At 41.5% G+C, this 116,490-nt stretch overlaps 4 protein-coding genes and 1 long non-coding RNA gene across 10 annotated transcripts; 3 read left to right on the forward strand and 2 right to left on the reverse strand.

The window, feature by feature from the left end:
- The first annotated feature begins 4,150 nt into the window (after positions 1 to 4,150).
- Positions 4,151 to 27,872, forward strand: GNL2 (G protein nucleolar 2). The gene is made up of 16 exons (XM_072610008.1): positions 4,151 to 4,521; positions 8,509 to 8,593; positions 9,461 to 9,555; positions 11,250 to 11,389; positions 15,541 to 15,725; positions 17,180 to 17,246; positions 18,782 to 18,940; positions 19,707 to 19,820; positions 20,836 to 20,964; positions 21,958 to 22,062; positions 23,696 to 23,854; positions 24,060 to 24,173; positions 25,880 to 26,322; positions 26,653 to 26,732; positions 27,287 to 27,369; positions 27,685 to 27,872. Exons 1-16 carry the CDS (start codon positions 4,458 to 4,460, stop codon positions 27,835 to 27,837), a joined length of 2,175 nt encoding a protein of 724 aa, XP_072466109.1. The 5' UTR covers positions 4,151 to 4,457; the 3' UTR covers positions 27,838 to 27,872.
- An 899-nt stretch (positions 27,873 to 28,771) lies between these two features.
- DNALI1 (dynein axonemal light intermediate chain 1) lies at positions 28,772 to 51,120 on the reverse strand. The gene is made up of 6 exons (XM_072610012.1): positions 50,854 to 51,120; positions 50,011 to 50,159; positions 35,322 to 35,491; positions 32,021 to 32,199; positions 31,366 to 31,530; positions 28,772 to 29,707 (listed from the first exon to the last, which is right to left on the reverse strand). Exons 1-6 carry the CDS (start codon positions 50,932 to 50,934, stop codon positions 29,672 to 29,674), a joined length of 780 nt encoding a protein of 259 aa, XP_072466113.1. The 5' UTR covers positions 50,935 to 51,120; the 3' UTR covers positions 28,772 to 29,671.
- Positions 51,121 to 51,412: 292 nt separating this feature from the next.
- On the reverse strand, positions 51,413 to 53,053 carry LOC140504713 (uncharacterized). The gene is made up of 2 exons (XR_011967212.1): positions 52,035 to 53,053; positions 51,413 to 51,550 (listed from the first exon to the last, which is right to left on the reverse strand). It is a non-coding gene; the product is annotated as an uncharacterized lncRNA (long non-coding RNA).
- A 196-nt stretch (positions 53,054 to 53,249) lies between these two features.
- Positions 53,250 to 60,023, forward strand: SNIP1 (Smad nuclear interacting protein 1). Its single transcript, XM_072610009.1, has 4 exons — positions 53,250 to 53,635; positions 55,689 to 55,791; positions 57,013 to 57,608; positions 58,486 to 60,023. The coding sequence occupies exons 1-4, from the start codon at positions 53,331 to 53,333 to the stop codon at positions 58,745 to 58,747; spliced, it is 1,266 nt and encodes a 421-aa protein (XP_072466110.1). The 5' UTR covers positions 53,250 to 53,330; the 3' UTR covers positions 58,748 to 60,023.
- Positions 60,024 to 75,774: 15,751 nt separating this feature from the next.
- On the forward strand, positions 75,775 to 105,164 carry MEAF6 (MYST/Esa1 associated factor 6). 6 transcript variants are annotated; one of them, XR_011967215.1, is made up of 9 exons: positions 75,775 to 75,978; positions 77,292 to 77,407; positions 88,082 to 88,169; positions 88,482 to 88,527; positions 96,151 to 96,343; positions 102,156 to 102,819; positions 102,925 to 102,982; positions 103,635 to 103,668; positions 104,375 to 105,164. XR_011967215.1 is itself a non-coding variant. In XM_072610015.1 (8 exons), the coding sequence occupies exons 1-8, from the start codon at positions 75,889 to 75,891 to the stop codon at positions 104,381 to 104,383; spliced, it is 606 nt and encodes a 201-aa protein (XP_072466116.1). In that variant the 5' UTR covers positions 75,775 to 75,888; the 3' UTR covers positions 104,384 to 105,164. The 6 variants fall into 6 exon arrangements, 3 of the variants coding, with proteins under 3 accessions (XP_072466116.1, XP_072466118.1, XP_072466119.1); XR_011967213.1 differs by having other exon boundaries at positions 102,790 to 102,819; XR_011967214.1 differs by lacking the exon at positions 102,156 to 102,819.
- The last annotated feature ends 11,326 nt before the right edge of the window (positions 105,165 to 116,490 follow it).

Genomic DNA, 116,490 nt, shown 5'->3' on the forward strand with positions numbered 1-116,490 from the left:
TGAGAATACAAGGTCAAAAAAAATGAAGCAGTTTCTTACCTTCAAGAAACATATGTTCCATACTCTATTAGCACATTTGTTTGTATATGTTTGTATGGGGAAGGTGTGTGTCTGTGTAGGTGGGTGGAGGGAGATCCAACATGCATACAAGTAAATTCTAAGTAACAGAGTCTACCATATTTCACTGCATAATTGTCACACACTGCTTTTTGGTCTTTTAGTCCAAAAATTGATTTATAACCTTTTATCAAGTAATTGTCACAGGGCATAATTCTGTTTCCCATGCCACTTAAAAGATAAACAAAGTAACAATGTATTTACCAGAGGCATATGGATTACATTGATCTCTCTGGCACTGCAAACCGTGAGCCTAGAATTCTCAGTACATGAACACAGTATTTAATTTTAACATTTATTCATGAGTATTCTGTGCATTCTAATCTTGCACCAGAGTTAAGTAATACATAATTTTTAAGTAATAAATTTTTACAATTTTTATAATTCTTTCACAATTTTTTAAAAGCTTCACACAATAGTTGTACCCCACTTTTTGGCAAAAATTTGACATAAAATTTACAATGTTTAAGTGGTAAAATACGGTAAGTTTAAAATAAAAATCAATTTTAAAATTAAGTAATACAGAGTAATTTCCAGAAGAAGAGGGTACTAATAATAGGAGAGGGGTAAGAATGGGGAAGGTGTTGTATAGGCACTATGTTTTGAAGGAGGCTAGGAATTCAAAGGTACAAGTAAGCAAGTAGAACATTCCTTATATAGGAGACCATTCATGACAAGAAGCAGCGAGATGGGATGTTGGACTGAGGATGGCGATCAGTTGAGTTTGGCTGAAATGGAGAATGTACGATAGGAAGGAAAATCAAATAAGAATGAAAAGTTAGTTGGGAGCAAAATTGTGAATGGTTTTAAACATTCAGCTGAAGATTTTGGATCTCCTTCCAGGGAGAATAGGGAGTCCCTTGCAGTGGTGTCATGGAAAGAATGCTGGATATGAAATGAGAGAATCTGGGTTCAAATCCTGATCCTGCTACTTCCTGTTTGTCTCAGGCAAGCCCTTTAACTTCACTGTTTCCTTAGCCTCGGTTTCTTGTCTGTAAAATGAAGGAGCAGCTTCACGTTGGCAAAGGTGATAAAAGTTGGAGATACTCAGGGCTGTGCTATGATAAGAAAGGAAGACTAATACACTGTTGTGGATATGACTTGGTCTAGGCATTCTGAAAAGTCACTTAGAATCATGCAGGAAAAGTTTCTAAACTATCCATATACTTTGTTCCACCAATCCTCCTACTAGGCATTTACTTACAAGGAGTTCCAAGGATATAAAGAAAATTTCTAGATATACTAAAATATTCTTAGCAACATTGATGGAGTGAATGATGGAGCAAAATTAATGTAATGGAATACTATTATAGCTTAAGGAATGACAAATAAGAATTCAGAAAAGCCTATGGAAGAATTTTATTACTTGATAAGAGTAAAGTAAACAGAACCAAGAGAGCAACATCCAGTGCCTGGCACATAGTAGGTGCTTAATGTTATTGATTAACTGGTTGATGCACACAATAATGCAAATGAAAACAATACTAAAAAAGAAAAGAATTTGGATCAAATTCAATGAACATGTTGGATCTAGAATGGTGACTGATATTAAAAACACATTTCTGTCCTAAAGCAGTGAATTAAAATGGGAATACTGCATGCTCTTTTGGTTACAAACAATATAACATAGTAGTGTTTATTTTTTTTTCTTTTATATGTGTGTGAATGTCCTGGAAGGTACTCTGCTAATACCACTGGTGTTGGGTGTTGGGAAATAACTGTCCTATAAAAACAAAATGAATCAATGAAAACTTTTTTTTTTTTAAAGAAGGGATTGGAAAAGATAATCTCTGGAGTTCCTTCCCAACTCTGATATTCTGTCTTCAGGGCTCTCAGTTCTTTCCACTTTGGTGTTCTAAGTTTTGTGTTCAAAAGTCCCTGCCCACTAACATTCTATGTTAAAGGTTCCTTCCATCTCTAACAGTTTATATTTTTAGATCTCTTCTACTTCTGGTACCTTCTCAGACCACCAGCTCAGTCCTTACAGACTATTCAGGGAAGCAACTCTTGGGGAGAAAGTCAAGCCAGCCCACCCAGTTGTCAGCTAACTGCTGCTCATAGTAGGAGGAAGCCAGCTGAATTGAAGGGGGATCACCCAGATGGAGATACAAGAGGCAGCATGTGCCAGGGAATACCAGTACCACTACCTTGACCACTGTCTGTCTTCCAACCCTGATGGAGACAGCCCAGTATCCTGAGCCTCAAAGACTTTGGAATGTCAAACTTTCAAAAGCATACCCTGTAGACACGCAGTCTGGCAACTGTTTCTGTAGAATGCTACAAGTATAGCTACTAGAGATTCAGAAAAGAAAGGTCTTGTTACCAGTGCTGGCACTGTTGAATGACTCTACATCAGAAACTGATACAATTTTTATTTGTGGAAATGCCATTAAAAAGGGTTATCACCCTCTACTTTGCCACTGCAAAGGATTGTGAGATTTTTACTTCTGACTTGTAGCTGAAACCTCTCATGTCTGCTGTCACCCTTCTGGAAAGTGAGCTCCTCCAGAGCAAGCACTGACTTTCTTTTCTATTTGTATCTTGTGCTTGGTAGTAAACACTTAATAAATGCTTATTCACTCATTTTATTCGTTCATTCTGAAGTCCCATGTAATATGGATATTCTGTACTCAGAAGTCCTTCCTTGTTATTTCAAACATTCTACGTTTTGTATTCTGTGTACCCTTGAAGTTGGGATATGCTCAAGTCAGTACAAACCATGAGAGAACTTAGATCTCAGAAATCAGCAAATACTTCAAATCAGGGCTTGATGTATTGTTTTATTTTCTAGACTTAAGGAAGGATGGGGCAAAATGTTCATAATGCAGATTAGAAATAAAAGTGCATGGTGGTAACATTTTTTTCCCCAGAGAAGTGGTTGTTAAATATTCAGCAGTACAGATATTCTGCATCCTAAAGGTCATCAATAGCTCTGAAATCCGCAGTTCTGTTCCGCCTATGACCTTCCACCATACACCCCCAGCAGCGCTGCCCACCTCTCCCTTCTAGCCCTGACCTTTTAGGTTTCACGGGCTTTCTAGCTCCAACGTTCCAGGTCTATGTTTCACGGGCTTTCTAGCTCCAACGTTCTAGGTTTACGTTTCACGGGCTTTCCAGCTCCAACGTTCTAGGTCTATGTTTCACGGGCTTCCTAGCTCCAACGTTCTAGGTCTATGTTTCACGGGCTTCCTAGCTCCAACGTTCTAGGTCTATGTTTCACGGGCTTCCTAGCTCCAGCGTTCTAGGTCTATGTTTCACGGGCTTCCTAGCTCCAACGTTCTAGGTCTATGTTTCACGGGCTTCCTAGCTCCAACGTTCTAGGTCTATGTTTCACGGGCTTTCCAGCTCCAACGTTCTAGGTCTATGTTTCACGGGCTTTCTAGCTCCAACGTTCTAGGTTTACGTTTCACGGGCTTTCTAGCTCCAACGTTCTAGGTCTATGTTTCACGGGCTTTCTAGCTCCAACGTTCTAGGTTTACGTTTCACGGGCTTTCTAGCTCCAACGTTCTAGGTCTACGTTTCACGGGCTTTCTAGCTCCAACGTTCTAGGTTTACGTTTCACGGGCTTTCTAGCTCCAACCTTCTAGGTCTATGTTTCACGGGCTTTCTAGCTCCAACGTTCTAGGTTTACGTTTCACGGGCTTTCTAGCTCCAACGTTCTAGGTTTATGTTTCACATGCCTTCTAGCTCCGATGTTTTAGGTCTGGGTTCCCTGACATTCAGCCTCTACGGCCAATGAGTGCTTGACTGGCGTCTGTCAAGCGCCTGCGATGGGGGGCGTAGAGAAGGCCACGCGCGTGCCCAGCCCTCGTGGTCCCGTTGGGGGATGGGCGCACGGATGCAGAAATCACAAACACGTGAGCGGAAGGATGGTAAGGAAGGGGACAGGGGCGCCCGAGGCCCTGGGCCTGACTTAGTGAATGCGGCCTTTTAGAGAAAAGATAAACGTCGCGTCTCGGAGAGGGAAGGCTGCCCAAGGGGGCGGGCAGCGGCCCAAGTGGGGGTGGGGAGGAAGGGGGCCGGGGCGGCACGAGGTCGTGGCTCGGGAGACTGCGCAGTCGCCACGTGCTGCGGGGGCTGCCGGGTAGAGCCCGGAGGATCCGGCCGACTTGAGAGGGAGTGCGACCTGCGCGTGCGCGCGCGCCCGCGACCGGAAGCTGCTACGGGGAGGAGGAAAGCAAGGGAAGGGAGTTGCGGGCACACGGGAAGTGACGTCTTTCCCGGCGCGCGGGGGCAGTCGTGGTGGTTACCCCACTTTTCCAGCCGTTGCCGGCTGAGGCCCAGGAGCCGAAACTTGAGTCCCGGTTCCCCCAGGCTCCGGCCCCCGACCTGCCGGCAGGATGGTGAAGCCCAAGTACAAAGGACGGAGCTCCATCAACCCGTCCACCGCCAGCACAAACCCGGGTACGGCCGCCGGGGAGACTTGGGGGAGGGGCGGAGGAGGCCCTTGGTACTGGGAACTGGGGAAGTGTGGTCACTTGAAGGGTGCTGGGGAGGGGCGAGTGGTCCCGGGGCCCTTGGCCGAGGGGTAGCCAAGCTCCCAGCCAGCGTGGGGTCGGGGCGGGGGGAGTGGCGGCGGGCTAGCGGGGAGTTTTGGGCAAGGCCCTGGATTGTCGACCCAGGGCTGAGTCGGGCCTTGTGAGAAACCTTGGACAAGTCACTCGCCTCCTATGACGAGTGGGGATGTGGGAGCCCGAAGTTCTGGTTTGGGCAAATCGCTCTCCGCACCTCAGTTTCTGTCTCTGTAAAATGGGAGGAAGGTGGGTTTGATGACTTCGGGGGGCATTCTCAGGTCTAAATCTATGAACCCGTGTTCCGGAGTCCTCGGCTTAACCATCTATTAGGTGGGAACCCTTGGAGCTGATGATCTCCAAGGTTCTTTGGATGTAATGGTATCTGACGTTTGTTGTATCAATGCTGTATATTGTATCAATGGTGTATGTTGCGTCAATGTTGCCTCAGTGGCCTTGTGGGGACGTAGGATTTCATTGGTGTGGGAAATTAGCCTGTCTTTTGCAGCCTTGGAGAGCTGCAGCCGGGGTCTCTAGGGGCCAAATGATTCACCTGCTTTTACACAGTAAGGTTTCAGAGGTGGGACTTGAGCATGTTCTTCCTGACGTCTGACTCTAAAGAATTCTAAAGTATTCAGTTTCTTCAAACCATAAGTTTAGACTCTAGGTGGGTAGAAGTGGAACAGCATATTTGAAGCAGCAGCAGCACATGTGGGCATCTCTAGGTTGTGACCTGAGTAGATTGCTGAGGGCAGGACTTTGGAAGTGTTGACTAAGATCCCTAGCTTCCTTCTTGTTGAGTTTTAGGGGGTGGATCATTGGATACAGTCATTTACGTTTCCAGCTGGAGGATTTGACAGAAGAAGTAGAACCGGTGTGTGCAAATTGCAAAGGCAGGTTTTGGCTGGATGTAAGGAAAAACTTCCTAACAATCAGAGCTGTCCAGAAGTAATGTTGGCAGCATCAAGAGGTAGTATTCCTCTTGGGTGGAGATCACTAAGCTCTGATTTGAAGACCTTGGATCATTGAAGTAAAAATTGAATGACAGTTTGTTGGAGATGCTGCAGAACACATTCCCATTCAGATACAGGTTGAACTAGATGATCTCTGAGGCGCCTTCCAAATCCCAAATTGTGACTTTCAATCTGTAAGTTAGATGGGCAAGCAGGAATAGCTGATGTTTTAGCTGCCTACATTTGACAATGGCTTGCACCTACTTTGGATTTAACCAACTCAATAGGAAAAATACAGTAGATTTGGTCCCTAGCATCATCTCCTTTCTTAGTAAGAACTCAGAAGTTACAGAGACATGGATCATATAAAGCAAGAGATTATGATGTTTACTGTTGTAGTAAACTTGGTGGTTTTCACTTGTCATATTAAATTTGTTTACTCCAAAGACTGTAGAAGCTACAGTTGTAGCATGGCAGCCTCTTTGGAAGAGTTTGTCCATGAGTGCAGCTTCATTTCAATTATAAAATCTTGAGTGAGCACTGGAAAGGAACTTAAAGACCATTTAAATCCAACCACCTCATTTTTGCAGATAAGACACAGTTCAGACCCAGAGATGGAAAGCAGCATAAACATTTTACAATTTTTTAGTACGTTTTTAGATGTCTCGTACATTTTTAGATCTAAAATGTTAATATGTTCTTAGAAATGTAAACTTTAAGAAAAGCTGTATAATTTGGAACTGTGACCTAAATATTTCTAAACTGCGTACCTTTTGACCTAGCAATACCACTGTTAGGCATGTACTCCAAAGAGATCAGAGAAAAAAGAAAAAGGACCTGTATGTACAAAAATATTTATAGCAGTGCTTTTTGTGGTGTCAGAGAGCTAGATACTAAGAGGTACCTATCATCTGGAGAATGGCTGAACAAATTATGATATATAAATGTAACTTCTATAAGAAATGAGGGAAGAGAGAGTTTCGGTGAAACTTGGTAAGATTTATATGGACTGATGCAGAGCAAAGTGAGCAGAACCAGTAGAACAGCTATACTATAACATCAGCATTGTAAAAAACAAACAACGTGGAAAGACTTAAGAATTCTCATCAGCAAAGTGATTGATCAGAATTTCAGTAGACCAAGAATGAAGAATGCTACTCATCTCCTGACAGAGTAGTGATGGACAAATAGGCAGAATAAGACAAGCCATTTTGGATAGGGCCACTTTGGGAATTTGCTTTGCATAGCTATACTTATTTATTTTTTCTTTTTCTTAACCATGAAAGGGATAAAAAATAAATGCTTGATATTTGACAAAAGTAAAATTTAATGAAGAAAAAAAGACTATACTTGAAGAGTTGGTGAGTGGAGTAAAACTAAGAAAGATAGTAAAGTATATTTTTCTGCAGATTTTATAGAGAGTAGATGTTTCAATTTCAGAACTTACTGAAGGTGGGGGAATGAACAAGATGACCTTTGATGGTTCATTTATTCAAAGTGTTTTATTACTTTTTAACACTAACAGTATTTAATGACTCTGGAAATCCCTTATTTCTTGTCTTAAAGAAGTAATGTAAGCTAGAGATGACCAAACAGAAAACAGTACATTGAAGATACTTAAATCAGAAATAAATATTACTCTAAAGGACTTAAAAGCAAATTAACCCCTTTGATTACATTTTTAAAAAACCTTTAGAAGTTTTCATCAAGTGTTAATAATTCAGTTCATTGAATATTAGAGCAGAAAAAGATCATAGAAATCATATAACCCAGCTCCTTTATTTCATAGTTGAGAAAATAGAGATCTTTTTAGGGCGAAGGCTCTTCACCTTCTAAATAAGGTGCCATGGGCCACTTTGGCAGTCTGATGAAACCTAGGAACTCCTGCTTTAGAGTCATGTAATATTTGTTTTTGATTCTAATCTGAGAAACTTCTAAATTTAAGTTAGAATTCAGTGAAAATAAATATGTAATTTTTTCCCATCCAAGTTCCTAGACACCCACCCCCTTATATCTAGCAAATGATTTGTATATCCCAAGTTAAAAATCCATGATTTAGGGGAACTAACTGATTTGCATGAGATTATACAGCTAGTTAATAGGGGGAAGGGAAAGGAATAAACATTTCTACAAAGCCTGTCTACTATGTGCCAGGCACTGTGCTAAGTACTTTATAAATATTATCTCATTTGAGCTTCACAATACCCCTCCCATGTAGGTGCTGGTATTATCCCCATTTTATAGTTGAGGAAACTGAGGCAAAAGTTGGATTGACAGGTCTCCTAACTTTTCAGTTCAGTGCTTTTGGAGAGTTTTCCTCAGATGCTATTTCTTAATTCAGTCTATATTTTGGAATGCAATAGAGGGGTTCTTAGAGATTACTTAGCCTACCTCTATTGGACGATAAGAAGGTGATTTAATACTAGAAGGAATGGAATTTAAGAATCCTAGAAAGGAACAAGATGCATCAATTAATGCAGTGTATTTTTTAAAAAGTCGTTCAGCAAAGAAAATAGAGATTGTAGGATGAAAATTTTTATTTCAAAGAAAAATAATACACACACACACATACTCACACACACATATACTGATATGCATGGTCTTTCTTGTTTTAAAGAGGCATAGAAACCATTGCCAGGCTAGTATTTGCCTTGCTCATTATTACATACTTTTTAGTTGAGGAAACTGAGGGAGTAAATGGCACTATTAAACAGCAGATCAAGGTTTGAAGCAAAAGTTGTTTTATGTCATGTGACTTTAAATAATGATCATTTCATGACAGGGTATTAGTCTAAAAGGAAAGCCAATCTTTTGAGAGGATGAGACTGCTGTTTCACAGAAATGTTCAGTTGATTTATCTGGTTGTCAGGGTATGAGAGATGACCTGTTAGTTGAGTAGTATGCCATTTAACTTTTTTGTGTCTTAGATCGAGTAAAAGGAGCTGGTGGTCAAAACATGCGGGACCGTGCAACAATTCGGCGCCTTAATATGTATCGGCAAAAAGAAAGAAGGTGAGCTGTTTTATATTAATTATATCTTTACCAAACCTTAGTGCTTTAAGTAAGCCATGTTTTGACATAAATAAAATCTGTAGGTTTTAAAGAATTACTTTGAAAACTTTCTAGGTTTATACTGTCATGGTATTAAGTTGGAGGGTAATAAATATCTTTGCTAATGGTCTTATAGGTAAGAGTTTGTTAACTGCCAGATTGAAAATTCGTTTTCTTTTAACAGAGAATGTGGAAGTATTGTTTTAAAACAGCCCAAACCCCTCCTCCTTTCTGCCCTCTTAATATCAAATTTTAAAATGAAAAAAATTCTGACACTTGGAAAATAGTGACTGTGATTCTGCTGAGACAGCCTTTACTACGGTGACTTGCTGAGGGTGGCATTTTACTAGCTGGTCCTAATTTGTTTGATAATTAGATTCTCTGTCCATTCTTTAAAAATGCATTATAACCAAAATTTTGATTAAATCAGTCTGCCTTAGTCACTCATTTTGCAATTTGGTTTAGAATTTTGAGTTTTAGCATAAGTCAGCCACTGCTTAAAATTCATTTAAACCAGCTCAGCCTGTACCAAAAATATTCAATTATGTGATTTTTTTCCCCTGCCTTACCCTCCAAGTATACAGATTATAAATCAGCATTGTTGACTACTTATCCAAGAGAAATCATTATTTGCTGCTTTCTCACAAATGGATGTGTAAATGACTTTTTGACCATCTGATTCAGCTGAATGAGACACTTTTAAATGACTGAAATCTTTGTTGTTCATTTAGCTTTCAAAATCAAAGATTCTTGGGTCATCAGTGAATCATACTTTTTCATTGCTATTTGACTTTATATCACCAACCAAAATGTATTTCTTCAATTTAGAAACCGTCGTGGTAAAGTAATTAAACCTCTTCAGTATCAGTCATCAGTGGCTTCTGGCACAGTGGCAAGAGTGGAACCCAATATTAAATGGTTTGGTGAGTATTTGTATTGTCCACCTACCATTCCATTTGTTTTATGAATAATGCATTCAATGCTGAAAAGAGTAAAAATACTCAGGGTCTCTGATAGCAGTAAGTATTTAATTAGATAGCATAGTTCAGGGACCCCTAACTAGTAAGGATAGTGATATATGATTGACTTTGAGTGATGATGGTAGTATTCAACTTCAGCTTATTATTTCAATACATGATTGTTGCTAATTACTTAAGTCTTCCAGAAACACATCTTTAATGACCTGAAGAACTTTTAAAACCTTTCTGGTTTCTGGTTGACTGGAGAAATTGTTGTTGATTTAGGCCCATGAGTATGGTATTACTTTGACAAATAGACTTTGACCATGTTAGTCAAAAAATTGTTTAGTGTAAAGTTCCTTCAAAACTCCTCTTTTTTTGGATTGACTTCATACTGACAGTGTTGGCAGTAGCATCTCATTGATGACTTTCAGTGAAAGGATAGTCCAGTCTTGAGTTTCAAAGCTTCATTCAGGTTCCATCTTGAAACTCTACCCTCATTATCATACTTCCTGCCTCTTAGTGGTGTTTTTTAAGCCATTACTTAGCACATGGAATACTACCGACATAGTCAGACTTCTTCATGTGTGGAACAGCAGATATCCCTAATAATTCCCAGGGTGCCTCGTGTGTGGCTTTAGAAGAACCTTGGCCTCTTATAATGGGAAGCCTCTTAACATAACAGAGCAGGCTGTAGAAAATTCTTTTCTGGGCTTTGAATTCTCTAGTTATGCATTTATATTGCAGAAAATGGATTACTTGCATAGATTTCTGAGAATTTATGACTTACAAGATAATTGTCCAAAGGAAGTTTAATGTTTGACTTTGTTCCCTTGCATGGATATATTGATTTACAACATCTTGTTAACAGCACTTAGTAATTCTTCCAAGCCTTCTCAACTTGAGGATAGTAAACGTAACATTGTACTGAACCTCTACTTGTTTCATGCTTATTGGCCTGCTTCTGATTGAGTGCCAGTTCCCTTGCCAAATCTTTCAGAAAGGAAATTGTCAACCCCAACTCCATTCAAAAGGATGTTTATTTTCTAGTTTCATCCCCACTGATGTTTTCCTCTGATGTCTCATCATAGTGTGGAAGGGGCTGAGCCATAGGTTCTTGTAGGCTGTGCCAACAGAATTCAAGTTCTGGCAAGGCTTACTAAGCTATAAAGCCTTATGTGAACTCAGGGACAGACTACTACTTCAGAATTAGCCTGGTTAGGAGAAGCTCCACTGGGAAGTTGACCACCAGGTAATGAATGTTTTTGGCCACAGCGATTTAGATCTCTAAACCATAGATTTGTAAGCCCAGTCAGTAAAGGGAGTATCCCCAGGAGGAGAAATAGAAGATCTTTTGAAATACTGAGATTAGGAGGCTAAAACTCATTATTTGGCCAGTTAATGAGTGAGCTATTGTTAGAGAGTGAGTGGGGGGAAAGGTTTTGTTTTTTTTTTTAACTTTATCTTCTTATGGCTAAAAGCAGAAGTAGATGGGCACTTTTTTTCTTCCAGTATTTTTTTGCTTCTGTTAGGTGCTCCATACATAGTCATTAAGTTTATTGAATGGCAGATATTTAAGGAGTGGGAATTTAAAAATCTGCCATTCACAGTAGCATAGCCATTATATTAAATTGAACCATCCTTCATTTATGAAACAGGAAATACACGTGTGATTAAGCAGTCATCATTACAGAAATTCCAAGAAGAAATGGAAAAAGTTATGAAGGATCCATACCAAGTTGTCATGAAGCAAAGCAAATTACCAATGTCTCTCCTCCATGACCGAATCCAGCCTCATGTAAGAATGTGATCTCTACCTTGTATGGAAATGAATTAGGTCTGATAAATCCATCTCTGCAGATTTCTTTCTTCTTAAGAGGATAAGGGAATTTGATTTAGTAGTAGGAGTATTTTTAGTTTTCTTTTATTATCACCTTCAGGACTAAGTAAGTTGTTTTGATTTTGTGAGTGGGGTATTCTTTTTGTCATCTCTGACTTCAGTGTTTTGGGCTAGATATACAGCCTTGTTTCATTCAGAGAATAATTACATCAAATGTCCAGATGTAAGTAGAAGGAAGGTTGGTTTGGGTAGGATTTGGTTTTTTGTTTGTTTGTTTTTAAAGAAAACAAAATTTGATAGAGGAAATTGTGTTGAGTTGGATTGAGTACATTCAGGTTCCATAAGTTTTGAATTAGGCTGCATTCAGGTGAAGATACTCTCTTTTAGATGGAAAGTGAAAACCTAAGCTGGCACTTAGATGTGACTGACATGTCACTGAACCAGAGAGATGGACTAGTTTACACATTTGTACTTGCTTTGAACAATAGTTCCTAGAAATGTAGTTACAGGTTCGATTCAGTTCAGTAAAGGGGGAAGAGAGGTGGCACATGAGTTCAAAAAAAGTGTCTCTTTTTAAACAAAAAAAGAATCAAAGATTGGTTATTCCTTCAGATGAGTTCTTCAGAGAAACATACCACTATAATTCATGAGCCACAGACAAGTTGCTATTTACCTTATGGTATCCTAACAGTAGTCATTTAAAATGAGATTGAATCTAGCTTATGAGGAAAGGAACAAAGAAGTTTTATTATAGGCTAATGACTTTCTCAATCCTTGTCCTTTTTGTAACTTTTGACACTGCTGACCATCCCTATCTCTTGAAAAGTTATTCTTTTCTCCTTGGGTTTTCATGACATTGTTTTGCCCTGATTTTCCTACCACTCGTTATTCTTACTTTGAGTTGGGTATAACCCAGGACTCTGTTCTTGTCTTTCTCTTCACTCTTTCTTTGTCATCTCCTCAGTTCCCATGGTTCATTTGTCATCTCTGTGCAGACAAATACCAGAGCTATCCAGCTTCTTCTAGTCCAAATCATGAACTGCTTCCTGGACATTGTTGTCTGGATTACCGAAAAGCATCTCAAACTTAGCATGTTCAAAATAGAACCTCACGATTTTTTCCCCAAAATTCTTCCCTTTTCCTAACTTTGCATATTTTATCAAGGGCACCACTCTTTGTAGTTACTCAGGTTCACAACCTATGAACCATTCTCAGCCTCTTTTCTCCCTTCATTATCCATATCCAAGTCTGTCAATTCTGCCTACCCAACATTTGTTGCATCTATTTCCTTATCTCAACTCACACTCATTGGTCTACCACCCTAGATTGGGCCTTCATCACCTCTTGCCTAGACTTGGAGTAAACTCTTGTTTGGTGTTTCTACCTCACACCTGTCCCTTCAGGCTGCCCAGTTGATGTTCTTAAAACACAGGGCTGATCATATCACCCTCCCTTCTGCTCAGGAGGCTTCAGTGGTTCCTGACTGCTTCTAGGATAAATGATAAAATCCTCTGTTGGCTATTTAGAGCCTTTCACAGTCTGGCTTCAACCTGTATTTCTGGACTTGTCATTTCAAGTCACGTTTTACTCCCTGCCATACTCTTATGTTACAGCTTCTTTGCTATTCCTTGTAACATTCTGTCTCCTATATAGGAGCCTCTGCACAGTCTGTCTCCCCACATCAGAAATGTTTCTCTTTGCCTCTGCCTCTAAGAATCTTCAGTTCCATTTAAGGCTCAGTTTAAGAGCTAGCTCATTCCCTCTTCCCCAGCCTGAAACTTCTGTGTGTGTGTGTTTTTTTTGCATTTGTCTGTGCATATGTTATTCACCCCCAGCAAAACATAAATTCCTTGAAAAAGAGTCTGCTTTGATTGTCCTTATGTCCACAACCCTTAGCCCACTGTCTGGCACATAGTAGGCACTTATTAAATGCTTGTGGAATTGACTGAGTTGTTGCCCATTCCAAATATTCCATTTTGCTAAAACATTTGGCCTGTATCAAGAGAGTATCAAGTGTCATTGGTACACCTAGTGCTTAGTGCACTTTGTACACTCCTTTATCCTCGAGGCAGTCAGGAGCTGCTTCAGCTGCCTGAGCAGGAGGGAGGGTGACTTGATCATATAGCTCTAGGAGCATTAGTTGGGCAGCTATGTGGAAGATGGATTGGATGGGAGAGTTAGGCAGTAAGGACACCAGACAATAGCCAGGGCAAGAGGTGCTGAAGATCCGATCTGGAATGGTTACCAGTGAGTCTGAGTTGGGGAAGGGGACAGATACAAGAGACGTTTATGTTGTGTAGGTAGAATTGATCACTTGCATGTTGGGCAATGAGAGAAGTGAAGAGACTGAGGATGTCTCCTAGGCTATAGGAGGCCTGGATTATCTTACTCTACCCTGATAAACAATATTTTCTTATTTTTCTTAAAAAACAAAACAAAAAAACCCATACCTTCAATTGAACAATTTCAGTAAAACGTTAAGTGACTACCATATACATACAGTTCTCATTTTATATAAGTAAACCATTCACAGACCTCTACATAAAACATTTTTTAAATAATGTGAATTTGCCTGAGGACATGGGAAGGGAGTGAGGGAGAAAGGAAGAGGCTGTGCACTGGCACATGGTTGAAGGACATATGGGGGCCAGGGACAATGAAAGCAGGGGGAGGAATACTCAGGGGCTGGGCCAGCTAGAACTGAGAGGAAGAAAATGCAGGGGACAGATTATATGGGAGCCAGACACAGACAGGAGAGAATGGACAATTCACAAGGGCTGAGGACAGACATATGGTAGCTAAGCTCAGATGGACAGAAGATAGACATGTGGGGACCAGACACATGGGTGGGTGGAGCAGGGCAGAAATCTCTTCTCCTTGTCAGAGGTCTCAAGCCAAACCCCCCCATCAGGCTGTAGCAGTGGTCTCTGTCCATGTGTGAATTGTTCTTTTTTTCATGAGGAGGGATTTTTTTTTGGTGGGGGAGTGTGGTTGGAGGGTATGGAGCACTGGGCTGAAGAGCAGAAAGAGAGCACAGTACTGTATAGCAAAGTTAACATAGGTGTTTTTTGTTCTTTCGGAGTATGAATTTTTTTTCAGAATTCTTTACATAATGTGAATTTACCTAAAGTGACAACTGTCTGTATGAGAAACTGCTAGGCTTTGGGAATACAAAGATGCAATAAGACAGTCCATGTCTTAGGAAACAGATTGCTGTCTATAAAAATGTTCTAATGATTGCATTTCCAAATGATTACAGTTGAGGTGCCCTCGCAATTTAGCAGTATTCATTGTTTAGTGCTTATAAAAGAACCCGAAATGATGAGCAGAAGACGGTTTGTGATGATATGCGCTCCCTGCTACTAACATCCTGTTACGTGATTGATCCCAACCAAAACAGTCACTTTCATCCTGCTTCAAAAATTCCTATGCCTGTAACCTCTTTACAGACACATCAAGTTTTAGTTAGTATCAGGTTTCTTTTATCACATCTAAACTATTATTTTGGTCTTTTGCTAGATGTTTTTCATCTGGAAAACTTTCCATGTGTATTTAATAAAAATGTTACCTAAATTAGGGAAAATGTTATCTGAAACTAAAATGCATCTTACAAAACAAGCAATTCCTTTTAGCCATGAAAGAAATGAACTTCCAAGAAAAAGTTGGCATTTACAGTTGGTTTAAAAAAAAACACAAATTTGAGTATGATTGTTCTTGACAAAATCTGTGAATTTGGCGAGTTTTGTGCACTTGTTTTTAAACCCCCTCCCAAAAGTGATCGGAAAGATAAGTTAATTTTCATCATTGTAGCTTTAATTACATTTGACTCAAGTTTATGATAAACGAAATAAAGCAGAATTTTTGGCTGATCTTACAGAACTATTCATATTTGCTTTGATTATTTGTGTTCCTTTGGTATTTCTCCAATGAAGCTTAGAGGACTTCAGAATGAAAGAACTCATTCTCCCTAATTAAGCATTTCTGATTTAAAGTCATGTTAAAACTGTTCTTTTGTAAAGGAATGCAGAAAGCCTTTTCAATGTAGGTTGCAATTTTTTGTTCTTTCTTCCTACTTTCATTAGTTTTTACTCTGATATATTTCTTTCTAGCACTCCAAAGTGCATATTCTTGACACAGAAACTTTTGAAACAACATTTGGCCCAAAGTCACAGAGGAAGAAACCTACTCTCTTTGTGAGTGACATGCAGTCTCTTCTAGAAAATGCAGAAGCCTCAACCAAGACTTACGACCAAAAGAAAGATCGTGACCTGGTAACAGAAGATACTGGTGAGAGGTAAGATACTAGATGAAGGAATTAAAAGTAGGAGCTAATGGGTATGGTTGGTTTTTTTCTTTTTATTCAGTTCTAGAAGCTGGGCCCATGCCTCTTTGAAGATCTCCTTTCCTTTTTTTCAACACAAATTCACTCCTTGTCTTAGACAAATTTACATTTTTTAAAATGTAGTAAAGTGAAGTGAAAAGAGTGCTAAACTTGGAATTGGGAACTCCCTACAGACATTTTCCCACTTATAAAATGAAAATAATCCTATAGAGGCATCTTAGTGTCATGGAAAGGACACTAGATTGCAAATTAGAGCATCTGGGGCTGAATCCCAACTCTTTTACTTACTCATGTAACCTCTTGTATAACATGTATGAGGAGGTTGGGCTAGATAACCTGCAGGGTGTCTTCAGTTCTCATACTGTGACCAAACCTCATACGGTTGTTGTGACTTTGTCACCACAGAGCAGAGACTGACCTTTTTGCTACCACCAATACCAGCTACTGACTGTCACCCATGGGCTGCTTCCATCTTTGCCCTTATTCAGGAAGGCAACCCCTGGAGATGTGGCTTAGCCACTGCTCCTTAGGGTGCTACAGCCACACCTGTGGAAGATCCAGAAAAGAAAGCTCTTGCTATCAAAGTCTCTGCCATTATCAAGTGGTTCAGAATGAGAAACTGCTAAGATTTTTGTGACTGGAAATGACATTATGTTGATAAATTACTATCTGCTTTTCCGTTGTATCCTGAGGACCATGGGACCTTTCCATCTGACTTGGAGCTGAAACCTTCCATATGTGTTACATCTCCCATTAGAATGTGAGCTCCTAGAGAGCGGGGATTGTCTTACTTTTCTATTTGTTGTATTGCCAGCATTTAGCACAGTGCTTTACACATCAATCACTCAATAAATGTTTTTTTCATTCATTTAGGGAGAGTCCATGTGCTTCATTGTTTTGAACACAATGTCAGGTATTTTAGAGGAAGGTCCCCCCAGCACCTCAGGTGGGGTCCCCTGTGGGGAACATATAGGAAGACATAAATAAGAATTACATAGGAAAAAGAAATCATGGATGGATTAATTCATTAGAGGGAGTTATCTACAAAAGTATCTGAAAATTGCCTCTATGTACTCTCTCCCCCTTTTTGAAGCTCAGATAAGATAATTATCACTATAAGCTGTATTAAGCTCTACAAATAAAAAGGTGATAGTATTAATAATAATATTAGAAATATATGGTAAAGACTTAAATTCAGGCTGTGCCAATTTTCTGTCATTTCCTGGGTCCTGTTTGCATTCAGTCCATCATCACTGATTGACAAACAGTTTGACCTGATTGATCAAACCAGGTCAGTGGTTTGATCTTTTTTTTTTTCTTTTGGTATGTATGTTTCAAGCATCGTTTTCATTAAGTTGAGAGCACTCTACTGTTTCAGTTGCTTAGCTGTGTCCTTTCTTATTTAGGAATGAAGCGCAAGAGGAGATATTTAAAAAGGGACAGTCCAAACGAATCTGGGGAGAGCTCTATAAGGTAAGATCATTTCAAAGCTTCCTTGGTACTGGGTTTCTTTGGCATAACAGATCTTCTTTGAGAAAGGTGATTTTAATTTATTGAAGCAAGGGGAACATACCCCTCCCCTACCTATACTCCCACCTCCTTATGAATTTGAGTGCAGCCAAGTAAGTGAAGGACAAGCAAATGCAGCTCTTTCTCTTTTTGGTGTCGTGTTACTCATAAACTGCTGACAGTCATCATCTAGGAGAATTGGAAGTGTGCTATAGCCAAGATTTGATTGGAGTATCTGCTATAATGATAACTTCTATTTGAATTTATGTGATTATAGAATCTTAGGTTAGAACAGGAAGGGATTTTAGAGATTGTCTAATTCAGTCCCTTCATCACAGATGCATAAACTGAGTCCTGAAGAGGTAAAGTAACTTGCCCATTGTTACCCAGTGGTAAGACTTGAAGTCAGTTACCCTTTTTAGATGGTTGAGTTTATCTTGCTTCTTACCCAGAAAGCAATAGTTTTTTATACATATGTGTGTGTATTTGTATATGTATGTGTACATATGTTTATTTCTGTACATACATGGTCATAGATATACATATATTGGCATGTTCAGACAGATCTAATGCTTTATCTGAGAGTGTAGATGCTAGAAACTGTTTGGGAATAACACTGGCTCCCCTAATTTGAACTCATAATTACAGTTTTAAAATTTTTATAGGCTCAAATTATTAACTTAATAATGAGTCATTTTAAGGAATTAAGAAAAGGAGCTTTGTTTGGTAATGCGCTGGAATTGTACAGTAAGACTAAATACAGACAGATTAACCAATTTTCTTTTTAAGAACTCTCTTATTGATATCTTTTGTTTTTGTATCACCTTCGTTTCCCTCTTTCCACCCTTCCCTAAAGAGCCGTATATTACAGCAAAGAGTAAGAGTAAAAAGGAATCATTTTAGTTCTTCTACGCAGCATGACTAAGGTGAAAATGTATCCAATAAGAGTGTATGTGTAGAACTTATATAAAATTGCATGCTGTCTCAGGGAGGGAGTAAGGAGGTAGAGGGGAAGGAGGGGAAGAAATCTAAGTTATATTAAAGTGATTGTAGAACACTGAAAACACAGTAATAAAATAAAATGGAAATAAAGTGAAAAAAAGTGAAAAAAGTGAAAACTAAAAAGCGTGCCTTGTTTGACATTATATGAAGCGTTCCATGATTTCTGAAGAAAGCGTTCGGTTTTTTATTGTATTTACATTTGTGACATTTACATTATCATAGTCATTGTCTCTGTTGCATATTCTCTAATTTACATCAGATTAAACCATTTCTATTAATCCTGAGAGAGAGTTATTTAGTAAACTACAAAAAGTGAAAAGTCTTTGAGGGTACCATTTGACCATGAGAATAGGTGGCAGTTATATGTCTGCTTGTTACCCACCCTCCTCCCTTACAAAGCTGTCACAGTTTTACTTTGGGTGCAAAAATGGCACCTTTCCCTGTTGAATTTTGCTGTTATTCTGTGGAGAGCCATTTTTGCTTTTTGGGATTTTCAGGTGATCGACTCATCAGATGTTGTAGTACAGGTTCTTGATGCCAGAGATCCAATGGGCACGCGCTCTCCTCACATTGAGACTTACCTCAAAAAGGAAAAACCCTGGAAACATCTCATTTTTGTTCTTAACAAATGTGACCTTGTCCCAACTTGGGCAACAGTAAGTATAAACCAGCCCTCTATCCAGGGATCTTTATGGTGTCTCTTGCCATAACAATATGTAATTTTTGAAAAAAGTTAATGTTTTGGGGGGCATTTGTTGGAAGTATTACTGATTTAACATGTATCTGTCCTCTTTTAGTCCGAGTGATGCTGTTGTAAACATGACCTATTTGTGATTAGAGTGATAGAAATGAGAATTGCACTGTTTTCCTGAGGCTGTAAAAACTAATAACAGTAAAAGTCACCTGACATCATCATGGATCCCTTCGTTGTTTTTAAAGGCCTTTGACACATGGGCTCTCGTTTAATCCTTTAAGCAGTTCTATGAGGCTTGAAAGTCATATGCTGTTGTTCCCATTTTTTATGTGAAAGAATTGATGTTTAGAGAAATTATGACTTACCAGAGCTCCAGTCTCCTCATTCCTAATGAAATGCTCCTTCCATCATCCCATGCTGACTCTTGTGGGAGGGGACAACTCATTCTGGTGCTCCCAGAGAGTGGTAGATAGGCAGGCCTTTTCAGGAGACAGCCATCACAATCACTGGTCTGTTTCATATTTTGTTAGTTTCATTTAGCTAGCATTGAAGGCATTTCTAGAATATTGTTTTGCATTTATAAAACAATAGACAAAACATTAACTGTATATTTGAAAAACAATCCTGAAATTCAAGCTCTGATCTTGCCCTGTACTGTAAATAAACAAGTTAGAGTTATGGTTTTCTATTCAAGTCTGCTAGTTTACCGGCATCTCTTTTCTCTTTAGAAACGATGGGTTGCAGTCCTCTCCCAAGATTATCCAACACTTGCCTTTCATGCAAGTCTCACTAACCCCTTTGGCAAAGGAGCATTCATACAGCTTTTACGTCAGTTTGGAAAGGTAATAAGATGTGATCTGTATCTCTTGGAGTAATTTTGTGTGATACCCGTTAGTTGAGTTAAATTGAATATTTTATAATGGTGCTCTTCATGGAAGAGTGGCTATCCCCAATGCATATTTGGTAAGGAAGCAAGTAGTCAAAGGTAAATAGTGTACAAATGCCTTTTATCTAAGTTTCTCAGATCTAGTTTGCCTTGAGAGATAAAGTGTGGTCTAGAAATTCCAAAACTATTTTGAGTCATTCTTCTTTGGTGTTTGGGGTCAGAGATGAATGTGTTAAGTACTGAAAGGGAAGTCTAGTGAGTTGGTAGTGGGATAGACATATGAGTGCTTCTAAGGATTCTCTATCAGGCCCAGTGAAATGTCAGTGGCTGTTTCTCTCCTTATGTTGATGACTAATCCTTTCTCTGTGGTGTTATGTTGGATTTTTTAAAGTAAATTTTTAACCATAAAGATTTCCTATTTATTCCTGGGTTTCACGACCTACATATTTTTAAACTTAAGACATACATGTAATTTCACATAGAAGACAAAGCAAATTCTTTGACTTATTTAAAATCTATGTTTCCACTTGGACATACACAAATGCTTTTCAGTGTGACTCCTCTGTAATCCTGACCATACTAATTTTATGAATTCTTGTGGCTGAAAAAATGCATCACCTAGTGGCCAGCACTCTGGTGATAATCCTTCTCAGCCTTATTTAAAATGAGTCTCACTTACCTTACTTGAATACTGTTGAACTTTCCCAACTTGAAAGATGACCCACTTCTCTTCCCCTTCCTCCCCTATCCCATATATGTTTTATTGTTATTATGGGATCTTGGATTGAAAGCTGGAAGGTCCTCCAGAGGCTTCCAGTTCAGCCACCTCATTACCAGTAGGAACCTTGTTTTACTTCTGCAGTGATAAGGTATTGGGATAGGTCTTTGGTGGAGCATAGATAATAAGTAAAAATCACGGAAGGTTAAGGTTTAAGATTTTTTAATTGTGTATATAAATGTTTTTCTAACAGTTGCATACTGACAAGAAGCAAATTAGTGTGGGATTCATTGGCTATCCAAATGTTGGCAAGAGCTCTGTGATAAATACTCTGCGTTCCAAGAAAGTTTGTAATGTGGCTCCCATTGCAGGAGAAACCAAGGTAGGTAGGTCTGTTTGAAAAGGGAGTCTTGTGGTCATATATCTCTACCACAAAAAAGTGGAGATTGCCTAGATCCCTGGGGACTTGTGTCATTTTCTGAGTGAACCTGCTTTGGAGGGTTTAGCCTTGTAGACTTAGTTTGAGAACAAGAAATAAGGACGAGAGGTCCAGCTTGTTGGTGTTCTGAGTTTTTGCATATTTTGATAAAAGTTCAAGGGCATTTTATAGGTCAATGTGAAGCTTTGGCATCATCAGGTACATAGCATTCATATTTGCCTGTTTTTAATTTTTCTTAATCCTGCTTTCTATGTCAAAATTTAGCCTAAGAAAGTGTCTGAATTTGGGAAGAAAAACACTGCCATTTCTGTGTCTAGGTTCTGGCCATTGGGGGTACTGGCCTTGCACACAGGGTGTTTGGAGAGCAGCTTTCTTCTTCAAGAAGGGAGAAAGGGCAGGTTTGCCATTAAGATTTCAGCACTTTTAAAAAGCAGAGGAAGGTTTACTTCTGAAATGGTTAGAAATTTTTGTTAGCATCATTTTTATTCTCTTAGGTTATAGAAACTTGTTTACTCAGTGGAAGTGTCATGTGTGTAGCACATAGTACAAGACATAATTGGTAGATGGGGCAGCTGGCTGGTGCAGTGGATAGAGTACCGAACTCAAAACAGCTCATCTTCCTAAGTTCAAATCCAGCCTCAAACACTTACTAGCTGTGTGACCCTGGACAAGTCACTTAACCCTGTTACCCTCAGTTTTCTCATATGTAAAATGAGCTGGAGAAGGAAATCGCAAAGCACTCCATTATCTCTGCCAAGAAAATCCCAGATGGAGTCACCAAAATTGAGACATGACTGAACAACAACAATTGACGTGTTACTCAGAAAGTTGCTATTCTTTGGGTCTCACATAAGGGTATATGGGATCAATTGCTTGTTAAGGACCAGCTCACTACTTAGGAAAAGGAAGGTTTCTGACTTTTTGGTCTGTCTTCAGGTCTGGCAGTATATCACATTGATGCGTCGGATATTCCTTATTGACTGTCCAGGTGTGGTTTACCCTTCTGGGGACTCTGAAACGGACATTGTGCTGAAAGGAGTGGTGAGTGTTTTGGTCACATTTATTTATGACCTTTGGAGAGAATTCTGTGAGCAGTTCTTTGGATGACTTTTGCTTTACTCCCACAAAAATAGTTTGAGGTCTGTACATGATGCTGAGCAGGACCTCCTACTTCACTTTTCCCTGTTCGAGGAGTGGGTGAAATCCTTGGCATCTCAGGTCAGCATTGTCCCACAAAGGATTTCTTAGTTTAAACATAGGATCTAGAAAGAAGCTGGACCTGTGTTTATTCTGGGCCTGTGTTCATACTTGTGGGTTTGAAGAGTTGAGTCATTTTGGAGTCTAGCTGTATCCTTACTTATTTCTGAATGTAACCAAAACCAGTAAGTGTTCCTTTTAGCCTTTAAAGGTGTTTGTGACTATACATCCTGTCCACTCTTTCGTCATTAAACTTCTGCAGTCCTGCAGGATTGGCAGGCTGCAGGTGCCTAGCAGGAGGCACCAAGGGAAAGGCACATAGCTGGAAGTTTATGATAGAACACAATTGATGGCATTTTGTCCTTAGGGTAGCTCTCAGCAATGTAGGCTCTCATCTGGTGGTTGAAATCTTTTAGCAGCCTCAACATTGAATGTGGTTTGAACAACAGAAGGTCTTGCCTTTCCTTTTTCCTTCACCTCTTTGCCATCCTTCCCTCATTGCTAGATGTGCTTCTTGATTCATGGTCCTGATCATACATCCTGCCGCTGCTTGGCACTCCTCAATCCTTATTCTCCATTGAGTACAGTTCAGACTCGTTTACCTGAAATTCAAAGGCCCCTCAATCTGGCACCACCTTAACCTCCCAGCTTGTTCTCACTTGACTTCTCTGATCCTGTGGAAAGAGTACTGGATTGGGAGGTGGAGGACTTAAGTTCAGTTCCTAGCTCTGCCATTTACTGTCTATGACCCTGGTTGGAGAAGTCATTTAACTTCTTATAACTTAAATTCTGTATCTGTAAAAGGAAAGGTTTGGACTAGATCAGGGGTGGGGAACCTATGGCCTCAAGGTCACATGTGGCCCTCTAGGTCCTCAAGTGTGGCCTTTTGACTGAGTTTTACAGAACAAATCCTTTTATTAAGGGGATTTTTTCTATGAAGTTTGGATTCAGTCAAAGGGTGGTACTTGAGGACCTAGAGGGCCACATGTGACTTGGAGGCTGCAGGTTCCCTACCCTTGCACTAGATGACCAAAATCTATAATCATGTGTATTCTAAGTTCAGCCAAACTAGACCACTCACTGTCTGTCCTGTATAACCTCTGCTTTGCTGCCACTATGCTCAGAGAATATCCTCCTGGTACTTACTGAATTCTTAATCATCCTTCAAAGACCAATTTTAAAATTACCTCCAGAAGACTTTCCCCAATTTAATCTAGTTGGTGATAATTTCTTCCTACTTTGGATCTCATTTTGCTATATAATATTTATGAGCATATTTTTTAAAACATATGTATGCTAATTACTGTAAGCTCCTTAAATCAGGTACCATGTCTTATTTAAGCTTTCTCTTCCCTTGAGGGCCTAGCACAGTGCTTATTCTGTAGGGTCTCATTAGGGTTTTTTAAACTTTAACTGGGTTATGTTTTTAAGAACTATGATAAAACTTGCAAGCATCAATTTCTTTATTATTTTCTAGGTTCAAGTTGAAAAAATTAAGAGTCCTGAAGACCATATAAGTGCTGTGCTTGAAAGAGCAAAGCCAGAATATATCAGTAAGACATACAAAATTGATGATTGGGAAAATGCTGAAGACTTCCTGGGAAAGTTAGCCTTCAGAACTGGAAAGCTTTTAAAAGTAAGTAGGAATGTCCCTAAAGTGTAATGTTCTATCTGGTAAGACCAACTTCTGTGTGCTTAAATAGTGTGATATAGAAATTAATTATGTGATCAGTAATAATGAAGCTGAAAGTGAGGTCTCTGTAGGGGAACTGATGTACTGCCTTTCTGGGGGCTGGTTTTGTTTTCTGTCCCTGATGGAAATCTGTTATGTGACTTTTCAGGGTGGAGAGCCTGACCTGCAGACTGTGGGCAAGATGGTTCTCAATGACTGGCAAAGGGGCCGAATTCCTTTCTTTGTCAAGCCACCCAATGCGGAGCCTCCGTCAGCGTCCCAGGTACCAGTGAGGTAGAGACAACACTGGGGTGGGTAGGTAGGTAGGTAGATAGATAGAGAGACACTGGGGAACCTTGGTACTGACTTACACGCTAACCTCCTCTGCTGCATTCACCTGGTGTTTGATTTCATACTGTAATTTCACCTGTACAGTTTCTGTGGTGCTGTGGGCTCCACTCACCTTTCCTAGTCCGTTAGAGAACTAGCATTTGGAGTTAGATAAACAAATAGCATGTGGCTAAGTTTGGAATGGGTCTTGAGGGATTATTGATGACAGGTATTTGCTGAGAATATAATTGTTATGGTACATGTAATTTTTGTTAGGGAAAAAAATCTCAAAAACTTTGATTTTCATAGTGCTCCCAGGCTTTTAAAGTGTTTTACATTCATCATCTCATTTGAACCCCAAAACATCACTATGATATATGTACATACAGGGATTATTCTCATTTTACACGTGAGAAAACTGAGACTTAGAGAGTAAAAGGGACTTACCTGTGGTCATGGAACCACTGAGAGGCTTGAATTGACAGCCCTGCATCCTCTACATCACACCCACACTATCTCACTTATGTAGAGGATGTGAATGGATCTAAACGTGCTGATGTGACAAGTTCAGATGAAAAACTCTTTTTTGATTTGGCCCGACTGAAGACAATGGAAGATGCCCTTGACTTTTCTCTTGCTGAATTCTGAAGGACCTTGTGTTCACGTTTATCCCCTTCTTTTCTTGGCTCTTCACTGCCCTCATTAGCACTTTGCTTTTCAGACATGTCCTGAAAAATCTCTTGCTGCCCCCAAGATAACATCATATTTCTCTCTTGCCTTTTACTGCTCTGCCTCCTGATTTAGGGTTTTGTACTGTCTCCCTTCTGATACTTAATTCTACCTCCTAATCACTTCCCTTCAAGCTGATGATGTTCCTGCTTCTCACCAATAATCTCAGTTGCCAAGTAATAGGTATCACAGGATTTTTAGGTTAAAGGGACCTTAGAGATTATATGCAGCATCTAGATGGATAGAGAGGTGGGTTAGAAATCAGGACAACCTGAATTCAAAACTGGTCTCGGGTATTTAGTAGCCTCAGACACTTACTAGCAGTGTGACCCTGTGAAGGTCACTTAACACTGTTTGCCTCAGTTTTCTCATCTGTAAAATGAACTGAAGAAGGAAATGGCAAACCACTCCAGTATCTTTGCCAAAAAAACCCCAAATGGGGTCAAGGAGAGGTAGACATGACTGAACAATAATAACAAAGAGATCTTCTACATCCCATTTCCCTCACATACTCACACCATTTCCATTACTTTATTTCCTCTTCTCAGATACTTACTGAAAGCCTGAATCCTTGACTTTGTAATCTCTCACTTCATTCTACCTCTGAGATTGCATTCCATGTGTTGAGAACCTAGTTTTCATGTTGTAGTGTTAAATCCATGTTCTCCATTAGAATGTGAGCTCCTCGAGGGTAAGGACCACGTTTTTGCCTTTCTGTCCCGAGCACTTTAGCACACTGCCTAGTACATGATAAGCACTTGACAAATGCTTGTTGACTTGTATTGGGTTAGACTACTTCTGTGCCAAGACTTTGGATTTGGAGTATTTATGGGGTCTTCAGTGTCCAGAGAAAAGGCAGGCTTTAGATAGAGATTCTGAAGGCACAGTCTTCATTCTTAGCTTTTGCTTTTTCTTTCTCTTTGACATTAGTTCCCAGCATCTTCAGCTGTTTCAGTAACATCACCCCATGAAACCAAGAAGGAAGAGGGGGAAAGTGAAGGTCAGGAAGCCACGGCTGTGGCTGAAAGGAACGAGGAGGAGAAAGAAAGCAATGACACAAATGCTGAGATGAGAGAGCTCCTGGCCCGTGTTCGACAGAACTTTGGCAAGATCAATGTCGTGCCTCAGTTTACGGGGGAAGATCTGGTCCCTGTGGAGATCTCAGACAGTGATGGAGAATTTGATGACTCCTTTGGAGAGGAGGAGGAAGCGGAAGAAGACCAGCTCAAGGAAGAGCAGGAGGAGTTAAAGCAGGCATCCCAGGGAGATGTAGAAATTGGCACCAAAGCAGTTATTAAAGCTCTGGATGAAAAAATTGCTAAGTACAAGAAGTTCTTAAGCAAAGCCAAAGCCAGAAAGTTTTCAGCGATCAGGTAACATGTCACGCATCTGAAAACTGCATTTTGGGTGTGAGGCCTGCTTTGCTTCCCAGGTTATTATAAGGTCCTGGGACAATATATAGATTAGAGTTCACTGTTATCTCCAAATAATAACAACATGTTAATAACATTGTTAGCTGAGTTACAGAGGCTTACTTGTTTGTTCTTCAAGTATAGAAATAATTAGGGTATTTCTTTTTATTGACAGCTGAGCTTTCCTAATGCGTTTTTCTTTAGCCAGATGAGATTGCGGATGTTATTGTCTTTGTTATATGATGAGAGGCCCTGGTCTCTGAGTCGTTTCATTGCTTTCCTTTCTTGTAGAATTCCCAAAGGATTTAGTGAAAAGGTATTTTCCAAATCTGAACCCAAATCCAAAGAGCAAGATGATGTAGAAGATAAAGGTAAAGTAAAAGTCTTTTAAACTTGGTTCTGAAACTGAACCTAGCATCATAGCGTAATGAACTGGGCCTTGCTTTTGTAGTGAGAAGGCATCCTTTGTTCTCTCTGGCTTTGACTTGTGGCTCTGACACTCACTTACTGGGTGACTGTGGGAGTCACTTAATCTATCAGAACTGTAGATCCTTCATTGTCATTTTGTGAAGAAAATGTTTGATAAATTTTAAAGAAGTATGAAAGTTTGAGTTATATATTATGATTTCCATGTAATAGTAATAATAAAGTTAGCTTCTATATTTTGTCACTGGATATTTTTCCTTATGCACACTGAAATTTCCTGAAGTGTTTATTACTGATGAACAATCAGCCTTCTCTTCATCTAAGGATATTATCTTAACTTCAGTAGCATATTCACTGAGATCAAATGGAAAATGCAAAGAAAGGTTTCTAATTTCCTTCATTGAGAAGAGTCCAGTGTTATTCCCAAGTCAGTCATTTAGTGCTATAGTAGTCCTGGAGGCCTGTAGTCTGTATGTTCAAGTTACCATTCCTTTTTCAGCTCATACCAAGAAAGGAAAAAAGAGAAAGGCACATGAAGAGGAGGAGCCTGAAGATAAGTCTCCAAAGCTTACATCGAAGGCAGTAAGTTTTCTCCATCTTCCTGTACCTTAGGTGCATGTTATGAAGACCACAGTGGGAACCCTCATAGCCTTAATGTGACTTTTTGAAATCACTAGCCTATCAAGGAGTCCAACTCTGTCTTTGTGACCACTGTCTTAGTAAGTAAGCTTGGAGGTGACTGTCCTAGATGTAGATTAAGTTGCCAAAACAAGGCATGATTAAATTCACATCTTCTGGTGGTTATAGAAGGCTGCTCAGGAACATCCCACTGACCAGAAAGAGGTGTCCTTTTTGTAGCTTTCCTGATTTGACTCTTGACCTTCTTCCTTCTTGCAGCGAAGGCGAGCTGATCGGCAGATGAGAGCCAAAAAGGTTGGGGTTCGCTACTATGACACTCACAACGTGAAAAACAAGAACAGGAACAAAAAGAAGACCAGTGACTCGGGGGGACAGAAGCATCACCACAAACAGTTCAAACGGAAGCAGTAACATTTTAATTGGTTTATTAAAATTTATAAAAATAATTAGTTGTGTTCATTTTCTTCATACACAGTTTGCATTTCTAAGACCACATTGCTGCTGTTCTGACATTAGAAATCACTCACGTGTACTTGAGAAAACATAGAAGGAAACACTGCTATCTTGACTAGTTAAAGTCATATTTAAGAGATGGAAACCTTTGAGATTTTTAGGGATATTTTAAATATCCCTCTGAGTCCTGCCAAGAGGTAGCTTTATCACAGTACTTAGCTGGCAGATGCACAGGAAGAAGGGTTGTCTAATCACTGTTTTGTTAAATCAGAGAGAGTCTTGCGAAATAGAATATTTTCGAGAAATATTTTATGTAGCCTAAACTTGAGATATAGCAGCATGAACTTGAAGAGCTCAAGGTGCTGGATGGTGGGTCCAGAATTTGGGGTTCAGTTTTCAGTGAACAGAGTGCTGTGGATACTCAGAGCCCATGCACATTCTTGTAGCAGAATCTGAGAATTGTCCAGTGCTAGGGAGGCACAACACCTTTTCTGAGTCTAAGTGGTGAACAAGTAGTACCTGCTTTAATGGAAGCAAATAGTTGCTGCAGAATGTAGCCCTTTTTCAAGCAAATCTCCCCATCTCAAGAGTAATGAGTGGGATTCTGGGTCCCCCTCCTGGCAGGGAGGCCCACTTAAACTAGTGAGGTTCCTTCTCCAACTCCTCTTGGTGCCAGTCTCCATAAGAGCAAGTGCCTGTAGAGCCTGCCATGTTGAAGTCTTTGCCATGCTACTTGGGAGAATTGGTTTGAACAGCTTCCTCCATTGACTAAAGCCATTTTGGCCTCAAATAGAAATTAGTTTTTTTCCTCTCTTTGCTCCAATTTTTGTTTACCAGGCAATAAAATAATCTCTTTAACAGGGATGGTGCTACAAAAACAAAACCAAAAAAACCCAGGAAACCTGATTTGGATTTATTTTACTTGAACTTGAAAGTTTACCCTCCTGAACAAGAGTATATATCGTCAGTTCTCACTGATGGATTTACCAGTTGTGCTAAATGGAGGTTGCTTCCTGGGGTTTTGATCAACTCTGATTAATTGGATACAGCTATTTAGGGGATAGCTATTTCTGCAGTCTAAGAGCAAATTCAACAACAGATACTCCATGAAATAGTTTGCTGTACCACCTTGATGGCTGTATGTGGCCTCCTTGTGATAGACACCTATGACTCATTTCTTTCTAGCAAATACCTAAACAAAGCTATGAATGTTAAAATCTGAAGAGAAATAGCTGCTGAACAGCAGGGGCCATAGTAGTTAATTGGTTAGAAGGGTTGGGCTAACTTGAAGTAAAGCATGAAAGCAAAATTACAGTTGGGTAGGTAAAGACAGACCAGACAGGTGACCCTTTGGAAAAGAGTGGAAAAGGTAGCAAGCATTGTGAGAAGCACTGATGAAGGGATAAGAAGTACAGAAAAGTAGAGTTCAGGGAAGAAGGAGCCACTTCCTTGGCTATGGGAGTGAAGGTATGACAATGACCACTTCAACCCTTGAGCTGGACAACCCTTGCTCTACATTGAACAATGCCAGGTGGGCTTTTAGCTAATTCCAAAACTGTCTGGCAAGCCAAATGTGAAAGATACCTGGGAGACATGAATTCCCACTGTCCAACCTTGGGCATACTAGCAAATCTTGAGGTGTTTTCAGGGCATTTAGGCAATGGTGTGAATGTTGCATGATGGTTTTCTGGAGGCCATGGGCGTGGGCTAGTTCACTCACTAAACTGTAGCTTTTTATTACAGGGGACTGTTTATATAGGAATAGTTCTCACTGGGGCCCACATAGAAATCTTCACTTCTTTGGTGCAATGATGCCTTCCAGTTGGGCCTGAAAAACAAAAATGGAAGCCATTAATATTTAGGGTGGAGCCTTTCTCGCAGAGTCAAGCATCCCAAGGTGAAAAATATCCCTGAGAAGAGGCAGTTGCAACAGTACAGACAGCCAGACCCAAGGTTTTTAAGGTCTGGGTTTTCTTTTTTCATTTCTAACACCATATTTTCTAAATTTGTTTCTGGCTTGGCAGCATGGTCTAGCTGCATTAGGAGAAACCAGAGCTGCCCTGGTTTCCATACAATGGCCAGGCTCAGGGTATAATATAAAGCATTGAAGAGGAAATTGAATAAAAGTTGTTGAAACAGTGGTTTCAGTACTCACATTTCAGGCTTGACTGTGTCTGCTAAATTAAACATTTGGCCCTCCAAGTTTTGGAATTCAGGAGTTGTGTGCCAGGTGGGACAAGGGGATGTGGAAGAGCAAATTTTCCATCACTGAGACAACTTGACACCCAATTAAAGAAAACTGCTACTAGTGTAAAGGCTGCCTCCATTTTGTATGTCAAGCTGACAGTGCCGGAAAGACAATTTTTCTGTTCTTCAGGCAACTAGTAAAATAAATCACTGATAAGTACATCTATCCTGGGGTGGGGAGTGGGGGGCAGGCAGGCAGCGCTTTTGAAGCAAGACAATTCTAAGCTCATAGAAATAACTCATGTCTAAAGAATCCTTCATCCTAGGGATTAGGTGGTTGCTAGGATGTGTTAGATGCTAAGTAAGCTGCCTTTGCTTTTGTTATTTACAAACTGCTTGGCAGATTAAGGTACACCAAAATTATCTGAGAAAGGGAATGCTTTACTCTCAAGACTAAAATCTGGCTATGAAGATTTCTGAATTGATTTTTCAAAGACATGCCACGCTGCATTAGTAGGAAGCATCATCCCTTTTTTCAGATGGAGTGTTTTTGGTGTGTGGAAGCCCATGTCCCTGCCAAGCCCAGAGCCACAAGCTCCTGCTAGGTTTTCCAATGAGAAGATGAGGAGAGGCAGTGGAAAGATCCTTCTTCCTAGAGTGCGCTTGCCAGCCAAAGCCCAGGGAGACATCCCTAAAGAAGACAATGCAGCATTCTCCTCAAGAGAGCCCCTCAGTGGTGGGCAGGGGAAAAGGAGCAGCAGTGGCTGTTCCACACTCTCAGTGGATGACATTCCCCTCTGGTCTGTTCCTATCTAGGCACATAAAGGGACAAAGGAGAGAAATAAACAAATGGCCAGCTCTTCTGACAGCAGACCAGGTGGAGACTTAGAATTTTAAAGGTTCTTCCTTGCCCCTTTCCTCTCTGAGGCCTTCCGTGACCAGGCCATGCTTAGTGCTAAGGGACCTGTCTCAGAAAACATCCATGTGCATTTGAGGCCTGGCCCTTCTGAATGGGAATCTCTAAAATGTCAGGATGACAAAATGCAGTGACTTGCTAGGGAGGACTTCCTGGGCTCTGCTATTCTGGGGGAAATGCTGCCAAAACCAGAGGCCGGAAGATGTAAGTTGTGATAGAATGTAAACCTCACTTTCTCCACACCCACTTAAGGAACAGCTTTCTCTTGGAGGAGGGAGCCACACCACTGCTGTTTCCTACCTTGTTAGAAGAGAAAATGTTAGGATGTGGCTGGGAGTGCCCCCTAGCTTGCAGAGAAGCAGGCCCACAGCACCCAGCCTCACCTTCAGCTGCTGATTGGTCCGCTTCAGGAACTGAATTTCTTCATTGTGTTTCTTCTCTTCCACCTGCCTCCTCTCAATCTCCCGCTTCTCAGTGGCCTCACACTTGGCCTTCTGCTCATTCACCTGCCTCTCCAAATCTTTCTTCTCTGCTTCCAAATCTGCAATCTGAACAAAGAGGACATCTGATTTTTCCACAGGGGAGGAAGCTAATAGGGCAGGGTTGTATGTGATGGAGGGGGAGGAAGGAAGAGAGAGAAAGAGAAAGTTATGTGCGTATAACAGGTTGAGTTAGATCTAAGTTTATCTAGGAAACCAAGGGGAAAATCCCATATTTCCAGAATCTTTACTGCCACCCAGTGGGATTCCAAATTTTTGACACTGAAGCCTAGAAAGAAACCAAAAGGAATGCGGAGAGTAAAGTAAAAGTATGCTGAGGTGATTGTGATTTAAAAGCAAGTGTGACCTCTCAAAATGCAAATAAGATTTATATTAGAAGGACTATTTGGAATAAATGCTGTGCTTTCTGAGAAGAGGAATGTCCTGAGGGGGCTTCAGGAGTCTAGAAGGTGGACCTAGAGCTAAATTGGACAGAGGGGACAAGCATCTGCCTGGGCTGGGAAAGAGAGTGCAGGCTGAGTTCCTTCATGTCACTCACTTTCCTTTCCATGTCGGACTTCCCTTGCTCAGCTTGGAGTGCCTTCCTCATGCCAAAGGCCACACTGCTTTCATACAGGGTCTGATAGGCTGCGATGGTCATGCGGATCTCATCCCGGACGCGCAGCAGCAGCAAGCCCCGCTCCGCACAATTTATGGTCACTTCTCTGATCAGCTCATCTTCCAAGATACAGGGAGACACACACACACAACACACACACATACACACACACACAACACACACACACACACGTCAATGAAGACAGCAGTCTAGAAAAGACAACTTGGGTATCCCTGAGCAGAATGCAAAGGGCAATGCTCTCTCTTGACTGCTTTTAACTCAAACTAGGGTCATTGTCCAAGGTCAAAAACACAGTTTGGTGAAAACTGGGGTGTCTCTGTCTCTGTCTCTCTGTCTCTGTGTCTCTCTCTCTCTCTGCAGCACGGAAGGAATGTGATGAGTCACAGAGTCCATTCCCACCAGAGCAAGCACTTCTCTGATGGAGACAGAATGCCAAAACCGAGGTTTGTGGAGTACCAGCCAGTCAGCCTAGGACAATGCCCTGACAGCAGGCCAGAGTTCACCTCTGGAACTGAGGAGTTTTAAGATTCAATGACAATGAACCCTATGGCTCAGGATAATTGTAATTCCCATATCTACACCTTCCAGTTTTCAAAGGGCATTTCTCACAAACACCCTCAGGGTGCTTTAGAGATGAGGGGAATGGGGTGTGGTCCTGAGAGGCCAAGGAGTGGCTGGGCTGGAACTTCAGTCCAGATCTGCTGATGACTTCGGTGCTTTTCGGGGCACTTTTGAGTCCTCCCTGCCACCCAAGTCAGTAGCAGAGAAGCAGATGCCAGAGAGCCCCAAATGTTAGAACTGAAAGGGTCCCAGGAAAGCATCTCACAGGATCTTAGGCTGGACAGGAATCCCACCACCAGCCTCCAGCCTTAGCCTGAGGCCCTCCAGTGAGGGGCCAAGAGCCCTCTGTATCCAGAGGCAGCCTGTGCCACTTTTGAAACTGCCAACATTTCATTGATTCTTATTCTGGGCTTATTCATTTGTTGCTTTTCTAGTTTGCATCTGAATGCTTAGTTTCTTGATCTCCTCCTTTTCTGTTCTGTTAGTGTATGTTTTCAGAGAAATTTTTTCCTCAGAGAACCACGTGAGCTATATTACCCCTTCCATGAGTTTCAGTGTCATTCCCTTTTACATCGTGGTTGGTAGAGTTTATGATTACACTCTGATCCTCTCATTCTATGTTTATTTATCTTTCATTGCGAGGAAGTCTTTCCCTACTTGGAGCCTAAATCTGCCTCTCTAGTCTCCACTTGCTTACTACTACTGGTTCTGTCCTCTGAGGTTAAGCAGAAAAAGCTCTAATCCCACTTCCAAATGGCAAATTCAATTATCACGGACTGTCATGTCCACTCTAAGGATTCTCCTGACTAAACATTCCAAGTTTTTTCCATTGATCCTTGTAAGGCATAGCAACTAGTGAAATCAAAAACCCCTCACTTGATGAGAAAACAGAGGCTCATCTTGGCAAGGGGAAGTGACTTACTCAGGTCATACAAAGAGTTAATGACAAAGCTGGGATCTGAACCCTATACTCCTGACTCCCAGGCCAGTGCTCCTTCTACTACAATTCAACATTGATTACCCATCTATCACTATTTATCAAGCAGATGCTATGCAAAAAGAATCCAATTTCATGGTGGTAGGAAGTCACTTTTCTCTGTATACGCCTGGGAAGGAATCCGATGTGATGATTGGGTAGGCCTGGGTGGGGCTGCTGGGCATCCCAGCTCCCCTGGGGCCATGAGGGTGGGACTAACATGTAGGACTGAAAAGCCAGTGCCCAGCCTGACACAGAGAAGCTGGGGAGCAGCCAAGAAGCCCAGTTTTTTAAGGAGTCCTCTTGTTGCAGCCTCTTGGCGCCAGTCAGTTTATCAAGTGGTAAGCAAATTAATCTCTGAAATAAGTTTCTGGACTGTGGTCTGAATGTGGTTGGATTGTATATTTTCAAATCACCAAAGAGTTCTCTTTTCCCATTCCAAGCAGCCTCTAAATGCAAGCTGTGACTCCAGTTGTAATAAGGATACTCGTGAGCGGAGGAGAGGCCAGAAGGAAGAGGATTAGTTACTTCATGGAAGTCCTGGTCACAATGCCAGGGGAATAGCTGCCTGGAGCTCTCTAGTAGGGTGGGCATCATGGGGGGGATCTGCCTATGAGGTGCCGAATTCACAAACATCAATATTAAGCAGGATTTCTGCGAGGAGGCTTGTGTTCATTATCAAGAAGGATGCTGAATTAGCAAGAGGGGACCACCCTGGGCTTAGAGCTGGTAGACTGCTACCAGAGCTGGCTGTGACCTTGGGCCTGATATTTTTAAAAACCAATACTTTTCCCACCTACAGAGAGTATGAGTATTTTAATCAAACAAATGGAAAGAGTTGTTAGGGCACAAAAATCAGGGGCTTTGTTTATACACAGATCTTTAAAAAAGGATTTCACTTCAAAAAGCAATACCTTTAAAGGCAAAGAAACAGACTGGCAGAAATCATTTTCCATGATTACATTAGATAAAAGACTGATGTTTGGAATCTTAAGAAACAGAGACCTCTCTCTCAGTCGACTATACCCTTCCTAGTGGTCTTGGACCTCTTATCACTGACTCACCTTCCAACTTTCTGCCTTTTCCCCAGCACCCCGCTTTCAGCCCAGTCCTAGAACATTCTCCCTCCCTACCTCTACTTTCTGGCTTCCTTTAGGACTCAGCAATAATTCCACCTTCTACAAGAAGCTTTTCCCAGTCTTCACCATGCCCAACATCATGTCCCTACCACCACTACCAGTGCCTATCCTCAAAGATTATCACTCCTTTACACTGTATATGTTTTGTATGCAGGTTTGTTTGCAAATTGTCTCCTCCATTAAAATGTGAGCTCTTTGAAGACAGAGACTGTTTTTGCCTTTCTTTGTATGCCCATCTGTGCCTGGCATGGTGTCTGGCATACATAGTAAGCCGTTCATGAATGCTTGCTGACTTACTGACTACCTCTCTGGACTTCCGTGACCCCAACTGTGAGAGCTCCGATCGTCACACTCAACGGCATCTTCATAGTCAATGATGCTAGAGGAGGAAACACTTTGAGTTCCTCAGAGGATGAAAACCAGAAAGTCACAGGTGGCCATTATCACAAGCTGAGCCCAGTTGGGTGTCTCTGTTCCCCCTCCTCAGCTCTGAGTCCACCCTGCTCTCCACACTGCCCACCTTGCTGCCCCCAGATGCACTCACCAAAGCACTGTGAGTACAGCTCCCTACGCACTGGACAGATTCCAGTCTCCCGAGCCTGCCGCTGCTGCAGCTTCAAGTCCAGTTGCTCCTGGAGATGCACCACGTCCATCCTGGTGCTGGGGGTGCTGGACACCTGCTGGATCCATAGCTGAGTATCTTCCACCCATTCTCTGTGGCACAAACACACAATCCAGGGACAAAGTCAGGGGCAGGGATGGCAGGCAGGCAGGCAGTCACCACAAAGTGCTCACAGCAGACAAGATGATAGGCCCTCTAACCAGTTCCAAGGTCTAGGATTTAAGAAATCCCAGAATCTTAGACTTATAGCACTGAAGAATGTCAAAGCTGGGGGGGACCTTAAAGACTATCTATCTAATTCAACCCTTTCATTCACAGCTGAGGAGGACAAATTTGCCCATTGTCAGAAAGGTAGGTGACAGAGCTCAAAACTGAATCCAATACTTCTGATTCCTAAGCTCAGACAGTTAGCTATTAAGAATTTATTAAATACTTACCATGTGTCAGGCACTGTCCCCAGCACTGGGGATACAAAGAAAGGCAGAAAACAATCCTTGCTTTCAAGGACTTCAGTGTGGTGGGGGAGACAGCATGCAAATAACCATGTACAAATGAGATAAATGCAGAATAAAGTGGTGATAATCAACAGAGGGAAGAAAGCAGCATTAAGGGTAAGCTGGAAAGGCTTCTTTTAAGTGGGATTTTAGCTGAGGCTAAAGCCAGGGTGGCCAGGAGGCAGGGATGAGGAGGGAGAGATTCCTAGGCATAGGGACAGCCAAGTGTGAGGAATAGGCAGGGGACCAGCAGCACTGGATCAGGGAGTCTGTGAAGTGCAGGAAGCCTGAGAAGACAGTAAAGAGGATGGCAGGGGAGAGAGAAGGAGGAGAAAGTAATGAAGGGTTTTAAATTCCAGTCAGAGGGTTTTAATTTTTATCCTGGAAGTGATAGGAGGCCGTTGGAGGGTATTAAATATGTGTGTGTGTGTGTGTGTGTGTGTGTGTGTGTGTGTATGTGGACTTGAATCAGATGATTGGACTTGTGCTTTTAGGAAGATCAATTTGACAGCTGAATGGAAGCTGCACTGGAGTGGGGAAGAAGAGATTTGAAGCTGGCAGACCCACTAACCAACAGGTTATTGCAACAATCCAGGCATGAAGTGATGAGGGCTTGTCCCAGAGTGGTGGCAGGATCAGAGAGGAGAAGGGGATGTATACAAGAGATGTTATTAAAGTAAAATCAATAGAATTTGGCAAGAGATTAGATATGAGGGATAAGGAAGAGTGAGGAGTCAAAGCTGGTAGCTAGGTTTCACGTCTGTTAGGGATTCTCCCATGCTAACCCTCGGTCACCAGGAGACCGTGTAAGATGGGGTCTCTCTCCTGCTTCCCATGATGAAGACTCTCAGGCCCCATCAGTGGGTTTCTGAGAGATTTCACCTTGCAGCCATCCACTAACTACCGCTTTCTGGTAGTACCCCACTGAACCCAAGCCACAGCGTAAAGGAGAAAAGTTTATTTGGGACCCTCCTCATGTTTCTTTCTTCCTTTCTTTATCTCCTCCTATTCATTTAGGTGTTCAGGTGCCACATCTACTGTGACCACAGACAAGTTTAATTTTTTCCACTCTCATTCCATGACTGCTGAATGTCACTAAAGAAAGTCCCAGGGAAATTAGTCCCTGAGCTAATTTCACTCATTATAAATTCATTATCCATTAGCTCTGCTGACCCCATTCTTGAATATCATTCTACTCTACTACTAGGGTGTATGCAGTTTGCAGGGAAGACTAGCAGCTTTGGTGGGAGAGCATGCTGAGGCCTTTTCCAGGATGCTCGTCTACCTTTGGTTTCTACCTGTCACCCAACTTTCACCTGTGGCTCCAAGAACCCGTTGCATGCACAGCTATCATATCCTGGTAAACCATCTAAGCCAATGGGTTAAACCAGGTTGAAGGTAACTGACAGGCCTCAAACCTGTCGGTGAGTTAGGGGGATATTTACCCCAAGCAAGTGAAAACTTCCCCAGCAGAATGGGCAGATGAGAACAATTTTTTCCATGGGCCATGAAGGCAGCTAAAGTAGGCGCACCTAGAGCTTGGTTAGACATTGACAATGCTAACATCATGCATTGCATTCCGGGCTATTGCTAGTCATCCTGACTTTTGTCTTGCCAATGGATTTCTATGGCTCTGGAAGAAAGAGTGAAGCTGACAACTTTGTGCAGCTCTGCCTCACTTAAATGCAATTCACGTACATGTCAAGACATCACCTTGTGATATCATTGGTCCTCTGAAAACGAAGGACAAACAACAAGAACAATAATTTTATTATCATCTACCTTTGAATTTCATTTCTTACAGCCAATTTTCCTTCCTTTTTTCCTTAAGCTTTCTCTTTTTAAAATGTCTTAATATTCTTTTTTTAATTGGTCTTTCCCAATAATTCCCCTCTCCACAAATAAACCTCCTCTTATAATAAAGAAATACAGCTAAGCAAAATGAATGCCATAGAGAGGATTTTACTCTACTCAATCCAAATCAGCACATTACCCGTATCTGACAATACATGCCTCACTCAGCATCTCGAGTCCTTCACTTTTCCAATAAGAGGAGAGAAGCATCACAGCCAACTTTTCCAAAGCTTCTTCTTAAAGCTTCTTCTTTTTTTTCTTCTCTAACCCCCAACTGTGGTCATACCACATACTACCATCCATCACTACCATCTGAAAACAGATATTTTTCTGCCTTTTATTGAGAGGAGCAGAGGTGATACAATATCAGTTCCTTCAGCCCCTCCCCTCTTCATTGTTGCCCTCTTTCTCCCATTTCCTTCTCATCACAAAACAGAGAGATATCAAAATACATTGAGATCTCTCAGCATGCACCTTTGAGCCCAATCCCTTCCACCTCTTCCACAAATGGTCCAACAGTTATCCTCTTCCTAACCACACCCCCTACCCATGCATCTTTAATCTCTATCCACTGGACCTTTTTCTTCTGCTCAGCCCTCCCCAATCCTGAAAAAGCCTTCTTTTGACCCTTCTTGTTCATGAAGCTACTGTCCCATCTCACCTACCTATTTTTCCTCAGTCCCCTGAAGTTCTACTGTGCCTCACCATGCTTATCAAGATTGTTCTCTCCAAGATCACCAGGTACCTCCTAATCACCAAAACCAATGGTCTGTTGTGGAGACAGCTAAGTAGCTCAGTGAATAAAGTGGTGCACCTGGAGTCAGGAAGACCTGAGTTCAAATATACCCTCAGACACTGAACCTTATAACCCTGGATAAGTCACTGTGTAACCCTGGACAGGTCACTTAAATTGCCTTAATCCACTGGAGAAGGAACTAGCAAACCACTGCAGTATCATTGCCAAGAAAACCCATGGACAGAAATGGTGTGCTATGGTCCATGGGGTCATGAAGAGTTGGATATGATTCAACAACAACCATGGCCTATTGTTAGTGTTTTCTGTAACTTCTGATGGTGTTAAAAAACCACCCCAACCTCTCTCCCTCTGTTACTGGACACTTGGTTATTTCTTGGTTTCAGAAATACTGCACTCTTTATGGTGACTTTTTTTTTTAAATCACCAAAGAATTCTCTTCTCACTCCAAGCAACTTATAATTAGACATGGTGACTCCAAATGTAATTAGAATGTTTACTGCTGAGCCAAGAAGAGTCCAGAATCAAAACTGATTGTTTTGCAATAGTAAATTGGTTCTCCTACTTCTCTTGCTGCTTCTCCTCTCACTTGGTCCTCTTCTAAACCATCTACTATGGGTGTTTCCCAATAGTCAGTCCTTGGCCCTCTCTATGCTTTTCCCTTTGGCCATGTCAATCGCTCTCTCATGATAATGTTTAATATAAAATTTTGGAATAATCTCTTTGTTCTCTCTGAAGCAAACTCAGAGAATGCCTCTTCCTATGTCAACAAAAGCCAGCCAAGGCTGACTTAACATTCCTTGGGAGACCTTTAACCTAAGACATTATCTTGAATAATGGGATGTTTTCCATATCTTAATATTTGTAGACATATACTATGTTATGGCATGTTAATGGTAAAGAAAATACAGACATCTTAGGTCGTAATTTCTATTTGAACTTTGTTTACCCTTTTCTATGTCAGCTATTTCGAATATCTGTTTAGGACAGGAAGCCTGCCACTCGCTAGTGGTGGGATTTCCTTTCTTGTTGTACGTCACCGAGACATATGTTTACCCAGCCTGGAATCACAAGGCTCAACTGACATTGCTCTATTAATTGTCTTGTCTTACTGAATTTATGATTTGTTCAACTAAGAGAGTTCCTTTCTCATGGCAAAATGTATGTAAGCCAGAAGATTTCTGTACTGGGTAGCCAGAACATTTTTCTGGCTCCATAATGCATTATGTTACCATTTTCTTTAATAGGGAACTGATTAATTAATTAAATCATAAAATGTATGCATTTAGCCTGTTGCCTTTTCTTTAACCAAGTTTTTAGGTCAACACTCAGCATCACCTCCCATCTCTTGGAAGAAGACATCTAAGTCTATTCTTTCAGTTCTGAACTTTTTCTAAGTCCTAGATGTGCATTTTCAACTCATGAATGGCCCACCAGCATGGTGGACATTGAACATGTCCAAAGCTAAGCTCCTTATGTCCCTGCTAAACCAGTTCCTTCTGTGGCACCACCATTCACTTAGGCTCTCATATTCTTAATGCTGTGCTTATCATTCAATCTTTCCTCTCCTTCACCTTCGTATCCAATCAGTTACCAAGTCCTATGGACTCTACTTTTGCCACATCTCCCATCCTTCTCTTCCATTCTATTCCTAGGACCACCCACCACCTCATACTGGTACTCATTGCCACCCAATGAGATTATTGCAATACCTTCCTAACAATTCCTGCCAATTCATCTTTCATATAATTTAAGAGTAATCCTGCTAATGCACAGATTATACTACTCTTGCCCAAGCCCCTTCAGTGGTGCCTTATTTCCTGCCCAGTAAAGTCCAAACTCCTCTCCTTGATATACAAGGACCTCTGGTGTCATTCCTTTTACCTTTCCAGCCTTATCTCATAGTCCTCTTGATGGGGTACAAGCCCAAGCCAAGACCTTTCCCCCTTGGTTGGGGAGGGCTTTTCTCATGTTTGTCTGAAGGGCCCTGGAAAGTCTGGCCTTGTGGGGGAGGGCGCTCTTTGGATTCCCCTTTCATTTCTCCCAGGCCAGATACTCTCAATCTTCTATTTAGCATTCTTTTGATATTCCTCACTTTGATCCTATTACCAGTCACTCCCATCAGGATCGTCCCTGGGTTTGATCTATCTAGACCATCCCTCGGACCCCAGACTACCTGGTGACATTTGGATTCTTCCCTCAGTCTTTTCTGTATTTAAGCTCCATCTCGCCTCCATGAAGGAGCTCTGATTCAATCCAGCCCAGACTCTGTCTAGCTGAGATTCTATCTGGCCCGCTTGTGAATACAAGTGTTACAAATGCTTAGTTTCCTTAAGAGTCAACCCAAGGTGGTGAATCTTTAATAAACTTTGTTTTCCTTTGGTTTAAAGAAGTCTTGAGTCAAATTCGTTCGAGCAGGACCTGGCATGTCAGTATTTTGGGGTACAGCACTCTAACCTCCACACTCTCCTGCATGGAATAGCACTGTGCTCTCACACCAACATGCCTTTGCTCACATCATCCCCTTCCCTAACCACAACCCCCAGCCAATAACTCCAACCTTACACTGAACTTTGTGGTAATATAATTTGTTGTTATTATTTGTCCTTTGTTCTGCAAAAGGACCAATGACATCAAGAGGGTAATGTTTTGACCTGCAAGAGATTTGGATTTAAGTGAGGCAAGGCTATGCAAAGTTATCAGCCTCACTCCTCTGGAGCCACCTGAGTCCAGTGGCGAGACATATCAAGACGACTGGAGATGACTCCTAGATGCAATGGGTGACCGTGGCTTTTTTGAGCTAAGGTCTTTCCCAGGTTGCAGTCTGTCTGAAGCAACACCCACTTAGTGATTTAGGCTAGGTAAGAAAAAAAGGCAAAAGATGGCCTACTTTGCCTACTTAAAAAAAAAAAAAAAGTAAACTGGAAGGGGAGGACCCTCAGGGTTTCTGGCCAGAACAGAAACAATTGCTATTTACACTCACTCTGAGTCATCAAAACCCAAACAATGACCAAGCTGAGGCTTGGACTGGGACCTATTATTGGTCAATCTGTGAGAGCCAGAATAATTGGGTTTAAATTCCATTTGATTCTCAATGGGCTTTATCAAAACCTGATTTTCCAGAGCTCAATTTCAAGAAATTATTTCTATAAAACAAACATTAAGCCACGTGGAAAGCGTTGTGCTATGCTAATCCACTTTTGATGTGACATTGCATATTATAGTTATTTGTGTATGTGCCACATCTCTGCTACTGTGAGTTCCATGAAAGCAGAGACTGTCCTCATCTAATTGTTAATTCTTCTCTGCAGCCTAACACAGAGCCCTACTCACAGTAGGTACTTGATCAATATTTAAGGTATAGAGTTCTTTTTTCTGGGAGGTGGTCAAGGCAGAAATGGTCCCTGCCTCCAGGGAGCTCACAGTCTGTCAAGGGAGAAGAGTAAAAAAGTAAATAACTCAGAGTTCAAGGTTATAACTGATGGGGTTCAGACTCTGGGAGCCTCCTTGAGCTCCCCTTGAATCTTCCCACTTAATCTGGCCTTTCTTACTCAAATCTAATCTTCCCATTTGTTCTGGAAGTCTCAGGAAGTCCATGGGCTTTTCATTATCATTCTACTCAGGTCTCGGTTGCACTCCCCACCCTTGATCCCATCAAAATCCCATTTCCCCAGGCTGCCAACCACTCCCATCAAGATCTGTATCCATCCATATACTGCCCCTATCAAGGTCTCTGGATTGCCCCACCTGCTTCCCACCCAAACCCTCCCTAGTCTGATATCTCCTGATAGCCTCCAGCTGTTTCCAGCCTTTGATCCTCCTTGGACTTCTCCTCAGGACCCTTCCTAAACCCCTCCTCCCATCACCCTGGACTACCAGGCCACTACCAGACCCCTCCTATACTCTTTTCTATATTTAAGTCCCACCTTGCCTCCATGAAGACGCTCAGATTCAATCCAGCTCAGACTCTGTCTAGCTGGGATTCTATCTGACCAGCTTGTGAATACAAGTGTTACAAATACTTAGGTTCCTTAAGAGGCAACCCAATTTGACGAATCTTTAATAAACTTTGTTTTCTTTGGCTTTAAGAAGGCTTGAGTCGAATTCATTCGAGCATGACCCGGACTGTCGGTATTTTGGGGTCCCCCATCACCCCTCAACCTCGTCATAACTATCAGTGCTGACCAAGCTACAGCCAGAAGAGGCATAGATTACCATGAGCTAGGCCCAATAGGGATAGGCTTCTCATGGGAGATGGGACTTAAGAAGGGGAGGAATAAAGATGGGTACAAAGCACAGTCAAAGGAGACAGGAGAGAAGGACACTCCAGACAGTTAGAAATAGTCTAAGCAAAGATGTGGAAGAGAGAAGGCACCAAGTGTGTGCATGGTACTTAACTGGCTAGGTCAGTTTTTGATGGTTATTATCCATTATCCATTTCTGAATCAACCACATTGTGAATCATCCACAGAAAGTTTTTATCCCTAGAATTCCACTACCTGCACACCTAAAACCTAGCATGCTCTGAGGCTACCTTTCCATGCGTGCAAGAAACGCACTTTAATACTGGGCAAACAATGTCACAGAGAAAGTCTCAGTACAAAAAATATTTATAGCAGCTTTTTGTGTGTGTGTGATGCCAAAGAACTGGAAATCAAGGGGATGTCCACAAATCGGGGAATGGCTGGGGAATGTAACGGAATATGACTGTACGCTAAGAAATGATGAACAGGTGATTTTCGGAAAGACTTGAAAAGACTTCTACAAACTGATGCAAAGTGAAGTGAGCAAAACCAGGAGAGCCCTGTGCACAGTAACAACACTGTGTAGTGAGCAACTATGAATAACTTAGCTCTTCTCAGCAATACAGTGCTCCAAGATGACTCCAAAGGAATCACATCTGGAGAAAGCACTGATGTAGTCTGAACACAGACCAGAGCATTCTAGTTTTACTTTACTTTCTTCTTTTTGGTCTCTTTCTTCTCTTGCAACATGACTAACATGGAAATATATTTTATATAATTACACATATATAACATAGCAAATTGCTTACCATTTTAGGGAGAGGAGAGGGGAAGGAAGGAGAGAAAAAATGTGGAGCACAATTTTTAAAAAAATGAATATTTAAAATTGTCTTTTAAAAAATAAAAGACAATTTATAAAAAAAAAAGCTGATATAATTTTATCAGTGGAACTGATCTTAAAGAGGATATATTACCATCTGCTTTGCTGATGGATCCTAAGGACTTGGAGGCTTTCCATTTGATGTGCTGATAAAACCTGTGTATATTGGTCTTTATTAGAATGTGAACTTCTTGAGTGCAAGGAACTGTTCCTGTTTTTCTGCTTTTCCACTTATACAGAAATACACTTACACAGGTCATATGTACATAATAAATTTTTCCTTACTGAAAAAAAAAAGAGAGTCTCAGTACAACAGACAGATCTACAAGTCTCAGCTCCACTGTGTACCTCCTATGCTCAAAAAGAAAAGTACTTGAGTAGAATCAGAGGCTTTTGGAGTATGCTGTAATGGGTATCAACCAAGGGTCACAGAATGCCCTTCCCCTCATTTTATTTTACATATAACAATACCTCACATTTATGTTGACTCAGAAATCTACAGTGCTTAGGAAGTTTATTGTCCCTATCTTACAGCTGTGAACGCTGAGGCTCAGAGAGGTAAATAGATGTGTCCAAAGTCACACAAATACTTAAATATCAGATGAAGGAGTTAACCCAAAGTTTCTGATTCCTAGTTCCCCTAACCATGATGTCTCTTGATGTCTCTCTACACTGCTCTGACTCCTTCCTTCAGTTTTAGTTCCAGGCTTTTGTCCTTTTCTCATTTGCTCAGCCCACCCCCCAATCTGAAATAAACTTCCATGACTGCTTCTAGTCTACCTAGCTACTATACCATCTTTCACTTTCCCTTGACTGCAACACTCCTTGAAAAAGCTGTCTACCTCTTCATCTTCCACCCCAGCCCCTACTGTCTATAGTCTCCAAATGGATGCTGACTTCTTCACACACACCCCTACCCCTTGACCCTGGGACCAATTAAGTCTTTTCAAACAATCACTGATTGGGACATGGCCACTCAAACAGCTTATATGATCAAGGAGTTACCAACTACAACCCTTCTAGGGACATGATAGATTCCTGGGTCTTACTATCTATGGGTGTTTGGTTATTGTCCTTCATTCTCAAAGAGGACCAAAATGACATCACTATGTTAGAATCAAGCTAAAGTGTGACTGTGACTGATCAAATCAATATGAGTTCAGAATGTTCTACCACAGGTCAGACACAAATAGTCCATGTGAACATTTGGAGTGAATTCTCTAAATTTGTGCATCCTAAATTTTCTTTGAGCTGTTTCAATTCTGCTTAGGTCACAGAGCACAGCACCTTCTCTGATGTGGGCATGCCATGCTGGGCAGTCCTTTGCCAACATGTCTTATGTCATGCAATCAATTCCAAAGTTCTTCAGAGAACGTGAGATTGTCCTTGTATCACTTCTTCTGATCACTATGTGAGTGCTTGCCTTAGGTGAGTTCTCCATGAAACAGACTTTTAGGCAAGCATATATTTGGCATTCCAACAATATGGCTAGTCCATTGGAGTTGTGCTCTCTGTAGCAGAGTTTGAATGCTTGGCAGTTGAGCTCAAGAAGGGACCTCAATGTCCGGTACCCCATCCTTCCAGATAATCTCCAGATTCTTTCCAGGATAATTCGAATGGAAGCAATTCAGTCTCCTGGCATGGCACTCACATGCTGTGCAGGTTTCATAGGCATACAACCATGAGGTCAGCATAACAGATCTGCAGACCTTCAGTTTGACAATCAGTCTAATGCCTCTTCTCTCCCACACTTTCTCTGGAGCCTCCAAAACAATGAGCTAACTCTGGCAATGCATACATCAACTTTATTATCAATGGTACATCCTTGCAAAGCATACTGCCAAGGTAAGTGAATTTATCCACATTCAAAACTTCTCCATTTCCTGTAACCACTAGTTCCATGTATGGATTGTGTGGTGCAGGCTGGTAGAGCACCTGTTTCCTTGGTGTTAATTGTTTGGGCAAAATTAGCACAATCAGCAGACTATCAATCCATACTTTGTTTCGTCACAACTTCAGAGGCTGCACTGGGTGCACAATCATCTGCAAACAAAAAAAAAATCACATACCAACTTCCCTTCTACTTTATTCTTGGCTTATAGCTTTTTCAAATTAAATAATTTGCCATCTATGTGGTAGCTGACCTTTGCTATGGTAAAGTCATCCTGACCCTGACATTATGCCTTCACTGCCCCCAGGTGCTTCCATCTGCCTTGCCCCTGCAATACTGAGGAATCCTGTATCTTCTCATCTACCTTTCCTTTATACCCTAAGGACCACTGGGCCTTCCATCTGTCTCTTTCTAACTAAAACCTTGCATATATGTTGGTTTTCATTTAACATGTGCTCCTTGAGAAGAGGGACTGTATGGATTTTCTGTTCGTATTTTCAGTGCTTAGCACAGTGTTTGACACATAGTAAGAAGACAGTAACAAATGTTTTTCTATTCTATCCCATTTCATTACATTTTCTATGGCAGCTGTGATATTACAAGAACAATAGTTCACATTTATATAGTGCTACCAACTATACAATAACGCAAGGGAAAGATCGGCAGGGATTATTAGTTCCATTTCACAGGTAAAAAAGCTGAGGCCCAGAAAAGGAGCTAGATTTGCCTTGAGTCAGAGAGCCAGGACTGTGTGGCAGACCTGGGAGGAGAATCAATGCCTAACAACAAAGTGTCTCTCACGCCCTGAACTGAACCCAGGTGTTTCAGATCCTAGTCTGGGCTTCTTTCCACTGGCTCCTATTGTGTTTGTTGATAAAAGCCCCACTCTGGCTTTCTTCACCACATTTTTAAAGTTTATCTTCACCATCACAGAATCACTAGGTGTGATAAGAAGTACTGATGCTGCTCCATCACTTGAGTTCGGGAGTTCTGAGCTGCAGTGGCCTAAGCCAATCAGGTGTCCCCATTGGGTCTAGCCTCAATGTGGTGAGTCCTGAGCTTGAAGACAGAGCAGTTCAAAAATTCCAAGCTGATTAGCTGTGGGGTCAGGCTAGGAAAGACCATTGCACTTCCAGTCTCAAAAAAAAAATCATAGCCTCTCAGAACTGGGAGGCACCTCAGAAGTTTCCAACTGAGTCTTTACCTGAACAGAAATTCCCTTACGACATCCACAAATGACCTTTGGTTATTTAGACTCTGCTGGGAGACCTCCTGTGAGGGGGAAGCAACTGCTTATCAAGGCAGCCCATCTCTTGCTGGGACGCTCTGGTTGTCAGAAGGTTCTTCATTACATCTTGACTGAGTCCTGATCTAAGGAGCTCACTTCAGAGAAATCCTGCCCTGTTTCCTGAAGCCTTCTGTGTCCAAGGATACAAGAGAACAGATGATCCAGAGCATGAAGAAGGGCCTCTGGAAATGGATCTGAAGAAGGGTTTAGAGAAGAAACAGTGCAGAAGGGCAGAAACACCAGAAAAACCAGAAGCCCTGGGTTTTAGTCCCTGCTAATCCAACTATGTGCCTCACAGGATTCCCCTTCATAACAGCCCCAAATAACGTTCCACTGAGCCTTGCCTAATTAGGAAGTTTCATTACACCTAGCCAAAAATCTGCCTCTGTAATTCCATACTCGCAAAATGCCAGGACAAGCATGCACCCTCAGAACTCGTAACCCAGTCCATATTGTCCCAGAATCCCCTCCAGCTGGCCAACCAGTTAGCTCCCTTAGGGGAATAGTTAAGGGACTTATAGCCTAGTACTTCCCCTCTCTGAAAAGAGAAGAGTGGCCTCTGGTTCTAACTTCCTGCTTCTTCTTCTGGCAGGAATGAAAGGCTCCCTTGGAGAAGGGTAGGGGGAGAAAAGACTCCAGATATTTATTCTGCCTCCCTTCAAGCCACACAGTGACAGTCTTTGTGGAGGTGGGCTCCTCTCTCTCTCTCTCTCTCTCTCTCTCTCTCTCTCTCTCTCTCTCTCTCTCTCTCTCATCTCTCTCTCTCTCTCATCTATAGCATCCTCCCAATCTACCTGTCAAAAGAAAAAAAGCTGAGTTTACTGTTGCATAACCTATGCTGAATAAAACCATATTGACTGTGATCATCACTTCCTTTTCTGGACATTTACTGATCAATCCTTTAATATTATATTCTAGGTTATGCCAAGAATTGAAGGCAACAGATAGCAGCTTATAATATACAAATTCCAATCTCTTCCTTTTTTGAAAATCTATCCTATAGAATCCAATTTTTCACAATCTCCACTCCTCCTCTGTGCTCACCTATTCTGTGAAGTTTAAGCACTTATAGTACAATAAGAAAATTACTGTATTAAGTTGTTGTTGTGTTTGTCCTTCATTCTCAAAGAGGACCATGACATCAGGTAGATGACGACATGACTTGCAGTTGATTTTGATTTGAGAGAGGTAGGGCTGCGCAAAGTCACCAGGCTCAGGATACAAATGTACCCCCAAACCCTAATTTTTTCCCTATTTGAACAGCGGGGTGGAGGTTGAAATGGAGAAGAAGAATGTCTGGATCATTACATGGGACCATTATATACCATCTGATGCCAGAGTGAGGAAGACTTGTTTACAGTTCCTCAGCTAGCTAGTGGAAGAGCCTAGATTAGACTTCATGTCTCATGACTATCTAGTGCTCTTTTTCCAGTACACCACTTATATCAACAATAATAACCAGTATTAATTAAGGCCCCTTCCAGCCTGACATTCTATGATGCAATGAGGAATCTATTGGGAACATAGATGGATTATAATTAGAGGATTATATTATATATATTACATAATACATATTATATATAATATATATTATTATTATAATTAGATGGATTATAATGTGAGGAGACTCAGACCCTTGGGTCTCCTCGACATGATAAATTTCAAATAGTCTCAGTGGGAAGGCACTAGCATTAATGAGGATCAGGAAAGGCTTTTTGTAATAGGTGAGATTTTAGCTGAGAGTTGGAGGAAGGCCAGGAGATAGAGATGAGGAGAGAGTTCTAGGCACCTACGAGAGCCAGTGAAAATGCACTGAGTCAGGAGATGGAGTATCTGGAGTGAGGCACTGCAGGGAGGCCTGTTTCACTATGGAGGAAATCCATAATCTTTCCAAAATCACTGAAAGTAGCTCAATCGCATCACCAGTCAGTTCTGTCACCACCCTGGGATGGAGGTCATTTGGCTCTAGTGACTTGAGACAATCAAGGGCAGCTAAGTGCTTTCTTATTATCTCCTCACTGATCTTGGGCTCTGATTTCCTAATAATGATTTTCCCCTTGTCCCTTCCAGTCCAGAGATCATTATCCTTGGCAGAAAAAATGGAGGCAAAGTAAGACTTTACAACTCAGCCTTCTCTGCACTGCTTCTTGTCATCATTCCATCTAGCCCCAAGCAGAGAATTCCACTTTGATACCTCCTTGGAGCTTCCTTCCAGTGTAACCTTGGGCAATAATAGTATTGATAATAATAACTAGCATTTATATAGCCCTGGTTCACACAGCTAGTGAGTGTCTGAGGCAAGATTTGAACTCAGGTCTTCCTGAAAAGAAGTGACCACCTCCCTATCTCAGTATCCCCATATGTAAAAATGAAATGGTTAAAGTTGGATGGTTTTGCAGTCCCTTCCAGTTCTTGTATTCTATGATTCCATCAGGATAACAGCCAGGATAAAAAGATGACACATTAGGCACATGAAGGATCCTGACCTACATGGTGACCCTTGTGTGCTAAGGCTAATGAATCTTAGACTAGTCTCTGGACTCAAGTTCTATGTTAGTAGTAGGATTAAATAATATTTAAGGTCCCTTCCAGCCTGCAATGAGGAATCTATTGGGATCATAGATGGATTATAGAGGACCCTGGTGTGAGGAGACTCAGACCCTTGGGTTCTAGAGCTAAGTGACCTTGGAGAGGAAAAAAAGATCCTAGTATCTTTGGGACTTAGAATTCCTGTGCCTCTCCCCACTCTTCACCCTTCTGTGAGTATAAAGCTGGTTCCTATCTGTTTGTATCATATAGCACTGGTCTCTAGAGTCAAAAGATCTAGGGTTGAAACCAGGCACTCCAACTCACAACCTGGCTCTGTTTCCTCATCTATAAAATATGACAGGGAAGGGGAAGGGGACTAGTGACCTCTAAGGTCCCTCACAGCACCAAGATCCTGGGACCTGGGGGGAGGGGGAGAAGAAGAGACTGTGGGACTCTCTCTAGGACTGTTGGCTGGTCTGACCACAAGGAACCAATATCAATACTTCAAGGGTTAATTATTTCATGAGTGTGGCTATTCCCTTGACATCTTAGTAGAGTTGCTATGACCAAAAATCTCATTGTCTTGCAGCTAAACACAGGATAAGCCTTTGCTAACTTGGCCAAGCCAGTCCATCCCAAGACTTTCCAGCTTGTTGATTATCCCTTGATCTTTTTACCTGGGAGGCAAGATGGAGTTCAGGATCTCTTCAGCCTGCTTGGTGGGGTCTGAGGCAGCAGAAGTAGAAGGGATAGCCTTGCTCTTGGGTGGCTGTGGAACTGGCCCTGTAGCCAATGGCTGCTGTGGGCTGACCTTCAGGGGACGGGCCTAGAAAAGAGGTGACAGAGAAGTTCAGTGAGCTGGTCCTCAGAACTGGCCTTGGGGCAGCCATGGCCCTAGTTCTTTTCCTGTATCCTTTCATTTCCTTCTTCCCACTTTATTTCTCCCTTTCTACCCTCCTATCTTCCTCTGCTATCTCTTCTCATGATATCCCTCTTCTCCTCCTTCCCTCTCCCATGCATCTACCCTCACCTTTTCTTTCCTTCCTCTCTCCTCATCCTACCATCATCTTTTTTCCTTTGTCTATATCCATGTCTGTGGTCCCTCCTTTTGTCCAATTTTCTCCCACCCTCCTTACTTCCTTTTCATTTTTTCCTCTTCCATCCCTCCCACATTCTCTTCCTTCCTCTTTGCTCCTCCCTCCTATAGTACCTTTCCTCTCTTTGCTTCTCCCACTGTCTTTTTTCCTCTTAATCTTCTTCCCTTCCCTCACTCCTCCCAACCACATCTTCCTTTCTCCTTCCCATTCCTCTTCTTGCTTCTCCCATCCTTTCTCTCCTCCTGTTTTACTCTTTCTACTTTCACCTCCTTTTCACTCCTCCCATTATTTCTTTCACTCTCCCTCTCCTCTCTCCTTCCACTTTCATCTTCCTCTTTCTTTCCCTGTTCCCTTCCACACTCTCATCACTTCTCCTCCCGCCCTCCCTCCCTGCAGTCCCCATTTCCAGGCCCTGGATTCTACCTTGGGGCTCCGCTTCTCTGTGTTCCGGCTCACTAACACCGGGGTATCATACTTGAGCAGAGAATCAACTGGAGGAATCATGGTGGCTGCTGCAGCAGTGGCTCCGCAGCCTTGTTTACTGTCACCATGGAAACCGAGGCCCCACCCCCTGTCCCTACCACTCGAGCCCAGCAGCTTGAACCTAGTGGTGGAGGCGGAGCTAGCAGTGGGGCGTGGCCATCGGAGAGCTGTGGGATTGGCTGGCGCCCCACCAGCTCTAAGGTCTTAGCTCAGGTCTGCTGAAAAGAATGCTGGCCTAGGCCCTCCCCAGGAGCCATCAGATGGAACTTCATTTCTGTCACTTGGTTAGCTGTGTGGCCGTGGGCAGGTGATTCTGGGGCACAGAGGATGCTTCTAAGAAAAGTACCCTGTAGAATTTACGAGTGCTATAGAAGTGAGAGCTCTCAATTACCACAGTCTCCTTTACGTTATTCGGCAGGCATTCTTAACTCTGGGTCTGTGAACTTGTTTATTGAACATTTTGATAACTGCATTTCAGTATAATTGCTTTTCTTTATACGCCTGTGTGTTTCATTTCAGGTGGCTGGTGGTACGATGCATAGAGTTAGAAAGACTTGAGTTCCAATCCGTCTCTGACGCTTACTGGCTGTGTGATCTTGGACAAGCCATGTGACTTGTCTGGCCTCAGTTTCTTCATCTGTAAAATGGGGATATTAATTACCTCCCAGGATGGTGGTGAAGAGCAAATGAGATACTTGTAAAACAAATTTGTTAACCTTAAAATGCCATATAAATGCACTATTAATACTTTAAAACATAGACTTTACTTTGTTAAAGGAGTCCTACACACACACACACACACAAATTAAGAACCTCTCTAAGTATCTTCTCCTGTCCTGTTGGAGGCCAAGGCAGGGGACAGAGACCTGGGTTTGAAATTTGCCTAAGACACTTGCTGGTCCACCCTGGACAAGTCACTTCTTATTCATTTACAAATGAAAACTGGTTTTTTTTTCTGTTGCTCTTTTGGAGTTTAATTTGACATGAAATTTCATTTATTTCACATACACACACACACATAAAACCATATATTCCAATGGTTCAGACAGACAACCCTTCCGCAACTTCTGCAGACTTCGAGAGCTGCCTGGGGCACTGAGAGGACTTGCCCAGCGTCCTACCTCCGTTATGTGTGACATTCCATCTTCCCGACCCAAACAAAGGCTGGCCCTTTATTCCACCTGGCTGCTTCTCCCCTTATGACCACCAGAGCTCTTCATCTTCCTTCAGCACTGAACTTCGCAGGACTCAGCCCCCAGTCAGCGCTTAATAAGTGCTCGGGCAATAAAGGAACGAGTCCGGGGCCACGCCTCACCCACGGGAGCCTGTGCCCTCCCTCCATGCCTTCCCCCTGCAGCCTGCTTCTCGTTTACCACTGACAGAAGCGCTGCCATTTCTTGTCATTTGTGGTGCAGCCAAAGTTCCCACGGAGAGACCCTCGGGTGGATTTCTCTGATGTCATGGTCTTCTTCCAAAACGAAGGACGAACCCTGACAGGGTGGATGCTGGCAAGTGAAGACAAAGGTCCCTCCGGGGAGAGAAGGGAGCTTTACCCTGGACGTCCTAGGAAGCAGGCACGGCTTGTTTCGCGGCTCCAGGCAGGACAGTCTAAAAGACCGGAGGTCAGAGGACTGACCGCCCCTGAGGGTGCGAGGCCCCGGTCACGGGTGGGACTCCGTGGTGCCCAAGCCTCCTTCCTCCCTCCTCTCCTCTCTCCTCCCTGGTGTTCACTGAGCACCAGTAGCAGAAGCAGGCCCCGGTGCACACCGGCCTAAAGAAAGGCAAATAAAAGCCTTGGTCCTCTGAGCGCGCTCTGTAGGGGGCAGACCCCGACCCTGCTCGCTCCCTGTCTCCTCGGCCTCTATTCTGACGCCGTCGCCTCCCTTTCCCCAGCAATACGGGGGCGCCACTCTGAACAAGGGCACGTGGGTTCGAATCCTGACTCCTCCGCTCGGAGCCGCGCGACCGTGAGCTGTGACCCGGAATCCGTCCTCCGACCTTACGGGCCGTCACCTTTGCCAGCCCGTTTCCTCCTGTGGAACGTGGGGCGGTGACAGCGCCCGCCTGGGGAGGGTCCGACGAGGGTCTTTGGGGGGTCCGCATCAATCGCGGCTGTTGCAGCCCCGGGGAGAGGTCGAGTGGGCGTGGTGAGGGAGAGGAGGGGGCGGGGACAGGCCAACGGAACTTTTTGTTGGATGGGTGGTTGTTTTGGGGGTGAGGCTTCCCCAGACTTCTCTCGCCTCTTTCGAGAGCGCGATTTTCAGCAGCGCCCGCCAGGGGGTGCGATCACAACGTGACCGCCAGCGGCCCGACTTCCGTTTGGCTGCCGGAAGAAGAATCGAAGCTGCCCCGGAAACGGAAGCGCGGGGTACGCGCTCGGGCCGTCGCTGAGGAGCCCACTGGCCCGGGCCGCGAGGATGAAGGAGGCGAAGCCCGAGCGGGAGCGGAGGCAGCGGAGGCGGCGCCGGCGGCGGCCGGAGGCCGAGGACGAGCCGGCGGCAGCGGCGGGGGACGACGTGCTGGTGCCGGATCTGTCGCTGGTGAAGCAGGAGCGGCGCAGCCCGACCCCCGCGTCCCGCTCGCACCGGCCACGGGCCCGGGCCCGGCGCGGCTCCTCGGGAAGTCCGAGCCCGGCGCCGGACGAGGAGGCGCCGCTGCCGCCCCCGGCCCCGCGAGCCCGCGGCGCTCGTGCCTCCGGCGACCGCGCCGGCAGCTGCAGCAGGTACGAGCCCAGCGCCCCGTCCCCCGGAGGGACGCTGGGTGGTGGCGGCGGTGCCTCCCGCCGCGGGGGTGGGGGTGGGGGATAGGGCCCAGCCCCCTGCTGACTCTGCTTCGTGATCCCCAGAGGCTCTTCCTCGTCGAGCCCCCAGCCAGTCCTGCCTCTTGTAGCAAGTCTTCCCTTAGCCCCTTTCCCAGCTGCGCACACACTCGGGTCCTTTGTAGGACCCTTCCTGCGCCCCTGCTGCCCGTCTGGTAGCTGTGGTGTTGTAGGGACCTGGGTTCTAATCCTCGCCCCGCCATTTACTAGCCTTGGCTGAGGCGAATTCTTTTTCTGGCTCTCGGTTTTCGCATTTGTAAAATAAAAATCCGAGTGCTTGCATCGGTTCTGTTTTTGTCGCTCAGTTGCGTTGGAAGCTTCGTGACTTCCTTGGCGGAGACGCTGGAGGGGTTTTCCTTTTCCTTCTCCAACTCTGCCGATGAGGACACCACTAGGAAGTGTCCGAGGCCGGAGCTGAACTCCCAGATGAGTCCAACGGGCCTTCTCCCCACTTGGACACCTAGCTGCCACGTTAATTGTTAGAGTTATTTTGTGGGTCAGTGGAGATGACGTTCGTAAAGGACTCTCTGGATGTGAGTGATGACTTATAACTGTTCGCTCCCATTATTTTTTGGTCTCAGAATACAGAACTGGACATTGTTGGATTTAATTCAGCGTTTAGGGTTGTTGTGAGGATAGGAATTCGTAGACTGTACAGTATAACTGTAATCTGCTGTTGTTATTCTTACCTTTACCCCCAAGATTTTATACCACTGGTTTTCATCTTTACAGCCCTTTCACTACTAACCTACAGCCTTCACCCCAGTGTTTTGTTAAGATTCTGTGGTTTCCTTGGTATGCGTACCTCTTCTTTTAATACAAGTTGAAGCGTTCCTCCACAATTTAATAGGTGGTTTTTATGAATCGTTGTGGTCAGTCACTTGGCCAGCCTTCTGGTAATGAACCTCTTCAAATTTATCTAGACTGGTCTTCAAGCATCAGACACACAGTCTTATCACCAATGCTGAACTTGAATCCCTTCCAACTAAATACTTTCAGTATAGCCTTCAAAAACTCAGGGCCACGTTCACCCCTGAGGGAAGCATTGGAGATTTCAGTAAAGCAGAGTAATGAGGCTGAGGGGATGGCGTGAGGTAAAGGTTACCAGTAAACTCTTCCTTGAGTTGAGATCTAGTTAAATCCTGAAGGGACCATTCATTTCAGTTAAGTGAAGATGAAGCTATAAAGAAATAAGACACGGTACATGAGGGGATCAGGTTGATAGTGATGAGGGAGGGTCTTAATGAAGAGGTGGCATCTGAGTTGGACCTTGAAGGAAAGAGAGGAAGTTGCAGACAAGTCATAGTCCAGGTATTTAGTCTAACTTAATTTTATAGATGAGGAAATTGAGAGTTCAAGGACTTGCTAATTGCAAAGTATCTTCTGCACCATGAAATCATAGGGGTTTGAGAATTAATTTCATTGCCCTATGTGATTGCTATCTTGCCTCTATCCCACCATTTTTTTGGAGAAGCAGTGTAATATAGTGGGAAAAGCACTGAGTTTAGGATAAGAATATCTTTGTTCAGAGTCCTGGCTCCAGCATTCTGTGACTCTTCTAGGCCGGACCAGCATTGTCTAAGCCCTTTTGAGCTTCAGTTTTATCTGCCAAGTGGGGATAATCATACTATTTGGTTCATGGGGCTGCCACAGAGACAATTTTATAAAATGTATACTGCTGTAGAAATGTGAATTATTCTGATCATACACTAAATGGCAGATCTAAGACAATAATTTGGATCTCCTAATCTGAAGACAGCTTTTGCTACCGTGTGTAGACCTTTTTTCCTTGTGTCCATTTACCAATGCTTGCAAAGTTTTAGTCTTCAACAAACCTATGATAACTCATAGCAGATTAGGCAGGAGATGTCAAAAACTTTTTTCTTTGTGTGAGGGAAATTGGGGTAGAGGTTCAAAGCTTATCCACCAATTCCTATGTGTGTTGTGTTTTCTAAAGATCACCAACCAAAAGGAAAAACAAGTCCTTTGGGAGAAGAAGCAGATCTCCTCGGAGTAAGAGAAGCCGTAGCCCTCACCATTCTGTAGTCAAGGTGAAGCAGGTAATTGCAATTGACACAACTCATTCCCCTAAGTTCTGATCTAAGAATTTCTTCCTACTAGTGTTAGAATATGGACTTTCTTCTTCAATTGGGAAGTGAGCCCCAAGGTTACAGCATTACTTTTATGGACAGAAAAGGGCAGGATATAGACTGGTTTTCACTAAAAGAACTAGTTACTTGAAGAGCTTAGAACATAAATACATATACTATCATCTTTAAGGTTCAGAGCAAGAGTTGGGAGACCCTGGCCATTGCTTGTATTCCATGGCAGGTATTCCATGATGTGCTGTTGGTTCTACTTCTTGGAGAATAAATTATCTTTGGGCAGCTGGTTGTATCTTTCCCTGAGTGGAGCCACTGTCTACATGCTGTAACTCTCTGTCATCTAATTCTTAAATGCACCTCTCATTTCATGAACAGCTTATTACTGTTAGTCTTTGAGGCTTTCAGAAGGTAACTTTAAAAAAAACCTATCAAAATAATTAACTTGAGATTTCTTATCTTCCTTCCTCAAATTAATTCCTAAAAAGCTCATTACTGTGAATGACCCTCAGAAATACATGTGAGACAGAACAGTGTGCCCTAAATTTAATGTTCATACCAAATAATTTTACCATATACATTGATTGTTTTTATTTATCCCAAATAGAAATACAGGCAGCCTCTGTTTTATAGGTACCTATCCTTAACCTCCTGCATCCTCATGGTGCCTTAATTGAATTTATGTGTTCAGAAGTAGAAGATGACAGCTGTGATCAAATTAAGAAGCCGACTCCAAGGACTGCCCTTTTAGGCCAGTGTTGACTACTCCTGCCCAAAATTATGTTCCTCTTGATGACTGGAAAATTTTTTCTTTGTTGCCTGCCATTTTAGTAATTAAAGATTTTATATTCTTTCTTGCACTATCCCTAAATAGCACGATAAAGCTCTTAGCAAAACTTGAAAGAAGGATGCCAGGAGGTAGGAGAATGCTTATGGCAAATATTATCTCTTTTAAAATTTTGCCTATGACTGGTCATTCCACAAGAAAGAGGGAACAAATACTTTCTCTTTTAGCTCTTCCCTCTTAACTCCTTGCCTATCAAGACTATGTATTTGTAACATTTTTTTCCTTTGGGAGGATGTGTTCTGGGTTTCAAATAATGAACTTACTAATGAGCTTTGGAAAGTAACCTCATTAATTGGGAACTGTCTACATTTGAATGGTTCCTTGAATTTCAGGAACGAGATAGTGAAAACCACCCCAGGAGAGGAAGAGATGAAAGACAACACAGGGAGCAACAGGAACAAGAACACAGGCGGGAGAGAAATGGTGACCGAGACAGACACCATAGTCATTCTAACCAGAGGAAGACCACTGGTGAGAGGCCTAGTGGTGGGCGGAATCGAGATGCCCAGAACCTACAGGAACAGGAAACAGAAAGAGAGTTTTATAACTCTCGGCGACGGGAGCGTCGCCAGAAGAAAGATGTGGGTGGCAGCAGTGATGAGAATCAGGAGATTGTTCTGCAGTCTGCTGGTGGCCACAGTAAAGGAAAAGACCCACCCAATAAAGAGAAGCCCAGCTTTGAGCTGTCAGGGGCACTTCTTGAGGATACCAACATGTTCCGGGGTGTGGTGATAAAGTATAGTGAGCCTCCAGAAGCACGGATCCCAAAGAAACGCTGGCGCCTTTACCCCTTTAAGAATGATGAGGTGCTCCCTGTCATGTATATCCACAGACAAAGCGCTTATCTTCTGGGCCGTCACCGGCGAATTGCAGATATTCCTATTGACCACCCTTCCTGTTCAAAGCAGCACGCAGTGTTTCAGTATCGGTAAGGCTTAGTAAAAGTTTCAGTCATTACCTTTAAGGTAATCAGTAAGTCAGGGGCTCTGTATAGCTCTTTCTGCAGTCACACTCTTAAAACAAAACTAGCTCATGTTTCTTTACTACTTGACAGTTTACAAAGTAATTTTCCCCACAACCATCTGAGGGAAGGTAGAGCAAGTATTGTTAATTTATCCCCATTTTCAAATTAGGAAACTGACAGGGCCTTGAGAAACTAAATGACTTCCCCAGTTAATAAGTGAATTAGGACTTCTTAAATCCAGGTCTTTGAACTTTCTAAGTCCAGTGTTCCTATTCTTTCCACTACATTATGCTGCCTTCTTAAGCTTTTGACATAATGAATATGTATATAAGTAATCTGAATACCTCCATTTGTAGGACTGAAACCCTTTTTTGGGGTGATCAGACCCAGTGTGTCTATTGGCTTTGTGGATTTCATTGAGCTAAATAGAGCCTGGTTATCTGTAGGTTTTGATAGGTGAAAGAAAAATCACACAGATATTTCTTTAATTTTATTCACATACTAGCCTTGTTATGAGTCCCTTTATGCTGAGCGGGACTAATGAATGGGTTTATTTTTGATTTTTTGATTTATACTTTCCCACCTCTTGTCTTTATGATCTGTAAGAGAGTTCTTCAGTAGGCATTATTCAAACTCTTCCTACAACTTAGGTATATAAGCAACTTCCTCTACCCATATACCTAAAGTTTCTTTATTTGGAGGAATTTTAATTTGAGCTAGTAATAGCATTGTTTATGTCATCTAGTGTACTTAGGAAAACAGAGCTGTACATTAGTGAGCCTGGTCTGTATGTCCAGTGCTTTGGCATGAGCTAATTTAAAAGTTGTTTTCTTTTCTCTAGGCTTGTAGAATACACTCGTGCTGATGGCACAATTGGCCGAAGGGTAAGGCCATATATCATCGACCTTGGTTCAGGCAATGGGACCTTCTTGAACAATCAGCGCATTGAGCCACAGCGTTACTATGAACTAAAGGAGAAGGATGTGCTCAAATTTGGGTTCAGTAGTCGGGAATATGTACTGCTTCATGAATCTTCAGACACCTCTGAGGTGGATCGAAAAGAAGATGAGGATGAGGAGGAGGAGGAGATATCTGACAGCTAGCAAATTCAGAAGAAGCTCCTGTAGCTCCTAAGAGAATCTTTCCTTTGTGGACGACCTGGACTTGGAGTTTAAAGAGCAGAGCAGCACTCCCTGGTGCCTCGTGTATTGCCTTAAGTCTTTCCTCTGTTGCTGATCAGCTTATGTTAAAATTTAAGAAATTTGATAATTTGTGTTTTTGGTTGAGCTTATTTCTGTGATCTGTTAGCCACACAAATGTGGACATTTGCTTTCAGAATAATTTCACCAATAACGATCGTCCATTGTGTGTAGTAGAAGCATGATGGCGTGGCATGAGTTGGTGCTCTGGAAACTATTGCCTGGTAACTGTAGACCCTTGGTTAAAAAAGAGAAACATGGCATGTTCTCTTTGTGCAGCTATTTGCTTTGTACAGTGACTTACTAAGAAATATGGACCAGCAGTTTTTCACATTTTATATTTTGTAAATACCTAGACAGAGAATTTGGCCCAAATTTTGATTGTCAGCAAAACAGACCCCCATTATATACATTGAAGCTTCTGTCCAGTTAACCTCGAATCATAGAAATCCATTTCATTATTTAGATCTTTGGGGATGAGAATTTCACTACACATTTGACCTTATTGACTGCTTATATGCAGACAAATGTTGAGTCCTGATGAAATACATGACAGAGCAGTAAAATCATGGCTATTGCAGGGAAGAGATTAAAATGGGTCATGGATCTATTTCTTACATAAGAGGATTCTGTATTTCCCAAAGTAGCCTGAGTCTGTCATTAATTTGGGTTTTCTTGTCTGTTTAACTGCTTTGCATTTATAATATCACTTTTTTCTCCTAATTCATAGCATCACTTGTGTGGGAGGATTACCTCAGATGTTGGAGCAGTCTGTTCATTTTCACTAGATTTATGTGTGATAGGAAGAAATTTTTTGTTTTACTTATTGTATTTTTAATATCCTGAAAGGGCATGTCTATATCTTTTTTCCTTCTCATAAGCAGGGAGGAGCTGAGGCAAGGGAAGCACCTATTTACTAATCTTCCCCAAGTCAAATATGTGTGCATCAAATTTTGTCTGTGTACATATGTTGTATGTATAAATTGGATGAGAGTGTGTGTGGGTGGGGGTGTGTGGGTGGTGGCTGGAGGTGTGTACTACATGCATCTGAGTGATTTTTTTGGTAATGTAAATGGAATACTACATTATGAGTAAAGGCATAGATCACCCTGTTATTTGAATAGCAGAAGCTCATTTATATATAGTATGGGATTACATAATAAAAGAATTTGTAAATGTAGCCTTACTCAGCCCCAAAGTGTAATACTTTTCTAGTATAAAAGTTTTTGATATTTTTTTGTTTTTTAAAAAGTTTTAAATTTGCAAAAAAAAAATTTGAAGTGGAAATAAATAGTAATTGAGAGGGGAAAATAGGTGGGAACACCATCGACAGCCTGAACTAAATTCCAGATCACTAATCCATATAAATGAGTGTTGAGCATTTTGAAGCATCAGTGCTTTCTAAATTGGGAGCAAAATGCTTATCCTCACCAGTGAATGTAAAGAAGCTTTTGGATATGCTATGTATAGTTGCCTCTGTATAAACCAAGGCCTGATTATTCAGTCAATGGATTATCTGTGTCTTTCCTCTCTTCCTCGCCCATAGGGCCTTGCTATTTCAATCTACACAAACACCACTACCAGAATGCTGGCTAGGGAAAGAAAAAGAGAAATGCAAAGTCAATTAGTTTTGCTGTTAAATAGTTCTTGGGTTGAAATATTCGAGACTTTGAGATTATCTCTGACTGTTGGTTATTTATCCCTGCTTTTTTCCCAATGTATCTTGTTATGGATGATGTTTAGACACCTGACCAATGTTGACCACTGGTATGTGGTGACATGGAGTGGGGTTTAATGTCCATTGTTCAAGCTTGGGGGACAAAAAGCCTTGAAAAACACCTGATATTTTGTGAACATTTAATAAGTTTAAAATTAAAAGGGGCAAGAACTTAGTAATTTGCAGTTTGTTCCCCTAGGTTTTTTTCTCCATTGACTTTGCCAGCTACTACATGCTTAATATCCAGTATGGATGTAGAGAACCCAATTTTGTGTTTTTAAATTTTCTTTGAGACAGACTGAGTTTTCCCTTGACCTGCTCTTGCTCTTTTTCTGTCTCACTCGGTGCCTCTCTGATCAGTTGTGTTGCTACACTGATTGCCAGTGGGTTTTGAGATCATTTGACGCTGTAAGGCAGTTCTAAAGTTTTACTTCTAGCCTGAATGTGGTGGACATATCAATAGAGCACGGAGAAAATACCAACTTTCCTACATGTTGACAGCACAGACAGATGTTTTTGTACTAGGTTTTCTTCTTGATAAACAAGTGATGGTTCCTGGACTCGATGATTCTGATGGAAGATTTCTTTATAAAGGATGAAAACAGTGGGCCTGGGAGCAAGGCCTGCTGAAATGCGATTCTCTTCTAGCTCCAAAGCCCGGTATCACCAGCAAATTTCTAAACTGGAGTAGTGACAAATATTGTGCAATAGTTCTTAACACATTCTGTCTGAGAAACGTGTTTAGTTGGACCATTTGGTTTCCTCTTTTGCCATCTCTTGTCAAACTTAATTAGTTTGTTTGTAGTACCTTTTCTTCTCCAAGGAAGAATGACTGTCTAAACCAAAGCAAAGTGAAAATCAAAATACTTTTGAACTCTGGTCACTTGCATCTCCTTCCTGAATTCTGCAGTCAATCTGATGTTCTCCCGGGTTCTGTGTGAATCCCATTTCCTCAAAACTTCCCTTTAAATGTTTTTTCCAGTCATACCATACCCACTCCGTCATCCTCTTATAGACATGCAGCATCATAGTAACTGCAATTTGTGAAGCGACTTTTATCTTGACTTAGTAATAAATAAAAACCAGAATTAATAGCTTGTGTCTGTAAAGAATAGTTTGATTTGGGTTGGATTTTTTTAATGGAATTTTTATTACTGTATTTACATCAGTATGCAATGCAGCAAGGTTTTAGAAATCTCATCACTTTTTTAAAAAATAGATTTTCAGGATGATTATTATTTGATAAATAGTACAAATGTTTACATTTTATAAATCCTTTCCTCTCCCTTTTAAAAAATCAGTTATTTGGCCAAGAAATGAAAGAACATTAAGTTAAAATAGAGTTTCCATGTGGTATGTTCAGGTATATGCCAGCGGTCTCTGAAGATTAAGATAAAATATTCAGAATATACTATGTTCACAAATGTATATAAGTTTGTATCAAGTGAAATAGCTACTCACTTTTAAATTAAAGTTTTGGAATTAAAAACTGTTTTGGCTTTGATTTCTTGGTAACTTGGTGGGGGTGGGGTATAAATTAAAGAGACCTAATTGGTCCTATCATCACACTTTATCTCAGTCATTCAATAAATCTTCAGAAGTCAATCCCCTGACAAACCTTGCTGGTAGCTTACAATATTTGGATTTAAATTCTAAGTAATAGTTACCAGGGGATCCACATTACCACTTCAGAAAATACTGACTGTGTGAATGGTGTTGCATTGGGAATCAGGTTTCCTGAATGCAAATGCTGTTGGCTCAGTCACACCATACATTATAATACAAGAAATAAATTAATCAGACCTTGTCGTGCTGGGGAAAGGTATAAATTTGGGATGACAGGATCCTGATTCATAGCCTCGTATGCAGCATCATTAATTTGCTAGATAATAATGCTTCTCCAGAATTTGGTACAGGAAGAAGTGAAATGTTCTCCATTTGTCAAAATTCCAGGGGCATTTTTAAAGAGGAGTTTTGATTATCCAGTTGGAAGTTAACCAAGGATGTCAGGCAGTGTAGATGTCTTTTTTTGAAAGTGTGGGCAGTGCAGGAGGACTCAGTTTCCTCATCTATAAATTGAAGAGGTCAGACTTTCTAAGATCTTTTCAGGCTCTGATATGACTGTTGCTCTGGTATTCAGATGACTGCTTTCTTACTTGGTCCTGAAAACAGTATTTCTCTGCCTCCCCTGGATGGAATGATAATATGAAAGCCCTTTTTTAGAAAGGTGCTGAAGAGAACTGTTAGGTGGTGATTTGCTTGCATTTGGACCTTCCAGAATGATTCCATCATCTGGGATATCGTGGAGATGCTCCATTCAATAAAACGGTAAGGTTTAAAACTGAGCGACACAAAGCATTTGGATGTTGTTTGGTTGGTGTTGGGACATCATGGAGCACTGGAGTGCTGGATTTTACCACCTGCAGGACTAGGGGTAAGGTGACTTCACTCCTCTGGCCTCAGTTTTCTCATATCTAAAATAAGGGGATAGGAATGGTGGCTTATAAAGCCCCCTCCAGCTCTGAATGGGTAACCCTAGTACTTATTTCCCTCATCTGATTTCTTTGGGGTGGAGATGGTAAAGAGTTTGTGGGAGGGGTGTTTGTGCATACAGTCCTTAACTCTCCTAGCCTTTTAAAAGTCTCCTGGTTTTTCTTGTTTCCCCTTTCCAATTTATTTTTCTCATTTTTGTCAGACTAATATTTCTAATGTACATACGTTTAATCATATCCCTCTGTTAAAAAATCTTTAGAGCAGAGATTCTTAACCTATTTGGTATCATGCATCTCTTTAGCAGTTTGATGAAGTCTATGGATACCTTAGAATGTTTTTAAATAAAGTAATAAAGTACATGGGATTACAAAGAAACCAATTTTGAAATAGGTGTCTAGCAAAATATTTTAAAAGTTTGCAGATCCCAGGTTAAGAGGCTCTGCTTTAAAGTTTCTCATTATCTATTGACTAAAATCTAGATTACCTTGTATTCAAAACTCTTCATAACCTAGTCCCAACTAATCTAGGCCCCCAGCCTTAGATGTAAGCTCATCCTGTACTGTTCCTCCTTATATATATAGCAAGCTCAAGTCAAATTGGACTATTTTCTCCCAACATGTTACAGCTTTCCTCACCTCTGTATTTTTAAGTAAAACCTCCCCCAATGCCCAGGATGTCATCTTCCATCATCTCTCAGCCTGTGGCCATACTTCAAGGCTAAGCTCAGATGCATCTCTAATGGGAAGCCTTTTTTGATAATCATAGCCTGAAGAGGTCTATCTGATCTGAAATTTTCTTTTTTCATATGTGTGTGTATACATACATACAAACACATAATCATATATATGTATGTACATGTATATAGACACATACATACATATATGTACACACACATACACATACATTTATCTATTTTTATTTATTTTAGTCCAAACCTGATTTTGTTGATTTAGGGAACTCCTGACAAAGTGACTTTCTCTACCAATTCGTTCTACAATGTAGTTTCCAGTCCAAGTGAGTTGTCACAGACAGTGAGAGCTTAAGCAATTTATCCAGGATCATACAGCTAGTATATTTCAAAAGTGGAGTTTCAAAAGTTATGCTGAAGCTCACTCTCTGGGCACAAACCTAGGATTCTTATTTTATACACATATATTCTAATTTGTGAGGGCCAAGGCTATATAATTTATGCCCCAGGCATAAATATGCCTTGCCTATGACTAATAAATGTTGAGGTAAATGGGAGTATTTTTCCTGGTAAGAATGGAGGAGCTATTACCTGTTACTTTTGGCAGAGTACTAATAGCCTACCTTTCTCCATTTCCTTAAGATTAACTCACAGCACTTGTGAAATAAGTAGTTGTCATCATCATCATCATCATTTTACAAATGAAGAAATAGGTTTAGAGGCAAGAACTTAGTTGCCTAGAGTGTCAGAACCAGAACTGAAACCGGGACCTTCTAACTCCAGGCTTTTTATCCTTGAACACATTGCTTTTTATACAATTGCATGAAACTTTTGTCATGGGCACAAACTATTCAACAAGTGTTTATTAAATGCCTATTCTGTACTAGGCACTGTGTTAAGTCCTGGAGATAGAAAGGTAAAAACAGTTTCTGCTGTCAAGGAGCTCAGTCTTACTGGGAAATACAACATGCAAACAATTATGTACAGATGAGCTGTACACAGGATAAATGAAAAAAGCAGAAGGCAGGCACTACTATTTTTAAAAGGCATTAGGAAAGGCTTCTTCAAAAGGTGGGATGTTAGCAGAAACTTGAAGAAAGCCAGGGAGGTCAGTAGTCAGAGAAGAAGAGGGAGAGCATTCCAGGCATTCAAGACAGCCAGTGAAAATGCATCAAGTTGGGGAATGGAGTATCACATATAAGGAACACCAAGGAGACCATCGTCACTGGATTGTGGTGTCTGTGAAGGAATGATGTGTAAGAAGACTGGAAAGGTATTTCTGAAGTTTTCCCAACACTAATGTAAAATACAAAGTGGAAGTACTGACAGTAGCTACAAAGCTGGGAAGCCTTTCAGAATAAAACCAGTGATGTCTTTCTACCGAGAACCGGCCTAGCTAAGTTTGGAGAGGCATACTGCCAGATTAGCTTGGGGGATGATGAACTTCTCCCACTGAGAGACCTATTAGAGTTGTGATGATGGATAGAGTAGTCCCATTGATGTAAATGCATCTCATTGATGTATTTAATTCAACAAACATTAACTATCCATTTAAACACTGGAGTACATGGACAATAATGACAAACGGTTCCTGCCCTCAAGGAGTTTATCTTCTACTAGGTATTAGTCGTTGTTAAGTGACCCTTCTCATCAAGGCCAGCCCCACTGCATGCATCCTTGATCCTCTCATATTCTTCAGCTGATTGCCCCTACAATTATTACCTCCCTAGCTCCCTCCACATTAATCTCTCCCTATTTACTTGTTTCTTTCCTATTGCTACAAATACACCCAGTCCAAATACACCTTGACCACCATCTCTACTTGGTCCCTGATGGTGAAGACCTTGAGCCTTCAGAATAAAAGCACCAGACCTGTTTCCAGTCTAGCCTATGAGCAGCCACCATTGAGGGGAGAAATCATTGTGGAGAAGGGGCTCACCTTCCTTGTCATCAGTTGCTGACCATGAACAGGCAAATAGGCCCAAGAGCCCTAGGAGTAGCAGTCCCCTCCCTACCACTACTCCTGCTTTCGTTCTAGCTAGCCATCACATCAACTGGGAAGGAGCTTCTATGGAGAAATGAGCAATCTTCATCAGTTGTCAACCAGGTTCTAACCACAGGGCAGACAAGTCAGCCTAGGTGATGCAACAAGGCACCCTAAGGCAGAGATAGGAGGCAGTATGTGCCAGGTAGGTCAGGTCACCACCATGGATGACCCTTCAAGACCCTGGTAGAGACAGCACCGGACCCTGAACCCAAGAGCCTCTGTAATAGCAATGCTTTAAGCCTAGTGTCTGCAGCCATCATCTAGTGAAGCAACCCCGGGGAGATCGAGCCATCTTTTGAAGACCCAAAAAAAGAAAGCTGTCACCAAAGTCCTTAGCACTGTCAAATGGCTCACATCAGAAGCAGATATGATGTTATCAGTGGAAATGACATCTGCTTTACTGCTGTATCCTAAGGGCCAGGGGACCTTTTCATCTAACATAAGAGTGGAAACTTACCATGTATATTGTCATCCCCATTACAGTGGGGGTGAGCTCTTCAAGAGCAGGGACTGTCTTACTTTTTTCTCTTTGTATCGCCATGGCTTAGTGCAGTGCCTTGTACATAGTAGACAGTTAATAAATGCCTTCTTCATTCACTCAAGTCTCCTCCATTAGTTTTCAAATCCCTCTGACATACAATATATTCATGCATAAGAAAGGCAACCTGGCATGGTCACTCGAGCACTAGCTTTGGAGCCACAAACACCTGCATTTATGACTTTCCTCAGACACATACTCTAGGTGATCCTGGGCAAGTGGCATAACCTCTGTGTTCTAAGCAATTCTCTCAAACTTTAAGCAGCAGAGAAGTTGCCTACTCGCGTTGTTATAGGGAGTTTCCATGTCTGGGAATTCTCTATAACAATGAAATTACTTTTCTATAACAATGAAATCACTTAAATCCAATTTATGCATGAATGAAAAGACATCACCCATACCATTTTACTATTATACCTCAAAGTCCTGTGGCAACAGGTGTGGATACACTGGGAGCTGTAGTCACAACCCTGCACACAGGTGGCCCAGGCCATAGGACCATCTCTTACTGGAAGCAGCAGTGGGACTCAGCAGCCCCCTGGGTCTCTGAGCACCCTTTTAAGGATTGCACTGCTCACCTCCTGGTGTGAGGAAGGAAGCTAGAAAAGGTGCTCTAAAAATTGCCTGCCTACCCAACCCTGGCCTTATTACTGCAGCAGGCAGGGAATCCCACTTTGTGGTTGAAACACAAAAAAATATACAAAAACATCTGCAAAGATGATTCTACTCCTTGTTGGCACATGGAACGTGCGCACACTTATAGACAACACAAAATGCAGTAGACCTGAAAGACGAATTGCTCTTGTCACAAGAGAACTCAACAGGTATCGCATCCAAATAGCAGCCCTGAGTGAAACAAGGCTGGCAAATGAAGGCCATCTTACTGAAGTTGGAGCTGGATATACATTTTTCTGGAGTGGCCACAGTGAAGGGGAGCACTGTGAAGCTGGTATAGGTTTTGCAATCAAAACTAATCTAGTCAGCAAGCTGGTATGCTTGCCAAAAGGAATGAATAACAGGTTCATGACAATGTGATCGCCACTTGCAGGAAAATGCCATGCCACCATCACCAGGGCCTATGCTTCCACAATGATAAACCCTGATGAGATCAAAGAAAAATTTTATGAAGACCTAGAGACCCTTATCATCAATGTGCCAAAAGAGGACAAGCTTATCATGCTAGAGTAGGCTCAGACTACCAGACTTGGCAGGGAGTCCTAGCAAGGAATGTAGCTGGAAATAACAACAGTTAAAGACGTACTGAAGACTTGCGCATCACATGACCTTCTCTTCACCAATACTGTTTTCTGTTTACCTAAATGCAATAAAACTTCATGGATGCACCCTCACAGCAAACACTGGCATCTAATAGACTATGTGATTCTAAGGAGAAGAGACAGACAAGATGTGAGAGTGACAAAGGCAATGTGCGGTGCAGAGTGCTGGACTGATCATAGACTTATCCTTTCCAGTCTAAATATTCGCACTTATCAAAAGTGCCAGCCCCAAGGCAAAATGACTACCAGAAGAATTAATGTCAACAAACTAGAGCTCTTCTCTGAGCATGAACGGTTTGTTGCTAACTTGGAGGGAAAGTTCACACAACACACAGTTGGCAACAGTGGAGGAGAAAAGGAGTGGGCAGTTTTCAGAGATTTGGCGTACAGCACTGTATTTGCTCATCTGGGTCAGAACACTCACAAACACCAAGAATGGTTTGATGAAAATGAGGGGAAACTCAGAAGCTGCTAAATGAAAAATGAGAACTCCACAGGATTGACCAGGATAGTTCATCCACCTCTAAGAAGGCAGCATTTAATTCCATCAAAAGCAAAGTACAAACAAAGTTTCGAGAGTTGCAGGATTCTTGGCTCAGTAAGAAGGCAGATGAAATTCAGTTTTATGCTGATAGTAGCAATCCTGAGTGCTTTTATGATTCCCTGAAAGCTGTTTATGGACCAAAAACCTATAGTGCATCACAATCACTCAGTGCTGATGGAGCCACATTGATTAGTGATAAGGACAAGATCTTAGAGAGATGGGTTGAACACTTCCATATTATTCTCAACAGATCATCATCAATCAATGCTGAGGCCATTGATCAATTACCTCAGGTTGAAATCAGTCTCTCCTTAACTGAATGAACTTCCAACCGAAGAAGAGGTTGTGATGGCCATTAGGCTCCTTCTATGTGGCAAAGCAGCTGGTGCTGATTCTACTCCAGCTGAGATTTACAAGGTTGGGGGACCATTGCTCATACAAAAGTTGAATGAAATTTTCCAGGTTATATGGCAAGAGGATGTTATCCCCCAGGAATTCAAGGATGCCTCCATTGTCCATCTCTATAAGGGTAAAGGGAATAGATTGTTCTGCGACAATAGCAGGGGGGTATTTCTGTCAGTCATTGCTGGCAAGATTCTTGCTAGAGTCCTCCTTGATAGGCTGATCCTTCACCTGGAAGATGGTCATATACCTGAAAGCCAATGTGGCTTCAGAAAGGGCCAAGGAACAGTCAATATGGTGTTTGCTGCCTGATAACTGCAGGAGAAATACCAGGAGCAGAACAGAGGTCTGTACACAATACTTGTAGATATGACCAAGGCCTTTGACACTGTTAGTCATGAGGGCTTATAGGAAATTGTCAAAATTTGGTTGCCCAAAGAAGTTCATCAGTATTGTATGTCAATTTCATGATGGCATGTTTGCCCGGGTTCTGGATAGTGGACAATGCTCTCATGCCTTCCCAGTCACCAGTGGAGTGAAACAGGGCTGCGTGCTTGCTCCCATGCTTTCTAGCATGATGTTTTCAGCCGTGATGTCAAATGCTTTCAATGAGGATGAACACAGCATCAAGCTCAACTATCATACTGATGATAAGTTCTTCAATTTGAAAAGACTATAAGCCAAGATCCAAGTGGGAGGGAGTGTTGGTGCATAATTTTCTGTTTGCAGATGATTGTGCACTCAGTGCAGCCTCTGAAACTGAGATGCAACAAAGGATGGATCAGTTCTCTGTTGCTTGTGCTAATTTTGGCCTAATAATTAATACCAAGAAAACACAGGTACTCCATCAGCCACCACCACACCACCCTTACGTGGAACCATTGGTTACAACAAATGGGGAAGTTTTGAATGCTGTGGATAAGTTCACTTACTTTGGTAGTGTACTTTCCAGGGACATTCACACTGACAATGAGGTTGATGCACACATTGCCAGAGCTAGCTCAGTGTTTGGAAGGCTCCAAAGAAAAGTTTGGGAGAGAAAAGGTATTAGACTGACTACCAAACTGAAGTTCTCCAAAGCCGTTGTGCTGACCTCATTGTTTGGACAGTCTACCAGCACCATGACAGAAAACTGAATCGCTTCCATTTGAACTGTCCCAGGAAGATTCTGAGGATCACTGGCAGGAGAAGTTACCAGAAACTGAAGTCCTTGCTTGAGTTGAACTGCCAGGCATTCAGACTATGCTTCAGAGAGCACGACTGCGATGGGCTGGCCACATTGTTTGAATGTAAAATGTATGCTTGCCAAAAAGCCTATTTTATGGAGAACTCATATGGGGCAGGCAATCACATGGTGGTCAGAAGAAGTGATACAGGGACACTCTCAAGGTCTCTCTCAAGAACTCTGAATTTGATTGTGGGACATGGGAGACACTGGCACAGGACTACTCATCATGGCATGCCCACATCAGAAAGGGTGCTGTGCTCTATGAGCAAAGCAGAATTGAGACAGCACAAAGTAAACGTAGGATGCTCAAATTTGGAGTATCCACCCCAAATGTTCACACGGACTATCTGTGCCCAATTTGTGGTAGAGCATTCCAAGCTTGTATTTGTCTGATCAGCCACAGTTGGATATGCTGAAATTTGAATTTATCATGGGGATGTCATTTTGGGCCTCTTCGAGAATGAAGGACAACTACTACCAGATAACAATGTATATTTATATGTATGTATACACTATATACATATTGTTTATATAATCTAATATAATATAGTGTATGTTGAATATACATTTGTTTCTTCTAATAGAATATAAGCTCCTTGAGGGTAGAGGCTGCTCCACAATAGCCCTAATTATTTTTGTGTTTGGATCCTCCAACACATAGCAGCAGAGTGCCAGGCCCAGCGAAGGCATTTAATAAATTCCTGTTGAGTGACTGATATCTATTGGGGGAAAATACACTGGATTTAGAGTCAATGCAGCAGATTTTAGGCACTGTCCCTTTGTGATATTGGACATTTAATTTTCTTGAGAGCAAAAAAAATGAGAAAGGTCAAAGACTTTTGTAGATTGTACAGAAGTCTCACACCTCTATATCATGAATACATTTGTCAAAAAAAAGAGTTGACAGGTACTAAACGTGGTGAGCACCAAACAACATGATAAAGAATGAAACTGATGACATATTAATGGAGAAGCAATCTGGGAGTTATCTCAGTCATCTGACTGCAAGTCAGACAATTCCTTGTTTTGTCAGGGCTAAGATCAGACTTTATAATTAATAAGATAATATTAATGAGAAAAACACATGGTATATAATTAAGATTTAACCTTGAATGAAACAAGCTATTGAAGATAAAAAATGGGAAATGGACAACAAACTACACAGACACAGACTATAATAATTTCATCCAAAAGCTCACTCAATGAAAATTAACTACTACAACAAGAACAAAACAGTACAAAGAGCACATTAGTCAGTAACTATTTGACTTTCTTGCCAGAGAGAGATGACAGCGACACCAGGCTAATAAAATCATGTTGATAAACATTTATTAAGCACACAATATATACCAGGTATTGTACTAGGTGCTGGCAATACAAAGAAAGGCAAGAAAAAAATACTCCCAGCTATCAGGAAACTCATTATCTAATGGAGGGGCCACATGCAAACAACTATGTATAAACAAGATATATACAGGACAAACTGGAGATGATCTCCGAGTGAAGGCACTAAAATTAAAGATTACTGCAAAAGGTGGGATTTTAGCTAAGACTTGAAGAAAGTCAGGAGGTATGGAGAAGGAGCGAGAGAATTCCAGGCATGGGGGACAACCAGTAAAAATGCCTGGGACTGGGAAATGGAGTGTAAAATCCATCTGCTTTGCCACTGTATCCTCAGAATAGCAAGGAGGCTGGTGCTGCTGGATCAGCATATATGGAGGGGAGTAAGGTATAACAAGACTGGAAAGACAGAAAGGGGCTGGGTTTGGAAAGGCTGTATAAGTCAATAAACAGAGAATTTTATATTTAATCCTGGGGTTAAAAGGGAGTCACTGGAGTTTATAGGTATGTGACAAGGTCAGACCTAGGCTTTAGGAAAATAATTTTGACAGCTGAATGGAGGATGGAATAGACTGGGGAGAGAATTGGGGCAGGGAGAGCAACCAGCAAGCAATTGCTATAAACCACACAAAAGGTGATGAGGGCCTGCACCGAGGTGGTGGCAATGTCAGAGAAGAGAGGGAACGTATACAAAAGATATTGCCAAGGTAGAAATGACAGGTGTTGGCAACTGATGGAATATGGGGAGTGAGAGAGTACAAGGTTTTGAGGATGATACCTAGGTTTTGAACCTGGGTGGGGGAAATGGTGCTACCCTTGACAATAAACTAAGAACTAAAAAGGGGAAGATTTGAGTGGAAAGATGAGTTGTTTTGGACATGTTGAATTTCAGATGGCTACAGGACATCTAGTTCAAGATATCCAATAGGCAGTTGGAGATGCAAGACTGGAAGTCAGCAGAGAGGTTAGAGCTGAACAAAGAGATCTAAGAATCATTTCTACAGAGGTGATCATTAAAAACATGGATAAGATCAGCAAGTGTAAAAGTAGAGAGGGGGAAGAGAATTGGGGATGGAAACTTTGGTGAAACTTATGGTTACCAGGATCAACATATAGATGGAAGATTCAGCAAAGGAAACCAAGAAGAGGTCAGACAGGTATGAGGAGAAATAGGAGAGCAATGTCATGAAAACCTAGAGAGAAGAGAAAGGCATATCAAGGAAAGGAGGGAGATCATTAGTGTAAAAGGCTGCAGAAGTCAAAAATGATGAGGACTGGTGGGAATTCATTAGATCTGGCAATTAAATCATTGGTAACTTTGGGGAGCAGTTTCAATTGAATGATGAGACCAGAAGCTGTACTGTAAAGAGTTAAGAGTGAAAGGAAAGGAAGTGGAGTTTCTGGTGGTACATGGCCTTTTTTCAAAGAATTCAGCTATGAAATACAGAAGAGATATAGGGTCACTTCTTCATGTGAGACAGAGTGATGGAAGAAATAGTAGTGCAAGGTATCTGAATGATTTGAGATGAGGAAAGGAGAAAATCACTTGTTTTTTTCAGTGAAATATGAGGTTAGGATACCAAACTCTTCTGGAAAATCTTACAAAGAAGGATGCTGGATATTTGAGCAGTATTATCTCATAAAGCAGAGACAAAATCAGTCTAAAGAAAGTCAGGCAAAATATCCAACTGTGCAGTCATCCTAAAAGAACCCAAGGATGAAAACAGAAAGTGAACTATAAAGAGAAGAGTATTTGAAAAGATTTTCCAAAATTATTACAAGAAACGGTTTTCTCTATCAAGGCTAGTGGAACCACCACACTTAGGCCCTAATATCAGTCTCTAAGGGACTGACAGAAGTAGAATTGGCACTAAAGAACAAAGATGGGAAAAAGAGTTGAATTGGATCAAGTATGTATAGACAAGATCCATGTTGGAGGTGACACAATCGTGAGGTAATGAGGGACTGATTCATGAGGTTATCTAAACGAGGGTACCAAAGGGCTGCGGGGAAAAACCAACAACTAAAAACTCACACCTAATTGATTCCCCCAAAAGTGACTGAGAATATGTCAACAGACTTATGACAGATCTTGTCCAACTGAAGACAATATAGATGGACAATGAGCTAGACCAAGGGTTGAAAAGGAGGATGGGTTGGATTGCTTTCAAGAAAATGCGAAGCACTTTTACTGACCCCTTCCTCCAATCAAGCTCCTCATGACAACAAATGTCCATCTTTTCTTTACAAATATAGTCTATAAAAGCTGGGGTCCTTAGACCAGGTCCCACCAGCACTGATGAGTTGGGTTCTCAAGGGCAGGGAGGTTTCTTTTGATTCCTTCAGCTTGAATCCCCAACCTGGTATGTTCTCCCCAATGGCAATAGCTATTACAGTTAGTCTTTCCCCTAGGAAATTCACCTTAGATACTAGGGCTCTAGGATCATTTAAACAATTAACATTAAATTTGCTTTTAGAAAGGGATATTTACTGAGAGGATATAACAAGAATAGAAGTATAAACTATTCTCCCTGAGCACCTCAGGGCATACTGTCCTCTATACCACCTCAGTCCCTGGGGCTTAGGGGGCACCATTTTAAAGCAGTTGCTACATAGCATTTACTCTGCCAACTTCTCGTCTGAATGAGGTACAGCAAATGGACACAGTCCATGCCTTGCTTGTAGGACCTCATTCAGTGCTTCTGTTACTAGGGTATCACCTACTGCTAGTCTGGGCTCTGTTGGTCATTTTTTTTTTTTTATCAAAAATGTTTATCTAAAAGTTCACAGATTCTAGATTAATAACCCCTGCTTTAGAGACATATAATCTGTCAAAGTTCTTTTTAAAAATTTATTTGTTTTTAACATTCACTTTTATAAGATTTTGAGCTCCTTATGTTCCCCCCTCCCCAAGATGTCAAGCAATTTGATATAGACTATATGTATACAATTATATTCAACATATTTCCACATTAGTCACGTTGTCAAAGAAGAATCAGAACAAAAGGGGAAAACCATAAGAAAGAGAGAAAATAGTCTGCTTTAATCTGTTTTCAGACTCCATAGTCCTTTCTCTGGATGTGGATAGCATTTTTCATCATGAGTCTTTTTGAGTTGTCTTAGATCAGGGGTGGGGAACCTGCAGCCTCAAGGCCACATGTGGCCTTCTAGCTCCTCAAGATTCTCTATGGCAGTGTTGGAGTTTTGTCAGCTTTAACTATGGACTCCGCCACTGAGCCTCTGTTCCTGAAGCTTTTATAATCTTACCAGGTTTTTCTACCTCCAATATTCCTTCACTATACAGCATTAAAATAAAGACACAATGGAAGCAACATGGCTTCATGTGGCTATAGTGGAGAAAGTAGGTTACTGGTACTTCCTCTTTCGGAAACAATAGGGCCATGTGCTTCAGACTGGCTCCTGGTGAGAGGGGGTCTGTGGCCCTGGAGATTGGTAACACCTCTCTGGATGCCAGGGAAGGAAAAAGGGCTGAGTTGCCTTCTCAATAGTTTTTTATTTACAGTCCCAGTTCTGGTTCAGCAGCCAATCAAAAGTCCATGTGTTTAGTGAACTGGAAATAATTAGAATAACTGTGCTGTGCATGCTCTGAGGTGGAGAGCAGGGTCCTCCATTACTCATCCTCACACACTTCCCAAGGCAGGTGTGGCAGCAGGCAGAGGGCACTGCTGTGCTTTGAGGAAACAGCTCTCACTGGTCAGCGTCCCCCTTCCCTCATTGCTTCTGAAAAATTCAAAATGAGCATCACAGAGAGGACAATGGAAAGGTCTGTGGTTGGGGCAAGCAGGCTGCCACATAGAACCAAGTGTAAAAACAGGAGTAAAGGCTATCATCAGAGATGTACGACAGAAGGAGAAGATGGACTGTGCACTAGTAGCTTCTCCAGGTTGGGAGAGAGCAGGAAAGGCCTTCAACAACTTGTGACACACTTTGGGAGGGTTAAGTCGAGAATGGTGCTGGACAGGCTGGCTAGGATGCGTCAGGATGTCCACTGGTGGAGGGAACTCCTAGACGACGAGATCGCAGATTCACTGGTGTATCTTGGAGAAGTCTGGGACTTAAAGACAACTCACGAAACTTGCATTCTTGCGCTTGGCAGCTCCTGACCAGTACTGGTCGAGCTCACCTCCCTTCCCTTCTCTGTGTCTGGTTTCCTCCCTGGCCAAATAAGGCAGCGGTTGTCCGAGGTCCTGCTGTTCTGCCCCCACGGCCTCAGCTGGGCCAGAGGGCAGAGCTCTCAAAATCTCTCCCTCCCTCCTCCCTCCATCTCCTCTCTTCTCTCTCCTTCCCTTCTCCCCCCACGATCTCTTCTCTTTTCCCTTCCCTTCTCTCCTCCATCCCACTCCTCTTCCTCTCTCTGTCCCTTTCCTTCTCCTCTTCTCTCTCCCTCATTCCCTCTATTCTCTCTCCCCTTCTCCATTTTCTCCTCCTCTCTCTACTTATCTCTCTCTCCTCTCCCTCCATTTCCTCTCTACTCTCTTTTCTGTTCCCTTCCTTCTATTTCCTCTTCTCTCTCCCTTTATTTCCTCTCTCTCTCTTTCCACTTCCTCTCTCCCCCTCCCTTGATTTCCTCTCTGCTCTCCACGGCCTGCCTCCTCCCCCACCCGCCTGGGACGCCCGCGCGCAGGCGCAGTGGCGGCGGCGCCCCCTGGCGGCCGAGGGGCGGGGGCGCGGCGGGGCCGCCTCCCTCGCTCGCTCCCTCCCCACCCCGCTCGCTCTCTCTCTGCCTCCTTCCTCGCGCCTCGGCCCAACATGGCGATGCACAACAAGGCGGCGCCGCCGCAGATCCCGGACACCCGGCGGGAACTGGCCGAGCTGGTGAAGCGCAAGCAGGAGCTGGCGGTGAGAGGGCAGGAGGGAGGAGGAGGAAGGCGCTCGGGTCTTCCTCGCCCAGCCCGGGAGCACCTCGGGGCGGGGGTCCGGCCCGGCCCGGCTTCCTGGCGGCCGTTACGCCGGCGGCAGCGGCGCGGGCCCTGGGCTTCTCTGCGAGCCCGGCGCACGGCGCCCCTTCCTCCGCTTCCGCTTCCCGCTCCCCGCGGCCCGGGGGGCCCAGCCTCGCGCCCCGGGGCCCAGCCGCGCTCGCGCCCGCCTCCACGGGCCCGCGCCCCCACGCGCCCCCGGGGACTGCCGGGCGCGAGCCGCGGGGGCGGAGGCGGGGCTGAGCAGCGGGATGGGCGGGGCGGGGGCGGGGCGGATGGGGGAGGGGAACACAGCGGAAGCAGGGTGGGTTTCTGGCTTCATAGATTTAGAGCTAGTCCCACCTCTCCATTTGACAGCTGGGGAAACTGAGGCCCAGGGATGCTCTGTAGGGAAGCACATGGGGAAAGAAAGTGAAGGGGCCTTCTGAGGAGGTGTTCCTGGGATGGGACAGCTGGGGAATTGGGACTTTAGGCGGCGGGATGGAGGGGGAGGGAGGTGGGACTGGGTACTCTCCCAGGAGTGCCTCTGGTGGGGGGTGGGGAGGAGGTAGGTGTGGAAAAGACTTGGAATTGGGAGGTATTTGGGGGAAGGGAGAGGATGGTGTGGGAGGGATAATAGGGTTGGGGGAATGTAGGGTTATTTGGTAAGGGGAGGACAGAAGCAAAGCAAAGTCACCCTTGAACAGAACCTTGCATGGGGCTGGTGGTGGGCCATTCTCACCTGGAGCAGCAAATGTTGGTTACTGTAGCCACAAGGAATCCAGTGACGTTTTCTGGCTCTTGCTAATGGAAAAGGGATCCTGACCCTTAAAAGGCTTTCTGAGCCTTATGGATGGAAGGCCCTTCCAAAGCTTATGCTGCTCTTACAAGAACTTTTTACCAACCTGAGTGAAATTCCCTTTTGGTAGCAGTCAGCCTGCTCCTCTAGGTGTCAAAAGCAGTATTAGTGTAACTCAGAAACAGCAAGGGTTCAATTTACCCCAAATCCTAACTTTGCCTCCCAAAGCCAAAGTGATGATTGTGTAATAAATAGTTTGGGTATAATCATACATCACCTACTCAATGGAGGGTAAGAATTCCGTGGAAATGTACTGAAAAGGTGCTGTCAGGTGTGAATTATTGTGAGGCAAGAGCCTCCGTTTTAAACCTGTTGACTAAATCTCCTTTTGGTCAGACTGAATATTCCAACTTGAAAGGTAGTAGCATCCCTGTGCTTTTTTTGTGTGTGTCCACCAGGAGACGCTGGCAAACTTGGAGAGACAGATCTATGCTTTTGAAGGGAGCTACTTGGAAGACACCCAGATGTATGGCAATATTATTCGGGGCTGGGACCGCTATCTGACAAATCAAAAGTGAGTGTCAGAAAGGCTTCTGTTTTATAGCGGGTGTTTTGGGTAGAATGTCACCAATTTCTGTTTTTAAGAGTGTGTCTCCAGTAGCAGTTTCTAGTTTAATATCTAGCACCATTTGTCATCATATGTGGAGCCATAGAGCTTAGCCAATTCCAGGTAGCAAATTCCCTTAAGTGACTTTACTCAACAGTTCTGTGTGAGTTTGACATCTGGGCTTTTTTTGTTTTACTGAAATAATCAGTCCTCAGGGGTCAGTCCAGTTTCTCTCCTAAACCTATTACTGTGTTTTATGCTGTCGAGTGATGGCAAGAATCCTGAATTTGTAGTTAGAGAGCTTCTGTTTGGATTCCTGCTTTGTTAATTATTTTTTAAAGTGATTGCCCAAAGTCCCATCTCTGGACCTTCATGTCCCTGTCTGTAAAATGAGGAGGTTGGTAATAGATGAGTTCTGAGGTCCCTTCCAGCTTTAATCCACACTTGTAGTTGATATCCGGGAATGACTTCTTCATTTTCCATTCTCAAAACTCTTCTGAAAACTGACCAAAAAAAATCTTGAAATTTAGTGGGTAGAAGCAGAAACTCACCAGATGTGCCTTTTGTATTGTACTGTGTAGTGTACTGTTGCTTCTAAGTTTTAACTCCTAGTGTTTTCTGCTCTTAAAGTAATGGTGCTCATTTGGAAGTCAGAGCATTTGACTGATCTGTACATTTTGAATATGAGGAAACTGTGGCCCAACATGCTGTCACAGAATCTAAGAGTCAGAAAGGTAGCCATGAAGTCCAATCTGAAGCCTGAAATGTAATAGAAGTTAGTGAAACGACAGGACTCTGGAGTGGAAGGAGCCCTATCTCACTTGTCAGTCCTTGGGCTGGTCACTTACTTGAACCTCAGTTTTCTGTACTTTATGATGGCGATTGAAATCCTTGTACTACCTTCTTTACAGGGTAGTGGTGATAAAAGTTCCTTGTAAATTTCTAAACTAGTATTCTAACCCACAAGACACACTACTCCAGTTCATTTTTCATTCCTTTTTAGTAGTGTCTGTCACCCTTGGAGACCAAAGTTGAAGGTAATTTTGATGTTACATTTTGGAATCCTTGGGGATAGACAATGCAGTAGAAACACATTGTGAAATGGAAGCCTGTATGAGAGCTTTAGCTTGTGGTAATGTTAATCTCCCACCCCCTTACTCCACCCTGGTCATTAGGTCCTCTGAGATCATCCTCCAGATGATTTGGATAATTTCTTTTGGTGTCTCTGAGTGGCAAAGTGAGGATGAGAGCTGTGAAAGAGTTGTGAACTGTGCTTAAATCAGCTTTTCAAAGTATAATGACAGCTCAATCAGAAGGTCAAATTAACAACAAGGTATGAAAAAAAGTAGTTTACCACTAACTATTTGATCAAATGATACAGTGAACTTTGTAAACCTTTTTAAAAGCTTTATATATGCCCAACTTTGAATATTAACTCCCTCAGTCCTCATCTTTCTGTTCCTATTTTACTTTTTCCTTCCCATCTAATATACTTTATCCTTCTATTTGTCTCTCTCCCTGCCTCCTATCCATTTGTACATTAGTGTTTGCCCCTTTCCTTTGCTCTTGTCTCCCTTCATTCTTTCTCTACTTCTCTAAGTTTTTTCCTTGAATTTTATGTCTTTCATTCTTGACCTTTGTGTATATTTTGTTTTCTTCCTTGCTCTTTATCTCTCTCCTTTTCCCTTTTCCTCTTACTGTTGGGTCTTTTTTTTTTTTAAATGGTTTCTTGCTTCTTTTGTGGATATCTCCTTTATTGTGGTTTATCTCTCCTCCTTTACTTTGATGTAGGCCTCCCTCTTGATATGAGAGGGAGAGGGAGAGAGAGAGAGAGAGAGAGAGTGAGAGAGTGTTTCTTTGGTTGTCTCCCTCTTGGCGAGCACGTCTTTTTCTTTACTCATAGTGTGTGTGCTTTCGTGCATACGTGTCTGTCAGTCTTTTCCTATTCCTTTTGTTTTGTGTCTGTCTTCTTTTCTTTCCTCTTAGTGTCTTATTTTACTCTTTTTCTTCCTCTTGATTGGTTTGTTTATGTATTTGTCTGCCTTCCTTCCTTTTGGTTTATGGGTGTCTCTTTATTTCTCCCTGTTTGTTGGTGTCTCCATCTCTCTCCCTCTTCCTCTTGGTTTGGATGTTTGTTTCTGTCCCTTTTTGGTTTGTGTCTCCTTTCCTTTTGGTTTATGTGTCTGTCTGTTCTTTCCTCTTAGGGCATATGTTTGTATCTCTGCGTCCCTTCGCCGTGTGTGTGTGTGTGTGTGTGTGTGTGTGTGTGTGTGTTTGTGTGTGTAAACATGAATGCATATGCTTTCCTCTTGGAGAGTGTGTCTCACCTTTTTTTCTTGGGGTATGTGTGTCTCTTCCTCTTTTTTCGTATGTATGATTGTCGTCTCAGGTTGTGAGAAACACTGAAGCATTCCTAAAAGAAAACAAGGTGAGGATTCAGTGGTGGAAGGGGGAATCTAAGTTGGAGGAGGGGAATCTTGACCCTTGGCTACTAGGTGAAAGAGTGGAAGAGTGTTACACAGAAGATTAAAGAAAGGAAAGGGACAGCCATGTATTTAAAGCTTAAAAATACAGGCTTGAAGTTTTTCCTGCAGAGGAGGGATTTGTATCCTCTGAGGGAGAAGCTGCAGCTTGTCTTCTTGAGTTTGATGTGGTGGTGCCATAGAAGCTATTAGATGAGAGATCATTCCAGTAAGGATTAAAGAAAGAAGCAGGGAGCCGCAGTGGTTGGTGATTCCTACCCTTGGGTACTGATGCCACTAGCTGATAACTGGCTTACAGGAGCAAAGAGATTTGTTGACTTTCCAGTGAATGTGCCTAAGACAAAGCAGAAAAGATTTATCAAAACATGTGGCAACTACCTGCTTATGGCAATTCACCTGAGCACAAAATATATTCTGGAAGTAATGTAGACAGTATTGCTAAAGAAAGCAAGTCTTGGGCAAGAAACTAAAGACCATGAGGACACAAGTTGTAGTTTCCTCACTCTTGTCCATTGAAGGCAAAGGAAAGAGAAGAGGGAAGCGGATTTTGGAAATGGGCTAAGAAGATAGTATCTGAGAAAGGAATTTGAATTGCTGGACCATGGACACCTTTCAGTGTTCTCTCCTGGCCCTCCTTGTTTCTGACTTGCTAGACTTTTTCCATGTCTCAACATCCTGGGACTTCTCATCCTGGAAGATCCTTGTAGCTCCCTTCTCTAATTGATGAGTTCTTTCTAGATCTTGCATTTTGAGGAAGTGCTCAAGCCAGTCATACTCATTCACTCCAGTCATACTCATTTACTCCTTTCTCAGCTCTACTCCTGAGTTCCCTCCCCATTGCCCCTTTTCTTGTTTTCTTCCCCCATTAGAATGTAAGTTTCTTGCCTGTCTGAGTTTCTTTTTTTGTCCTCTTTTTGCTTGTATTTATGTCCTCAGTGTCTGGCACAGTGCCTGGCAGAAAGTGAGATCTTAAACCCTTGTTGACTTGGCTTAATATATAAGGATAACAGATTTCTGGCCAGGAATTGAGTACAGCTAACAAAGGCTCCTGAGAATGTTTTTGCCAGGTGTGTTGCAAATGTGATCAAAATGGCTCTAAGCTAAAAAGGTTTTTGTTGTTGAGTTATTTCAGTCTTCATGCATGTCCAACTCTTCATGAATCCATTTGGGGTTTTCTTGGCAGAGATACTGAAAGAATTTGCCATTTCCTTTTCCAGCTCATTTTTACAGATGAGGAACCTGAGGCAAATAGGGGTAAAATGACTTGACCAGGGTCATACAGCTGCAGAGTGTCAGAGGCCGAATTTGAATTCAGGAGGAATCTTCCTAACTCCAGGCCCAGTGCTCTGTCCCTTGGAAAAAACTGCGTGACAAGTTGGTTACCATAGAGAGTTCCTACAGGACTTCTGGGTCACATGACCAACAGGATAGAGTTCTAGATAGACATTTTCTTCAGTCCTCATGACTTAGGAATATTGTGCAAGAGATAAAGCAGTTTCAGCTGTCTCCATGGTCTAGGACACCAAGAATCTTGACCAGGTAGCAGTTCAGTGAACTGATTGCAAAGAAGGCTAATATCTGGTCCCTGATATCATCACTCAGCTCTCCCTTCCCTACTGTCCATCATGCCCTGACAGCAGGGCTACATAAGCTGACCTACTAAGGTTGCCACAGAACTCAGTTCTTCTGCCTTCCCACTATTCTTGTAGTGCAAAGGAAAATGAAAACCCAGAAGCTTGCTCAGCTGGAACAGCAGTGGCAGTGCTCTGTGCTACAACAGAGCTCAGCCAGAGAACTGACACCAAGGGAATTGGAGTAGGGCCCTTATATGGGCTGTGTGGCACTCCACTAAATCAGAGGGAAGGCACCCAGCTGGGGCCAGTTCTGTCCCCCAGAAGTCACTTGAGGCAGAGACAGAGCCATGAAATGTAAATTGCCCACGGCCAGAGGAAGCTGACATAGCTTTGAAAGCCAGCCCTCAAGGAAACTGCCATCAAAAGGGAGGAGTCAGACAGTGACTAGAAGGTGATTCTATGAATTTAATAAGAAACATATCAGACTTCTAGGTCACATGGCCAACAAGATGGAGGGCTAGAGATTTTCTCCAATCTTCAGGACCTCTCAAACCTCTCCAAAATAATTGTTAGATACCAGACATAAATCAGTTTCACCAGTCTTCCTGGTCTAGGCTATTAAGAACCCAAACAAAGTAAATAGTTGATGAACTAACAGCAGAGAAAAACCTGTTTAGCCCTTAACTTACCCACTTAGTGCCCCCTTCCCCACCACCCACCTAGAAGCAGGTTTATACAAGTCAACCTACCCACTTGGAACAGAGTTCAAAACTCTACTTCAACACATACCCTCACCCCCTCCTCCCAGCGCCTCAGATCCAAATGGTAAACATTTGCCCAGAGTGCAACAGCAGCAGTATACCAGTATTCTGGGCTGCAACAGAATTTGAGCTAAACTTAGGAACAAAGGTAGCTGGGGCAGAGCACTTGTGGGAGGTTGTGTGGTACTTCACTGAACCTGAGAGAAAGACTCCAGCATCCAGCTGGGGCCACTTCTATACCCCTAGAAACCACTTGGGGCAGAGTCCATGGCTGGTAAACCATGAATTGTCCAGAGTGGGAGGAGGCTAAGATAGTTATGAGATCCAGTTCCCAAGGATACTACCATCAAAGCAGTGATTGAGCCATAGGGAAGAATAAAGAAAAAAGATCCACCCAAGATCTCAGGAGGAAGAAAACTCAGAGACCTCTAATATAAGCAGAAAAAAAACCAACAGGAAAGGTATTAATAGCAGAAGGGGAAATGGTCTTCAGATTAGGAAACAACCTTCAGGCATCTGTGAATTAAGTATTTCAAGACAGAGGAAGATGAATCAACACAATGTTAAAGAGAAAGAAGATTTGTAAAAACAGAATTTCAGACCTGCGTAGCAGAAGTAATTGGAAGAGAAGAAAAATTTGAATCTGTCATGGCAAGTCTCACTAAAGAAATCAAAGAGAAAACAACTGATTGGGAATGCAAATATGAGGAAGTAAAGGACAATTTGGAAGAAGAGAAGCAAAAAACTACTAATTTTAAAAGAAAACCTGATCTCCACATAAGCAAAACATACTGATCTCAAAGACAAGATGCATGTAGATGATTTAAGGATGATAGGTCTCAGAAGAATATGACTAACCAAAATACCTCAACACCATAATGTTAGAAATAATGTAAGAAAACTGCCCAGAACTTCTGAATTCATGAAACAGTGCCAACTGAAAGAATCCATATATCTGTGAAAACTCCAAGACGTAAAGTGGTTAAATTTAACAATTTTGTTAAGAAACAACAACCTCTGCAAGAGATGAAGGGAAATTAAAATAATACAAGATTATTCTGCACTCACCAGAAACTACAGAGGATGTGAAATAATTTGTTCCAAAGAGCACAGGAGTTCAAGAAACAGCTCAACATGATATGCCCTGCATACCTAATCCTAAGGATTAATGAAAAAAAAAGATGGGATATTTAGTTAAGAAAAGAAGTGTTTGAAATATTTGAAGTAGATATCAACTAGAGGTGATAGGGAAGAAAGGACTACATCTCATAGTACCCCACTTACTGGTGAATCAGTGTTTTTTGGTAAAGCTAACCTACAGATTGAGAGGGTACATAAAGAGGGGAAGGGGAGAAGTATGATAGAGGGGAATATGTGATATACCTTAATCAAGTCAAAGTTAGCAGTGAAGGAAAAATAGCTCATCTAGGCTCTTAAAAATAAGAGAGCCTACAAGAGAATGGGCAGGGAAGCAAAAGGGGAAGAACATCAGGACAGGGAAAGAAAGGGATAAATCTTGTTTCAGTGCTGGGAGGGTGGACTATGCTATCATTGAAGAAGAGAGATTCTGTAAAGGGAGTTAGGGACCTCACAGTGGGTGGGTATCGTCTGTGCAGATTTGATGCTTAGCTGGGGGACAACATACATCCCGAAGAGTATAAGGGCATGGACCAAGGAAAGGGATTCCATGGTAATTGGGGGGAAAAATAACTACAGGGTGGGTAAAAGTTAATCATGAACATAGAACTAGGGACATAGGAAAATTCTTAGCATGGATTAATATCCTTTCTATCTTCTGCTTTCTAAGAGTGAGGCACAATGGGGAAAAAGGGGCATGGGGATGAAATCTACAGTGCATTAAAATAGAAACTGTTTAGAAGAGGGAACCTAGCATAGTGACCTTAGAAGCTTTTATTCCTTGTGGAATTGAGACCAAAAAAAGACAGTATAAGGACCGTGAATCAAAGAATAAAAGTCTAGAATAAACAGAAAAGGAAGATAAATAACAAAGAGAAGGGAAGAATCCTTTTTCTTAAAGGCATAGAAAATAAAATTTAAAATATTGAACAAAGCAAATTGAAGGGGAGGAGAGGAAGTGTGATTTTACTTGACTGCTTAAATGAGAAGAGAAAACAGTGGGAGAATTAACTACATAAAAAACGGAATTAAGTGAAACTGCAAACTAGAGAAAGGGGAAACATGTAATGGGAGGGAAAGTGCTTAAGGAAGAAGATAAGAGAACAGGGTTGCTTTAATATAGATTAGTGTAATTGAAGGGACAAAGTACTGTGTTTACAGAGGAATGGGGGGAAATCCTAATTTGGAGAAGACCAGTGGAGGGCAACTCAAAATTTCAATGTGAATGGATTAAACAACAAAAAAAAAAGAAAAGAAAAAGTGTGACAGGTTGGATAACAAAGCCCAATTCCACAATTCATTGCTTACAAAAACACAGTTAAGAAACAGACATATACAGAATAAAAATGAGGGGCTGGAAAAAAAAATTACTATGCATCACGTGAATCCAAAAAAGCACAGACTCCTACTATTAGATGAAGATGGTATTAGATTACTTTCAAAACATAAAAAGGGATAAACAAAGAAAGTGCCAAAAGGGAATCATAGACAAACAAATATCAATATTATAATTGTATCTAATTTCATAAAGAAAAAAATTAACTACAAGAAGACAGTAATATAAAGTAGCAGGAGATTTCAGTGTTCCTCTCAGTTTTGGATGCTTTTTAAATGGGACTGTTAAAGAATATATGTATTTCCTAGCACTATATGCAACTTTTACAAAAATTGAACATATATCAGGGCACAGATATATTGTAAACCACTGTAAAAAGGCAAAAAGAATAAACACATCCTTTACAGACTTAATAACACAATAAAATTAGTAATCAGTTGAGAGAGCACAAAGACACAGGCAAATGGAGACTTAACAATGAAATTCTTAATATTGAGTGGGTTCATGAACAAATCGTAGAAACAATAATAAAGTGAAAAAAATGATAATAGCATCCCAAAATTTCTAAGAGTTCTCATAAGGAAAAATCATATCCCGACAAACATATTAACAAAAGAGAGGAGAGATTTAATCAACTGACTGTGTTTTTTAAAAAGTATTAGCAAACAAACCTAAAATAAACACAAAAGAGAAGATATTAAAAATTGGAGGAGAAATAAACTGGAAACCAAAAAAGCCATAGAATTAGACTGACTAAAAGGTTGTTTTTTTAAAAAAAACTCATTAAAATTGATAAATCTTTAGCCAGTCGGATTAAAGAGGGCAGAAAATAAACAAAATAGCAAATAAAAAAAGGGAAATTCCAACTAAGCCAGAAGACACATAATAATTCTTAGAGCCTTTTATGTAGTTATATGCTACTAAAGCAGAACAAACAGGAAATAGAGATTTTCTAAAGTGAAGGAAGAAGAGTAGCAGTTGAGATACCCATAAGTTCACGGTAGATGAAATCCAAGAAAAGAGCCAGCAGTAAAATCTGTGACCTCAAATATGTATTCACCACGTGCCCAACGCACTCCTAATTCAGAAATCCTGGAACCAGAGAGGGGAGAAGTAAGGTGAACATTTGGGTAAAGGTCTGTGAAAGAAGAAATAGAAGTGATTTTATTATCAGGGTATTTTACAGTCTATCTGGACAGAAAGAGGAAATAGAAAAGTTTGGGAAACAGCACTACACTTAGACTTTAACATCATAGTACTGGTTGTGCTTATAGAGGGATAGTGGTGTTACGAAAAACAGCAAAGACTAGAAAAGCCACCTGATTGAATTAAGTATATGTAGAGGAGATATGCGCTGGAAGTGATTAGTTGTGTAGACTTTGGGGAATTAATTTACATTGTATCTGAAGGAGAAGATAACAAAGATGTAAGGGAAAAAAACAGTTCCCATCCCCACCCTCCAACCCCCCACCTACATAACCAAGAGAACTTCAACTACTTATCCAAATGCTAGCTTTCCCATCTACACAAAATCTTTAATATTTATCTAAATCATCAAAGACATTCTCACTGATGGTAGGGAGCAGGCTTTCACAAGCAATGTTGTACAGTGGACTGCATCTTTACCATCATGAAACTCAAGGAAAGTTTATACCGAGCTTATTGTTGATTATGAAAGAGTATTTTATTTGAGCCACCTTTCAGCAAGGTATCTTCCATTCATAAATCAGAATCATTCAAGATTCTTTGGAAGATACAACAGAAATAATAATGTTATGCACCTATGGTGCATCATTGCCTTCTCACTCAGAAACTACCCTAATAGCACCTGGGGTGCCCTCACCCTGAAACATCTCCCCTGCCTTGTGATCCCTTTCTCTCATTGGTGAGTTCCTCCTGGGGCTTCTGTTTTGGAGACGGGCCCAGGCCAATCTCCCTTCATTTCCCTCCTTGACTTTGCTTCTGACTCTCCTGACTTTGCCATCTTGGGACCCTGTGGGTACCTACTCTATCTCTGTCTCCCATTTCATCTCTTCTGCTGTCTTTTTCTATTAGAATGTAAGTTCATTGAGGGCAGGGGCCAACTTTCTTTTTATTTGTGTGTGTACTCCTAACACTTAGCCCAGTTCCCAGTACATAAGTCCTTAATAAATGCTTGTTGATGGACTGTTGGACTATTCAGCCACCTTCTAATCATAATCATCAGTTGAGTCATGAAGTTGATTCAGCACATGGTCTATATTGAAGAGGGATTCCATGTGGATATTGAGATTTTACGGATGTTTATGTTTGTAGATGAAATTGTGCTACTTTCACCCATCCCTGGAACATTACAGAGTTTCCTGGAAAAGGTCTGTAGGCATTCAAAAGAGTTGGCCTTACCATCCGCATGGGAAAGAAGTGATTGAAGAATATCCATTACTCAAATTGTGACAGGAGTTTGAAGAGACAACTTGTAGACCTCCTTTCAGTCTGTGCATCTGGGGCAAAAAGTACAAATGGATAATACTCTGGCTCACAATTAAATAGGAAGAGAGGAGAAAAACAGACTGAATTTTATTCAGAAAATAATAAATCTCTTTTAATACCACATCCCTTTCTCCCAGAGTCCCATGATTTTAATACAAGATGTGGAATATAGTCTACAAATAATTGGAAAAAATGATGAATTTTGAAGAGTAGGAGTAAAAGATATCACCCTTTTTTGTTGGTTGGTGTCTTCCTGGATCACTCTTGTGCGTGTGTGCGTATGTGCGTGCATGCGTGTGTCTGATCCCCTTCCTTTTGGTTCATGTGACTTTTTCTATCCCTTCTTGGTGAGTGTGTCTGTCTGTCTCCCCTCCACCCCTTTTCCTTTCCCTTTGGGGTATGTGTATGTTTCTAACCATCTCTCTCTTCTCCTTTTTTTGGGTACCTTCCCTTTTCTTTGGTTTCTCTTCTCCCAGTGTATGGGCATCTTTGTTCCTTCCTGACGTTTTTCCTCTTCTATCTATTTTTCTTAACTTCTCTCTTTTCCCTTTCCCATTCTCTTTTCTGGTCTTCCTGGCCAGCGTATGGAACTGAAGTATTCTTTAGTTTCTGTTAATAAAAAAACCTTTATTTGCCCAATCTTAATTTTAAAATTTGTGAATTGAATATTCTATTACTTTAAAGCAAAAAAGAACTAAATTAAGTTTTTCATTTAAGTGTGGCTTTCAACTGAAAATTTTTTTCTCTTTTTGTCAGTGCCTTCAGTAGAAAAAGGACTTTTCATTTCTGAAAATAGTTTTTTCTTATCAAATCAAAGTATGGAATAAAACTTAACTATATATGTGGCTAGTGTTTATGAGGTTTTTCCTTCTTCATTTTAGAAACTCCAATAGCAAAAATGATCGTAGGAACCGAAAATTTAAGGAAGCCGAGCGACTCTTCAGTAAATCCTCAGTTACTTCAGCAGCGGTAAGTGGGGTGAGACTAGCAATACATTTCTAATGGTTGACTAACTGTCAATCCAGGTGAAACTTAGATCAGTTTTTGTGACAATTCTCTGGTAAAAAAGAAAAAAGTACTTTTTTTGCATTTGATATAAAATTTTCACACTTTATTGAAAAATTCTTTTTTTTTCCCCAAATAAATCTGTTTAGCCAAATGCTGCTTTTCTGAAATGAGTATTTCCCAGGTTCCTATTTTGCAATACCCAGATTAGAATCTAATTTCTTGTTTCTTCTGACTCTCTTACCAATGAGTTTCTTTGGTCTCTTTTTCTTTTAGGCAGTCAGTGCATTGGCTGGAGTTCAGGAACAACTCATTGAAAAAAGTAAGATTTTTTGTTCTTAGGATCTGATCATCCCTGTGTTTAAATGTTAAATTCTTGTAGTTTCTTTGAGAAACCTAGAGGAGGTTCTTATGTACTTTTATTTGTATACAAGTACAAACCCTTACAGGTGCTATATGAGAGAAAGAGAGATTGCAACTTGCTTCCTTACCTCTCTTCTTACTTTAATCTCACTGAATGAAAGTTATTGAAGAATTTTTATTTCAGAGGAATGTATCCTGGTGAAATGGAAAGAGCCTCGGACTTGTAATCAGCAATCCTAGATTGTGGGCATAACTGTACGTGACCTTGGTCAGTTTGGGTAGCATCTCTGAGCTTAGTCACTCATTCAAAATGAACAGCTTGGGTTAGGTGATCTTCGATGTTCATTCTTACTCTTACATATTATTAATCCATTATACCTGTAAATACTTGTCTATAAAATGGGGAATACACATATCTTCCCCCTTATTAAATGGTGGGTGCTTTGGAGGACAACACTATGCAAATATAAGGAATTTGTATCATTTAATGTGTGGAAACAATACTTGTTTCTATTTTGACCTTCTGAAACAGTGTTTAGAGATAGATCTATCTTTGTACTTCAGTTTTTGGAATTCTCCATATTGGAGTTTCTTGAAAAATCAGTGTATCTTTAGAGGATCAACTATTCATACAAACTCAAGAATGAATGGAAACCAGGAGAACAGAGAGAGGGATATTGACTTGGGAGATGATAGTTTTCTTTAGGTCATGCACTTCCTCCCTGTTGCCATGGTTGGCATCATATCCCTAATACATTTAAGATGAGAAGTTCTATGTCATAGGGTAATAGAAACTCTAGGTAAGGATGCTTTTTTATTTTAAAGGTAGAGTATAGCAGAATTAGGTCATGTGAATACTTTTTACTTGAATTAGATAACTGCATTAACAGTGATACACAAGGTAATGAATTAACTCAGGACAAAGGAGTGCTTATTAAACCAAGCTCTCAAAACCGTTTATAAAAGGGTACATGTCAGAGCATTGTAAGTTAGTATAATTTGGTTCTGTTAATGACTAGAATTTAAGGGTCATTCAGAAATGTAGTTCTTTCCATTAGACCACTTTCAACATCTAAGGAAGAAAGATTAACAATTATCAGAACTTCAGAATAACATCTGGAGTAAATTGTCCTAAGAAGGGCTTCCTAGCTTCCATTGAAGATAAATATATATACCTCACTTTATGCAGTAGACATGTTCTAGAAAAGGTGTATATAAATTGAATAGTTTTAAATATATTAGAAAAGATATGTGAACATTTTTGTAAAGAAAAGTTCTTTTGTAATATATTTAGTTTTGTATTTGGGGATTTTTGTGAATTGACTTTCTTAAGATAACTTACATCTGTTCCTTCCTGACCTTTGTTCCCTATGCACATGAATAAAAAAAGGCCTGGTTTAAATTTGTATTTACTTTAATCTTTGACAGTAAGCCCTCTTTTCTTCCTGTCTGTTGAATTCTGGCTAGATGTAATATTTTGGTTACCTTTTTAGTTAGGATAGAAAGTTTGAGGTATACTCACCTAGTGTAATATACAAATAAGGAATCCAAAAATATTGCAGTGGCAAAAATGGAAAATAAAAGTGTTTATAGGAAAAGTGAATGTTGGAAAAGATTGGAGGAAATTATAAAGTTAAAAAGATATATTTCTGCATATTTGAGCTCGAGTTGTCATTTGTTATGTTTCATTTTCCAAAATCTTTTCATTTTCAAGGCTTTTTGTTACTTATTCAAAGGCAACTGTCCTTGAAGTTGCTATGAAACAGCTTTCTGTCCATTACATCAAAAATTGGTATCTTAAGAGAGACAATTATAAATTGAGAGCTTTTTTTGAGGAGTAATATTCAGGTGACCTGCATCATAAGATCAGATAATCAAGTTGAATTTATTAAGCACCTACTGTATGCCAGGCACTCTGCTGGGTGCTTGGGAGTCAAAGATAGATTCCTATGCATAACTCACTGAATGAGATATTTATTTCTAAAGAATTGACCATATTTCCCTTTTTACTTCCATTGTAAGATTATTTATAAATGCATATATACTTTTCTGTAACATGTAATATATGTGGTCTTAGTGAAAACATGTGTACATATATACATACGTATGTGGGGTGGGTGGGTATGTATGTATGTATGTGTATCATGTTGGAACTTAAATCCAAGCATCGAAGTATTAATTGGTTTAGTTATGGGAGGGAGAAACATGTTGGGCATGTCAATGTCTCTAGGTCCCAGTTCTTTTCTTTTTTTAAATGAGAGAATTGAACTGGCTGATTTGAAGGGATCTTAGGGTGCCTTTCAACTCTTTTATTCCTTCATCATATTTATTTCATTTGAGGCATTATCATGATACTTGTGGAATATTATTAAATCACTACATTGAAGCCCTGGTTTAATTAAGAAAATTGTGAAAGTTTGTAATTTATGAAGAATTGTCTGTTGGCTTCAGACATCTCTCTGTGCGTAACTCAAAGCTGTATCTGTAGAGTTCTTTCTCATGGACCAGTTTTGCATTTCTAACTTCTTATTTGGACCTTCTTACTTCTACAGATTTAACTTGTCTGTAACAGAAGTGCCAGTTTTTTCTTCAGAACCAGCTTTCCATCCTAATCTTGTTGTACCTATTTCCTGGTCACATAAATTAGATAACTTCAGATCATGCTTTCCTCCTTTGTCTTCCCTAAATTCTTATATCCCATTTTATCCACAAATCCCATTTTCTTCTTTCCCAGTCTCATATCAGACTTCTGTTTTCTAATCCCATTGACTCCTACTGTGGTTTAGGCTCTTACTTACCCAGACTGCATTTATGGATCCAAATGAGTGTCACTTTTGAAGTAGTTTAGGAAGCTGAACACTTAGACTGCAGTAATGCTGGTATCGCTCTGAACACTTTTAGAGTTCTTTTCGAACTGCTTTCAGAGGTTTTAGCATGTTCTTTTGATCATCTTCAGATGTAGCCAATCTGATGACTGTCGTTTTGGAATGTTGCCAGAAATAATTTGAAGTCTGATGAATAAAGAATCAAGCTGAATGATACCAATTTTTTTGTTGTTCAGACATTTGGTAGCAAACATGCCATGAGTCATTGTCATGAAACAGATATCAAGCTTACAGTTTACTCCTTTTTACATTGTGCAGAATTTCTCTAAAGTTTCAATTTCTACAAAAGTCTAAGGCACTGATGCTTTGGAGTGAATTTTGGGTGAATGTCCAAATCTCCAATGAAGATTTCTCTTGGTTTGTTCCTCTCATGCGTAGGACCGTGGAGTTTCTCCCTGGAAGATTTGAGTCTTTTTTCACCAGAGGCTAAATTGGAAGCATCATGTTTCAACACTGTGTGTCTCTCAAAAATGCAGTATAATATCTCTGGAGCAAATAAAACGTAGGATAGTCTTCCTTTTTGCTTTTTTGAATCTTAAACATAGATATACATATCAGCTGTTGTGTGTGTCATAATCTTCATTGAAACTTGATGTCGATTTTCTTTCAGAATGAGCCTGTGTCTTTATCAAAATTTAGCTATTTAGGTTTCTTTATCATAATTCACTATTTGAATGAACCCAGTCTCTAATTTTTCATTAGCCCTTTGGAGAACTAGACAGCCATTTTGTGCATTATTATGGATGCATTTAATAGATTAGAATCACTCATTAGAGCTGGCAGGGACCTTTGAGAGCACCTTATTTTACAGATGAGAAAACTGAGGATCCCTCAGTCAGCCATACTAGTGAGGGGTAGTGATGGCATTCAGACTTGGAACCTCCCCCTTGACACCCAGCATTCTCTGGCATGGCCACTTGCCACTGCCACCTAACCTTGTGTGCCAAGCATACATCTCATTTTTGAAGTTCTTTTGTTCCCATACACTTCTTTACCATGTCGGATGGTTTCCTTCTAGATTTAACTTCATATAAGCTTTGATATTCTTTGCTCTAAACAAGTTACTCATTTTTATGTGGACATGAAGCATTATTGTGCCTTTTTCTTCACTATAAAAGAACGTTGATTGGCTGACATTGCTGTGTGTGCCACATAACCGTTTTATCATTTATCTTCTGCTTGCGTAAACCATACAACAACAGCATTTTATTACTTTGCAGTACATAACTAGCTTTCTAATCAATCAGCTAATTTTAATAATAATTACAATAGCTAGCACTTGTAAGAGCCTTTTAAAAAAATGTTAGTGGTGTTTTCTGTTTCTTATGTAACCATTACATCCCATGTATCTCTTTCCTTTCCTCTCCTCAGAGCCACCCCATGTAACAGGAAGGGTGGGGGTTAGATAGGAAAAAAAATCAGCATAACTAATCAGTACATTGAGGTAGTTTGAGAATATGTGCAGTGTGTAACAGCTGTGGATCTCCCACCCCCACCAAGGGATATTTTGGGGTTGTCTTCATATTTCTTCATTTGAATCCTGCTCCATATACTAATGTTAGATTTAGTTTTGATTTTTTTTTTGATGTGACATTGTTCTTTCCATTTACAATATGATATTATTGTGTATAATATTTTCTTGGTTCTGTTTTACTTTACTCTGTCTCATCGGTTCACATAGATCTTTCCAAACTTTTCTGTCTTCATCACATACATCATTTCTTAAAATGCAATAATATTCCATTGCATTCATGTACATCTACTTTGTTTCCAATTCTTAGCAATCATAAAAAAGGCTGCTCTTATAGTACTTTAAGGTTTGCAATCACTTTACATACCTTATCTCATTTGGTCCTCATAACCCTGAAAGGTAGGTGCTGTCATTATCCCCATTTTATAGATGAGAAAACTGAGGATGAAACAGTTAAGTGACTTGCCCAGAATTACCCAGCTCAGCAAGAATCTGAGGCAGAATTTGAACTTATGTCTTCCTGAATCCATGTATATCACTCTCTCTACTGTGCCATCTAGCACCTTCTCTGTGCCAGCTGCTGGCCTAGATGCCAGAGGTATGGAGACAGAAATGAACTTTCTCTGTCCTCAAGGAGCTTACATTCTATTTTAGCTTTAGTAGGCAAATATAAATTAAATACAAGGGAGACAAGGAGCTAGAGGCTGGGACAGCCGGAAAAGTTAGTATCTGTGGTGTCACTTGAGTTAAGTCTTGAAGAAAACCATGATTTTTTTTCTTTCTTTTTTTCTTTTCAGTTCCATAATTCTTTCCCACCCACTGAGAAGGATAGAAATATACTAGTTATACATATGAAGTTAGGCAAAATAAATTTCTTTATTAGGTGTGTTCAAAAACAAGGCAAGAAAAATAATGAAAGGAAGAAATAAATAAGCTTCAGTCTGTGTTCTGAGTCCATCAGTTCTCTCTCTGGATAGCATTTTTCATCATGAGCCTTTTGGATCAAAGTAGAGAGAAGTCATTCACAGCTGATCATCATTACAGTGATGCTGTCACTGTGTACGATGTTTTCCTGATTCTGCTCACTTCTCTTTACATCTGTTTATGTAAGTCTTTCTAGGGTAAAACCATGATACTAGAGACGTAGAGATAAGTTGGGGGGAGGGGGGAGTTCCATATGTGTTGAGCCCAAGGTAAGTTTGTAGAGCTGGAAGATGAAGTGTCTTGTGTGAACTAGGGAAGCTAGTTTGTATGGATTCTAGGGTCCCCAGGTTATCTTCAACCATTAGAACTGCCCTTTATACCTGAAAATAGCTGCTGCTTCCAGGTGGTTCTGAAGACTCCGTTTTATTGCTTTATTGACTTTGCTTATTCCATTCCTCTTTCCTGGCATGCCCAACCCCTTCTTCTGTACCTGTTTTACTCATATTTTGTCTTACTTCAGTCTTACTGATATTTCATGATCCAGGTCACATTTTATCTTATCCCTTCCATTAAGTTTTCCCTGGACATATTTTCAAGTAATCTGTCTCTTCTCAAAACTTCCGTAGCATTTGTTGCCCATGTGATTTATTAATTTGGAACTTATTTACTGCTTGTTTATTCCCTCTCCCCAATTAAAATTCCTCTTCCTGGAAATGTGAGTCAGGTGATTATCCTGTTCAGTCTAATTAAAGGCCTCTTTACCTTCTCTTCTTCCCTCCCCCACTACACATTCTCTAGAGCAGGGATGGGGAACCTTTGACCTCAAGGCCACATGTGGCCCTCTGAGTCCTCAGGTGCAGCCCTGTGATTGAATCCAAACTTCCAAATCCCCTTCATAAAAGGATTTGTTCTGTGAAGTTTGGATTCAGTCACAGGACTACACTTGAGGACCCAGAAGGCCACATGTGGCCTTGAAGCTGAAGGTTTCCCACCTCTGCCTAGAGCAAGAAAGGGTAACATAGATCTCTTTTCCCTGCTGGATCTGAAGGGTGTCTGGATAGAGGGAAAAGGTGCAAAGATGCAAGATAGAATTCATCTCCTCCCCCCTGGGTCTCCTCTTAATTGTGAGTAAATTTCTTTGTAAGGCTATTTCATTAAAATATTTTGTATCTGCCCTTTAAAAGAAAAGATGTAGTTTTGACTACATGAAATTGAAAAATTTTTACTTTTCAAACAAAATTAATGTATCTAGTTGAAGAACAAGGATTGACTTGGGGAAAATCTTTGTATTAAATGTCTAAGATAATAATGAACCATTCTAGACAGCAAGTTGGAATTACGCTAAATATTGACTGGCATGTGCACACTCTTTGATGCAGAGATTTCACTTCTAGGTGTAAACCACAAGAAGATCAAAAGATAGAAATGCTCCATATACATCAGAATATCGGTAGCAACACTTCTTATGGTAGCAAGAACTAGAAATACACTAGATGCCCGGTCCACTGGAGAGTGTGACTAGACAAAGTCTGGTGGATGAATAGAATAGAATCTTATTATTGTGTTGTAAGATAATGCAAACATGGTGAATACAGAGAGACATGGGAAAACATAGGTGAGCTGGTGCGAAGTGAAATAATATACCTTGTAACTAAAACACTATAAATCAGTGGAAAGAACGGCCATCACAAAGCAACTGAAATGAAATGTGAAATATTGAAGGCCAAAGGTGGCCCCAAAGAAGAGAGAGGAGAAGACACCTGCTCCTACTCCTACCAGTGTGGAACATTGCACATAGCAACATATTTCTTCTTGGATTGGTTTTGCTATTTTTTTTCTTTTCCTCTTTTAAGAAAATTATTTGTTATAAAGTATGTCTCTGGGAGGAGGAGGATGCTGGGGAAAATGTAGGTGATGTAAAAGTAAGATATCAATAAAGAGCTAGTCAATACAACAAGGTTGCATGTTTTGGTTACAGGTCTCTGTGCTTCAGTGTCTTCAGCTTTACTGTTTCCAATTACTTGGTATTTTTTAGGAACCTAAGTAACTTGAGATTCAACTGTGAATGTTCTTTTTCCAGTCAGCCAATCAACAGGCATTTATTCAGCACTATGTGGTAGGTGCTGGGGATATTGATACAGTGAATGAACTAATCCATACTTTCAAGGAGCTCATGTTTTACCCTCAGGAAGAATGAAAGTTCTTTGGGGTGAGGGTAGTGCCTGCTAGTAACAGGCCTTTGTGAGTTCTTTGTTGGCTGAGGGATCCTAAGGAGGTTCTTCTGAATTTGTCTTTCCTACAGGGGAACCAGGCAGTGGTACAGAGAGTGACACATCTCCAGACTTTCACAATCAGGAGAATGAACCCAGCCAAGAGGACACAGAGGATCTGGAGGGATCCGTGCAGGGGGTGAAGCCCCAGAAGGCCGCTTCCTCCACCTCTTCAGGGAGTCATCACAGCAGCCATAAAAAGAGGAAGAATAAAAACCGACACAGGTGAGTGGTGTTGGTGCTCTAGGGCTTAGCTGATGACTGTTTCAAAGGGATATTTCAGGAATACAAACTCTTGGGTGCTGCTGTTGGGGATTTGCATTTTTGCAAACCAGAAGGAAGGGCCTCTGCTATAGGTAATATGGTCTCATTTTTTTTTTTCTAAATTGACGGATAATGAGGCCAACAATGCAGAAGGAGCCCAGTTTTTTGGATTTTGAGTAGAGAGTAGCAGCTGCAGTTTGGGTAGAAAAACCATATTAAATGAAAATACTGTGTAAAATGGTGTATTGGAGTTATTTTTAATTGAGGGAAAGAGGAGTAGGATAGACAAAGACTTTTTTGTCTGTCTTATTTTTACTTTCTCTGATTCCTAACGGACTGAGAACTGGCCAAGCACATTTTTTTAAAAATGGCATTTGGGTGATTGTTGTGCTCCCTCCTTCCCTGTCCCACCCCCACTCATTTCTTTGCAGTATGCTGACACATATATTGAAGTATTGGAGTCCAAAGCCCTGTTAAATAAGAGTGTGCCTTCCCAGATAACATTTGTCTACATTACTTTCTGAGGTGTGAAATGAAAGATAACATCAGCAATCTATAGAAAGCAGATATCATTAAAAAAGGAAGATTTAAGATTGCTGTCAACTCTTGATTATAAATGATAATATTGCACACCATTATAACTCATGACTGAAAATAATGGATAATCCATTCAAAGTGTTATTACCTTCTTGTAGAAGAGAAAATTGCCATGGGAGAGAGAAGTGAAGCTGTAGTTCCAAACCTTTTGTGAAGCAAAATCCAGAATCCAGACCTAAAGAAAAAATGTCAGTAGCATTACCTTGGGCCTCCTCAAGTGTCATTCCAGTGAAATTCCTTGAAGCCTCTTTGCTCTGAAGGGAGCAGGCAGCCTGTGGTGGTGGTGCTCAGTCTGTGAGAGCAGGAATACTGCTTACCCTTGATGACTTGGTAGGTTATAGAATTTAGAAGGTTTGAGTGAGGAGGGAGCCTTTGAGATCATTGAATTCATCCTCTTCCTTTTATAGCTGAAGATAGGAGGTCAAGTGGCTAGAGAAATGGCAGAGTCAGGACTGGAAGTCTCACCTTCTGATCTATAGTCTAACCTTCCTTCTATGACCTTCTACTTCTGATTGTTGTCTTTGGAGACTGACACTCTGTAAGTGAAAGAGTTTTTTGGAAACCTGGGAAAGCTGCAAGCTTTTTTATAATTCTTTTAATTTTAAGATTGCAAAAAGGGGGAAAAGCCCTCTATGTAACCCTAATAACAAGTCAACATGTTAACCTTTTAGCAGTGGTAGGAAGTAGCACTTGCTTTCTGGGGCCACCAATGACATCATCCCTGTCCTGGCTTATGGTCAGTACTGCCAACAGATGCGTCTTGCATCTCTCTCAGATAGAGTTTCTGCTAAGGAGCTTACCATTCTTCAATTCTTTCTCTTGTCCAAGGAGTCAGATGCGATGGTCTTGGTGAGTCTCGCTTTGGGACTTTCTTAGATAGCTACCAAGTGCTATGTGAATTCTCAAATAATGGTTCTAGTGAGAAAAAAGCTTAATCATTTCTAAAGGGCCATGCTTAGTTTGTGGTGGTGTAGATTCTGTAAATAGCTTGTTTTTGTTTCAAGTGACACCTTATTTTAATTGAATATTATTGATAGTCACTGAATCCAAAAGGAGCTGTAAAGTTGAGGGAAAATTACAAAAGAAGGAAGGTAGGAATTTGAGATAGATAAGAGGAAAGTAGATACAAACTCCATTGTTTGTTGACTGTTTTCCCCGCTTCTTACACCCAGATGCCTGGGCATGTGAAGAGGCCTACCATGTTATCCTAAATAGGCAAATATTGTCTGTTCCTGGCATCTGCATTGGTCTTCTGTTCTTCTCTCCCCTGACTTGCAGCTGAGTGTTCGAGCAATACAAGTTATTTGCCCATAGTTTTAAACATTCAAGATGTGAAGAACTAATTGAATTTTACCCTTTTAAAAACTTCTCAACAAGCATTTGTGAATCACTGTGCTTAGCACTGGGGATCAAAAAAAGACACAAAGACTCTGCCCCTGGAAATAAATGGAGCATCATCTGAAAGGGGGAGCATTGGCAGTAGGGGCACCAGGAGAGGCCTCCTGCAGCAGGTGAGCAAAGCCAGGGCCACTGAGAGGTAGAGATGAGGGGCAGGGCCTTCCAGGGATGGGGAGAAGCCAAATCAAGTTAAGCAGCAAGTGTTTATTGAGCATCAACGGTATGCCAGGTAACAGGCTAAGTGCTCAGTATGTAAAGATGAAATAACATTTGTCCAGTGCTTTGAGTAGTGCCTGGCACATAGTAGGCACTCAATAAATGCTGATACTGTTCCATTGTAAAGAAAGGCAAAAAAAGTCCCTGATTGCAAGGAGCTCACATTCTAATGGAAGCCACAACTACATATAAAGAAGGATGTACATACAGGATAAATTGGATATGATTTTGGGGAAGGCACTCATGAGGATTGGAAAAGCTTCATATTGAGGATAAGATTTTAGCTTGACATGAAGAAAACCAGGTAAGCCAGTAAAGATCTAGGGATGGGAGATGGGAGTCCCATGTTCAGAGCAGTACAGGCAGGCCAGCGGGGCTGGATTGCAGAGTGGAGGGGAGTCAAGTGTGAGAAGCCTGGAAGGGGAGGAAGGGTCAGGTGAGAAGAGCTTCAGATGCCAGCAGGGTGCACACTGAGCAGGAGTCAGCTACTTTTTTGGGTAAATGGCCTTTGGCAGCTGAGTTGAGAATGGACTAGAGTGGAAGAGATATTTGGCAGGGCCCTGAGAGCTTATGTGATTTGTCAGGGTCACTTAGTCAGGATGTATCAGAGGCAGGACTTGAATCCAGGTCTTTGTGACTCCAAGGCCAGCTCTCTGTCCATTACGCCACACTGCCTCTCATGATACTAGTTATTGACCTTACAAATTAAAATGAAACTTAACTAGCACTATGGGTTGTCAGATCCTGATGTTTAGTCTTCTGTGACTGGTCAATAGGGGAAAGTGAATCTTTTCTTTCTTCCTTCTGAACATCCCCTAGCTCTTTTTTTCCCCTTCATTGTAGGCATCTGTGCTGAGGGAGGACAGCTGAACTATCTTCTTTATCTTCTTTTTACCTCCAAAGGGAGTAAAATTGCTGGGTCTTTGCCTTCTCTGACCTGTGACTGTCTCTCTTAGCCAGATTTTCAGCAGGACCAATGTGGAGGACCTGTTCTTTCAGGGGCAAGAGCAGGTGTCATTGAGAAGCAGTGTGGTAAACTGAATAGACGGCCTGGTTTAGAGTCAAGAAGACCTGGATTTGAATCTTAACCTCTGACACAGACTAGTTGGGTGACCCTGGGCAGTTCAGTGCCCCAAGCAACTCTTAAGACTATGTTTTGGAAGAGCTGTTTGATCTGTGTTAGTAGAGGGATTTTTCCATGCTGAGAGTTCTCTATGCCAATTAATTCATAGGATCAGACCCCTTCTCTCCTCCTTTCTCTCCCCTCTTCCCAGATCTACATTAAGAACATGGTCTTTGTGATACAGTATTCCTTCCAAAAAAGGAATACTCTTTAGGTACACAGTCTGGAGTAGATCACTGATAATGAAAATAATGTTCTTTGATCTTGTATTTTATTATATATTAAGAATGATTAAATCCCACCTACCTTTAAAGAAAAGTATTTGAGGTTATTAATCCATAACTACACCTACTAAATCCTGAACTTCTTTTGTGTATAAGCACTTTTTTTTAGCAGACAGGTATTTTATTGAGAGAAGAAAATTGAGTTGAACAGCATATTTATAGTATGCATGTTTATTCAGTTCATTTTAATAAGTGTTGAATGCCTGTTAAGTGTAAGATAATATGCTAGACACTGAGTATAAAAAGATAAAAATTAGTAGCTTTTGCCCTCAAGGAACCTACATTCTACTGAGGGAAACCCAATGCACATAAGTAAATGCAGAGTTTATGCAAAAGTCATCCAAAGTCATTTCCAGAGAGAGGGAGTGTTGGTAACTGGGAAGTTAGGAAAGGCCTTCTGGAGCAGGTGATAGCTCAGCTATGCTTTGAAGGAAGGTAGGAACTCTGCAGAGTGGAGGTGAGGACATAAGGCATTCCACTCATATTGGAGTATGAGATGGAATGTTGTGTATAGGAAACAACAGCTGGTAGGCCAGTTTAGCTGAAACAGTGAGTGCAAGGAAAGAATGAATATGAGGAACTAAGACTAGAAAAGGATACGGGAAACAGATTATGATATACTTTAAATGCCAGGCTGAAGACTCTGGTTTTTCTTCCTAGAGGCAATAGGGAACCTTTCAAGATCTTTGAGTAGAGGGAGGGGCATAGTTTGTATTATAAGAATGTTAATTATGCCGCAGTATGAAGAATGAATTACTGTCTCCTGATATTCAGGAATATAGAAATCATACTTCATCCCAGATTTACTGAAGTATACACTGATTAGAGTTGTACCACCTCAAATAGGAAAATGCATTGTTTGAATTTGAAAAGCGTGGTAACCCAAAACTAAATGCTAATAGCAAAAACGTTTGACCAAGTACCACACTGATTTATGGTAAAAACCCTACAAAGCCTAGGCATAGAAGAGCCATTTTTTAATATGATAAAAAGTATAAATCTAAAACTAAAAGGTAGCATTATTTGCACTGGAGAAACACTAGTTTTTTCTTTCAGTAAATTCAAGAGTAGAACAAGGATACCTTGTTACTTGATATACTTTTAGAATTGCTATCAGTATCACTGATGAGAAATTAAAATTGGGACAAAACATGATTTCAATATTTCTGACATTCAAAGAGAGCAGATGTAAAGAAGTGACAAAACTATTCCTATTTGCCAGAATAGGACAACTTATTTAGAAAACCCCAGATTCAGTAGAGAAACTGAGATAATTATAGCTCCAGTAAAGTAGCAGGTACAAAAACACAACCAGAAAATCAATAGCATTTCTAACTGGCAGTAACAAAATTCAGGAAGAAATAATAGAAAGGGAAGTCCCATTCACAAATACTACAAAATATTCATAAAATATCTGGGAGTCATTCTACCAGGGCACACTCAAGACTTGTATAAATGGAATCAGAGAACATTCATGTGAGAAATAAAGAACAGTGATGAGAAGAGAGAATAGGAATGCTACCAAGAACTAGAAATCTACTCAGTGGGTTTAACTGGTCTTATTTGGTCTAATCTAGACTGGGGCTGTTTTCTTTTTCTAGTTTTATATTTTGGCAGAACAATGTAAATAAATCAAATAGTGTTTTAAAAATAAAGGAAATAAAGAACAACTTACATAATTAATTAGAGGGGCATCCTGCAGCTTGTGACTGGGACTCACCAATATTCCCTGGAAGGCATGGGAGCCAGCAAAGAACTCACTCCGTGTATTTTATAACTGCACTTTATATTGGCCATTTGTTCTACCAGAAACTGTAACACACTGTTGGTTTACAGTGGAAAGAATGTTGGATTTCAAATAAGAGGAGTTGGTTTTGAAACCTGTTGCTTTGATTTACTAACTAGGGACAAATCACGATGGCTCTGGGCTTCGGTTTCCTTGGCTGTAAAATGGGGGTGGGAGTGGGGTGGTTTCAGGGGATGACCTCCAAGGTTCCTTGCAGCTCAAAATCTATGAGCCTGGGACTCAGTACTACTTCTACCCCAATTTCTAAGATCACCGAAGAATGTTTGGGATACATGTGGATGCTCAAAGTTTCTTCCAGATGCTTGGCAAACTTTGGAATGCCTAAATTAAAGCCCTGATGTTTAATAGGTAACTCCTGTCATCTGTATTGCATTGAGTGATTGAGCAGTTTGACCAGCCCATCTCCTGAGTGAACACCTTGCCATTGAAGGGTATTCATTCAGCCCTTGACTTCCAGGAAGAATGAGAGCATCAGGTCCCCGGCCTAGACACCTGGTTGAGAACATATTACTTGAGTATAGTGTTGCAGCACATTTTCTTTTTTTCTCCTTTAAAAAAAAGTTCATGCTGTTATTACTGGGTTGTGAGTTATTGTTTTTAAAGCGTTTTTTATTATATGCCTAAACTCTTTTCTCCCCATTTTGTCTAATGCCCTAATTCTTCTACATTTTCAGTCCATTCATATATATTTAAAAAAGATCTAACTGCATCTGGCAGCTAATGAATTGGTCCACGTATCTGGTAGAGTTCTAATGAAATAACCATCCCTTTTATAACACTACTATACTTCTGATGTAGAAATCCATGGAGGGAGCCTTTTGACTATAGAAACCTGGGTGCTTTGGTGTTGGAGGTTTTATGGCATAAGATTCTCAAAGCTGATTTTGTTTTTAGTGATCTTGCTAGGGTGGCTAATCAACTAATTTATTTAATCAGTATATTAATTTCTATTGCTTTCTTCCTTTCAAATGCTGCCCCTCAGCCCGTCTGGCATGTTTGATTATGACTTTGAGTAAGTTTGATTTGAATTAGTACTTGTGCTGTGTTGTTTAGTGTGTAGACACCAGTATGCCTTTTTGAGACCTTTCTAACTCATAGTTTATCTGTTTAATTGTAGGTATGTATATTAGGTTAGGCTGGGAAGTTTTTTTAAAAAACAGAAAAACGTGATGGAGGTAACATTTCATTTAATAACTTAAGCAAAATTAAGTAATCTTCACTTCTATTCATTTTTATTTTATTTTAAATAGACCAACTTTACCTTATTTCATATTTAAACTGATTTCCTGGCTTTGCTTCATAAAGAGATTAATAGTATCAGTTTTGGATATTTTACTCTGGAGAAGTTTAATAAATGAAATTCACTTAATTCCTGTTATATCTCACATCCTGAAATACAAACTTCTAGTCTTTCTTTCCTGAACTTACTTGCCAATGTGTCTGAATAATTATCAGTGATATAGTTACACAGCTAACACATTAATATAGAGCATGCCCTTTTAATCCAATCTCTCTAACACATAATTTCATAGTAATTTTTAAAAATTACAATGACTTTTACAACTACCATATTTCTTACTGGGTTGTTATCCAAGTTTTCATTTTGGCAAGGTCTAGAGAATCTACTCTTACAATTTTTAACTGATCCTTGCTCAATAATAAGTGGGTAAATAACTAAATTTGACACATAGTCTAATGAAAAAATGTGGATTTTTCTTAACCAAATAGTCTTTGTTGTAGCTTGTACCATATGCAGTATATCTGATTCTTAGAGCCTCTTTTTGCTGTTAGTTAAAATACAAATATCTTTTGTCTTTTTCACCACAGGATTGATCTGAAGCTAAACAAAAAGCCAAGAGCCGTAAGTATTAGTGTTCTGAGGTCACTAGAGAAGACTGGCCAGGCTTTGCTGGCTGACTCAAAGTTATGTCCTAGGGCAAAAAATGAAAAAGCAACCAGGTTCTTATTGCTTGGGCTATGTTTACTTTTGGAGCCTAAAATAGTTTTCTCAGATACACCTTTAGCTGTTAAGTGTATTGTGTTCTTGCTTTGTATCTTAAAAGAAGAAATAAATTCTCGCACAGTTTTACTTGAAATCATTCCATTTTGATTCAACAATAAATAGTCAGTACTTGAACTTTCCAAGGCAAGGGAGCTCACCTGGAGTGTGTGGTGCTACCAAAGACAAGCTTGTCCTTACCCTGTATTTGGGGCTTTTTCTCTTTGCTTTGGTACATTCTAGACACTCTTACCCCTTGACTGGGTGTTGCTTCCCCATATCGGGGTTTGATTGGTCTCATGGTAGATGCTGTGAGAGTATAGATGAATAGACTGGTAGATTTCTCTTCCCTTTGCTGAGGGAAAAAATAGACTCAAAAGTGTGCTGTTATGAGTTGCAAGGGACAGGACATTGCTTTGAAATAGGCTCTTAAGCTATGCAGCTTTTTCTGTACTTAATTAAGTACTCTAACAAAGAATTGTTTTACAAGCCTAAAATAGTAAATCCTGGTGTTCTTTTGAGTTCCAATTAGGGTAGTAATTTGGAATTTTGCTTTTCTCCCCCACAGGATTATTAGAAGACCCATTAGTACAGAAGCTTACAGGCTGTAGAGCCCTGCCCTCATACAACTTCACCAAGAGAAACACCCCTCCACTGAGTGGCCATTAATGTCTGCGCTCCCAGACCCAGTGCCTGCATTGAGGAGTAGTTTGTTCTAAAGAGGGGTGAAAGAAAAGCCTTTCTGTAAAACCACATCAGACCATTTACCTCGTGTCATTTTTAGTAACTGAACTGCAGGAAGACCAAGGCCCGGTGCAGTCCTAGGTTGCCTACTTTCTGCAGTTCTCCATTCTTGGAATTGAGTACTTTCCAGCACTGGCTGCATCACATTCTTCTGTGATACCCATCGAGAGATGTCTTGGTTTTTTTTTATGCTGAAACCAGCACCCAGTTGTGTTTTGTCATATGGAGGCTGTAAATATCAGGCATTTCCTCATTCTGCCTTATGTGTTGTTTGCTGTTACTGGCTTGTTTTCTTTGAGGGGTTTGTTGTAATACAGTTGTACAGCTTATGGCTTCCTGCTGTTTTCTCTGGAATCTGATTATCTTCATTTGGCTTAGAGGCTGATATCCTAACACAGATAATCTCTAGTAGCATAAATAAAATGGATGACTTGTCCTATTTGTCTTTTTGCAGGGTGAAGGTAAAGGGTTATTTAATTTTTTTCTCATCTTCTGAGTTGGAAGCAATTTTCATGTACAGACAAATAGTAATAGCTAAAAAACACAAATTTGAATCCTTTTAAAAACATAAGTTTTTATTATTTTGTATAAAAAATAAAATTTCACAGGCTTCAGTCTCTCTTCTCATGCTTTACTTTTGCATTTGAGATTTTTTTTTCCCATTGATTTTTATTTTCCTCATTTCATACCATACAGAAAATATCAGGTGTTTGATACTCATCTCTCTTTTCATCTTGTCTGTATTCCTATAATTGGCATTTACCTGATTCCAGAAAGATACATTACTAAACTTCTCTCTACACCTTCATAAAATGTAAGGAAGAATTCAGGAATTCCATAGATAAATGACTTACAAGGACTTTCCCAAGTGGGAAAGCTATTATAGGCTAGTTAACTGACTTATTTTCCATTTTAAGTTGGATGGAGGGGAGACTCACAGATTGATGAGCCTATAGAACTTACTGAAAATTGTTTAAAAGAACTTGGCAATTTGATGATTTGACTTAAAACAAATGTTAGGGCTTATTCAAAGGAACAAGACTTCAGGGTTTGATATTTTGTTTTATTCACTTATTGATGGGACTGTCTTCTGTCCATGTCTTTATTGGGGGAAAATGTTTTACTTGCTAAATTCTTGATAGATCCACAAAGTTCAAAAGTTTTTTGTTAATGGGATGAGATTTTGAAGAAAGGATGTAGCATCTTATCAAATCAACACCCCACCCCTGATAGAATTGTGTCTGTGCTCTCAGGTGAGCTTCTCGAACTTGTTGATGCCTCCTAGGCTTGGGCTTTGTTAGCAAGTGTGCCTGCACCAGAGCTGCCAGCAGAACAGTTAGATGTTTATATCAGGAAGGATGGTGGGAACACGAGGTGTCCTGAAGGAAAATCCAGCAGCTGTCTCCTCTGTCATACTGACCCCTTTGTCCAGGGGAAAGGCCAGCACTATTTCTCATGTATTAGTCACTGACTTTTGTGATGTTTAGCCTAGCACACAGCAAACCAGTTGTATCCCTGGCTCATAATTTGGACTTTGTTAGTGATTTAGTGGCAGTATACTTTGAAGGTGGTTTTAAAATATATATGTGTATATGTATACACACACACACACACATGTGTGTGTGCATGTATATAATTTAGTATTCACTCTTCTCACCCCTCCCAACCATGTGAATTGCTGAATAAAGCCTAACTGCTTTTGTGTTTTCTATCAAAGGCATCAGTCCCATAGAGACTTTCTGGTTTTAGGTAGATCTGACTTGGAGTTGTATGCAGCAGTACAAAAGAGGTTTTTGTTTTAATTGTAGGATTTCTCCTGAGACACTTGGAAGAACTCTTGCAAGAGACACCACCAAATGTACTTTGAATATTTGTCATTTTTGGTTTAAACTAGGAAGTGCAGGACCATTGCCCAACTTAATAAAGAATAAATGCCTATCCAGTGTCATCATCAACCCAGTGAAAAACTTGGGGAATGCAATAGAATGTGAACATGTGGAGAGAGCAACTGGAACTCATAGCAAGCAGGGCTTTGTTTATGAATATTTGTTGGTTTGATTTGTTGGGAGTTTGGTTACCTAAAACCTTTTCAGATTTAGTCCTGGTTTTCTGGATGCTCTGGGGTTCCCTCTGTTCTTAGCAGTAGTTACTAAGGCTAGAAGTTAAAATGCTCTGAAGTAATACCACAAACTATTGAAAAACTTTTTAATAGTACTGACTCCTTGGGGGAATTGAGTTTCATTTCAGGACTCTGGTGGATTTGTTGAGACAATTGTCCTAAATGAATAGCAGTGAGTCGCTTTATGTGAAGTGCTTAGAAAGCTGTAGGGTGCTATGTAGAAGTTAGCTACTACCTCCCCTTTCATTTTGCTCCTTTCTCCCCATGTCCCAGAGGCCAAATAGTAGGGGTAGGAAACTCTCCCTGTTCTTTCTTTTCTTCCTCATCTCAAACTTTGCCTTAGGGAAATACATTTGTTCCTTCTTACCTCATTTCTCACCTGTAAGCTGACTTACCTTCAGTAGTAATTCTGAGACATTTCAAAGAAAACGCTTCTCAGCACTTTGGTATACTTTTTGTTTCATTATTTATAGGGGGAGGTGACATTTTTGCAGTCAAAAATTAAAATGTCTTTATCGTTAATGCCTTATTATGGTATATTCTTGTGTAATACAGGACTTGCCTTTGATCCTTGGGGCTTGGGAGGTTCAGCATGATGGGAATTCAGATATATATGTCATAGGAAGTTAGAATTTTCTGAATGGCATTGATTTCATCCTTATAAACTGAAGATCCCAAGCAGTGACCAGGAAAAGAAAGCAGTTAACTCCAGCAAAAGTGTTAGTCTTGATAACAGTGTGTAAACTCAGGCAAGCAAAGGGACTTTTCTCAGGAGCTGAGCTGGACAGGAGTATTAGAATAGTAGCTGGTCTGTGAGTCTTTGGGAATCTTAGAAGTGCTTTAAAGAGTAGGTGAAAATCATTTGTATAGTGAGACCTCATTAGTATGTAGCTAACCTGAACTAGGCAATCTTGAAGGGCAGATTTATTCCTTTCAAGTATTTAACTGGCACAAGACTAAAGTGTGGTAAGTAGAGATCCTCTGGGACCCATTTTAATGAGCAAAAGAGAATGATGTATGGTTTTATCCGTGTGAGTGTTTGAAAGGTTTCTCTTAAGATATTTAAACAACTTTCTTTAATATCTTTGTATCGTTTTCTTAGAAAGCCTTTTCTTCGATATTGTACAGAGATAAATTTCCAATTCCCATTTCAAGCCTAGAATCCAAAATGTTAGAGCTGGAAAGGACCATTATGTGGGCCAGTTGCCTCACTGACCAGATGAAGAAAGAGCCCTAGAAAGAAGGAATGAGTGTCAGAGCCAGGACTAGATCCCAGGTCTCTTGGTTCCCTGTACAGTGCTCTTCCCATGAAGTTTTACTGTCATCAGTTGCTTGACTGAAGCTTGCCTTTGTCATATCTTTGAAAAGAAAGGGTTTGCTAAGCAAATGAAGTCAATGAGAGGGCAGGGGAAATGTTTAGTTTGTGGATTAAAATGAATAATTAGGCATATTTTAAGCTCAATAAGGAAAGTAGTTAATAGTTTGATATTAGATTGAAAAGTAATACCAATTCTTATAAAAGGTTTTGTAATTGTATTTTGCATTAATTTCCAGATATTCTCCCCACCACCTTATTCCATTCTCATGTAGGAAGCTTGCTTAGGTGTGGCTTTTGTTCCGGTGATGCCTTAGTTTAGAGGGTTTCCCTGCTTTAGGTGGGAAGGGGAAGAGGATTGGTCTTTTTTGTGAACACTTGTTTCTCCCCAAGTGGTGTCATCCTATTTGCAGTGCCTAGAAATGGTGTGTGTGTGTGTGTGTGTGTGTGTGTGTGTGTGTGTGTGTGTGTGTGTATGTGTGAGTGCATGCGTGTGTGCATGCGCATGCGTGTGCATGTGTGTGTGTGTGTGTATGTGGCAGATGCCCCTGGAAATAAGAGGAAAGGGTTGGAGCAGGCATTCCTTCCATTTACAATCAGAGTAAGTTGGGTCGATGTCTTGGTTTTATAGGTGATACTATTCTTCATCATTTGGAACAAAGTAGTGTGTGTTTTAACTTGAATAATCCTTCTCCTGTAGAATAAAGGTTCTCTTCACTCTCTGAAATTTGTTTTGGTGAAATTGATGATGGTTTTCACTTTTCCAAAGCTAAACCAATTTGCCCTGTCTCATTTCCTTTGTTCCCCACACATTGCACACTCCCATTTCTCAGTTCCATGGCTTTGGATTGCTCAGGCCACTGAAGTGTCACTCAGTGTTCAGTTTTATCACCTTCCAGAGAGGATGTCAAATAAGGATGGACCTTCTTTCTGTCTCAGTTGTCCCTTGCCCTTCCTATTGCTATTTTGCAGATTGTGCTTATGAAGTTAGAACTTCATTATTAAGAGCTTTTTTTTTTTCAGTTGCTTTGCACTTGAGTTTCACAAATCACTTGGGGCTGCTGACAGAAGAGATAATCCTTGAATTTGAATTTGTACAAGACTTTCCAAAACTATTTGACAAAGATTACCATTTCAAAAATCCTTGTAGGTACAGGTCCATCTTCTCGGATCTTAAACCCTTCCTTGCCTGAGTAGATTTTCCTGAATTGACTAAAAGATCCATGTACAAGTGATGGGCCTCTTAGAATGTAGCTTGCCTGGTTTGGGGACACCAGTCTTTCACTAGGTTGTGCACCAAGCTTTCATCTTGCTAGGACCTGCCAGAGTTTGTGTTCGAGTGTCACAGAGCTCTGGGTCTTTCCATGGCATGAGGAGATCTCACAGATTCTCTGTTGAACCCCTTGCAGTAGGTAGAGCCAAAGTTATCCTGTCTTGTAGTTGGAGCTGGAGCACAGAGGGTTTAACTAAAATCAGGCTCCTACCTTAGAGTTCTTAAAGTACAAAACCCCACCTCATCCTGAGTGTCAAAGAGGGTAAGATGTTGAAGCAAGATCATACTGGAGCTCAGAGTCAGAGATGGAACCCAAACCCATGTTTCTTGAATTTCTTGACTCCGGTGTTCTTTCTGTTAGATGGTGGACCAAAGACTGTCAGCTTCCAATTGCCATCGTAGGAAAAGCAACAGATTCCCCAGAATGAGAAAAGTACTGGTTGTTATAAGAAAATATAAACAAGAATTACATCCCCATATATATCACCGTAATAGTCATATGAGACCATCTCTTTAACATGAATAGACCCAGTGCAATAAGTGATCCCTTCATCATCCTTCCCTCCTCCCTGTGGAGATTTACTTATCCACTGGGTTTTTTGTGGTACAAGAAAGCTGCTGAAGATGAGGTGTTGGGAGATGTTACTATTACCAGCAGGTACCAGTAGATGGCAGGCGGTGTTCCCATAAATGAATGGTCCTACCTTCATTCTTCGCAGGGGGAGTACCTGTGAACATGGTGGGCCTTCAGAGGACCAAGGCTTTGAAGCGGTCAGCCCTTTTCCAGGCTAGAGATCATAAGCACAATCATTCATATGCCTACAAAGCTTTCTTAAGGTCCTATGAAATAGGGCATGTAAATCTTAGGCTCATTTTAGAATTGGGGAAAGCAGTTCAGAGTGGAAAAAGGGATTTGCCCGTGCTTGAACAACTAGGGCTAGGGCTGAGGCTGGGACTTGAACCCAGATCTCTCATGACTCGGTTGAGAGAGTAACAAGGCTCTGGAGTCAGAAGGTCTGTATTCAAATCTGAAATCTGCTACTATTTGGGTGACTTGGAGCAAGTCATTAACTTCCCCTGGGCCTCTGAGCTTCTTTATCTTTTAAAAGGAATGGGATAGATTCGATGGCCTCTGAGGGCCCTTCTAGGTCTAGGATCGATCTTAGGTCTAGAACTTTCCCCCTATTGTCCATCTTTATTTAATTTTTTATGTTTAATTTTTTAAAAACTTAAAATCTGTTATATCTTTCACTCCCTTACTGAAAAAAAAAAGATAAAACTGTTTAAAAATATGCCCTATATTGACCATCTGTACCCTGAGTTCATTCCTTTTTTGTTAGGAAGTGGATAGCATGTTTCATTGTTGGTCATCTGAAATCCATGCTTTAGTCACTGCATTGATTAGAGTTCTTAAGACTTTCAAAGTTGCTTGCTTTTAAGATGTAGTTTTTATTGCATAGGTTCTCCTGGTTCTGCTCATTTCCCTCTGCATCAGGTCATATAAGTCCTCCCAGGAGTCTAGATCTCTTTCCAGGACACCATATGGAATTAACAGTGGACCTACCTCATTGATGTGATGACATCTGGTTATCCAGCCACTACTTAGACACTATGACCAGTGAGGGGGAATTCACTACCTATGAAGGAAGTACATTATATTGTTGGCCAAAACGAGTTTAAGTTTTTCTGTATATTGAGTTGAAGTCCATCTTCTTTGTAATATCCACAATTGCTCTTAGTTACCAGCTTGGAGAGTCAAGCAGACAAATCTAATCCTTCTTCCCTATAACAGTACTCCAAATACGTAATTAAAAGACTGTGGTCCTGCCCCACACCCACCCTGAATGTTCACTTCTCCAGGCAAAACATGCCCAGTTCTTTCAACCCATTCTTATACAATAGTTTCAAAGTCTCCAAACTGGCCACACTCCAGGATACTTGGTTTAAGCCCAGAGGAGCTTTAAGGGTGGCCTCTGCTTTGTTGTTGTTGAGTGGTGTCTACTCTTTATTTGAGGTTTTCTTGGCAAAGATACTGGAGTAGTTTGCCATTTCCTTCTCCACTTCATTTTACAAATGAGGGAACAGAGGCAAATAGAGTTAAGTCTCTTGCCCAGGGTCTGACAGTAAGTGTCTGAGGCTGGATCTGAACTCAGGAAGATGAGTCTTTTTGACTCCAGGCCCAGCACCCTCTATCCACTGCACCACCTATCTGCCTGTAGTGGTGGTAGGGGGAGATAAATCGCTCAATTCCCTTAAGAGTGGCCTCCCCATGCTGCAAGCCATAGATTTCCTAAGGACCAGCGGCCCAACCAGGGAACATTAGCGAGGGCTAGCCTAGGCCTGCAGCCACAGCTGAACACTCCAGGAAGGAGGGCCCTGAGGAGGCCCCAGGCCAAGGCGGCCACTGAAGCCTGGGATAATTTCCAACTAGGAGGGAAATCGAGCAGCTGTCTTCTTCCCTCCCTTCCCACTCCTCACCCCTTCCTTTCCTTCAAGATTTGCATATTTGCTTGTTTCCTATTGGTTGATTCTCATATTCAGGAACCAGGAAGGCTTTGGAGAGGTCCCTTTGCTAGTAGGAAATTTTCCAGGTGTAGGAATCCAGAGACCAGATTTTGAATCCAGACTGCCCATTTCCTTGAGAAAAGTCTTATCTCCATTTTGGTCTTATTTCCTAATCTGTAAAGTTGAGGAGGGACCAGACCTTTGAACTTCCTTCTATCCCTTTATATTCTAAAATACAATCGAGAGGGTGAGGAATTGACAACGTGAACAGAGAAGTCCTTGGGAGCCAGCTGAATCCTCTCAGCAGAGCCTTCTTTCCCAAGAACTGACTTCTTAACCATGACCTGACTTGACCTTTCAGAGGCCAGTCTTTATTGTACTGATGTGGAAACTAAGACCTCTAAATATGGCTCACTTACCAGCAGAAGCAGAAAAAACTAGCGTTCCAAATCCAGAGACTGCCCAATTGTTTTCCTGGTCCTTTCTCCCCATGAACTTCAAAAAAACCCCCAAAAACCCCAGCCCAAACAGCCATGTCATAATTCTGAAAGCATTTCTTAAGCACCCACTATGTCATCAGATCATAGATGCAGAGCTGGAAAAGAAAAGAGGGCAGTCTAGTCCAACTTCATTTTATAGGCTGAGGAAAATGAAGCTTAAGCAAAGTCAGATGACTAGATAAGCCCAAAGTCCCACATGTTGTAAATTAGAGACCTGGGATTTGTACCCAACTCTTCTGACTTGAGTACCAGAGAGCTCTTTCCCTTGTATCACACTAACTCCTCAAAATGAAATGGTCTCTCAGCCCTAAGTTGCTGCTTCTCAAGGGCTCTGTCTGGAAGCCAGATTGGGAAATGGGCAGGGTGGAGGGAAAGAGGGGAGGGAAAAAGGGTTCCTTGAACCCAGGAATCCTAAACTGGGAAAAGTGGTGGTTGCAGATGTCATAGTGACTCAGCCTGCCTGGCAAGTCCCCAGTCCCTTGTCCATTCTCTAACCCACCAATCGCCTCCTTGGCCTTGACCCAGGACATTGCAAAGCTCAGTTTTTGAGTCCAAATGGAAAGATGACCACAGGCTCTGGTAAGAGTGGTCTGGGAGAACAGTGTGCCCCACAACTGGGTCCCAGAGCCTCGAGGTAAGGGCTTGGACTTGGATTCCTCTGGGCCCCCAGGTTCTACTCTGATTTGGCTGAAATCTGAAAGAAGATACCAATGTTAGAGACTGAGAGAAAGAAAGGGTAGGAGAAAGGCACACAAGTGGTGACCGGAAGAGACAGAGACTGAAAGAGAGACATCGAGTTCTCCTTCTGTAAATTGAGGGGTGTGGAGCAGAAGAAATGCCAAGTCCTTTCCAACTCTAAATCCTAAGACCTTGTAACTTAAGGCAAAAACCGGCCAGTCCAAGCTGGTACATGAGCCCTGCTGGGGCCAGGAGGACAGGGCAAAGGCTACGTCTGGGGAAGGGACCGCAATTAACACGTATAGAAATACACATGCAAAAGAGACGCAAATGAGGCGGGAGGGGCCAGGTTGGAACTTGGCTCCCCTGCCCCAGGATGATGAAAGGAGCCTGAAAGGGCCTTTGTGGCCTCCTCCCAGGCTCGGGAAGCTGAGCTGGGCTCTCTCACCAGGCGGTCCAAGTCCTGCGGGGGCGGGGAGGGGACGCAAGAGGAGAGTCCTCCCCCACCTCCTCCCCCAAAAGGCCTGCGCAGGTCCAGGAGCTGGACTGGGGGCGTGGTCACCTAGCCGGGGGTGGGGCCACGGAGCCCAGGGACCGAACGTGCGGTGTGTCAGAGAGCACCTGGCTAATACTAGAGGCTTGGGCTAGGCCTGGGCTTGAGTCACCGCTTTTCCTGAAAGTGGGTGCGGCCCCGCCTCGCCTAGCCTGGACTAGGACTGGAGGCCTAACCTTTGCCGAGAAGCCAAGAGACCCCTGGCCCAGGCTGGAAAGGCAGCCCCTGGAGGGAACCACCCCACGAAGGGCGCAGCCTTGGCCCCACCAAGGATGCCGGCAGCCCCCACCCTGTTCCAAGATACCTGGGTCGCCAGCTTGCGCCTCAGCCTTTTGCCTTTCCCGGGGCTTATTCCTTTCCTACCAAGAGGTGGAACCTAGTCAGGGTGGAGACCATGATTTTCCCAGATGGGAGCCCCTCCCTCCCAGGACTTCCCAAACCTAGCACCCTCTGGGGGATGGTGGTGGTGCAAATGGGAGCAGGACAGCCCACGCTTGGCTCGGGGACTCTCCCTGCTCCTCAGACCACCAACTCAGAGCCTCCCAGCCCAGCTCGGATCAGAAGAGGGAAAGTCAGAACCCCATGGGACCCAGACTATAGTAAAGACGGGGCAGAGGGAAGAACCTGGGCTTGGGAGTCCTGGTTCCCCTACTGACTCCTCTCATTATTTAAACATTTATTAGATTGCCTGCTAAATCTAAAGATAACAGAAGTTCTCTCTAAGAACTCACAATCTCTTCCCTGTTGTCACTTCTGTTTGGCACTAAAAACCCTTCGCTACCTGGCTCCAGCTGGGCTAATTATATACTTTGCTCCCTTCTTGACCTGTGTGGTCAGGCCAAACTGGCCTTTCTGCGTTTTCTTACTCAACATTCCATCTCCCATCTCTTTGTCTTGGTGAAGACTGATTCCCATACCTGGGATGCATTCTCTCCTCATTTTTTCTTGGACTCCCTAGCAACTAGTTTGAAATCATGTCCAAAAAGTTACTAAACCGTGCATACCCTTTGACCAAGCTATACCTCTCCTTATATTTCCTTATACTTCCCCAAGACATCCAAGAGAGGGGAGAAATGACCTCTCTCTATAAAAATATTTACAGGGACTCCTTTTGTTATAGCAAAGAACTGAAAACTGGGGCATGGCTGAACTATCACATGTATCAATGGAATACTGTTGTGCTGTGAGAAATTATAAAAGGGATTGTTTCATATAAACCTGGAAAGATTGTATGAACTGGTGCAAAGTTAAGTGAGTAGAACCAGGAGAAAAAGTGATACTGTAACAAATTGTAAAGAAAAACAACTTTGAAGGACTTTAAAAATCTGATCAACATAATAACCAAGGAGAATTTCAGGGGATACCTCCTGACTGAGATGGTGGATTTAAGTCTCACAATGAAGACATATTTGAACCAAGTCCGCGTAGAAATTTGTTTACTAGATGGCTATCTTTGTATTACAAGGACTTTGTTATTCTTTCCCTTTCTTTCTTTTCTGAACTGTAGTGACTGGGTGGGAGAGAGAGGGGGCCTAGGAATTGGGTGACAAAAAAGAAAAGAAGAGGGTAATTAAAGCAGTTTTTAAAAAATGCAAATGATAAGAGAAGGAATGCCAGAAAAAAATAATAGCTCACCAGGGCAACTTTGAAAGTTACATGTTGAATTTATGTAAACTTTAGTAGCGACCTATAATTTTAGCTATAATTCTAATTTTCTGTTCTACTTTCATCTAGAAGTGCTCATTTTATTGGATATGTTAAATTCTTAATAAAAATAAGGAATTTTTAAAAAATCCCTCCAGTTCAAGCACTACCTTTTTCCTATCTCTTAATCAACAAACATTTATTAAGCACCTCTTATGTGCCAGGCACTGTGCTGGGGGTAGGGGAACCAGGGAAAGTTGTGCTGTACCTGAGTAGTCTCAAAGGTACAGAAATCTAGTGGCAGAGATAAAAATTGCAGACTTGGACCTTTGAGATCAATGAATGGAAACAAAAGCATGTTATAAGATCTTTTAGTTTAACCTCCTTATTTTTACAGATAAGAAAACTGGGGCCCAGGGAGGGAAGGGATTTGCCCAAAGCCAGCCAGGTCACTAGCCTAGAATTCCAACACAGGACCTCTGACTCTTAAGTCATACGTCCTTGCCACTATTCCAAAGCAGAGTGTGTTGTTGGCATGGGAGAAGTCCTATATGAACCGATGGAGTTGAAAAAGAGCTTGGAGATTGGGGATCAGTTTGTGCACCAGTAAGGATGAAAAGGAGAGTTCATGAAAAAGATGGAAGAGTGAAACAAGGTTGGAAGCAAATCCCAGAGGACAATGCCAGGCTATATACTAAGTGACATTTCATCCCACAGCCATTAATAATTTTTGAGTAGGAAAAAGAAATACGGTCAGGCAGGGGTGCATCATTTTGGCAGCTGGATGACTCAGGACTGTGGTGTCAATTGCAAGGATCCCTGATGGCCACACATGGACTTAGGAAACCATTTGTTAACATCCATATTTCACTGAATGTTTATTTTGTTCAGTATTTCCAGTTACATTTTAATCTGGTTTGAGTAGCATTCTTGCCTTGTTTCATACCTCTGACCTAGGGCATATGACATCACTGTAAAATTAGAGGTTTGGTCTAAATGATCTCTAAGAGCCCTGAGGACCAAGAAGGGAACTAACTACTAGCACTCTAGCATTTTGGGTTGCTCTTCGCTCTTTCCAAAGAAGCCTTGGTGTTTTCTCACAGAGGTCATTAGTGTAGTCAGTCCTTACCAGCAAACCACCCAGCAAGACTGGAAAGAGGAACAGGCAGGCCTTTTTCCCCCACTCCTTCCTCTGAAGGGGGCCGTTGCCGTCAGCATGAGTGTATGGGGGAAACCCCAACAAAGGGTGTGTATATGTGTGTGAAGTTGTGGAACCCAGCCCTGGACTTCCTAAGAAGGCAGGCATCTCCAAATGCTGGAACTCTGAGGCTCTCCTCCTCAAGCAGGAGAACC

This window comes from Notamacropus eugenii, chromosome 5 (genome assembly GCF_028372415.1).
Source record: "Notamacropus eugenii isolate mMacEug1 chromosome 5, mMacEug1.pri_v2, whole genome shotgun sequence".
Taxonomy (NCBI): domain Eukaryota; kingdom Metazoa; phylum Chordata; class Mammalia; order Diprotodontia; family Macropodidae; genus Notamacropus; species Notamacropus eugenii.

Bases quoted from the DNA above. Each gene is read 5' to 3' on its own strand.
- GNL2 (XM_072610008.1), top strand. From the start codon at position 4,458: ATGGTGAAGCCCAAGTACAAAGGACGGAGCTCCATCAACCCGTCCACC. The intron at 17,247-18,781 runs GTAAGATCATTT...TGGGATTTTCAG, and splicing joins TCTGGGGAGAGCTCTATAAG to GTGATCGACTCATCAGATGT. The intron at 20,965-21,957 runs GTAGGTAGGTCT...GTCTGTCTTCAG, and splicing joins CCATTGCAGGAGAAACCAAG to GTCTGGCAGTATATCACATT.
- DNALI1 (XM_072610012.1), bottom strand. From the start codon at position 50,934: ATGATTCCTCCAGTTGATTCTCTGCTCAAGTATGATACCCCGGTGTTA. The intron at 35,492-50,010 runs GTAAAAAGATCA...TTTGTGCCACAG, and splicing joins AACTCCATCTTGCCTCCCAG to AGAATGGGTGGAAGATACTC. The intron at 31,531-32,020 runs GTGAGTGACATG...CTCTTTGTTCAG, and splicing joins AGTCCGACATGGAAAGGAAA to ATTGCAGATTTGGAAGCAGA.
- SNIP1 (XM_072610009.1), top strand. From the start codon at position 53,331: ATGAAGGAGGCGAAGCCCGAGCGGGAGCGGAGGCAGCGGAGGCGGCGC. The intron at 53,636-55,688 runs GTACGAGCCCAG...TGTTTTCTAAAG, and splicing joins CGCGCCGGCAGCTGCAGCAG to ATCACCAACCAAAAGGAAAA. The intron at 57,609-58,485 runs GTAAGGCTTAGT...TCTTTTCTCTAG, and splicing joins CACGCAGTGTTTCAGTATCG to GCTTGTAGAATACACTCGTG.
- MEAF6 (XM_072610015.1), top strand. From the start codon at position 75,889: ATGGCGATGCACAACAAGGCGGCGCCGCCGCAGATCCCGGACACCCGG. The intron at 75,979-77,291 runs GTGAGAGGGCAG...TGTGTCCACCAG, and splicing joins AGCGCAAGCAGGAGCTGGCG to GAGACGCTGGCAAACTTGGA. The intron at 96,344-102,789 runs GTGAGTGGTGTT...GCTGCCCCTCAG, and splicing joins AAGAATAAAAACCGACACAG to CCCGTCTGGCATGTTTGATT.